This window comes from Dipteris shenzhenensis, chromosome 9 (assembly GCF_047967505.1).
Source record: "Dipteris shenzhenensis isolate YYH24624 ecotype China chromosome 9, Dip_SZ_1.0, whole genome shotgun sequence".
NCBI lineage: Eukaryota > Viridiplantae > Streptophyta > Polypodiopsida > Gleicheniales > Dipteridaceae > Dipteris > Dipteris shenzhenensis.
The window spans coordinates 9,009,630-9,153,808 of record NC_141604.1 but is presented as its reverse complement, the minus strand read 5'-3'; the positions used below and the strand labels follow the sequence as shown (position 1 = coordinate 9,153,808).

General features: G+C 45.3%; 2 protein-coding genes across 2 annotated transcripts; one reads left to right on the top strand and one right to left on the bottom strand.

Moving 5' to 3' along the window:
* Positions 1–27,740: 27,740 nt before the first annotated feature.
* On the top strand, positions 27,741–31,672 carry LOC147898154 (F-box/kelch-repeat protein At1g67480-like). The gene is made up of 3 exons (XM_087379919.1): positions 27,741–27,888; positions 28,662–29,546; positions 30,954–31,672. The coding sequence occupies exons 2-3, from the start codon at positions 29,014–29,016 to the stop codon at positions 31,579–31,581; spliced, it is 1,161 nt and encodes a 386-aa protein (XP_087236045.1). The 5' UTR covers positions 27,741–27,888; positions 28,662–29,013; the 3' UTR covers positions 31,582–31,672.
* A 10,679-nt stretch (positions 31,673–42,351) lies between these two features.
* On the bottom strand, positions 42,352–107,273 carry LOC147898153 (synaptotagmin-2-like). Its single transcript, XM_087378856.1, has 12 exons — positions 106,898–107,273; positions 84,789–84,887; positions 84,638–84,688; positions 84,124–84,247; positions 83,059–83,177; positions 82,847–82,948; positions 82,628–82,702; positions 82,294–82,373; positions 81,951–82,194; positions 81,448–81,789; positions 81,197–81,328; positions 42,352–42,637 (listed from the first exon to the last, which is right to left on the bottom strand). The coding sequence occupies exons 1-12, from the start codon at positions 107,006–107,008 to the stop codon at positions 42,509–42,511; spliced, it is 1,608 nt and encodes a 535-aa protein (XP_087234982.1). The 5' UTR covers positions 107,009–107,273; the 3' UTR covers positions 42,352–42,508.
* Positions 107,274–144,179: the final 36,906 nt, after the last annotated feature.

The following is a 144,179-nucleotide window of genomic DNA, read 5'->3' as shown; positions in this document are numbered from 1 at the left end:
CAAAATCTGTGAAAGCAATTGCAATACACTGTTGAAGTCGAGTTAGTAAGTCAAAAGTATCTACCTTGCAACACCCTATACATAATGCCAAAATAGGAAGGGGAAGATTACGAAGGTGGACATACTGAAAGGTTAGAGTTGAAGCAACGCCAACTGACATGCCAAGGCAAGTCAATGTTGCACAAGCAAGTGATAGAGGTAGTATTGAATTCAAAAATGACACCTTAAGCACACCGTGGATCCACCCAAGCAAAAACGACAGTGGAAATGAAACTTGGAGGCAGGTGCGAATGCAGCAAGATGTTCACAACAAGCTATGAAACTTGGAGGCAGGTGCGAATGCAGCAAGACGTTCACAACAAGCTATGAAACTTGAAGGCAAGTGTTGGAGTAGTGATTCAGTAATGCCAAGTCTTAAAATGTGTGGCACTCATGACAGGATGTCGCACACTTGTAAATGCCATTGATATTCTACCATGGAAGGTGGTGGAGTGGTGATTCTGAAACACAAGCTAGAAAAATGTGTACCACTAATAAAAGGACGTGGTATGTTTATAAATGTCTTTATTCCATTAAATTTTAAGGGGGTTATTAAGAAACATTTTAAAGGGGGGTTTGAAAAAATATTATAATGTTTTTGACTTACAAAAGATATATTACAATGTGAAAGATTGATCACATATAACTGCAAAATTGTCAAAGAGTTAGGACACTTAGCATCCATCATATGATCTCATTCAAATGGATAACTATTTAATACTTTGGACCTTGAGCATCCATCATTAAATTGTGAACAATCAAGTATTTGTAGTATATTTGTTCCTAAGGGATTTGCCCTTAGGAAATTATTGAAATTTTAATTTATGTGCTTCCTTACAAAAATACAAATATACTTATTCACTAAAGAATGTTTATCTAATGGTGTAGAAAATGTTTTTTTTTAATCTATTCACATTGCATTTAAATAAAATTGTCTCAAAACTTAGTGTTGCCTTACATTGTTTTTGTTTAAATGTAATATTTTGATATCATAAATATTTATTCTCTTTCAAAAACAATGGGTTAAAATACATGGATACAAGTAAATATGTGATTTCCTAACATGTTTGAGCAATGGATTTGATTGGGCACATGGTCCAGAGTTCCAGTGAAAACATCAATCCCATTAAACATGCTTTATTGTACACATGATGGAATGAACTAGTGGTCTTGAATATCAACCTTGCTAAACATCCCTTTTTGTACACATGATGGAAGGGACTAGTGGTCTTGAAGGAAAGTAATTGATGTACTTTCCTTCCACCTCACGTCTTGCATGAATTCATGTTTTCTCCCTCTATGTTGAGCACCTAGTCTCTCATTGTCCCTGTATCACTAGACATAACCTTCAACGTTCATCCCTGTCATGTTCCCTCCCTCTTCAATCTCCCTTGCCTCTTCACCATGCCTTCTTGTTTTGAACTACTACAGCAACTCCACAGGGCTTGTGCTACATATAAATCGTGGGCTTGTGACACCTTCAAATCACCAGGCTTGTGCTACATCAGACAATCCTTGAATACGACCAGGTAAGATTTAATTTTTGTGTGTTCCCTTTCCCCTATTCTTCCAGCAAAATAGGGGATGGAGCATGTACCAACAACTATGGGCGGGATTCATAGAAGCCTCTTCCCCCCTATTCCACCGATAGAATAGGGGATGGAGCATATCCATCCTTGGAAGGTCTTGAGGGAGGGATCATGTCCATCCTTAGAATAGGGGATGGAGCATGTCCATCCTTAGAATAGGGGATGGAGCATGTTCATCCTTAGAAGATTCATAGAATCCTCTTTCCCCCTATTTCGTCGATGGAATAGGGGATGGAGCTTGTGTGAGCAAGGAAGGTAAGGATAAATAGAAGCCTCTTTCCCCCTATTCCGTCGGCGAAATAGGGGATGGAGCATTGTAGCCTTTGGCATCCATTGAAGGCCTTGAGGCAACCTTTGGCATCCTATGAAGGTCCTGAGGCATTGCAGCCTTTGGCATCCATTAGCATCCATTGCCATCCTTTGGCATCCATTAGAATCCACTGCCATCCTTTGGCATCCATTCACATTCTTTGGCATCCATTGGCATCCATTGCCATTCTTTGGCATCCTTTTGCATCCTTGGGTGAGCATAGGCAGCCACTGGGCATCCTCTTTCCCCTTATTCTGCCAATGGAATAGGGGAAAAGAGACCTCTAATATCATGGGTGGCTACCCATGTAGCTCCCTATGCATCAATGAGCCCAAGGATCCCTATGCTTGGGCATCCATAAGCATCCATGAGCTTAATCTTGCATGGGTGACCGTGAGCTTGGGCATATATGACCTTGAGCATCCACATGCATCATTGGGCATCCACAACCATCCTTGGGCTTCCACATGCATCCATTGGCATCCATTGGTTTCCATCGCCATTCTTTGTCATCCTTTGGTATCCTAAGGTGACCATAGGCATCCATTGGTCATCCTCTTTCCCACTATTCGACCGACGGAATAGGGGTTGGAGCATGTCCTAATGAGGAAGAGCCTATCCCCCTATTCCATCGGTGGAATAGGGGGAAGGAGGCCTTCAAAATCTAGGCTCTTCCTCATTAGGACATGCTCCAACCCCTATTCTACTGTGGCAGAATAGGGGGAAAGAGGATGCCCAATGGATTCGTTGGGTCATGCACATGGCCTATGGGCATTGGATGTACATGGCATTGGGCATTGGATGTAGCTTATGGTAGCTCATGGATGCATAGGGAGCCACCCAGGAGCTGCATGGGCAGCCACCCATGATATCAAAGGTCTCTCTCCCCCTATTTTGTTGGCGGAATAGGGGGAGAGAGACCTCTAATATCATGGGTGGTTGCCCATGCAGTCCCATCTCATTGCTCCAAATGCCAATATCATTTCTCCAAATGCCCATCTCATTGCTCCCAAATCTATAGCCCACCCCATTCCTAATGCTATCGGTGCTGATGCCAGTGCTTGGCCATCGTGCTCCTTGCGAGAGCTCCTTGCCCACTATCTCTTCCATCCCACACCATGACACATGTGGCTTCTCATGCACCATGCCTCCACTTTGAGCACCACACCCAATGCTATATGTAGCCCTACATTGCCATACCACGTTAGCTTCCACCTTTGCTTCCACATCTCTCTCTTATGAAGAGAGAGAGAAAGAAAGAGAGAGGAGAGAGAGAGAGGATAAGGTTAAGAATTAATCATAGGTTAGAGTTAGATTAGCACTAACTAACTTTAGTTATGCAAACATATCAAACTAACCCTTAGGTTAGTAAAAACTAGCCATAGTTAGTACATTAGGTTGGGTAAACCAGCCACCCTTTTCTTTTGTTAAAAAAAAGAGAAGGCCTTTATTCAAAATTGCCTGTTTTGCCCCTTCTTCCAGGGCCGTATCTTGGTCATTAAGATGCCAAATCGCACACCAATCAAACCCATATTTCACATGGGCAAAGATATACATTAAAAAAACTTTTTTAGATTGATTTTCTATCATTTTGGACTCTGGTAGTCTTCCCCATATAGGCACTAATTTTGACCTATTAATTGCATATTTTTTGCCATTTTCATGCTTATGAAGTCAAAGATTTTCACCCCTCAACAAAGGGATGGCTTTTTGACACATTGGTGAGGCCAAAAACCATGTACATAATATCAACTCATACTATGACCTTGGGATCATAACATTTCTCCCACCACAAAACTACCTTATTGCTTGTCTTGTCCTTCTATTTGATGAAAAGATTAGGAACTACCTTGTTCTTGAGAGGTCTAACTTGCCCCCTTCTTGTTCATGATCCATCCTTGGATCACACTCATCAATGGGCCCAAAACTACCATAGAGTAATTCTTGACAAAATGCACATCATCAATGAATGTAATCTTGTTACAGTTCACCTTGTTTTGATAGCCTTGAATGAGACCACTGTAGAAAAACAAGCACCACACGTTCAAAATAGGAGTCACAGGTTGCCTGATCCAAAGTTGGCATAGTAGTTAGATCAGTTAGAAGTAAAAATATAGCTGCATATAGCTCTTGAGTGAGAGGGATGTAGCATCTAATAAATAAAACTATGTTGTCATGGATCGTCTAAGTTCCCATGATCCCTTGAGAGACTTGTGCATTCCGTACTTCTATCTAGGGCAAAGAAGCAAAATAGAAATTATGATTTCAATGGAGCCATGAATGCAAGGGCTCCTGTGTATGTACTTGATGAAGAAGGGCCTCTGGTCAATTGTGGGTCAATTGTTTCTAGCATAGAAAAGAAGTCTCTTGGCAAAGCAAAGCAAGAGTCTCCTAATGCAACAACTCAGTGGGAGAATCAAAATGAAAGACCATTTGGCATCTTAGGGAGAGAACCGGGGAGTCATTACCACCTTGATTTTTGTAAGACAATCCACAAAAAATGGGTCACCATTGACACTCTATTTGGTTTACAATTGAAGAATTCCAAAGCATTATTGAAGCAACAATTTTTTAGTCTATTCATGAAAGATGGATCTACACTTGGTGAGCACCTCAATAATATTATATGAGCTCTAATACTTTGCCAACTGTCTGATCATGGAGTTCAAGTGGAAAAAGACGATTCAAAAGCAATACTGCTCTCTATTCTTCCTCCTAGTTATGATGAAAATGCCAAAATCCTTTGGGTGAATGCTAATATGACCTTGGATAAAATGATTTCCACCTTGCTTGATGAAGAACGTCACCTAGGATATCATATGGATAGGGAACGTGTGTTTGTTGCTACAAGTGATAAGAGGAAAGGAAGGAAACCCATGCATTGTGACTACTGTGGAAGATCTAGATATACAAAAGATTATTGCTTCAAGAAACATGACGATGATGCTTCCAAGGAGAAATTGAAGAAGGCAACTGCTAATATGGTAGAAGAGGTTGCTAGGTTGTATGCAAATTCATTCAATTATCATAACTAGGCTTTGTAGGTTAAGTGGGAAGTTTTTGAATTAAACTACTCTCTCAAGTCTCTGGTGTTGACCATCTTACATAATAGAGATATCATCTTGTTTTTCTTTATTGTTGAGATGAGAGTTTTCTATATGAATCATTTTTATTCTCCTTAACTTGTCTGATGAAGGGGGGCCATTTCAATTTCGTTTGGTTTTTCCTGATGAAGGAGCATGATTACATTGTGGGACAAACATTCTCATCTATGCTCTCTCCTATCTATTCGAGATAGGGCCAAATGCATGGCAAAATCTTCTTCAAGCTAATAGGAAGGATTTGGCTAAAATCAATGGCATGATTTCTTGCTAGTGATGATCATCTCTTTAAGGTGTGTGATGGCTCAATATTGTGAGCATTCCAAGGAGTCAGGTAGTCATTGAAGGTTGTCCATGTCTTTTGTGTGAGTTGTAGATCCTCCAACAAGCCCCATAGGGATGAGGATGATCCATCATGGTATCTCTATTTAGTTGTTTTCTACGTGCAATAAGAGAAGTGTGCTTTTGAGTCTCTTTCATAGTCAATATATTCATGGTTTCCTTTTTATTGCATACTTGCAGACTTTTTGTACTAGAAGATATAGATAATAGGGACTTCAGCAAATCGTAAGAAAGAATTAAGCTTTTTACAAAAGACTATTGAGATCCAAGCCATGGAGTATCAAGCTAATGCTGATTGTGAGGATGTGAACATGACCCTCGAGTAGGAGTTCACTTTTACCGAGTTCAATGGATTTTGCAAGAAACACTAGATCAAGCAACAACTTACTACAGCTCGCACATCTCAACAGAATGGAGTTGCTGAGTTGAAGACCAAGACCATCATAGAGACAAGTTTGACCATGTTGCAAGGGAAAAATCTTTCAAAAGCTTACTGGGGTGAAGCCATGAACACTGCCGTTCACATCATCAATAGAACCAAGACTAAGGCTATTGATGATAAGATTCCATATGAAGCATACTATGGTAAGAAACCTATAATTTCTTATTCTAATGCATTTGTTCATGTGCATAAGGATGAGCAAACAAATCTTGATTCCCATAGCAGAAGATGTATCTTTGTGGGATACAATGAAGAATCCAAGGCTTATCGCCTTTATGACCCAGTGAAGAAGAAGATCCTCATTAGTAGGGACATGATCTTTGAAGAGTTAGAGCCCTAGACTGAAGAAGAGGTTAGGAAATTCCGATGTTACCCCCACTCAAGGTCACCATTGAGGAGGTGGAGAAGACTGAAGAACCCAAGGAGGAGGAGTAGGAGGAGGAGGAGGAGGAGGAAGAGGAGCAAGATGCCCCAGTTTTGGCTCCGAAGGAATCTCCAGCAAAGGCACCTCCATCAGAGAAAAAGCTACCTTGATGGTATTTAAAGACTTCAGCAAACTCACGGGTCACTAACATTCCCAAGAGAAGGTCCAAAGGGCAGTGGTCCTGCGGTGGTCTCAATGCAATGTGAAGAATGCCTCTGCAAACTATGCTATGGTGGCTTAGCTTGAGGAGCCTAGATCCTTCGACTAAGCGAGGGATATCCCAAAATGGCAAGATGCTCTGCAAGCATAAATGGATGCCATTCTGAACAACAACACCTGGGATTTGATGGACAAGCCGTCCAAGCAGAAGGTAATTGGTACCAAATGTGTGTACAAGCTGAAGTTCAAGTCTGATGGGAGCTTGGACTAATACAAAGCTCGATTGGTGGTAAAATGTTACACATAGCTAGAGGGACTTGAGTTTGATGAGACCTTTGCCCCCATAGCCAAGATGGTGATGATACGCATAGCTATTGCCTTGGCTGCTCATCATAGTTGGCCTATTTTTTAGATGGACATGAAGTCTGCATTCTTGAAAGGAACCTTGGAGGAGGAGGCATACAAGGATCAACCACCAGGCTTTTAGGTTCCCTGGACTACATCCAAGGTATTCAAGTTAAAGGAGGCATTGTACGAGCTGAAACAAGCCCCAGGGGCATGGTACCAGTAGATAGATGAGTTCTATTAGAAAATCAGGCTATAGTGGAGTCCATCTGAGGCAATCCATCTGAGGCAAACCTCTATCTCTTCATTGAGAGGGGGTTGCGGCAGCTGGTACTTATCCTGTATGTGGATGATCTTATCCTTATAGGAAATTACTCAAATAATATTTCTCAAGTCAAGAAACTTCTCATGAAGGAGTTTGAGATGATGTATTTGGGGACTCTTCATTACTTTCTTGGGATCGAAGTCAAGCAGGAGAAGAGTAGCATATTTATCTCTCACGAGAAATATTGTAGAGCGTTATTGAAGCAGTTTCAAATGAAAGACTGCAAGGTTGCAATCACTCCCACGGAGGTTGGTCTAAAATTGAGCATCCATGATACATCTCAGCCAGTTGATGCATCACAGTATCGATGGATGGTGGGTAGTCTACTTTATCTCACCACCTAGGCTAGAAGTCTCCTTTGTAGTAGGGCTCTGCTATCAATTCTCTACCAAACCCAGGAAGGCCCATTGGAATGCATGGGCATGAGGGTGCTAAGTCACTTAAAGGGTACATGCACATATGGCATTACATACAGTAAGGGCGTCAAGCTAGGTGGATTCTATGATAGTGATTGCTGTTGTCTCTGTGCCAACATGGACTTGGGTAGTACAAAATATGTGTGTAGAGTAGCGGCAAAGCTCCACTTGTACTTGCATAAGGCTAGGAATAATCCCTCTTAGAAATCCAACTTGCATGTTCTACATGCAAGTTCTACATACGATTTCTACATGCAACTCCTAGATGCACGTTCTACATGCAACTCCTACGTGCAAGTTCTACATGTAGAGACAGAATGTCTTACAATTCCTACATGCAGAGAGAGAAGCTCTCCAACTTGTATAAATACCCCATAATGGAATGAAGCCCACACTCTTTGGGGCATTGTGTTGAGTTCTACTTTGGTATTCGAAGCAATTGTCTCAAGTGTCCATGATTCCTTGCACTCCATGTCCAAAAGCATGTCCTAACCTTGCAACTCCTCCTCCCCCATCCTCTCCCTCTCCTCCAACCTTGCAACCCATCCTCTCCCTCCTCCTCCTCCTCACTTCTCCTCCTCCCTCCTCCTCCTCCTCCTCCCTCCTTCTTCTCCTCCCTCCTCCTCCTCCTCCTCCCTCCTCCTCCTCCTCCTCCTTCTCCCTCCTCCTCCTCCCTTATCTCTCTTCTTTCCCCCATGCTCCTTCACCTTCTTCCTCTCCCACTCCTATGCTCCCCCTAAACCCTTAGTTCCTCAACCCTTAACCTCCATGATCTAGGAGGAAGACGAGTTCTCCACCATGTACTCTACCCTGAACCTTTGATTCTCCTTCTAGCCCTGGAACCTCTTTTAAACTCTGGAACCTCCTTCTAAACTTTGGAACCTCCTTCTAGACCTTGGAACCTCCTTCTAAGCCATGAACCTCCCTCTAACCCTTGAACTCCTCTTAAACCTTGCAACCTCCAATGAAGGCAAAAGCCTTCATTACCTCAACTCATCCTCTCCCTCTCCTATGCGAGTTGTCCACCATGTACTCTACCCTGAACCTTGGATCCTCTTTCTAAACCTGGAACCTCCTTCTAAACCTTGGAACCTCCTTCTAAACCCTGAACCTCCCTCTAACCCTTAAACTCCTCCTAAACCCTGCAACCCCCAATGACAAAATCCTTCATTACCTCAACCATGATGATGCACGATCCTTTTACATATGCATGCACTATGTTTGCTTACCACACTTAAGCCTACGTCTCTCACTGGAATATGACTTGAGGTCCTAAGATACCTGTATACTACAAATGACAACCCCGATATATCTATAGGTGACAAAAAGCCTCGAAACCCTGCATACTAAAAATATCTTGCTCTTCTTGCGAAAGCCATGGGAAAGAGCCAACATTTGGTGCCACTGTTGGGAAACGAGAACCTAGGTCACCCGCGTGATAGGTGCATGTTGGCTCTTCCCCATGGCTTCCGCAAGAAGAGCAAGGTATTCTCAATATGCAGGGTTTTGAGGCTTTTGTCACCTATAGATATATTGGGGTTGTCATTTGTAATATACGTGTAGCTTAGGACCTCGAGTCATATTCCGATCAAAGATGTAGGCTTAAGTGTGGTAAGCAAACATAGTGCATGCATGTGTAAAAGGATCGTGCATCATCATGGTTGAGGTAATGAAGGCTTTCGCCTTCATTGGGGGTTGCAAGGTTTAGGAGGATTTAAGGGTTAGAGGGAGGTTTGGGGTTTAGAAGGAGGTTCCAAGGTTTAGAAGGAGGTTCTAGGGTTAGAAAGAGGATCCAAGGTTCACAGTAGAGTACATGATGGAGAACTCACATAGGAGAGGGAGAGGATGAGTTGAGGTAATGAAGGTTTTCGCCTTCATTGCAGGGTTTAGAAAGAGTTAAAGGGTTAGAGGGAGGTTCATGGTTTAGAAGGAGGTTCCAAGGTTCTTTTTGCTGGTGCGATGGGATCATCAGTTGCATGGGTAGGATGTCGGTTATGTCATACCTTGCAACAAATAATAGTGATGGCCTTTGTAGCAATGGCAACAAACTAGCAATAACCCTAAGGGAAGGACTACCCATGAGGCATACATATGCAATGAAAGCATCCGTCCTGAGTGCTATAAACCCAGCATGTGTAGGCAGGCAGAAGATATTTTTCTCATCTTCGAACAAGTCTTGGCAAATTATGCGCAAAGTTTTAGTCCCTATGGAATGTTCCCATTTGATTGTTGGATGAGCAGTTATTGTCTTGATTTGGAGTTGCTTCCATTGGATAAGCACGCATGAGTTGAGGTGATCTTCCACTTGTAGAGCAGCCACAAGTTCTTGGTACACCACCATTGTGCATTGTAGTGGGGCTTCATTGGTGTTGTCTTCCATGGCCTCATTGTTGTGCGCTAGCAATTGGAGTTCAAGCTTGGAGATGATTATCTTTTGGGAGTTCACTTGTGTACAATGGTCATACTGTTGATCTGGCACTAGCTCCCCTTGTGGCTCATTGACTGGCATGGAGTCGATGGGCAGTTCTAGTGCTGCCATAGGAAAAAAGGGAGCTCGTTTTGGGGCCCTGTAAGAAATTCACTATTTTATCTTTTCTCTCTCTACAAAAGCAAGAAAATATGGATACTTGCGTGAGAAATGTCAGTGTGAAAAGGAATAAATATATTCTTTCACATGCTTTACATTCAATGTTCATATAAGAGCAACACTTTTCTGTGCAGAATTTGGTGATTCTGACACCGTAGACGCGTCCGGAACGGCCCAAAACCCCAAAAACGGCACTGGAAACGTTGGAATCGGACATCCGGAGGCCCGGAAACGGCCAAAAAAGGCCGAAAAGTGGGATTTGCAGCAAAACACCACATAATATTGAGCAGAAGTTATTGGGTCTTTTCGAATCAAGTTTCATATTTGCGTAGAAGGAGGAGCTTGTGCATTGTCTATTTACCCATGTAAAGGCCGCCAACCAAGAAGGAAACGTGGGCTGATCAGGGCGTTGCGCGGTCGTGTTTGGCTAATGCTGCGCATAAGGGGATTGTGGTATCAGAACCGAGACATTAAGGGAGGTTGGGACTCGGCAACGGGTCCGACGTAAGGTGCCCTTTGCACATTTAAGGCTGCATCCTGCTTGTTGCCATCCATAGACTTCCGTCTAATCTCCTCGGCCAACAAGCTACAATCCTTAATAACCCCTCTTAAATTAATCTAGTTTGTAAGTAGAGGATGGCTTTTTTGGATTTTTGGTTGCGGCCTTTTTTGGCCGTTTCCGGGCCTCCGGATGTCCGATTCCAGCGTTTCCAGTGCCGTTTTTGGGGTTTTGGGCCGTTCCGGACGCGTCTGCGGTGTCAGAATCACCAAATTCTGCACAGAAAATAAATTTTTAAAAGATTCAAATTAGATCACCTCATTAATGTGACATGCTTCTACGAACATATAGTACTATTTCTTTTTCTTATTTTCATCTTCTTTTGTTGAATTTTCAATGTTACGTTGGCCCACTCCTGATTGGTTGAGAGCCTATTTTCTCTCTCTTTTAAAAGGCCCCAAAATGAGCTCCCTTTTTTCCTAATGATGTAGCCTCAGGCTCTAGTGCCAACCTTGCCTTAAGCTCTGGTTGCTACTATTGTTGGAGATATATTAGTTGTAATTGTGCACTGAGCTGTAGCATCTCGTGGGGCAATTCCTCAATTCCAACCTCCACAATAGGTATTTCTTCTAAGGCATCTACACTTGCCAATGTGATAGTAGGAGAAGTTGGTGATGGTTCCCATACTGGTGAGAAGGGAATGTCCAACTCCTCAATTGGTTTTGGTGACTGGGGTAGAGTCATTTCTCGTTCTTGTAGCTCTTTTTTGATAATTATAGACAATAAGTGTGGAATTTTACATTTTTGGCCTAATGAGCCATCTAGATTTTTTATAAAGAAGATGACTAAGTGCTGGACACAGTCTTGCTTTAGCTTCTACTCAGCTAAACAAATGTGCACAGTGGAAGGGATCGATTCTTGCCACACTTAAACCCCAAGATTGTGGATAGGAATTGTGCTGCTTTCTTGAGGTGCAGTTTAAGGATGGTGCGAAGTAATATGCCATCCCTATGGAACAGTGTGCCCTTGGCGAGGAGAGACTGTACTTTGAGAAATTTTGCATCAGCAAGCCATGTAGGGTATTTGGCACCTTGTGTTGGGAGTGAGAAAGCCCTTTGAATGATTGTACTATCGAGGATAATGCTCAAGGGGCTCTGATGTACAGTGATGGTACCGTACTTGCCAACCTCTACATTGCTGGAGTGGTAAGAATGGAGAAAGTCCCTAATGTATGTGGTCATTGTAGGACTATCCTCCAAGGATTTTAGGCTCTCATGCAAACTACCTAGACCCCTTTGCTCTAAGTAAGATGTTGCTTCTTGGGAAAGAGCATCAGTCGATGTAGGTGGCCAAACAAGTTCCGGTGACTGGGTCCCGTCAATGGTTGTATAGGTCGGTGGTGACTGGGGTGGCATTTGTTCTTCTTGGTCATGCACTGAATCCTCCTCGGAGCTATTGCTCTGGACCACAAATGCCTATGGTCACCGTGGTTAAGAGGATGTAGATGGCTGCGAACTCTGGAGGGGGTCTCATGGTTGAGGCAGTGGGCTCTTTGTATGCATCCTATTTAGTGGCAGCATTTTTTCTGAACCTGCATCCATGTGCATGTGGTGTATCTTTGATCATTAGATTAGTTGGCATGCAGGTATGACCTTTGTGTGTGTTTGTGAGAGATCTTATTTTTATACATGCTTTGAGAGTGTGGAATGAAAGTGCGTGGCACAATTATTCATGCAATCATCTATGTGTCTAAGCGAAAGCGTGTAAGTGCACGTGACCTAGTAGCTAGGTAGGGACTAACTATATGCTTTTTTTTGTTGCTGGGATTTCATAGGGTACCTAGAACTCAGGCATCACTTATGAGCCCTAGGTTAAAATCGATTGATGCTACCTATATGTGCGAAGATGTACATATGCAAGTGAGTGCTCATGATACAATCTAATCCTAACTAAGGAAGACGAGTTTCCCAAATCTTTGTTTTTATCGGGGATGTCTTGCGTGTTGAAGTAGTAGCACTTCAGTCGACTCCCATTTATTGTTATGTTGAATTGGACTCCATCCAATGTTTCTAGCAACACAGCTTTGATGGGATTCATCTTTCTTACTCGGTAGGGTCCTTAACCTAGATACTTCAGTTTCCCCTTGTGTACTTTGGCATTGTATAACAGGACCAAGTCACCTTCCTTGATGTCTTTAGCTTTGAGATTTCTATCAAACCATGCCTTTCTTCTGCATTTTTCTGTTGTCATGGCATGGTAGGTGACTAGTCTTGTCTCTGTATGCTTCTCCAACTGATAGAGTCTTTCTTTCAAGGATTCATGGTCTACCATGCGTTCTTGTACTGCTATGCATAGGCTTGGTATTACAAATTCTAGTGGGACCATAGCTTCAAAGCCGTTTATACCAATTGAAAAGGTGTGTTCCCTGTACTGACCTTGAGTGTGGTTCTGTATGCCCATAAGGCTGCATTCAGTTTCTCTACCCAATCCGAACGTTGTGGTTCTACTACCGTGGTGAGGATGATGCATAATATTTTGTTGGTGGATTCGGCTTGTCCATTCCCTTGGGGGTAGCAGGGTGTGCTTTTTCTATGGATTACCATAAAGGTAGACAAGAGCTCTTGGATTACCTCATTGATAAAATGTGTGCCTCTATCCGACACAATCTTAATGGGGCATCCGAATCGGGTGATCACATTTTCATATAAGAATATTGCTGTGCTTATGGCATCGACTACTCTAGCTTCAGCCCATTTTGTAAAGTAATCAGTGACCACAATGATGTAGCGTGCCTATGTTCCTTTTGCTATCAGATGGATGGGACCCACATAGTCAATCCCCCATTTTTCAAATGGTTTTTGTGCAACAACTATTGTTAGGGAATTGAAGTCTTTTTAGTAGTCCATTGGCATACATCACATTACATATTCATAGGCATCTACCCACAGTGTTGGCCACCGGTAGCTTGCGAGGAGGACTTTTCTTGCTATGGCTTCCCCTTGGACGTGTCCTCCTGCAATGCCTTCATGGACTTCACTCAGGATTGGCATGATCTCATGAGGCATTACACATCTTCTTAATACCTGGTCCTTGCCCATCTTGTACAATTATCCTGCAATGAGTTGATAGGGTGCAGCCTTTAGAATCGGTTTTTTGGCATCTACTGCTTTCATGTCTAAGAGGGATTATTCCTAGCCTTATGCAAGTACAAACGGAGCTTTGTCGCTACTCTACACACACATTCTATACTACCTAAGTCCATGTCGGCATAGAGACAACATGTTGGCATAGAGACAACATATCGGCAATGTAGTGTTGGGCACCTTTGCGACCACTATTTTGAACTTGAATTCTTGAAGCAAGAGGAGCCATCTGGTTATTCTTCCTGTGGTACACAGACGGTTCACAAGATAAAGCAATGCTTGATGGTCGGTGTAGAAGACAAAATCATTTGCCAGTAGATAGTACCGAAATTTCTTTACACTATACACCATTGCTAGGGCTTCTCTTTCTGTGGTTGTATAGTTGATCTCTGCATCATTGAGTTATCGACTGGCAAAGTAGAAGGGGTAGTCTTTCTTATGTTTACCAGGTTGACAAAGCACACTCCCAATTGCATACTTGGATCCATCAGTATGAACATGAAAATCAATATCCCAATTGGGAGATATAAGGATGGGTCCTATGATTAGGCACCACTTTAAAAGCTCAAAGGCTTGGTCGCACTCTTCGGTCCATAAGAACTCCACTAATAATTTGTAAAGTGGTCTAGCTATCATGGCATACCACAATATAAATCTTCTACAATAGCTTGCATGTCCCATAAAGACCTCTACACCTTTGGAATTTGTAGGAGGAGGCAATTCCATGATGATTTTGATTTTGTCCATGTCACTTGCAATCCCATGTTGAGAGACGATGTGTCCCAAAACAACTCCGTGGGTGACCATGAACTGGCATTTTGTTGGATTTAGGGAGATGCCATACTCCCTGCATTTGATTAGTACTTCTTCAAGACATTTGAAGTGGTCCTGTTTGTTTGAATGGATGCACAAATCATCCAAGAACACTTGTAAAAACTTATTCAAAAATTACTTGAAAGCTGTGAACATGACTCGCTGGAATGTGGCCAGGGCATTACAAAGGCCAAATGGCATGACTCTATATGCAAAAATACCCCATTCTATAGCAAATGTTGCTTTTGATTCATCTTGAGGAGCAATTTGCACTTGGTTATAGCAAGAGGAGCCATCTGGTTATTCTTCATGTTGTACACAGATGGTTCACAAGATAAAGCAATGGTTGATGGTCGGTGTAGAAGACAAAATCATTTGCCATAGTAGATAGTGGCGAAATTTCTTAACACTATACACCATTGCTAGGGCTTCTCTTTCTGTGGTGGTATAGTTGATCTCTGCATCATTGAGTTGTCGACTAGCAAAGTAGAATGGGTAGTCTTTCTTACATTCACCAGGTTGACAAAGCACACTCCCAATTGCATACTTGGATCCATCAGTATGAACATGAAAATCAATATCCCAATTGGGAGATATAAGAATGGGTGTTGTGATTAGGCACCACTTTAAAAGCTCATAGGCTTAGTTGCACTCTTTTGTCCATAAGAATTCCACTAATAATTTGTAAAGTGGTCTAGCTATCATGGCATACTGCAATATAAATCTCCTATAATAGCCAACATGTCCCATAAAGACCTATACGCCTTTGGAATTTGTAAGAGGAGCAATTCCATGATGATTTTGATTTTGTCCATGTCAGGTTTTGCAATCCCATGTTGAGAAACGATGTGTTTCAAAACAACTCCATGGGTGACCATGAACTAGCATTTTGTTGGATTTAGGGAGATGCCATACTCCCTGCATTTGATTAGTACTGCTTCAAGACATTTGAAGTGGTCTTTTGTTTTTGAATGGATGCACAAATCATCCAAGAACACCTGTAAAAACTTATTCAGAAATGACTTGAAAGCTGTGAACATGACTCGTTGGAATGTGGCCGGGGCATTACAAAGGCCAGATGGCATGACTCTATATCCAAAAAATACCCCATTCTATAGCAAATGCTGTTTTTGATTGGTCTTTGGGAGCAATTTGCACTTGGTTATAGCCACTGAGGCCATCTAAGAAGCTATATATTTCGGAGCTACCACCTTTTCCAACATTGTTTCTATTAAGGGTAGGGGATAGTGATTCCTAATTGTGGCTACATTCACATTTTTTAAGTTTATGCATATTTTGAGCTTCTTGTTGTGTTTAGGCACAATGACGATGGGTGAAACCCGATCAGTGTGCTCTATCTCATAGATGAATCTAGCATCTAGGAGTTTTTTCAGCTCGTCATAAACCATGGTGCCATACTTAGGATTTGTGCAATAAGGTCCACATACCTTAGGGTGAGCACCTTCCCTTATAGGTATCATGTGTACTACCACGTCTGGTGAAATTCCTTTCATCTCTTTGTATGACCATGCTAGGCAATCACGGTATTCCATTAGGAGTGCTTTGAGTTTGGTTTCATCTTCCTGTCGAAGCTGTTTCCCAATGAGAACCAGTTTTTCTTCCTCCCCTTCCAGGGCGAGGTTTATTGTGCATGTTTTTGTCAGTCCCTCATAGATTGGAGTTTTTCCAATGCTGTCGGTTTCTTGAACTTCAGCTTCTCTTAATGGTCTTGGCATTACTATTGGGGCACTGCCACTTGTGTAATTCTTGAAGTACTCTGGCACTTCTCGAAGATCGGCCTCTAATGGTGTTGAACTAGCTTGACATGTGCCATGTGTATTGGGTGGCATAATTTCATTTACCAATTTGTAAGGCTCTTTTTGACTTTCTTTTTCTAAAGTCTCTTGATTGAGCTTCATCTGCACATGTGGCTTATATTTTTGAAACTTCTTACATTGGGAACTGTGGGTAACTTTTCCACTGGTAAGGTGTTCCCAAGTAAGGGTTCATTTGCTACACATACTCCTTCCAATCCCTTAGGGGACCATTCAAGAGGTAGTGGCTTTGATTTTGAGGCAGCTGGCTTTGCAAAATACAATTTAACGATCCTTGTTTGGACTCGTTTGAGATCATTGAAGTGTTCAACCTTGGCTTTTCTTCGATTTCCTCCTTCAGCTTTCTTACGAGATCTTTTATTGTTATTCAACTTTGGAGGTTCAACTTTTGGGAGCTCGACTGCCATTAAGGCATGCAGAATGGCTGTCATTATCAAAGATTTGATCTTCAATTTTAGCATTCTCAGCCTCAGTTTCAAAATGTTCATTATCCAACTTGAGGTCAGCCATAAAGAATGGCATCTCTAAATTGATTGGTTCTTCATGTGTGAGTGGAGGATCTAGCTGTAGCACCTTAGCATCTATCTGTGAGAAGATAGGGTCTAATGAATGGCAGTTGTCGATGGTTGCCAATGTTTGTATCCAATTACTCACATTACTTTGTGAATCACTCGCTATGGCATGTTGTTGCAGGGGAGCTAATTTGCTTGAGATTGTCATTGAAGATGTGTCATCCAACGCTCTAGGAACAATTGGTTTTATAGCTCTTGTCCCCACATTCACCCTCACTATGATGTCACGATTCTGGATTGTCAGTCTATCAGTTTCCCAGTCATGGAGGACTGATGCTTCCCGTAACCAAGGACGTCCCAGTAAGATTTGATAGGATTTTTTGGGAAGATCCAAGATTTTGAATTCAATGGAAACCCCACTCCTACGACCTTTGTGGACATGCCATTCACTATTCCCAAGGGTTTAGCCTATGAATCATTGGCAAGGCGTATGTCGAAATTAGCCTTTTGCATTGGTGGGAGACCCCATTCATCATAGAGCTGCTTTGATAAGACATTTACACCTGCTCCACCATCTACTATGGCTTGGACTTCGTTATATGCCTTGTGGATCAAAGCCATAGTAATGTTTAGTATGTCATCTCTCTCACCCATCCGTACAGGGATATCTTCGATATCGTTCATAGGTGGAGGGGGATTTGCGAGTTCAAACCATCCTTTGAAACTCTCCTAGAGATTGGGACAATTCTGTAGGGGGATTTCGATGGGAATTGACATAGGTTGACGTGGTGGTACATTATGTTGTGGAGTCTGTTGTTGGAATAGAGTCTCAATTATAGTATCAATACTTTGTGGGCCCAAGTCATGGATTGGATCTTGAGCTTGTTTCTCAACCTCAAATTGAGCTTGTTCCTTTTGTACCCATTATTGAAGTGCCTGAAAACGAGCCTTCTCCACTTCTGCATTTGGGTATGGAGCTTCTTTTATTTGAGGCTCGGGAGCTAATGTGGATGAGCTTGTTGGGATAAGTGTGATCAAGTGCTTGCTCTATGGTGCATGTGTGCATCTAGGGGAGTCACATGTGTGTTTGTGTGTGTTGTAAAGTAATTGTGGGACTTGTGTCCCAACAGGAACAGGATTTAGCCTCTAAGCTGGGGGTGCTTGTGCAAGTGCCGATTGCCTGTACACTGGCATGGGTGACGCTTGGTATTATTGAGGTCGAGGCGGGTTGTTGCGCATGTTGAAGATGCAACTGTTTTCATCATGGCCGGCGATGACGCAAATATGGCACCACAACCTTGGCGGTGGATTTGCTTATGCGGTGATCGTGGCTCTTAGAACCGGGCACTCATTTGCTGTATGATTGGTCGTGTGGACACCAGACATTTTCTTGCCATGGATAAGTCTGAGGTGGCAACTGAGACAAGTGAAGCTTTTGTTCCATGGCCTACATCATGTCTTCTTTCAGCTTCATGGTCATGGCCTCTAGACGATCTTCATTTGATGTTTTGGCAATGGACATGGATTTGACCTTTTTAGAGCGCTTATCCCGTGCACTAGATCTTCCATCATCACTACTAGTGTCAGAGTTTGTCATGCCATCCTCGATCTCAATGGTTGCCGCATGAGCAGCACTGAATGTTTCATAGCTTTGCTGATCTTTTCCATATCCTTTCGAGTTTTCTTTATTAGTCCTGCAATGAACCAGGCTGTGAGGTACTTTACATCGAGGCATGGGTCATATTTGGCAAATAATCTTTTTATCTTGCCTAGGTACGTGCATACATCTTCTCGATGGCCATGTTCGATCTTGCTTAGTTGGAGAGCGGAATCATCTTGTAGCCTCTCCGTTTGAAAGCACCTTTTAAATTCTGTTTGAAGCAGGTCCCATGTGCCTTGCCCTTCCACTAGGAGGTCTAAGTACCATTCAGATGCTTCATCAGTTAACGCCATGGGAAACTACCTTGGTTTCATGGGATTGATCTCCACCTACTCAGCATGCGGCATCAAAATGTTGGAGGAAACGGGCTGGATCTCCCCTACCATTATATTTGGGAAGTTCGAGTTTTCCCAAGGGTCACGTGCCTTGATTGTTATTATTTCTACGATTAAAGAAATTGTTAGCCTCTGCATCGAGGTCAATATCCCCATCATCATTGTGACGGCATCCAGCCATGTTGTGGTGTGGAGGAGTTGAAGGCATTTCTTCAATTTCAGGGGGGGAATCGGGGTAGAGGATTGTCGGAGGCGGTGGTTGCAGTAGATTTGCAAGCAGATTTGGCGAGCATTGGAGTCGGAGGCATTGGCTGGAGCATAGCTGCATGCAAATCAGGCAAGAGTTGCAAAGGGTGTCTCTGTCGCAAGTGCGGGTGTTGATGTAGTTTTGTTTCAAGGGTTAGAGTGGTGTTAGTGTTATAGGTACTGTCGTTTTAATAATGTGCCTAAGATTTTCCCACGTGTGTAGGAAAATGTGCCAGTGCGGACGAATTGTCAATCAAAGGTCGTGGTGTAAAGATACAAGTGAATTAGTGCAAAACAAGGCCCATACGGGGGCGCGAATGAGTGAGTACTAGGGATGCCAAAATGGTGTGCAATGGGTTGAAAAAATACCCCATAGCATGGAGTTTCCATGTGTGAAATCTTGGCTGAAACGGGGTCCAGTTTGGGTCCCAAATGGATGAGTTACGAGGGGTTAAAGAAGGGGGAAAGTGGACCTTTTTTGTGGGGGTGGGGCCTTGGTCTTAAGGTTTGGTGTGAATGGGCTTTAAGTTTAACTGAGGGGTAGTAACTACTAACCCAGCTCAGTTGACCTTGTGTCAGAGTACCATAGAGCCTTCTGGGTAGACCCTTCATGATGGAAGAGCTTGAAGAGGCCCTCCAAGCTATGGCATCTAACAAGTCCCCTAGCCCAGATTGCTTCACGGCCAAATTTTCCAGAGAATTCTAGGACATGTTGGCTCAAGAGTACATTGAGATGGTCAACTATGCATCGAATAGAGGTACCCTCTCGCCTGATGTCAATGCGAGACTACTGAAGCTCTACCCCAAGAAGGTCAACAAACTAAAGATCGACTGGCAGCGAATTAGGGAGGTTTGCATGTCACTAGTCGACTCGGATCCGTGTGGCTTCATCAAAGGCAGGGAAATATTTGAAAATATCTGAAATGTCTCTACTGTTATGGACTATGCTTAGCAATACAATCAAAAGGTCCTACTGTGCGGCCTAGACCTGGACAAGGCCTATGATAGAGTCAGGTGAGACTACCTTTTGGCAGTGTTGGGCAAACTTGGTTTTGGAGATGAACCATAGAAGCTTCTGAAGAACCAGGGAGGGCTGGGCCTTCTTGACATCAGAAGGCACAATATTTCACTCCTAGGTAAGTGGCTCTCGTGCCTCTTTTCAAGCCCCTCCCCTTGGGTGGAAATTGTAATTCACTTTATTGAAATAGGCCGGTCTAGGTCGATGGGCACTTGGAAAGATCTCCCATGGTACCACAGGGTTATCTCTGACTTTCCCCTCAAGATAGTGGATTCGGATCTCAGCGCAAGTCTAGTGGCAGCTTGGAAGGAATGCAGTGATCGACTAAGGTGGAAGGGGAGGCAGGGCCTAAGAGGTGATGCCAGCCTGGTAGAATCTATTTGGTGGAGTTGAGCATTCAGACGAGAGCCGTTCTCTCTTCACGACCTCCCATGTGCTTGCAATATGTACAGGAAAGGTCTGAGGAATTGGGGTGACATATGGAACCCAAGATCCGTGGATTGGATCCCCCTTGATAAGCTACGGATTAGGTTTCGGCTAAATCAAGGTGAATCTGACCTACTGGCTGTTGTGATGGAGTGCGCGAATCCTGGACAATCGGCCAATTAATTGCATCTCCTCCTCTGAGGGTCGACAGACCCAGTGGCTCATGGGGAGGACATGCCTTAATCGCCTCTCAGCGAGGATTGTGTACAGATACCTTGAGACAATGGGGCCTCGGTTCGTGACACTCAACAAGAAATGGCAAGTGAGAAGAGGCCATGTGTGGTGGTAGAATAAGTTCATAGATATTTGGAAGTAGTGCAAGGTAGGGAAGGCCAACTTTTTGTTGTGGAAGATTACCAATTTCTGGCTACCCGCCATCAGAGGGTCACTTGTGAAACGAATTCCCATTTCCCCAATTTGCCCTCTATGCGGTAAGGCTGTGGAAGCCTTGAGGCATTTGTTTTGGTCTTGTCCGATTACCAGGGAGGTCTAGGGTAGAGTGGAAGCTGCAATCAGAAAGGCAGGGGTCATGTCTCAATCTTTTCCCAAAGAAAAAGCTTGCTTAATAGTTATGCCATATAAAATAATAATAGTGTTATCTACAAATTTTCAACAACTATACTAAAAAGTCTAACAACTCTTATTCATTTTTTTTTAAATCATCAAAGCATTATGTATCAACTACACTTACAATCTTAAATAAATCAAAGACCAATAACCAAACCACCTCAAAGTAATGTTATTTGTATTTATGTATGGTTGATGTAAGCTACGAAAGTGAGCCACTTTAATTGACACATTATACCTTTTGGAAGGATAAAACAAAGCTCACAAGTTCAATTTGAAGCTTTGTCAATCCTTTTCAAATCCCTTTTGCATTTCTAGGGACTCTAGCCATCTTAATAGCGAACACAAAAAATGTTGAGGATAGAGACTATTCACTGTCAGGGAATATTTATGTCCTCTATCTTATCCCATGGTGACTACTAACTACCATGATAAAATAAGTCATCGAATAGTCAAATACTAGGAAGATATCGATCGTGATTGAGTTCACCACGTGGTAACTAGTCCATGATGTAACTCGAGCCTAGGCCAATCCCTCCCCCCAAGTCAAAGTGATTTAAGTAAGACAATTTAAATCACCCACAATCCTTAGTGAAAGGTGAACATTGAAGGGCACATGCCTTCTTGTAAGGCATGTTGAACTACATAACAATCCATGTCAAGTCAGCAGTGGATACTTGCATTGCAAAGATCTTAGAAAGCGCACAATAATAACATTCTATTGTGTACTCTTATTTAGGAAAAATCCACCTATTGAGAAAATAATCTCAAGTACAAAAGGTAATCCTCTGACTTGTATAGAGCTCGTGAACATTAGAAGGCAATCATACGGCTTAGAATTAGAGGGACATGTGGCTCAAGGAGAGCTTGTATTTTGTGTTTGATGGCACTATGCTGTCTGCCTAAAAAGTGAACATAAAACTAAATAAATACTTGATTTTTCTCTTTGGAGGCCAAACGATTACCCATTGGGGGCAGGCCAAAAATGTCATAACTTTTCATCTCATGTAGATGCTGATTTTGCAAAGTTTGAGCTGCTAGCATCAGGACGTTTTCAGGAAGCTATTGCCATCCCACGTTGTGCGCTCTTCACGTTTCCTTCTGCTCGTTACAGGCGATTCCACATGCTAGTTCTCTTCTCAGCATGGGACATGGAGTACATAGCTGAAGACTCAGCGAAGAGCCTTGTCGAGAAACTGCCATGTGATCGAGCATTATCGTGCTGAAGCTGGAGGTTCCTTTTACAGCTTTATCCAGCCGTTCTGAAAAAAACTAGCAAACAACCCAGAATTAGCTTCGAGCTGTGTGAGGACTCGGCCCCATGAGGCCACAAGCACGTTTCCCAGATCTGCAAGTTGGTCTGCTTTATCTTGAAAGTGAGCTGGAGCCGGCAGGCATTGCCTTGCAGAGCGCCCAGGTCTCCTGGGGATCTGCTGTCTCGTGAGCATTTCTTTCGGGTGCTTTTTCCGATGCAACGAAACAGGCCGCCCCTAACCTCTCAGAGCTTCTCACCTTCCACGTCTTCAAAACACACAAAATATATAGACACAAACATTGACGCTATTGTAGGCTAACAATTATTTTCTAGGGCTTCATGATTAATTTCACACATGTTTATTGTTTTTAGAAAAATCTCCACCTAAAACTATTTTTAACACTTCCATTGCTTTTAAATTTTATTAGCACTGACCCCCGTTCGGGGCAGAGCTCTAGCTACTACAAACTTGCTTTTTTTGTCGCCCTTTGAAAGCGGAACAACAATAGTTATACTCAGCCACTTGGGGGCAATCCTCTAGGCATGTGTGCCGCCTTTTTTTAATTTATGGGTTCTTCCTAACTTCTACACGTGCTTAGAGAGGACTCAACCTCTTGGTTTCTACACGTTTATTGTTTTTAGAAAAGTTTATAACTAAAAGTGTCTTTAACTCTTGAATTATTTTTAAATTTGATTTCCTTCAGCCTAGCAAAAGCTCCTTGCTTCTTTGAATCCATCAAACTTCCCCAACATTAAAGTGCCCATGTGCATTTATGGTGTCCTCTTATCAATGTCTACACCTCTTGGACACTTGAGGATTGATACCATTGAAAGTCATGCATTGACATGGATGAAAGGGCTACACACTATCAACTACTATGGAATTCCATTGGCCATGCTAAGATCCTTTATCACTACAATCATAATTCATAAAATAAATTCACCTAAGATTTGGCATCTAGCAGGTATTTATTATCCATGAATTAGATCCTCATGTTGTAAACAATTCACGCAACACTTTGTGATTAGTCTATAAGACATGCACGTTAATATTTAATATCATGAAGTTTCTAGAATGTGTTTAAAAAGTGGATATTTGCTACTTTTGTTGCATAGTATGGTCAACTTCATATGCATTTCCCTTTTTATTGGGCCTAATACTATTATTTATAAACAAAGAGCTCCAAATGTGATCAATAGGATGAATGGAAATATACTTGCAAGTTGCAAGAAACACAAGTGTGCACACAAATTGGCATGAAACCAATACAAGTTGAGCAAAGCTCAATAAAGTAAAGTAGATAAATGAAACCAAATCCATGTAAACAAACCATTGAAATTGAGTATCAAAACTAGAAACTTTAAACTTAAGGGGGTAAACACAAGGTCATTAAGCCCTTTGTGGAGCTTAAAGAGTGTGCTAAAAATATGTTAGCATGTTGTGCTAGTAAGATTTCATTGCCATAAATATTTACTCATAGACCGTAGACTCTTTGAACTAATCATCAATTTATCACATGAAAACTAGGTGATAAGACACTCGATACAAAATAAAAGAGTTGGATAACCACATCAAACAAATCATTGCTTATTCAAGGCTGCAGGAGTTACACTAAAAGTGGATACACCAAAGGAGAGACATTGTATTGATTGTTCAATCTAATAAGAGCTGCACAGTTTTGGTAGCAAACCAACAAGATATCATTGTGCAAAGGATTGCCTTGCTTCACCCCTGTGACTTTGTAATTTGCATCCCTTTCATGCAAATAAAGTACACAATCTCAATTTCTAAACTCCAAATAAGTTATCATGATACAAAATCTACTAAGATCTAGAAAAAGGAAGTTTGTCCATCAAGGTAGGCATATATTAGCACCTCGTGTATGGCTAGCTATATGACTACCCAAGGGATTCAATTCATTTTTTAATAGATCTCAACTAGAGATACAAAAAATATAGTTTGAGAATTTATGAGACCTAAATATGTCACATGATGCATATGTATGCATATTTTGAGGAGTGTAGATCTCCTCTTCATAACTCCAAATTTTATAACTATAAAAGCTTTGTAAAGATCTTATAGGTGATCACATGCAGACCTTAACATCCCACTAAGCCACTTATGACTTTGTACCATTCACATAGATTCCTCCATGGCCCACTACATGAGCTTGGTTCCTTGTAGAGATCTAAAAACACCTCCACTTTGAGCATGAAGGACTCCTCCTTACCCACCCCCCAATTCTTACGTGTGTTAGCTCTTAAGAGTGCACACATGCTCTCAAGCACACCTCCCATACCTTTATGATCATTCACAACTATGTTAAATAACTGCCCCATGTAAGTGTTAAACACAAAACAAATCCACAACCAGCAAAATTAAGATATGGTATTTAACAAAACAAATAAGTACTGACAACATCCATACGTTAGCAAAAGGTCCAAGTAATACTTTTGGTAAGTTTAGGTCATATACAAATATGATATATTTTAAAAGCATTCATTTCTTTGAACTAAATCATTTTCTAGTATCTTTTTACCTAATCGAAAGATATACAAAATCTCATGAAAGTATTCACATGGATCGATCCACTTCATGTAAAATAATAATAAGCTTCGTTATGAGGGCCCCACAACAGTCATCACAAGATAAATACTTATTAGAGAAAGATGGCAATGTATATACATGGGACAATGTGTGATGGTAAGCAATTTAAAAAATGGACACAATGTCATTAGCATTATATGCACATGGTCTAAAGATGACGTGGAGCTAAAAAGGGACATATTCTCATGATGAGGTAAATGTAACTTGTATGTGATTGGTCATTATGTTCTTGATGTGGTGCATGTGAGAGAAACTAATGAATAAACTAATCTCTATGAATCCACAATGATATGTGAATCAAAACTTGACATTACTACTACTATTTCACCACTCATCATGTACCTTTTAAAAGGAAGGAAACATAAGGTCGACAAAGATCCAAAGGTATCCAAAAGATGTACTTAATGTAATCCAGTTGGTGTTATGGTGGGACACAAGTCAAAAATTATGACCATTATCACTTCTTATTCCCCACCCGAGTAGGAAAAAGTTTGTGAGGGTTAAGAGGAAAAAATAATTAGTGATAGAGTGCTTTAGGCAAGTAATGGAGCTGAGAAGTTAATGTTTTGTGTAATGAAGAGGTTTAGACAAGCAAGCAAGGTAGCTAGAAATGCCTAACTTGAACTGTTATCAAGGAGAGAAGTGTTAGTTTAAATTGAGCTTAGGAAAGCATTAAGAGCTAGGTAGTAGGAGCTAGTCCCACCAAGCTAGTTGGAACACATTTTCCAAATACGTGCCAAATTTTATCAATGTCCAAAGTGCTAGTTTAAAGCAAGCTCAGGAAAGCATTAAGAGATGGGTGGTAAGAGCTAGTTCCGAGCTAGGTGGAACACAATTCCCACATACGTGCCAAAGTTTCTATGTAGTGGAGAGGTTTAGACAAGCAAGCATGCTCATTAGAACTCCTAAATTGAAACTTTATTAAGGTCAAAAGTGTTAGTTTAAAGTGAGGTTAAGAAAGCATTAGAGCTAGTTTCAAGTTGGAAGACACATCAAGGTCAAAGTGTACAAGGATAACATAAATAATGTGGCTTACACCAGTTGTTTGAATGGCCATACAAAGTCTAACCTAAGATGGTGATTTTTTGTGCAAGTACATGTGGCATAGTGGCTAGTTGGAGAGTTTCCAACACCTGTGATTGCAAGTCAAAGCATCGATCAAGTATCTATAGTTCTAGAAAACAACAATTTTTAATATGCTCTAGAGGGTGTTTTGATGTTGGAGAAATAACAAGAAATTTCCATTTTGAAAGAAAGGGCTCCTAGTTATTGTGGTTGCCCTTCTTCTCAAAATGGGCTCAAAAGGAGCACTATCCTAGCATCAAGAAGCTATCATTCTAGAGCACAAAAAATGTTGATATATTCTAGAGGGCAATTTGATGTTGGAGAAAGAATTGGGAACCCCCATTTTAAAAGGAAGGGCTCCTAGCTATTGTGGTTACCTTGCTTCTGAAAATGGGCACTATCCTACTCTCATATTCATCCCCTAGGTGTGCACGATATTAGTTCTAATAAGGCTAAAGGTATAACATGTTGGGGTTGGAACTTGGAATCTTGCCATCCAAAGAGAGGTTAGATTGCGCTCCGTACTTTGCAAAACCAATTTTGAAAGCTTTATTTAAGAAAATGAGTTGAGGTAGTAACACGGGTAGAACCAATTTGAAGATTGGCCCCTCCCTGAAAGAAGGGATTGTGTTGAGAGGCTTGCTTGTCCCCTTTTCCGTCCTTTACAACCAATGGCATTGGATGTCACAACTACACCATCTCGAAGTCCTATACCCCTTTTCAAGTGTGCCCCACCTTCACATTCAACATCTAGTGAAAGCAACATTGAACTTGTCACTTGGTGTGATGGTGCCTTGCATTGGAATCGAACAAGAGGAAATTTTTGTGGAGTGGAGAAACATTTGAACCACATGTGGCCAATGTGAGTGAGCAATGGTTTACCTATCTCAAAGGTGCCGACTTGCCCTTTCAATGGGTAAAATTGTATTTTACTTGCAACAGACATCAAATGTCACATTTATTTAGTGGACTTTTTGAGAGGAATGGGGAGTTTTACAATCATGAAACCGGGGGCTTGTGTGAGTGCAATTGTAATTTGTGTAGTGTGATGTGCGCTCGAAAGATTGTTGGGAGGTGGGTGGGTGAAGGGTCCCATGGAAGGGATGGCCTTAGTCTTTCACCTCTCTAAACTCATCCACTGGATTGTGTGATGGGCAAAGCAATATGAATGGAGAGAAAGCTGAGGCAGGATTCACACATCTGGACGCTGGGGCTAGGAAATAGTGTTCGAGTGTCGATGAATTTTATGCATGACTAGACATTGGAGCCCATTTGATTGGATCAACATGAGATGGGGCCCTCAAACTCTCACTTTTCGACGTGGGATGGATCCAATGATGGTGTGCGAGTGACAGTTGAAGTCCGATCTACGGTCTGAGTGTTTGGGCAAGTGAGAGTAGTGCCTAACAAAAAGAGTTGGGTATGAATGAGGACGAGGGCAACAAAGGAGGGGACCCGGTGAAACGCCCTCAACAAAAAAGGTGCATCTTGAAAGTCGCTACTCACATGATCAATTGCATCATCATCATCATCATATCATCATAATACACAAGCTCACACACACTATATGTGAAAGAAACATTCATTCAATCTACTCTCTTAATTCAAAAATCCTTGTTTTGCCTTTCCTCCTGCCTTCTTCTTCCTCCCCTTCCAAGCCCATTTTGCACCATGGCTTCTCCAATTGCCTGCCTTCCCCCCCTCCTTGCTCTCCTCAACCTCAACCCTGTCTAATCCTCCTCCACACCAACGCTTCCTTTTTTTCTGGTAAGCAGAATGCCGCTTCCTCCAGTTTTGGCTCCTTACCAACACTACGCACTCTCCCAGATCGCTTCCTTTTTGTTTTATGGTCATCCTGCTTGCGTTTTTCAGTAGCGTCCTTAGCTTCTTTTCCAGCATAGCTTGCGGTGTGCTTCTTGTCGTCCAATAAAAATTACGGAGGATCGTTCCTCTGCTTGGATGCTTTCTGCCGTTTCCTGAAGCGCCTTTCTTGCTTTCGTCCACCTTACCTCGTCGTGTCGCTTCAAATCTCCATCACAGGCACTAGTCTTAGGCTTTTCGCCTTGGAGGAGAGTTTTCTTGCTGTGTTTCTTTATTCTTTCTTGAACGATGTTGGCCCTTTTCTCGTTTTTCCACATTATGAAGTCATTTCTAGGACGTATCTTTTGTTGCAAGGCCAGAGTCATTCAGAGATGAAAGATCTGGAGCATTTCCGTAGTTTTGTCCTAGAAGTAACGTATACGAGTCTTCCAGGAAGAGAGGATTTCGTGTCCATTTTAGACAATGTCTTGGTAACGCCGCTAGTTTGGATGGTGTGCCGGACTTTGCATTATTCTTCCGTTGATCTCACGTGCCTGCCTGATCGATGAGATTTGCAAAGAGTCGGTTACTTTGTGCTTCGTACGGAACAAAATTCTTGTTTTCATTGGTTAAGTCAGTCGTCACGTATTGGTTTTTGTGGACCTCTCCAAATTAAATTTTAAGATAGCAACTTTACTTTTTCTCCCGTTACCTTTCTGATTTGATCTGGGTTGTTGCAGTCCAGCTGATTCACATTCAACGGTCAATAAGCTTATGGCTGCTATCGATAGACATAATTTATTGGGACTGGTTGCAAAATGCTATATCATAAAACCAAGCTTCTTATTCAGGCACGAATACCATAAACTGTTCTTATCAGAGATAGTCCAGCATGATAAGGAGCATTCTTATCATTTTTGGTATGGTCGTTTGCCATGCTTGTAACACTTCCGAACTGGAGATGGGAAAGCAGCTGTCTAAAGGCATAGAGCGATGCACATGATGTAAGCTTTTTGCAATTCATGATTGTGACTCATCCTTCAGAGGATTACGCCTTAACAAAAGCTGCAGTGGTTGTATGGATATTGTTTCATGGCGTCACAGATTGAGTGCAGTGGAAATTGCTCGAGAAAGAGCCACGAAGTTCTAGGATTCAATGAAAGGCATTTTGCTGGCCATTTGCCGAATGCCAGTGAGAGGAAACCACTCGTCATATTTGAAGAGCCTCATGGATCACTGATACCAGGGCTGCCTGATGATGTGGCGAAATCATGTCTGGCATTAGTTCCAAGATTGGATCTTCCTGCAATGGGCTGTGTTGCGAAAGCATGGAAGGCATTGCTACAAAGCAAAGAATTTCATTCGATTAGAAAGGACTTTGGCACACTGGAAGAGTGGCTTTATGCTTTGACATTTTCTCAAGAACACCAGAAAATGTGCTGGCAGGTTTTTACGCCTATTTGCAATGAATGGAAAGATCTCCCACCCATGCCAGGGCCATTAAAATCTGGATGTGGGTTTGTTGTGATTGATGGGAAGCTTCTGGTTATAGGAGGTCTAGCAGAAAAAGATGCGAGATCAACGGCTGTAGCAGATGTGCGACTTTATGATTCTGCTCTGAACCGGTTCTCTCTCTCTCTCTCTCTCTCTCTCTCTCTCTCTCTCTCTTATACACACATGCACACTGAGACCACACCTCTCATGCACACACGTACTCTCATATTTGTCTTCCTTGGATATATGCTCTCAAAGAGGCTCTGAATCCCTCCACTGGGGGGATCAAAAGGTGATGTTTTGTGACTGTAGTGTTGAAAGAGTCGCTATTTTAGAACAAAATAGGAGCAAATATGCAGGGATTGTGAACAATTAAAGAATCCATGTACTTATTAGGATAAATGTGCTCAAATTTGTGAAGAAGCATGTCTAAAGTGAGATATACTAGTCACTACTGTTTGATCAGCCTTCGCCTTCAGTGCTAGCATTTGTCATGGTTGAGTCTGCCCTTCACCTCCAGAGTGTTGACAGAAACTCTGTACGTAGACTTTTGTTTAAATGGGGTCCAGGTTTTCAACGTTGTGACTTTCATGAGATGGAAACTGCACTATTTGTTGTGTTTTCAGAGGATGAGTTTGGGCATGTTCCTTTCTGATTTGTCATTCTCTCTCTGCATTTCGTTCTTTGAATTTCTAGCTTGATGATCAAGAGTGAACTGTGAATCTCAGACTCTAGGGAGGAAAGCTTGTTTTCGAACATAATGTGCCTCATGGTGATGAACTGCTAGCCTCAATGGCCCTGTGTACAGGTAGTTTTGGATCTTTCAAAACCATGGTTGGTTTTTCTTGGGTTTGCTTGAGGGCTTTAAACGGCATTTTCTTAGTATTCTCTCTTTTTGCCTTCCCTGCATTCAGGGTGACTGTCTCTATCAGGCAGATAATGGTGCATGGAAAATCTTCATGTTTTTTGCATTCTATCATGCTGGGTATATTGTGCCGGGAGCATGTGTGACATTGAGTCTGGCATGTAAATTTTCTGTCATTTAGCATCTCTCTCTGTAATTCTTGGCATATTTTGTCAAAATTTGCCGAAGTTGTATGACTAGAAGGGGACTGCTTACCTATGATTTGCCTCTGCATGTATGAGGTCTCTGCCGATATTTTGCATGGAGCTTATGTCAAGGTAGGCATCAGAATTTTGTTGGTCAGCATTGATGAAAATGTATGTCTTATAAATGGTAGTGTTAGAAAGACATTGTAAGGACTGCATCTCTGATTAAATGTGCAAGCCATTACTTGGATTTGTGCATACATATGTGATTACTGACTAGGACACATGTCTATGGACTTGATCTGCACCTGCTTCTTGGGCACTAAGGATGAAAATAGGATGGCATAGCATGCAAGCTTTTTATAGTTAAGTTCAAGCTTTGAAGCTTTGTCACTTAACTGGTATCATGTATTTTGTTTTAAATCATATTTCAAAGTTTGGGAATGTTGTTTATTGACTCACCTTAATTCCTTTTGGTTGATGCTCAGATGGAGTATAGTTGCAAGCATGCATACTCCAAGGTATGAGTTTGCTTGTGCTGTTCTAGAAGGCCTTGTATACGTTGTTGGGGGACATGGAACAGGAGGTAAAAACCTCTCAAGTGTAGAAGTATATGACCCTCAAAAAGATGACTGGACAAATATTCCAAGCCTGAAGCGAGCAAGGTGGGGATGTATTGGATGTGGCCTCGAAGGAAAACTCTTTGTGATGGGGGGGCGTTCAAGCTTCACAATTGGGCACTCTCGATGTGTAGATGTATATGATCCTGTAACAGGGCAATGGGAGGAAACAAAGAATGGCTGTATGATGATACTAACCCATGCGATTGTGGACAAAGAACTGTTCTGTATTGAATGGAAAAATGACAGGAAGCTTGCAGTTTACAATGCTGCTGCAAACTCATGGACAAAAGTGGCACTGCCACTTGCAGGAAGCTTGAGTGTGGATTTCTGTTTGGCAAATCTCAATGGCAAGGTATTACTGTTTCCCACGAAAACTGAAGCACCATGTGATACTTTCCTCTATGATCCCCATGCTTTAGGGGGTGCTGAATGGCAAACTGCAGCAATTAGACCTGTGGGTAGTTGTGTCTGCTGTGCAACAATAGCAGCTTGACACTTTCAAAGAAGGAATGGCAATAAGATTACAAAAAAGGAATGTATTCTTGAACGTTGTGAGTAGCAATGTGTGTCGTGAGCAATTACATCCGCTGATATCTTGTGAAATATTGTTTTTATTAAGTTAAAACAGCAAGATATGATACTCTGTGCTGACACCATTCTTAGACTCGTCAATTTAGTTAGCAATACAAACAATGTTGGATCACGTAGGAATGCAGGATCCTTATCAACATAATGTATTCGAGTTAGTTTTGATTGAATCTATTAACTATTGAATTAGCATGCCTTAACATAAAGCAGAGGTAGCATATGACAAACAAAGCATGGATGAAAAATGACAATCGACACAGGACAGAGGGCTGAAGAAAAACCCTCTTTCCTCCTGTTGGAGTTAACGTATTTCCTAGGAAGCAAATAAAAGGATACACAATCCTAGAGGAACAAGTAGGCATGAGATGGCTAGGAGCCTTGCCCTTGGTAAACATAAAGTCTATCTAAAAAAAAGATAGGAGACCTTATCAACATCTCTTCCCTCTAATGAGAAGCTCAGGCTGCTTCAAGGAGTCCAATTAACTTCACAAACCTTCATTATGTCATCAATGGAGTAGCTATCTGCGAGAAGTCTTTCACAAACTTTTGTTGCCTTCGACTATGCATGATTGTTCGATATTTTATGAATTTATATGGAAAGCAAGAGCAATCAAATCCAACATTCTTGAGAAGACCCTAGTTGAGATGAGGAGAAAAAGTAGCTCATGACTACAATAATAAGACACTAATTTGGATATGCAAAGGTGGTTATGATGTGCCATGATAGGTATTCAAAGAATAGTAGGACATCAATTCCTACTTGAAGGTCCTACTCAATGTCCAAAGGATTATAATTTTCTCAAGAAATCTAGAAGCCTTTATGATTGTGAAAACACACATGGATAATTGGTGCCATCCCCAACAAATCCTAATAGGTAGAATTGAAAATAGGATGATACAAGCAATTTTAATACATGGGAGGTGATATTCATAGAGGACTAAAAAAGAGCCCATTGAAATGGCTAGATAAGATGAAATTCATACTTAGAGAGACAATCTAGATCGTTCATTCTATGAAGACAAGCATCATCCTATTATGTTATATGGGAGTTCACGTAGTTCTTTTACACGGGTACTATGTTCATCCAATTCTATCACATGAGAACTAAATTCATCAAGTTTGTTTACACAAGAGCTAAGATCCTCTAGTACCGACTATTCTAAGGATTGATCGTAGCTCTTGGATCAGATTCTAAGGATTGATCATAGCTCTTGGATCAGCGGAGAATTGTTGCCTCTGAGCAAACAAGACTCTGATATCTAGAATATCTCCCTGACCAAATAAAAAGTCTTTGATATCTAGAATCTCTCCAGCACTAAAACTCATCACCGAGCAGAATGTTTCACGCTAATTAGAAGTAGCTTGAAGCATCATCCATGCTAGCTCTTTCCCCTACTTGATCCTGACCATCGCCTTCTTCCCCCTACTTGCAAGTGCAGGTCTATATCTCTAGGCCTCATTACACTCATGGCTTCCGGCTCAACTGTTCTGATATTTTGGGGTTATTACACCGGGGAGACCTTGCTTGTCATGGCAACTCCTTTTCTGATAGTGTCGACCACTATCCTTATTCTTGTAGGTACGCTTCTCTTTCTGGGTACTGTAGGCCTCCCTGCAGCCGGGGTTGCTATTGTGGCAACAATATCAGAAATCATGGTGGTCATGAACGCGCAGAAATTGTTGCACCACCATTGCCGAAAGTTGAGCAGGTTTTGGATTTGATATCTTGTTGTCCCGAACCTTGCATGCGGACCGAGGTGACCGATGCTTCAATTTCATTGTAGTCTCTCTTTGAGTCTTGTCGTTGCTAATTGCTTTGGCCTTACGTAAGAACTTTTGATAATCCGGGGAGACCATGAGTAGATTTTTGATATCTAGCTAGTTTATCAGCTGAAAGAGTAACAACCTGTATCACGGTCTCGCTCTCCAATTTTTATGGTTGAATAATATTTCGTACATCTCTCTTCTAGTCTGTTTTTGTGGAAGAGGCAATTACATCCTAAGAGTCAGTACTGTGCCCAGGGTCTTCAATTCCTATTTAAACCACTGGCATCATATGTCTTACCCGTAAGAATTTTCGTTGCTTTTCTTAAGCAAGGATTTATTCTTTATGGAGGGAGGCGAGACGAGTATACACGTCCTCTTGTCCTCTGTACTTGCAATAGGAGCACGTGGAAACGAGGTGCCATTTGAATCTAGGTTTGACAAATCTCCGTGGATGTTTGTGAAATTTTGAAAGTAGATTCTTTGAATTTCCAAGCATGCTACTCTCTCCTTTATCGATTCGGCAAAACGCTATTTGTTGAATGCAAAATCCTATTTGCAAACCAAAGTGCTATGTGTAAAGTACTATCTATAGAATGCAATGTGCAATGTACTCAATGTAACATGCAATCTACCGAAGGAAGGGCATGTTCCTTGGTCTTATAATTTTTTGAGAGGAAATGTGCCAACTCTCCCCCCACGTAAATGTGTGGTTTTATGATGTTTGCAAAGTGCTATGCACCAAATATAAAGTGCTATGTGAAAGGAAGTGTGCTAAGCACAACGTGCAATGCACCCAAGGAAGAGCACTTTCCTTGGCCTTATAATTTTTGGAGAGAAAGCGTGCCAACTCTCCCCCCACACAAATGTGTGGTTCTGTGATAAGTGCAAAGTGTTATGTACCATATGTGAAATACAACACGCAATCTCCCTAAAGAAGGGCACGTTCCTTGGTCTTATAATTTTTGGAGAGGAAGCATGCCAACTCTCCCCCCACACCAATATGTGACTATGTGATAAGTACGAAGTGCTATGTGGTAAATATAAAGTGGTATATGTTCGAATGCAATGTGCAATGTGCTAAATGCAACATGCAATATACCCAAGAAAGGGCTATTGACAATTTTAAAGATCCTTCATGTATCCGATATTTCATTACTTTCTTTATGCAACTCTCCTCTCTCAACAATGCTGCTTGCCCAGAGCTAGTTAGCCTCGTAGACCTTTTAGGCTATTCCTAAGTAGCTCTTGCCATATCAAGTTTTGGATTAGATTGCAATTTCTATCTTCTCCAACAGCTTCTTGTCTAGAAAGGTAGCATTTTCACATATATGTTGAGTACTCTTGCATCATGTCTACATATAGCAACCTCAAAACCTTGAGGCATTCACTAAGCTAGACAACTCCACCTATGGTACTTTAAAGGATTGTGGATCGGGACTATGTTCTACAAGAAAAATGGGATAATATACATGGGTCTACTCTTAGAGGGTGAATGCATGGTTAGATGGCGCAAAGAGCAGTGTCTCCCGGATAAGAAGTGCTTAGTGCTAGAAAGTAGTCCAATATCACCTAGCATTGTCTGGGACAACAAGTGCTTGGAAAGTAGTCCAATATTACTTAGTATAAGCACTTATTAGTAGTTACAACATGGGTCTACTCTTAGAGGGTGAATGCATGGTTAGATGGCCCAAAGAGCAGTGTCTCCTAGACAACAAGTGTTTAGTGCTCGAAAGTAGTCCAATATCACCTAGCATTATCTCGGACAACAAGTGCTTAGAAAGTAGTCCAATATTACTTACTATAAGAACTTATTAGTAGTTACAATTATAGATGGTTCCTAACGACAGGCCAGCGCCTCCTTAGTTTTTGAATTTATCTCCTCTCTCTCTCTCTCTCTCTCTCACGTCCAAGAAATTCCTTTTGGGGCCTAAACCTTATGTACACACACAATGCAAGATGTTATTAGAAGCAAGGCATGCTTTGAGGGTTACAAAGGGTAGATCCGTCTATGCAATGTTTTGGTTTGTGGAAGGTGTACGCCATCACAGTCCACTAGAGGCCGGTCATGCATTAATAATGTCTTTATTCTACAAAATGTGCAGTTGGTTCTCACAATGCCATAGCCATCATAAGAAATTACGAAATCTCGAGTAGAAAAGAGCAAAAGGGAGAAGGAGAGGAATCTTATCAGTGTGGGTTGTAATGCCATGAGAAAAAGGAAGATTGCAAATGATGTTGTCGAATATTTCAAATAGGTTGGCTACTGTTTTCCAAGGATCATACTTGTAGGAAGGAACATTTTTCACCTTCTCCTAAATTATCCACAAGTGAAGGACCTTCACAAAAATTGTGAGTGAGAAGGATTCCAAAACCCAGTCAACACACATTTCTAGTCTTTGTAATTCACTACAAATAATTAAGGTTCCAAAATCTCCAAAGCAGAAATGAAGGTGAAATTAATGTTCCTACAGCCTCAAGGTTATTGGATGTCCATAACAAGAATTTATATACAGTTAGCGGTCATTTTGTAAAATGAGGAGGAAAACAATTGCCTTTGTAGTCGTGCACAAGGTAGCAATGAAATCATGTGATTAGCACAAATTTGTGAGATATTGCCATTGTATTTTGGACTAAGAAAATTCGTGTTTCACCTAACAAAAAGGATGTATGTAGGTTGCAAATTGATATGGTGTCATAAGAGAACATCCCATACATCTTCTGGATGTGTCTCACGTATCGTTAGCCTCTAGACCTTATTTTTTACCAATTATATCGTTATTGTACTATGACATACAATTAGTTTGCATCAATGTTCTCAGTTAGAACCAGATTACTCTAAGCTGACAGGGTTATAATCATAAGTACTATATCATTGCTAGCAGCTAGCGCTGCTTTAATCTGGGCTATAGTCATAAGGTACTATACCATTGCTAGCAGTTGGCACTGCTTTAATCTGGGCAAGCATTATTATAGTACCAGTTGGCAGTATAGTAATGCTATCCTATTATCTAGAATTGCTATACAATTAGCTAGTACTAGTACACTATGAAAGACTACTAGACCATCAGAAAGCAGTGATGCATTTACTATTTTGCATAGATACATTTGCATAGATACACTACAAAATGGATGTGCTAAGTGGTAGTAGACTTTGCTTCATAGTAGTTACTATCACTATAGAATTTTTATGTACAAGTTGGTAGTACTACACCATGAAATAATGTTGGTAGTACTACACCATGTACAAGTTGGTAGTACTACACCATGAAATAATGTAGCAGTTAGCACTACTATACCTTAGAGCTACTATCTACTAGTAGTTGAAACTAATGTACCATGAAACTACACTGCTATGTAGTGGTACTCACCTCTGTAACCAAAACTGCTCTTTAGCAAATAATATAGCTGAGATCAAGTAGCAGTTAGTAGTAGATTACAAATAGCAGATAGTAGGTAGCAGGCAAATTGCATTGCTACATACTACTATGTATATAATAGCAGTACTATGACTAAGCACGAGCTTTGTATCAGCTAGAATTGGTATGTATCAATTACGAATGCTATAGGATAGGATAGCATAGCATTGCTATGTATAAGCTATGAATGCTATAGGGTGGCATAGCATTACTGTGATACTAGCACATGCATAGTGGATTAGTAGTTAGGCCTGACGGGTAGCACTTAGCATGGCCCTTCAATACTATTAGTTAACATAGAAATACAAGAAACTAGCACTGCCAATTTATCAATTCGATCTACAACACTAGCAATTACCACAGTTAGTGATTTTGATTATGACTGCTTTCCTGAAACTTGCTTGAAATTGCAAAAGAAATAGTGCTCATTTGGCCTTTCGATAATGCAGGTGGAGCTAGATTTAAGGTCTAGCTTAATGTTTCCAGATGCACAAATTGCTCGGTGTTTGTTTGAACTCTTGAAATCATTCTTTGTTAAGAAAGTGAAAGACAAAGTTACGTGTTGTTGCATCTATCATGTGGAGATGATGTTCTATAAAGATGCAATATTGTATTCACTCTAAAAAATTTGGATTTTATAGAAAGTCTTGCTATTTGTTTTAGTGAAGGTCAATCAAGTGGATGTGGGGCTCATAAGCACACATACAGTGGTGTTACCATCATGTGGGAGGCTATTCTTTGCCCAAACCAGTCGATAGGATTTTCCATGATTTGAAGTGCCTTAAACGGGATTGTCATAAGTGTGGCACCAAAACAAAGAATGAAAGATAAAGTTACGTGTTGTTGCATCTATCATGTGGAGATAATGTTCTATAAAGATGCAATATTGTATTCACTCTAAAAATTTTGGATTTCATAGAAAGTCTTGCTATTTGTTTTAGTGAATCAATCAAATGGATGTGGGGCCCATAAGCACACATACAGTGGTGTCACCATCATGTGGGAGCCTATTCTTTGTCCCAAACCAATTGATAGGATTTTCCATGATTTGAAGTGCCTTAAATGGGATTGTTATAAGTGTGGCACCAAAAATAAAAAGAGATGTGTCTTGTGAGTCAAAACACCAAAACACGTGTTGTGATCATTTGGTTAAAGTTAAGTTTTTTGAAAATGTAGATGCACGTTACACAATGGGAAGAAGAAAACTAGCAAGGTATTGACATGCAAGGGCATTGAAGTGTCCAATTTGCTAGAAACATGGAAGAAGTATCTTGAAAATTTTATCCTGTTGTCCACATCTTTTGCTCACATGCTGTTTCACGCTCATCTAAAACTTAGGCACCTAGTCTTTAGAGATTTTAGCATAATGCCAATGGATAGATTGCAGCTTGTTCATCTTACACAACACGTGCATTCATTGTAAAGCCTTCTTGGCTATTTTTTTGGCATATTGTGCACATTTTTTAAAGCATTGTAGACCTTTAAGGCTATTCCTAGGTAACTCTTGCCATATGAAGTCTTGGATTAGATTGCGATTTCTATCTTCACTAGTGGGTTCTATAGAGTCTAGAAAGGTTGCATTTTCATAAATATGTTGACTACTCATGCATCATGTTTACATCTAGCAATGTCATAACCTTGAGGCATCTACTAAGCTAGACAACTCCACCTTTGGTACTTGCATCATGTCTACACGGGTCTGCTCTGTCTACATGGGTCTATTAGGACAAAATGGCACTAACGCCATAATTAATCAAAATAGGATTTGATCTTGTGTGTCATACAAAGGCCATGATTGTTTACAATCTAATCATGATAGGCTAAAAAATTGGCAAGATTGACGTTGCCAGAGACTCAAAATGGCACCAAGGCCAGAATGAACAAAACGGCTTTGAAACAATAAATGTTGATGAAGAGGATCCATGAGCCAACTACAATCTCTAGCGTAATAAAGCGAAATTGGTCGACTGTGTGCTTAATGCATGAGTCATTCTAGGATGAAAGTACCACGAATGGGCTGAAATCCAAGGAGCTATCGTAACCCCCTTAATGAAGGTCCTTCTTGAGCCCTCTCAGCATTGTGAATTCTTCTCAAAACACTTGATTGGTCTTATCCACTGGCTATGGAGTTTTGCTAAACTCTCTTGACATCATGGCCTCCTTGAACACCTTCAAACATCTCTCTTTAATGAGGTGGGAGTGCTACTCTTTACTCTATGTTCTCTATCTTCTACTAATGCTCTTTTTGAGAAGTGGCATGCTAAAGTTGGGTCAAATATATGGAAATTTGACGTAGATGGTAAGCCAATGCTCCCAATATGACAACCAAAGGCCATAAATACATACGCATATATGCACGTCCGTCCACACACACACACACATTTTGTCATGCCAAAACATACTTTGAATGAAATAGCTTGAGGGATATATATCCTACATTGGCTACCTTTCCGTAATGAGATGAACAGTCTGAAGCTGTTGGAGGGTGTAATTGAAGCTGAAGATAAAATATTTGAGAGAGCTTTCAAAGGAAAATGGAAGCTCTACTTTAGTGGATGCACTATAGATGTTAATTTCAATGGAGTAATGGCTCTAATGCACTTTTAGATTAAGGGCAAGTACAACTACCCTATTTATTGGATGGATAGGCATTCATGGGTGACTGACAAGATTCTTGACATATTAAGACTAGCATCAGAGTGAGTTTCAAGTCCATGGCAGGTAGACTACCAACCTTAAGCCTTGAAGATGATCATGCTAGAACAACCTATGATACCTAACCATGCATCCCAACCTTGACTTGGTGACTGGATTATGACTACTAATCGATCACTGGGCTTGAATTTTGAGGGCCATCAGATTGTGTACTTATGTGAATGAAGGTCAAATCTAAGTCCTAGGCTATCAGGTTTCATCATTGAATATGCTTATATAGATTTGCCCTATGAATCTTGAGCAACCACACCCATCTTATGACTTCACCATCCGATCTCTCTTTCTTTGAATGTCCATGTACCCGTGCTTTTGATTTGATCGTGGATGCTAATGCATGGTGTGTTGTATGTGAAGCTTGATCTTTTTTCAAAGATTGTTTTTGGCCGTGCTTTGGACTACACGTGTGCTTATACCCATTCTATCAAGGGGGGGTTGGGGGGGGGGGGGGGGGGGGGGGGGCAACACCCCCCTTAGGACGTCGTCAGGGGGTTCCAAGGAGAGTTGACGACATGCATTAGGCCCCCCTTGGCAAGGATTGGTGCATGAGTTTCTTATGAGTTATATGGCCAAAATTTTAAGCAAAAAGGTGTGAATATACTACTTGTATCTTGTATCTTCTCGCCTGCTAGATAAGAAAGACATGACTGGCTATTTCCCCGTGGACATAGCCCACACTGGGTGAACCACGTATATCGGTATCTCTTTGTCTCTTCCATTGTGTGTGCTTTTGATATTGTGTATTTCGCGCATTCCACTTCTCGCATTGTTGCTTCCTTATCACATTGCTCCTAACAAAATCATGGTTGTATCTCCACTTGCAAATCATAATGGAATACTTAGCCACTCATGTTACTAATGTTAGCCTGCTAGATTTTGGATCTAATGTGGAAATAAATTCTTATCCCAAAAATGACATCGGATCCACTTCTAAAGAAAGCCTTTCAACTCTAAATTTATACTTTCCAATCTCGACTTGAAGAATAACTCAAGGATTTAGGCCTTGAATGTCCATCAGATCTAGTTTGTGGATGGCCTGTCAAATCATATGGCCTGATTCCCTAAATTCCCAATCTTACTCTTTAGATTTTAGACTGTGAAGCTCGAGGACCAGAATGGCCTTAACTACTCTTCTACACACATGTTGCAACCTCTCTAGAGCTAATTTTGAGATTGCCTTCGCTTTGACTATGATTCCAAACATTTCACACTTTGATAGTCTTCGAATCACTTGTTTGTGGATCACATGTCTGGCAACTCCTAGTTAACCAAGCTCATCCAAAACTTTGAATGCTAGGACTATTGAAATCACATGACCACCATTGGGCATAGGAACACTTATTCTTTACTTTGCTCTTCTAACTTGAGATTTGTTGATCCCTAAAATCCTCTATTGAGAATGATAAAATCAATTCTAGCTAGACACTTCTCCTTTAATAGGATGGGCATGAGCTATTGCACTTACAAATGTAGTTAGGAGTGGTTCTCTTCTTTCATGTTCTTTGATTTCGTCTACTATCATATCAATCTTGCATATCTCAATATGGCTTGATCAATATACACTCTATCCATGTTTTTTTGATTTTTCTTTAATTCTAAACTCTTTAATAAACCTAGGTTATGGAACTCAATTCACTCCCAACTCATATCACCTTCTAACCTTAAATGCATGCATGCTGCAATGCTGAAACCTAAATGTTTTTTTGGCTCTTCTTGATTCTATAGCTACAACTCTTCTTGATTCTACTCCTCGTCCTCTTACTATTCCTCCTTCACCTACCCCTGAACGCACTCCTTTTCATTGTGTTATGAACACAAAACTTTCCCAACTTATCATGGAACTCCTTCATCTTCCCACATTTCTTTCACAAGGGGAAAGTCAATGGGGCACATTCTCCAAATACTAATAAACCTAGAGAGCTATAGTGAAAATTCAAGTCTCTCTAACTTATGGGTTCAAATGTAAATCTTTGTTTTCTAAAGTGTGTTTGATGGTTTCGGGCATCTACAGACGTCTTGGGCCACTACTCCCTTTCTTACTCCTTGTATGCATTTATTTGACACAAACAATGCATCAATGTGTATATTTTGGCTTGATAAGCACACAAGTAATATAAATACAGATGCACACTTACTAAACACTACAATGCTCATAGATTTTGCTCTTAACAATATAAAGTATCCATAATCATGATCAATAACTTCAACACTTGGTTAACTCCAAAGAAATACATGAAAATTAAGAGATAAAACCATGGATCAAACAACTGACTTACCATATCTAAAGAAGTTAAAACCTTCTTCAAGTACACCAATGAAGACTGGGAAAACAAATGAATACTGACACACACAAATTTTGACTAATTGACGGATGCTCGAGCTCATTGTTTACTAATTTTGCCTTTTACAACAAGATTTATTCCAACGATAGAGGTGAATTAATAAAGCTCAAATTCAGGGTTATGTGCAATACAATGATATATTATTGTGCTACCTTTGCGCTGCATGAAGATGATATTCCTTGACTACTTTCAACTCTTTACAAGTTAGTGTCTTTACAAATTCTTTCGATTCAAGGATCTTTAGAGTCATGCTATCAACCACTAGACAAAGATCCCCTCTAAGTAACTACCTTAGAGAAGATGAAGGTGTAGAGATGGCTGATAAAAGTGGAGAAGCCAGCATAAATCTCACATATCATAAAGAAAGGTATACCTGAGGCATATTATAATACTTGCCACTCACACTGCTCCTAGACCTGTGTAATCTACGCGAGTAATCTCCAACAAGAATTAGATGCTCTGCATTTTGTCAGCTGTATGTACAGCTTGTAAGAATCAAGAAAAGTTCTCATACATGAAAGTCTCATCAACAAGGAAGTCACACAAACTACAATACAGTAAATTCAGAAGAGCTTTACGGTTTAACAGGGAATCTCAGCTTGGTAACCATTGCAATTCCACTTGCACTTTCCCAGTCTTTGAGTCAATCAATTGATACTCCTCGTTTATACGCTTATTTTGCACGACATCTGCAAGGTTTATCTCCACATACCCCAATAGTTCCTACAAACAAAGAATTCTCAGACCGAGAAATAACATTAAAAGCCAAACCACATAGAAAATGTATTTCAACTGTCAAAAAATAAGTCGATGCGATCTTCCAATCAAATTCTACAACCACCACTCCCCTACATCCAACTCCCTAGAGAGGTAATACCAATTGCATCACGAGTGCTGCAACATTAGACGTTTTGTTGCGATGCAATTTCCATATACATGCATGCATCAAGGACCCTGTGCAAACTCATCATGTAAAAGAAAAATATAACATGCAGATTTAATACCAAGATAGGTAATCGGTAGCAAATCCTCAACTCTATTGTGCACAGCAGGGGACTAACTACTGACGCATGTGTTACACAAACCTTATTAAACCCTCATGCAATACAATATTCTAAAATCTGCATAGCTGGACCTTATTGAAGATTTAGCAACTGAAGATAAAGGATGATACCAAGAAGGGAATGGAGGACCATTTGGAGGTAGATGCATCAAATCTCCCCAATAAAATAGTGTCAAATAGAGAGCTGGTAAAGCAGAAAAGTTGGACAAACTGTTGGTACCACTATTTTTGGCACAAGAGAGGCTAAACCTGTTCTATAACAAGCCTACCTTAGCAAAGACGTGTGTCTTCATGAGATGGCTATAATTTATTTGCTCTTCCAATTTCAAAAATTCACAGCTAGCAATCCGCCAGCTATTCTCAACCCAAATCAACTGCTAGCTATTCGTAATTTTCTGTAGAAAATTCTCAGTGGAATGAGAGATGAAGAGGGAGAGAAGGAGGGGAAGAGAGGCCGACGATGGCTGGGCTGAGCAGGGGAGAGGGGAGGCTGAGATGTGAGGACAGCGAGAGGAGGAGAGTGAGACGGAGATGGGAGGCGAGAGAGACAGAGATGGGAGGACAGCGAGAGGGAAGGAGAGCGGGGTGAGAGATGTGGAGGGAGAGAGGCTGCGAGATGTGGAGGGAAAGCGAGATGGACAGGCTGCGACAGGTGAAAAGAGAAAAAGCTTTAAGAAATACACAGGTGGCTTTGTCACCCTTAAATACTCCATCATCACTACAGATGCAGCTCTACAGCTAGCTGTATAAATTACATGCACATTGCATGATGACAGAGTTACCAAGAAATGGTGGAACAGAACTGCATCTTTGCTAGGAATCTCCAGCCTGCTTCCACATCAGATCACCCTTTTTAAGTCACAAGAGAGCAGCAGAATATGCGAACAAAACGATGAAAGAATGGATTTCCTAAGAAGGGTATATATAGCATGTAAACAAGATCATTTTGTTAGCCTTAGGTTCATTAATGGCTTGGTCCACATGTAACAAGTACTGTGACCTATGCCTACATATCACACACCTGCAAATATATCTTTGCGGAAATAGATCATAAACTGAAAAGATAAAGAAGTCACATCACCATGCAGAACTTCATTATTACATATGCTGAAAAGTGTCATGCTGGGGCTGACCCTACTTGTCCTTGATGCCACACAGCAGTTGAGTCAGTTCATCATTGCCTTTGGGAGTGCGGACAGGCGAGGACGCTCTGGAAGGGTGTTGCTAGGATTCTTTGAATATTTCATAAAACACCCTTCTTCATGACCTGGGGATCAGTGGCATGGTTATCTCTTACTGGCCCTCACGTGTTTTTTGAAGAACATGACTCATACTCATCCTTCATTATACGACAACACTCTGTGGAGTCATGCTCTCTCCAGGATGTTCCTTTCACTCCTTTCAGAGCTGCTCATGCCTCAGTAGACACAGCTTGGGAGATTCTAGCTAGCATTGCAGCTTGGTATATTTGGAGGGCCAGATGTACGAAGGCGATGGAGGGTTCACAGGTTCACCCTTCCCAGTCTATGGCCAGTATATTTTTTTTCTGAAAAAACAGTGCTGATTATATTACTTCGAAAAAACAAGATACAAGGGGTCAGTTTTGCAGCTGACGGCGCTGCGTTCACAAATCGGACGCAGCCCTAAGAGGAAACAAAAAGCTCTCTCTCACGGAGGGATCAGGCGGGTGTGAATAAACAGCCAGAGAGGCGGTGAGTAGCGCCACTGAAGGCCCTGAGAAGTATGCTCGAAGAAGAGGCCCTGCATATCCCAATCTCGGAGGAAACGTCTCCGCTTCTCCCGGCCAGCCCGGGAATCCCCCTGGATCTAGTCCCACTCGCCTCTGAGCGTGTGAATAATCTCGCTCCAGATGTCGGCCATGACCTGGGCAGTCGAGAGAGAGGTACCTCCGAGGATCTGCGCGCAGCGCGAGGTCCAAATGTGCCATCCGACGATACTGCTAATAATCTCCCAGACTGGCTGCCTCACCTGAGATCCTGTGTCCGCCTCTGCCAAGTGCTGCGGGATGCCCTCAAGCGGCCCCCAAGTCCCCTGTGTGATAAGGAACATAGGGTCCTGCGGCCCTGCCTCGAACAACTGGTGATAGCCAAGTGTGGTGCTGCACCAGCAGAACGCGCCCCAGGTGATCAAACCTAACTCTGGTGGCACCCCGAAGGCCCACCTCCACACGTCCTGGGCGCGAGTGCAGCTCCACAGGCAGTGCTTTGGTGACTCCTCGTCCTCATGACAAATCTGACAGAGTTCATCCTGACCAATCTGTCGCAACCAGCTCCCCACTGGAAGACCCTTGTGGGCGAGTAGCCAAAGGAAGTAGGAAATCTTCCGCGGCCGCCAGCTCTCCCACAAGGCCTTCCAGAAGGCCTGCAAAAATAGCCTGGAAATACCCTGAGAATACCAACTGGGCCGCTGGGTGGGTGGTCTGCTCTGCATCCTCCCGAGAACACTCCTACCCAGTTTCGTGCTGTAAGCGAAGAAAGGGATCGGCCCCTAGTCTGCCACAACCCCTGGCCATCTCCACTCTCCTGGGTCCCAATCGAGCTCTGACAGGGCCCGCCCCTCCCAAAGCCAGAGGCGCCATAACTACAGCTGGTCCTGCTCTATACTAGGATCGATCCGCCAAACCTTCCCCACGAGGCCTACGACACGAACCCTCTGCCACGAGAGAAGGGGGTCGATGAGCGCACCCTCTCTCCTAAGTCGGCCGTTCCCCAAAACGGCGAAGAAGGAAACAGAGGTGTCGTCCAGTCGGCCTGCAACAACCAGTGGGATGCCACGAGGGGTGAACTGTCCAAGCCAACGGGTATCACCAGGCATGAGGATCTGAATCTCGGGTGAAACCAACCAACCAGCAGGAATCGCTCCATCTATCTCTGTGCGCCTCGCCTGAGCTCCACGGACACCTCCGGCGACGGCTGCTAGAGCAGCGGTCTCCAAGTGTCTGTAAGTGTCCCTCCAAACTCGAAGGGACCAGGCAAGCCCCCGCATCCAGTCGTCCCATAAGATATGCGACCTCTCCCCCAGCTGAAGGCCCAAGGCATCTCTGACCTGATCGTTCCAGATGAGCGGCTGGCGGTTGATCTCCTCCTGACTGCTGGGAGGCGACTGGAGGAGACTGAGACGGAGTCGCCTCCAAACCGTGAGCAGGCTACGAATGAGCGGGGATCGGGGGCGGGTAAGTGGTGCAGAGGTGAAGATCCACCTGAAGGACGGTAGCCACTCTCCTCGGTGATGGGTGCAAGAACTGATCCCCTGCTGAAATAACATCTTCCACGTTTGCCCCCCCGGGGTCAAACCGCGGATAACTAATTTGCCCAGCAGGGCCTGACTCTGAAGCTCACGATCAATGACCCCCAAACCACCCTCAGCCTATGGAAGAATGACTGTCTGCCAGGCTACCCTGGCTCTGGTACCTCTGAGACCATCCCACCCAGACCACAGAAAATTCCGGACCATCCTCCTGAGCTGTGCCATGCAGGATCTCGAGAAGCACCAACAAGAGGCCACATACCAGGCCGTGGCCAGGAGAACCTGGTTGACTACAAGAGCACGACCTGCAAGAGAGAGCTTAGCAGTACTCCAAAAAGCCAGCTTCCATCGTATGGAATCTAGCACCGGGAGAAACTGCTGAGCTGGCGTGATGTCCAGGCCGACCTGAAAGCCGAGATATCTAGTAGTCTGCCCCCGCGGGATCCATCTGAAACCCAAAAACCTCCCCCACTGTGAGCATGCCCCAGAGTTTGTGAGAAAACCAACTGAGTTGTTCCAGTTGATTTTCGCACCAGCTGCCGAACAAAAGACCTCTAAGGCCAGCCTCACCCTCTCCAACATCATCTCATCATCCTGAACATACAACGATGTGTCATCTGCATACTCCGAGTCCAGGAGCTCCGTGTCCTCCCTGATGGGAAGGCGAACACCCCGGATCCCTGTCGATCTCGCCCGAAGATAGTGCGTCATCGCCTCGGCGAAAAAGAAACAGGTAGGGAGCGAGTGGGCAACCCTGACGCACTGATCTCTCCAATCGAAATCGCTCTCTCATCCTGCCGCCGATGATGACCCTGTTGGAAGCTGTCCTGTATAACGCTGAGATACCCTAAATCCATCCCACTGGGAATCCAAGTCTCTCCAAAGTACCCTCCAGGAAGGACCAGTCCACTCGATCGTAGGCCTTCTCAAAGTCGCGAGAAGTAGGATGGCTAAGTGCGACCCGCTGTGCTGAGCCCACTCCGTCGCCTCTGAGAAGGTGAAGACATTATCCAGGATACTGCGATCCTGGACAAAGCCTGTCTGAGTGTCATGAATGAGGTCAGGAAGTAGTGGCCGAACTCTGGCGCTGATAATCTTGGCAAGGATTTTATAGGCAGTGGTGAGGAGAGTGATCGGGCGCCACTGACGGATCTCCTGTCGATCTCCCCCCTTCGGGATGAGGCAGATCAATCCCGAAGAGAAGCTCTCAGGCATATGTCCGCTGCTGAAAATCCTCTGGAGGGCTGCTAGGAGGGGCTGATGGATCTGATTCCAGAAAGTGGTGAAGAAAGCTCTGGAAAGCCCATCCTCACCAGGGCATTTCTGCCCATCAATGGCCATCAAGGCCTCCTGCATCTCGACAGTGGTGAACGGTGCCATCAGCGTCGTCTGCATGCTGGGCTGAACAAGGGCCGGGATGTGCCTCCACACCTCCTCTCGGGAACGTCTAGTGCGGGGGGCAAGCTGCTCCTGCTGGAAAAGAGTCCTGTAGAAGTCGGTAGCCAACCCCAAGACCTCCTCTTGATCGGTAATGATGTGACCCTCCGCTGTCCTAAGACTCCGGTGCTGGTCACCTGCTGCCCTCTGGCCATGCGTCCTGAAGAACTCTTTGCTCATCCGATCGCCCTTCCGAGCCCAGTAGGAGAGGGAGGCGTGATAAGAAAACTCTGAGCGACGCTGGAGAGTCTCCTCAAGAAGGGCTCTGGCTTGAAGGGCCTGGATCCGAAGCTCCTCCAAACCCGGAGCTGCCTGCTAGAGCCGTTGAATGGAGGCGAGGTCCCTACGAAGAGCTCTCTCTCTGCCCCACCACTCCTGGCGAACCTGAAGGGCTGCGAGCTGGCAAATCTGGCTGGACTCCTGCAGAGCCTGCGCCACCGACTCTACCAGATCCACACACTCGTCCCAATCTCTGTCCCAAAGGCTACCGATACTACTGCGCACCTCCTCCCTAGAGAAGATGGAATCAGGAATCCTGCACGAACGGGGAGGAAGGGACTGAGCTGCCGAGTCTAGTAACAAGAGCACTGGCGCGTGGTCGGAGAGCGTCGTCCCTGGCACTACACCCACCTGACCACCTCTGCTGATGGCCCAATCACTGACATAGAATCTGTCCAATCTCTCCAGGAGTCTGCCCCCTTCCCTGCGGAAGCCCCATGAGAAGTCCAAGCTCCCGTGCCATTGGCGGAAGGACAGGTCTCTCCAGCTGTCCCTACCTCCTGTCGCGAAGAGAAAGGAGTCCCAAGCGGACTGCTCTGCCAGAGCTATACCTGTAAACTCTGGTCCTCTACCCTGCTGGTCCTCCAAAGTCTCCAGATTGTTGAAGTCACCTCCAACAATCCACGAATCCATGTCTAGGAGAATCTCTGTGAGTGTCCTCCAGAAGGTGACTCTGCGTCGGAGGTCTGTGGGTGCATAGATGTTGAGGATTCCTATTTTGGAGCCGTCCAACTCTAGGCCAACCCAAAGTGCACGGCCTGGGATCAACGTACCATGGCCAAAAACTCCCTGGGCAATCGACTCGCAAACGGAAGTGCAGACACCGCCACTCCTCCCCTGTGCACCAATCGAGGGCTCCCAATAAGTGTGAGAGCGTCCCGGGAGGATCTTCCCGCAACTATGGGTATGAGCCATTGACAACTTATGCTCCTGGAGCAGGAGTATATCCAAGCGACCAATCACTGCTGGTTGAAGTTCCTGTCTCAAGATGAGCTTCCTAGGACCACGGGTGCCAAAAGAATGAAACCCGTTCACGTTCCATGAGACAAGGTGTAAGCTCATGATGAGGACTGGTAGGCTGCGAACAACTGTCTGCTCGCGGCCGAGGTCGATGAAGAGGCTGGTAGTTCGGAATGAAAGTGCTGACGCTTCTGTGAGGGTTTGGAGGGGGAGGCGGGGTCATCCTGCCCGTTCTTCAAAACTTTTAGCAAAGGCGTGAGGCCTTTGGTGCCATGGACAAACGCTTTCTCGAGCCAACTCGAGATCTCTGAGATAGTCATCCCGTAGAAGGCGCGAAGTTTCTGTGGTGTCCAGGCTCTGACATCCTGGGGGAGGGGCCACGACAGAGGGGACCTTAGGATCACAATCAATCTGAAGCGCTTGGCGGCGCATTGCCACCGCACGCACACATCACCCTCGGACCACTGGGTCTCGAGAAGCTGTCCACCCGTCGGGCCTATCCAGGAGCAAATCTGAGCGTGCGTCTACTCTCTGAGAGCCTCCCAGACCGAGTCGTCTGTCCAAATCTCGGTACCGTCGCTGAGAAAAGTGAAAGCAAAGCTGGGGCCATCCCTCAGAGCCAAGGCTGCGATCTTCCCATCCGCCCCTTTACGAAGCAGGAAGATACTGATGTCGAGGCAAGCTGGGAAGGTCCCGAGGTCGGCCACATCCAAGTAGTCCCAGGGACCGGATCTGTAGAAGTCGCGAGGGAGCTCTCTCTCCTGGAGCTGAGGCCCACCAGAATCTGCAACTGAGGGGGCCGGGCTAGCAGACATGAAAGGCTGCTCCAGGGGTGGTGCAGTCTCGGGGTGCCCTGCCTGGGGTGAGGAAAGGAAAGGAGGCTGTGCGGTAGGAGACAGACTCCACGGAAGCGACTAGCGGGGGGGTCGGAGGTGGGGGAGTGGGGGCTGCACGCGGCTGAGAAATCACCGGTGAAGCTGACACTGCTGAAGAGCTGAGAGGGGCGGGGGAGGAGGGATGAGGCTGGGGCTGGGGCTGAAGAGGAAGAGGCGAGGGCTGAAGAGGAAGAGGCGGGGGTTGATGCTGAGGGTCGGAAGAAGGGGACTGTGGTTGGGGTAGGGGTTGGGGCTGGGTGGGGGGGAGCGGGGGATCGGGCGGAGGGCGGGTTACAGACGAGGAAGAAGCTCTCCCTAGACCCTGGGGCCGCTGCTTGTCAGGTCTCTGAGGCACTGCTGCAGGCTGGGTAACCTCTGCCTCCTTGCCTTTGTCAGAAGTCTTCTTATTCTTTTCTCTTTTCCTTCTGACCTCAGTCCAGCCACCAACCACCTCTGGACCGGACTCCGGCTACCTCTGCTCTGCCTGACGTGGCTGCCTGGAGGGAGGAGGAGGGGGCTGCCGGGGGGGGACGGGGGGGGCCGAGAGGGGCTGGAGAAGCGCGGACAAGCAGCAGCCAGGTGCCCAAAGCCATGACACCTCAGGCACTGGCCTGGCTGTCCTGTGACTACCATGCTCTGAGTAATGATGCCAGCATCTGTCACAATCTCAATCATTGCAGGGAGGGACGCAAGATCTGCCACAGCCACACGGACTCTGGGAGCTCCTGCCGCAGCAACCGCGTCGACAAAAGTGTCATGCATCACCCAGCCAAAGTGGGAACCCAGGTCCCTGACTATCGGCCACAACTCAGCAGCAAGGCCTGGGAAAACTAGCATCACTGGGTGGCGAGGTATGCGGAATCGAGCATCAAAGTCCGCTGCGCTGAATCCTCGGTACCAAGGGACTATCATGATGATCTTTCCATCCACAGATGTGGGGGAACCAGCAATCAGGTTGCTCGCAGCTTTCGCAGTGGATAGTTTAAGCCAGAAGATGCCCCTTCCCATAAGGGCCACCTCCTCGATGTGGCTATCCTCTAACATAGGAGTGGCTTGAAGCCAATCCCTGATGGCTGACCTGGAGGGAGAGTGTCCAATGACTCTGCCATAGATTGAAGTGTGGGCAAAGTCATTGGCAACCTATTGTACCCGGGACGACTGTTGCTCTGTCAAGATCACGCGGTAGGCTTCTGGAGAGGGGGGTCCGGCTGGGCATCCGGTTCCGGGCACAGGGAGCTGCCATACCGCCAAGACAAACTGCGAGAGCTTCGATGAGGAAGAGGCTGCCACCAAAAAGAGGGGGGGCTAGACGAGGGATGGAGCCTGGGTGTGGATGAGGAAAAGGTGGGCGATGCGACGGCGAGGCGGTGGCGAGACGAGGCTACGAGGGGTAGTGGCGAGGCGAGGCGGGGCGGAGGGGGAGGTGAGGCGAGGGGAGGCGGGGCGGGCGGGCTATGGCGAGGCTGTGGCGGGCGAGGTGAGGCGGAAGAGGATAAGGCGAGGCGAGGCGGAAGAAGAGGCGGTGGCGAGGCAAGGCAACGGTTAGGCGGAGGCGAAGGCGGGGGCGTGGCGAGGGCGAGGACGAAGGCGAGGGCGAAGGCGAGGCAGGGGCGAAGGTGAAGGCGAGGGCGAAGGCGAGGGCGGAGGCGATGGCGTGGCGAGGTGAAGGGCGAGTCGACGGCGAGGCTAGGCGGGGACGAAGGCGGTGGCGAGGCGATGCGGTGGGCGAGGGGCAAGGCGAGGCGGAGAGGAAGGTAGGGAGGTAGAGGCTATGGCGAGGGGAGAAGGGCTCGCAGGAGCAGTGTCCGCATCTGTCTATGGCCAGTATATGGACTGATACTAAACACATGCTGATGGCCATCTGGGTGAGCATGCAGGGACCCTCTAGAGCAGCTACAGCTAGGGGAGAGATTTTTTTCAGAGTTTGGAGAGGATCTCTTTTCTTCTCTGAGTCTTCTTCAGGGTTGAGGTGGCATTTTCAGCCTCCACCTTGGATTTTTGTTAGCTGTTTTTTCTCTCATGCATGACATGATGTACTCCCGCATTTGAGCTTGCTCTTGCAGCTTTCATTCATACTTAATGAAGTAATCTTTTTGGAAAAAAAAAAGTGTCATGCTGCTGAAATACTCCTAAGAGCACGAGCACCGCCAGATGGCCTAGGGAATTCCAGGGCTACAGACTGTTTTGCTGCTATGGGCTGATCTGCTGAGCACTAATGCTGTCTCCAAGGGTGGGTAGGACTGAATCCTAAATAGGCTCCCCCCCGACCTTTAATAGGTCCATAGAGGGATCCAGCAGGCTGGGCGACCACCCAACCGACCTACTGCTGTTGTGGCAGCCTCACATGCTGCCACGTCGCACCTGGGAACCCTAGTCAGGGCCCAAATTGGGCATGCAAAAATCTCCTACTCAATCTGACTCCGGAATTCGGGGTCTGTCCTGGAGCCCCGTAAGTGCTGCAGATGCATCCTATCATGCTCTAATCTAATAGCCTCTTTAATCCCCATGAATGTTCCATAGGATACAATCATAAGCCACATGGCTAATTACATATATACAGACACGAGAAACATCTCCACAAGCATCTGTAGCATGGATGCATGTGACAGCATACCATTATACCCCGCCCTTACAAAATGCTGCAATATGAGACATCGTTACAATTGATTTCTGTGTGGCAATGCATTTTTTGTACCACTGATTCACTCACATGCACCTTTGTGAGCAAGCCCCTCATAAAGTCCAGAATGTTTCCAGGTTTTTATCTTTTTGTGTCCTATAGGCCTTGTTTTCTCTCTCATACTAATACAGCATTTTTGCGGTCACTGGTGTCATGGCATCCTGTGGCCTGGTACAGCCCATGTGCTGGACAGGTGCAGCAGCAGCGCCTCCAGGTGACCCTTGCAGAGACAGGGATAACATCTCTTGAGGGGTAGGCATAATGCCAATATGTGGCTTACTTCGACAAGCTCAGAAAGATGGATGCAAGCAGGATCCCACATGAGAGGGCTAAATGGATGGAGCAGTGGGGAATACAGGCTGCTAATATCCATAGGATGGGGAAGAAATCATAAATCTAATCATGCGGAAAATGCTACAGAAACTATGGCAAATTAGCCCAACCTTTGTTTGCTTTACCAACAATGCCCTGCAAAGGAGCTTCAACAGAAGCATACAGAAAGGGATAAAGGAAACGAGCAGCCTTTGCATCAGCGACAGCAGATTGTGGCATTAGAAAACGGATGACTTGCTGAAGAAGTTAGACATGCCTCCTAATTCTGGAGCAACTCGTGCTGATTTGAGCTGTCGTTTGCTGTCATTTGGGACATGCCTTATTGTGGAGCAATTCATGCTCATTTGGAGCCATTGTTTGTCATCATTTGGGGCCTTTTTTGCAACCTTACAGTTGTTAGAAATGAAATCCCTACAAAGGGTATCCTGCAGCCGGAAGACTAATAGAGCGTCCCCAAGAATTACATGCGGAAGTGTTTCAATTACCGAATCAAAACTTCGTTACGTGTGTGTACTTCACAACCATGAGTGTATGTGCAACACAGTAAATAGACAGTGCTCCAAGAAAGATATAGAATCCTCCATGGTATATTTCTGTCCAGAACCAGACACAATACAAAAGAGATGCAGAGTCCCAACAAACCATGGTCCTCTGATCTTACCAAAAGCTCTCCTACTATCTACTTGGCACTCTACTTGGCACCTCTAGAACCCTAAGCCCGCATGCTCCTCCTGAGCTTATGTAGGCTCTCCGTCCATCTTACCAAAAGCTCTCCTACTAGCTGCTTGGCACCTCTAGATCCCTGAGCCCATGTGCTCCTCCTGCGCTTATGTAGACTCTCTGTCCAGTGATCCCTCCACAGTACTGCTCCGGTAGTCAGCATAGGCGGGCAGCTTCTCCAAGCTTAGTCTACATTGATGGGATATCTCAAGATGTATGCCCCAGGCACACCTTAGGTTCTATGTGTGTGTGATAGAGGCACAGTTAGGTGCCCATAAGCACTGTTAGGTGGTGGTGGATGCCACATAGGATGATTGAGAGATTCTAGGAGCTGATTGAGGAGATGATTGTGGAGCTTGGTGGCTCATGTAAGAGGTGCCTACATATGGACCTCACCTTTCTTCATTCTATAAGCAAGCAAGCATTCTCTCATTTCGTGTTCAGCTTCATGCTTTCCTTTCACTTCTTCAACATGGTATCAGAGCACTATGATCCTCCTTGAGCCCATTTGTGCCATGTCATCTTCTTCATCTTCTTCTTCTTCTTCACCTTCCTCTCCATTTTGCCCCTTTCTACCCAACCACTTGGAGGGCTAAGTTCTTTACCTACAAGCAACCATTCCCAGGGTCCTTCTAGCTCGAGAGACCCTTCATATGGGCGAACTTCCACGTCAGAGAAATTAGACAATGGTGCCCACGAAACCGCGCAACAGTCGTCTTCTTCTCGACGCAATTTCGTTCAATTCGACTTGCTGGAGCAGACATTCCAAAATTCCTCTGAGCCAACCTTGCACAACAGTATGAGCTAGCTCCTGTCCAGATTTGAAGGGAAATGGTCCACCAGGGAGGGAGAAACAGCCGAAAAACCAGTCGACTTTCAAGCTGCTGGCTATGGCGACGTGACGCGGCATTTCGCCTCTCTTCTTTAGTGGCTCTTCTCTGGTATACCAGCTTTATTTCTACCTAGAAAGCTCTCTTTTCTTTGCTTTGAAGAGTGAGATACAAGCCCTCCAAGTTCAGGCCTCTGTTTTAGACAGTTTTGACAATGTTGTGAGTTTGATGCTACATTAGATGCTACTTTAGCATTTCTGATGTTTTAAAGTGTTGAATAGCATCAGTACAATTGTGGCTACAACTTTCCTTTAGGTGCTATACCTGGATTTGCTTGGAATACTTTCATTTAGCCACCTCTATGAAGCATGCAAGTTGAAGCATCATTTCCATTATGATTTTTAGTATGGAATTTGGTTACAAGTCTTTGCTACACTAAATGCTTCTACTTTGAAAGCTTTTCAACTCTTTTTAGCCTTGTAAGAGAGTAGACACTGTCCATTTTGGGTTAGACCCTCTCATGGCTACCTTCTTGAATATGGATAAGTTCAATGGTAAAGGCTTTCACACATGGCAGATGAAAGTTAAGTTTGCATTGATGAGGGAAAACCTCTGGGGGCTTGTCAAACCTGCTTCAAATTCTTCTTCAACAGCCTCTAATGCTAGAGAATCCTCAGCTCCTAAACACCCGGCAAGAGATCCTGCTAGAGAGAAGAAAGCCTATGGCATTATTGCTCTTGGCTTAGGAGATGACTATATTCATCACATTTCTGATTTGAAGTCTCCTTCTGAAGCTTGGCAGAAGCTTGATATTATTTTTTGTGCTAACTCTCACATCTCAAAATCGTCACTTAAGATTGCTTTCTTTGAATTGAAGATGGCTAGTGGCACTCCCTTGGCTGCCCATGTCAATCACATGTAGAGTCTCATGACTCAACTTGCTTCTATCAACTCTCCATTCACTACAGATGATGCAATGGTAGTATTGCTCAAAAGTATGCCTGAAGATTATGATCATGTTATTACCACATTGAAAAATCTTCCTAATCCTACTCTTGAAGGTCTTATTACTGCTCTTTAAGAAGAAAAAAGGCACAAGGAGCTCCGAAGAGGAAATGACACAGCCTATGCCATAAAAACTCAAATGGGCAAGTTTTCACCTTGCAAACATTGTGGGAAGACTAATCACCTCTCAAAAGATTGCTTCAAAATCAATCCTTGCAAATATTGTGGCAAAAACAATCACCATGAAAAGTATTGTAAGGACAAAAAGGAAGCAACTACAAAACCAAAAACTGCCAATTTACTTTCAGTTGATGTGCCTCCACAAGATGAGGCCTCCTATGATGATTATGCTTTTTGAACCATCTCCATATATGCTCTTGATCTCTCTTTTATGTTGAGTCAAGGTACTCAGTCTGGATAGTCCTCCAAAATGAATGGAATAAACTATTGTGTTCTTTGTAAACACCTCTGGTCACCATATGATGTAGGCCATGCATATGTGTTTTGCTCCATGGTACCTCCTACAGACATTGTGTGCATGTACATGCAGGGGAGATAACCATTGGAAGGTCTTATGTATCCTTTTATTGACTTCACACCCTTGGGAACCCTTGCTAGCATGAGATCCTAGCCATAGAGTTATCCTTGACCACCATGAGATGGCATGAGAAACTATGAGACTAGATGTATCCTTGACATAGCCTGAGGCATTCCCTTGAGGGGGGGTTTGATGTGATATCTCAAGGTGTATGCCCCAGGCACACCTTAGGTTCTATGTGTGTGTGCTACAGGCACAGTTAGGTACCCATAAGCACTGTTAGGTGGTGGTAGATGCCACATAGGATGATTGAGAGATTCTAGGAGTTGATTGAGGAGATGATTGTGGAGCTTGGTGGCTCATGTAAGAGGTGCCTACATATGGACCTCACCTTTCTTCATTCTATAAGCAAGCAAGCATTCTCTCATTTCGTGTTCAGCTTCATGCTTTCCTTTCACTTCTTCAACATACATCCCTACAATGGTGACGCTACATTTAGGCCCAAAGGACCTCCTTATATAGAGGAGATTCCCCCTCCTTGTGGACTGACCCAATAGGGGTCTACTGGCCGACCCAACATCACACCTATGGACCCACCAGCCGACCACCTGGTCGGCCTGGTTGGCTGCCTATCTTTGCTCCAATCTAGCCCGCCTCACCACGTAACCACCAGGCCTTTGCCCTGGCGTTCTCCAACCCTGATCGGGGCTCTTTGCTACCCCAATTCCTTGCCAGAACAGCCACAACTGCAGCACCTTCTTCCTGTCTCAGATCTGCCTCTGTCCCCCTTCGACCAGGCTGAGCCCGTGCTCACATCAGCACCACCTCATCACTCCTTTCTCTTGCTGGAAACACTGCGCAATTCTGCCCTCTCCATCGGTGGACAGCCTCTGCCCACCTGGAGATGCCCCATATGCCAGGTACATCTCTTTTGCTTTCCTTTGTCTGAATGGATATTTGCAAGGAACATCCAGGTACAAATTGAAGGGGCTGTAAGTTGTGAATTGAGAGCAGCATGCCCATTTATGCTTGAGTTGAGTTTTTGTACAGTTGTGGCACTTTAAGAGGAAACATTTGTGGCACTTGCTATGCAGCCAGTCATACATTCGGTTGGTAGTACCTTGTGCTTGAGTGGTGTGCAGGCAGCAAGTAGGCTTCCATTCTAGTACCTGCATCCCATCCTCCACCAGCACGAAATTCTGAGCTCCTGCGAGCTTCCCCTCCCCCTCCGTACCTCTACCTCTCCCTAGCCCCTCCTTGCCTCGCCCTCTCCCGCCCCTACCCCTCCGCCCTCACCTCCCCTCACCAGCCGCTGCCACCGCGCCCCCCCTCGCCACACCCGCCACACCCCCGCCTCACCCCTGCCCTCCGTCCTCACCCCCCCCTCGCACCTCCGTCTCTCCCCCCCCTCACCGCAGCCCCCCCGCCCTCACCCCTCACTCCCCGCCTCACCCCCGCCTCGCTCCGCCCCCCCTCGCCACGCTCCACCCCCGCCCCCGCTACCACTCCGCTCACCCCCGCCCCGCTACCCCTTCCACTCCACCCCGCTACCCCTTCGCTCCACCCCGCCCCCTCTACCGCTCCGCTCACCATTCCGCCCCCTCACCCTCCGCCCCCGCCCCCTCTCGCCTCTCCGCCCCTCCATTCCACCCCCGCCTTCCCCTCCCGCCTTCACCCCCGCCCCCCCGCCCTTTCGCTCCACCCCGCCCCTCCGTCCCACCCTTCCCCCCGCCCCCCGTCCGTCCTCTCGCCCCACTCCGCCTCTCCCCCGCCCCCGCTTCCGCTCCCGCCTCCCCACCTCACCCGTTCCCCGCCTCCACTCCTCCACCCCGCGCCACCTCCGTTCCCACCACACCCAGGCTCCACCCTCCCGCTTCTACCCCCCCCTTTTTTGGGTGGCAGCCTCTTCCTCATCGGAAGCCTCGCAGTTTGTCTTGGCGGTATGGCGGCTCCCTGCCCGGAACCGGAGGCCCAGACGGTCCCTCCCTCTCCAGATGCCTACCGCGTCATCCTGACAGAGCAACAATCATCTCGGGTTCAGGAGGTTGCCAATGACTTTGCCCTTACCTCTGTCTATGGCAGAGTCATTGGACATTCCCCCTCCAGATCAGCCATCAGGGACTGGCTCCAGTCCACTCTCATGCTAGAGGACGGCCATATTGAGGAGGTGGCCCTTATGGGAAGGGGCATCTTCTGGCTTAAACTCTCCAGTGCGAAAGCTGCGAGCAACCTGATTGCTAGCTCCCCCACGTCAGTGGATGGAAAGATTATCATGATAGTCCCGCGGTACCGTGGATTCAGCGCAGCAGATTTTGATGCTCGGTTCCGTATACCTCGCCATCCAATGACGCTAGTTTTTCCTGGTCTTGCTGCTGAGCTGCGGCCGATTGTTAGGGACCTGGGCTCCCACTTTGGCTGGGTTATGCACGATACTTTCGCCGATGCGGTGACTACGGCAGGAGCCCCCCGAGTCCGTGTGGCTGTGGCGGATCCTACGACTCTCCCGGCAGTGATCGAGATCGTGACAGGTGCCGGCAGCATCACCCAGAGCATGGTAGTCACCGGACAGCCAGGACAGTGTCTGAGGTGTCACGGCTTTGGGCACCTGGCGGCTGTTTGCCCACGCTTCGCCAACTCTTCTCGGCCTCCCCCGCCCCCCCCCTCTCCGCACCCTCCCCCCCCTCCGGGCAGCCACGCCAGGGGGAGCAGAGGCAGCCGGAGCCCGGACCAGAGATAGCTGGCGGCTGGACTGAGGTTAGAAGGAAAAGAGGAAAGAACAAGAAGATTTCTGATAAAGGCAAGGAGGCAGAGGTTACCCACCCTGCAGCTGCACCTCAGAGACCCGACAGGCAGCCGCCCCAGGGACATGGGAGAGCATCTTCGTCGACGGTAGCCCGCCCTCCACAGCCTCAGGTCCCCCTCCCTTCCTCTCCCCAGCCTCTTCCCATTCAGCCCCAGCCCATCCCCCAACTGCACCCCATATCTCCCGACCCGCAGCTTCAGCCCCCTCCTCGTCCTCCTCAGTCTTCTCCCCCTCCTTCTCAGCCCCAGCTCCAGATGCAGCCCCATCCCCATCCCCCCCCCCCGCCTCTTTCAGCTCTCCCGCAGAGCTAGCTGCACCGACGGTTCCTCAGCCGAAGGCAGCCCCTGCTCCCCCTCCTCCTCCTCCTCCGCTAGCCGCCCCTGAGGAGTCTGAGCTGCCTATTCCCTAGCCTCCTCCCCCTCCCCCTCCCCCTCCGCTGGTAGGACACCCTGAGTCTACACCACCACCGGAGCAGGCTTCTCCGTCCGCTAGCCCCTCAGTGGCAGACTCTGACGGGCCTCAACTTCAGGAGAGAGAGCTCCCCCGCGACTTTCACAGATCTGGCCCCTGGGACTACTTGGATGTGGCCGACCTCGGGACCTTCCCTGCTTGCCTCGACATCAGTATCTTCCTCCTCCGCAAAGGGGCGGATGGGAAGATAGCCGCCTTGGCCCCTAGGGATGGCCCTAGCTTTGCTTTCACGTTCCTTAGCGACGGCACTGAGACCTGGACAGACGACTCGGTCTGGGACGCTCTCAGGGAGCAGACGCATGCTCAGGTTTGCTCATGGATAGGCCCGTCCGGTGGGCAGCTTCTCGAGACTCAGTGGTCCGAGGGTGACGTGCGCCTGCGGTGGCGTTGCGCCGCCAAACGCTTCAGACTGATTGTGATCCTCAGGTCCCCCCTGTCTTGGCCCCTCCCCCAAGATGTCAAAGCCTGGACTCCGCAGAAACTCCGCGCCTTCTACGGGATGTCCACCTCAGAGATCTCGAGCTAGCTCGAGAAAGCTTTCGGTCATGGTACCAAAGGCCTCTCGCCTTTGCTGAAGGTGTTGAAGGACGGGCAGGACGACCCCGCTTCCCCCTCCAAACCTTCCCATAAGCGCCAGCGCCTCCACTCCGAAATGTCAGCTTCTTCTTCGACTTCGACCGCGAGCAGACAGTTGTTCGCAGCCTCCCGGTCCTCACCATGAGCCTACACCTCGTATCCTGAAATGTGAACGGGTTTCACTCTTCTGGCACCCGTGGTCCTAGGAAGCTCATTTTGAGACAGGAACTTCAGCCAGCAGTGATTGGTCGTTTGGATGTACTTCTGCTCCAGGAGCACAAGCTTTCGGCGGCTCACTCCCGTAGATGCGGGAAGATTCTCCCTGGCCGCTCTCGCACTTTTTGGGAGCCCTCGATCGGCGCACTGGGGAGGAGTGGTGGTGTCTGTACTTCCGTGGGAGAGCAGCTAGCCCAAGGAGTTTTCGGTCATGGCACGTTGATACCAGGTCGCGCCCTTTGGGTAGGCCTGGAACTGGAGGGCTCCAGAGTTGGAATCCTCAACATTTATGCTCCCACAGATCTCCGTTGTAGAGCCACCTTCTGGAGGACACTTACAGGGATTCTCCCAGACATGGATTCCTGGATTGTTGGAGGTGACTTCAACAATCTGGAGACCTTGGAGGACCAGCAGGGCAGAGGACCGGAGTTTACAGGTATGTCTCAGGCAGAGCAGTCCGCTTGGGACTCTTTTATCTTTGCGACAGGAGGAAGGGACTGCTGGCGAGACCCGTCCTTTCGGCGTTGGCACGGGAGCTTGGACTTCTCGTGGGGCTTCCGCAGGGAAGGAGGCAGACTCCTGGAGAGGCTGGATAGGTTTTATGTTAGTGATTGGGCCATCAGCAGAGGCGGTCAGGCCGGTATAGTTCCAGGGACAACACTTTCCGACCATGCGCCTGTGCTCTTATCTTTAGATTCGGCAGCTCAGACCCTTCCCCCCCGTTCATGCCGGATTCCCGACTCCATTTTCTCGAGGGAGGACGTGCGCAGCAGTATTTGCAGTCTTTGGGGCAGAGACTGGGGCGAGTGCGCGGATCTGGTTGATTCGGTGGCGCAGGCTTTGCAGGAGTCCAGCCAGATCTGCCAGCTCGCAGCCCTACACTCGCAGCCCTACAGGTTTGACAAGAGTGGTGGGGTAGAGAGAGAGCTCTTCGGAGGGACCTCGCCTCCATTCAGCGACTCCAGCAGGCATCCCCGGGCTCGGAGGAGCTTCGGATCCAGGCCCTTCGAGCCAGAGCCCTTCTTGAGGAGACACTCCAGCGTCGCTCAGAGTTTTCCTATCACGCCTCTCTCTCCTTCTGGGCTCGGAAGGGTGACCGGATGTGCAGGGAGTTCTTCAGGACGCATGGCCAGAGAGCTGCAGGTGATCAGCTTCGGAGTCTCAGGACAGCGGAGGGACACATCGTTACGGATCCGGGAGAGGTCCTGGGGTTGGCCACTGACTTCTACAGGACCCTTTTCCAGCAGGAGCCGCTTGCTCCTCGTACTCGTCGTGCCCGTGAGGAGGTGTGGAGGCACACTCCTTCCTTGGTCCAGCCTAGCATGCAGGCTACGTTGTTGGCACCGTTTACCACGGATGAGATGCTGGAGGCCTTGATGGCCATCGATGGACAGAAGTGCCCAGGTGAGGATGGGCTATCCCGGGCATTCTTCACCTCCTTCTGGGACCAGATCCATCAGCCCCTCCTAGCAGCTCTTCAGAGGATCTTCAGCAGCGGTTATATGCCAGAGAGCCTCTCCTCGGGACTGATTTGCCTCATCCCGAAGGGAGGAGATAGACAGGAGATCCGTCAGTGGCGCCCGATCACTCTCCTTACCACTGCCTACAAAATCCTCGCCAAGATGATCAGCGCCAGAGTTCGGCCTCTACTTCCCGACCTCATTCATGACACTCAGACAGGCTTTGTCCAGGATTGCAGTATCCTGGATAATGTCTCCACCTTTTCAGAGGCGGCGGAGTGGGCTCAGCACAGCGGATCACACCTTGCCATCCTACTTCTCGACTTTGAGAAGGCCTACGATCGAGTGGACTGGTCCTTTCTGGAGGGGACTCTGGAGCAGCTAGGTTTCCCAGCAGGTTGGATTCAGGGTATTTCAGCTTTGTACAGGACAGCTTCTAGCAGAGTCATCATTGGAGGCAGGATGGGTGAGCGTTTTAGCTTGGAGAGATCAGTGCGTCAGGGCTGCCCCCTTGCTCCTTACCTGTTTCTCTTCTTCGCCGAGGCTATGACTTACTACCTTCGGGCGAGGGCTACAGGGATCAGGGGTGTTCGCCTTCCCCTCCGGAAGGACATGGAGCTCTTGGACTCGGACATTGCCTTGTATGTCCAGGACGATGAGTTGATGCTGGAGAGGGTGAGGATGGCCCTGGAGGTCTTCTGTTCGGCTGCTCGTGTGAAAATCAACTGGAACAAATCAATTGGTTTTCTCACAGACCCCGGGGCGCGTTCTCAGTGGGGGAGGTTTTTGGGTTTCAGGTGGATCCCACGGGGACAGACAGCTAGATACATGGGTTTTCAGGTCGGCCTGGACATCACGCCAGCTCAGCAGTTTCTCCCGGTGCTAGATTCCATCCGACGGAAGCTGGCTTTCTGGAGCACTGCTAAGCTTTCCCTTGCAGGTCGTGCCTTGGTAGTCAACCAAGTCCTCCTTGCCACGGCTTGGTATGTGGCTTCCTGCTGGTGTTTCTCGAGATCCAGCGTGGCACAGCTTAGGAGGCTGGTTCGGAACTTCCTTTGGTCCGGGGAGGATGGCCTCAGAGATACCAGAGCCAGGGTTGCTTGGCAGACAGTCATTCTTCCGCAGGCTGAGGGAGGCCTGGGGGTCATCGATCCAGAGCTTCAGAGTCAGGCCTTGTTAGGCAAGTTAGTCATCCGCGGTTTGACCCCGGGGGGGCAGACGTGGAAGATGTTACTTCAGCAGGGGGTCGGTTCTTGTGTCCCGCGCCGAGGCGGAGAGTGGCTCCCGTCCCTCAGGTGGATCTTCACTTCCGCCCCGATCACTCAGCCCCGTTCCCCACTCGTTCGTAGCCTCCTCATGGTTTGGAGGCGGCTCCGCCTCAGTCTCATTTAGTCCTCTCCCCGCTGTCAGGAGGAGATCGATCGCCAGCCGCTTATCTGGAATGATCAGGTCAGAGATGCCGAGGGCCTTCAGTTGGGGGAGAGATCACATATCAGGTGGGATGGCTGGATGAGGGGGCCAGCCCGGTCCCTTCGAGTTTGGAGGGACACGTACAGACATTTGGAGACGGCTGATCTCGCAGACGCAGCTGGAGGTGCACGTGGAGCCCAGGCGAGACGCACGGAGATCAACGGCGCGATCCCAGCTGATTGGTTGGTTCCACCTGAGCCTCAGATCCTCATGCCTGGTGATGACCGTTGGCTGGGACAGTTCACCCCCCGTGGCATCCCACTGGTGGTCGCAGGACGTATGGACGACTCCTCTATTTCCTTCTTCGCGGTTATGGGGGATGGACGACTCAGGAGAGAGGATGCGCTCATCGATCCCCTACTCCCATGGCAGAGGGCTCGGGTCGTAGGCCTTTTGGGGAAGGTCTGGCGTACCGATCCTAGCATTGAGCAGGATCAGATGCAGCTTTGGCGACTCTGGCTCTGGGAGGGGCGGGCCTTGTCAGAGCTTGATTGGGACCCAGGAGAGTGGAGTTGGCCAGAGCTTGTGACAGGACAGGGGCCGACCTCCTTCTTTGCCTACAGCACGACTTTGGGCAGGCGAGTTCTTGGGAGGATGCAGAGCCGCCCCCCCACCCAGCGGCCCAGCTGGTATGCACAGGGTATTTCCAGATTCTTTTTGCAGGCCTTCTGGAAGGCCTTGTGGGAGAGCTGGCGGCCGCGGAAGATCTCCTACTTCCTGTGGCTTCTTGCCCACAAAGGTCTTCCGGTGGGGAGCTGGTTGCGACAGATAGGCCAGGACGGACGCTGTCAGATCTGCCATGAGGTTGAGGAGTCACCAAAACACTGCCTGTGGAGCTGCACTCGCGCCCAGGAAGTGTGGAGGTGGACTTTCGGGATTCTCACTCGCGCAGCACCGGAGCTAGGTGTGATCACTTGGGGCGCGTTCTGTTGGTGCAGCATCGCACCTGGTCTACATCACTTTTTCGAGGCATGCCAGCAGGACCCCACTTTCCTTATCACACAGGGAACGTGGGGGCCGCTCGAGGGTATCCCGCAGCACCTAGCAGAGGCTGATACAGGAGTTCAGGAGAGGCAGCCAGTCTGGGAGATTATTAGCAGCATCGCAGGGTGGCACATTTGGACCTCGCGTTGCGCGCAGATCCTCGGTGGCACCTCCTTATCGACTGCCCAGATCATGACTGATATTTGGAGCGAGATTATTCATACCCTCAGAGGCCAGTGGGACCAGATTCAGGGAGATTCCCAGTCCGGGCGGGAGAAGCGGAGACGCTTCCTCCGGGCTTGGGACACCCAGGGCCTCTTCTTCGAGCAGACTTCGCAGGGCCTTCGATGGCGCTACTCACCACCCCGATGGCTGTTCATTCACACTCGCCTTATCCCGCCGTGAGAGAGTGATTTATTTTGTTACCTTTTAGGGCTGTGTCCGATTTGTGAACGCAGCCCGTCAGCTACAAGCTGACCTTTGTATCTTGTTCTCGAAGTAATATAATTAGCACTGTTTTTTCGGCAAAAAAAAAGGCTTCCATTCTAGTAAGAGAAAATAAATTGAGGGCAGTAATAGCAAGTGAAACGTGAAGTGACAAAGGAAATTGAGAGTGCCTCTGAGAGATACAAAAAATGGCAAGGTTGGGATTGGCAAGGAAATAAGTAAGAGAGCTAGCCTGCAAACTATTATGAGACCCTCCACTTTAAATCAAAGGACCACTCAAAGTGGACAAGGTATGCCATCAATTCCTATTCTAAAGAGCTCCCAATCAACTGCTCTTACCATCCCATCCATTGGGCTTGACTCTCATGCACCTACCTTCGTGCCTGGAAACATACCAAATACATCGCTGTGAAATACGCTTTTGTCATTGCAAGACTTGTTGCTGAGGCAAGGAGAAGAGCTGAGGTCAATAGCTGTCAAAAATCAGCAGTTAGGAGTACACCAAGTACAAGCTATGAATTGGAACAAGCAAAGGAGGATGCACAACCACATAAAGCAGTCCTATGATGCTTAGCAGAGGAAATTGGTCTATTGAAGGCTGAGAATGCAACTATGAAAGCCAAGATTCATGCCATACATACACGCTTTGACCAGAAAGAACAAGGCATAGATAACCAAAAACAGCAGGTAGAGACGGAGGTGGCAAAACTCAAACAGCTCGCCCAAATGGAACAAATGTGTTCATGGTCCAAGATTGTGCAAGGTGAGAACAGAGGAAGCATGAAACCCTAGCAATCCCAATCTCCTCTACGTCCACATCTGCGGAGGTTCAGGCAGCTATGCAAGAAGGGATGAAGAGACAGAAAAGAGCTAAGAAGATACTCTTTAGAGGCATACCAAAGGAGCAAGGAGAAAATCCCTCAAGCCTCCACACTATTTACAAAATTTTATTAGCACCAACTTTTCTATGTCAGGGGTGCCAGTTTATGGAGCCCGCAGGCTTGGGAAAAAATTTGAGTATGGAAGGGGCAGAGCCATTGTATGCACCATGCTAAAACAACAAGAAGAAAGTAGAACACTGTACAAGGCTCGCAAGAACCAGATCAACACCAAAACAGGGGCAGCATAGGAAGACACGGTCTATGGAATCCGATGCAAAGCTGGCATTGTTTTTGGGAACTATAGACATTATCCATGGCACAAAGGGGTAGGTTTACACTCTACAAAAACGCTGATGCCATATGTGTAGCAAGCCGCAGATACACTAAACATTTGTGCTGAATTGCTGAAAATGGCTAGGTAATGTGGTTTGTTTCAATTAGACCATACTAGATGGTTTCCCTCGGGAATGGCAAGGAAAACTGGGTGCAGCCCATCTTTAAAGGGGGGACAAAAAACCAGCTTACAGACTATAGGACCATAATGGTTGGCTCTACCATGGTGAAGCTCTTCAGCACCATCGTACTCTACAGAACTCACAGCAAATGGCCAGAGACCATGGGAAAAAGAGCAAGATGACAAGCAGGTTTTAGACCACGGCATAGCACTCATGATCATCTTGTCACCATTCTAGTGCTTATGGAGGAAAGTTGTCTCAGTGGCAAGGGTCTATTTTGTTGTTTTGTGGATTTTAAATAGGCTTTTGATACAATACCATGCAGAATTTTATGGGTACATATGGAGGATATCACGGTGCCTGCCTTTCTAAGGAGTTCAGATGTCAACTCATGATGCGCAAAGGTTAAGTGCAACCTTTCTCCATTGCTGCCCACATCGTTGTGAATTTTGCATGGGAAGAATGCAAATTGACCCTCACCTCGGACAACACCCTCTCCTATTGCTTATGTACATGGATCTTTGCGTATAACCAGGTGGACCTCCAGACGTTGATGATATTCTAGAACAGTTCTACTATAATGTCAGTGGCCCCTCTATTAATGTTGGGAAGACAAAGACTATGGTAGCTGAAACAATTCAGCCTAAGGAGATGGCACACAACACATAACTAGGGCAAAGCATTGAGGTAGTTAAACACTTCAAATACTTGGGTATTTAAATTCCAGCAAATTATCAATGGCACAAATTCTCTAAACCACAGATTCATGCTCGCTAGACCAACTACTATGCTTTTGAGAACAAATGCAACCAAGGGGGCATATGCAGATAGCACCTTAGGTATTATCTATTAAACAATTGGTCACACAGGTTTTGCTCTACGGAGTGGAGGTATGGGGCGGGAGCGTCTCCAAGAGCACTTGGAATGGCATTGAGAAAATTAAAAAAACTTTTCTAAGGAGATGATATATGGGGATTAAGTCCTGCTGGAAACTAGGAACAGGCTGCTGGAATTCGCTGCCTTGGAAAGAGTATACCAATATGTCATGAAGGTGAAGGAGATGCCCAGTGGCACACTACCTTTTTTTTTTTTTTCCGAAAAAACAGTTCTAATTATATTACTTCGAGAACAAGATACAAGAGGTCAGCTTATAGCTGACGGGCTGCGTACACAAACCGGACGCAGCCCAAAAGGTAGCATAATAAATTATACTCTCACGGAGGAATATGCTGAGTGTGAATGAACAGCCATCGGGGTGGTGAGTAGTGCCACCGAAGGCCCTGCGTAGTCTGCTCGAAGAAGAGGCTCTGTGAATCCCAAGCCTGGAGGAAGCGTCTCCGCTTCTCCTGACCAGCCCGGGAGTCTCCCTGAATCTGGTCCCACTGGCCTCTGAGGGTATGAATAATCTCACTCCAAATCTCCGCCATGATCTGGGCAGTCGATAAGGAGGTGCCACCGAGGATCTGCGCGCAGCGCGAGGTCCAGATGTGCCATCCTGTAATGCTGCTGATAATCTCCCAGACTGGCTGCCTCTCCCGAACTCCTGTATCAGCCTCTGCTAGGTGCTGTGGGATACCCTCGAGCGGCCCCCACGTCCCCTGTGTGATAAGGAAAGTGGGGTCCTGCTGGCATGCCTCGAACAAGTGATGAAGACCAGGTGCGGTGCTGCACCAACAGAACGCGCCCCAAGTGATCACTCCTAGCTCTGGTGCTGCACGAGTAAGAAGCCCGAAAGTCCACCTCCACACTTCCTGGGCGCGCATGCAGCTCCACAGGCAGTGTTTTGGTGACTCCTCATCCGCATGGCAAATCTGACAGCAACCGTCCTGGCCTATCTGCCTCAACCAGCTCCCCACTGGAAGACCTTTGTGGGTAAGAAGCCACAGGAAGTACGAGATCTTCCGCGGCCGCCAGCTCTCCCACAAGGCCTTCCAGAAAGCCTGCAAAAAGAACCTGGAGATACCCTGTGCGTACCAGCTAGGACGCTGGGTGGGGGGGCGGCTCTGCATCCTCCCGAGAATTCGCCTGCCCAGAGTCGTGCTGTAAGCGAAGAAGGAAGTCTGCCCCTGTCCTGTCACAATCTCTGGCCACCACCACTCTCCTGGGTCCCACTCAAGCTCTGACAAGGCCCGCCCCTCCCAGAGCCAAAGACGCCAAAGCTGCAACTGGTCCTGCTCGATACTAGGGTCGGTATGCCAGACCTTCCCCAGAAGGCCTACGACCCTAACCCTCTGCCACGGTAGTAGGGGGTCAATGAGCGCATCCTCTCTCCTGAGTCGTCCGTCCCCTGAAACCGCGAAGAAGGCGATAGAGGAGTCATCCAAACGTCCTGCGACCACCAGTGGGATGCCACGGGGGGTGAACTGTCCCAGCCAGTGGGTGTCTCCAGGCATGAGGACCTGAGGCTCAGGTGGAGCCAACCAAGCGGCTGGGATCGCTCCGTCGATCTCCGTGCGTCTCGCCTGGACTCCGCGTGCACCTCCCGCTGCGTCTGCCAGATCGGCCATCTCCAGATGTCTGTACGTATCCCTCCAAACTCGAAGGGACCGGGCTGGCCCCCTCATCCAGCCGTCCCACCTGATATGTGATCTCTCCCCCAACTGAAGGCCCTCGGCGTCTCTGACCTGCCCATTCCAGACGAGCGGCTGGCGATCGATCTCCTCCTGACAGCTGGGCTGGGACTGAATGAGACTGAGACGGAGCCGCCTCCAAACCATGAGGAGGCTACGAACGAGTGGGGAGCGGGGCTGAGTGAGCGGGGCGGAAGTGAAGATCCACCTGAAGGACGGTAGCCACTCTCCACCTCGGCGCGGGACACAAGAGCCGACTCCCTGCTGGAGTAACATCTTCCACGTCTGCCCCCCTGGGGTCAAACCGCGGATGATAAGCTTGCCTAACAAGGCCTGACTCTGAAGCTCTGGATCAATGACCCCCAGACCCCCCTCCGCCTGCGGAAGAATGACTGTCTGCCAAGCAACCCTGGCTCTGGTATCTCTCTGCCCATCCTCCCCAGACCAAAGAAAGTTCCGAACCAACCTCCTGAGCTGTGCCACGCTGGATCTCGAGAAGCACCAACAGGAAGCCACATACCAAGCCGTGGCTAGAAGGACCTGGTTAACTACTAAAGCACGACCTGCAAGGGACAGCTTAGCAGTGCTCCAGAAAGCCAGCTTCCGTCGGATGGAATCTAGCACCGGGAGAAACTGCTGAGCTGGCGTAATGTCTAGGCCAACCTGGAAGCCAAGGTATCTAGCTGTCTGACCACGTGGAATCCATCTGAAGCCCAGGAATCGCCCCCACTGAGAACACGCCCCCGGGTCTGTGAGAAAACCAACTGATTTGTTCCAGTTGATTTTCGCACCAGCGGCCGAGCAGAAAACCTCCAGGGCCATCCGCACCCTCTCTAGCATCCTCTCATCGTCCTGGACATAAAGGGCTGTATCATCTGCGTACTCTGAGTCCAGAAGCTCCGTGTCCTCCCGGAGTGGAAGGCGAACACCCCTGAGCCCTGTGGACCTCGCCCGAAGGTAGTAAGTCATGGCCTCGGCGAAGAAGAGAAACAGATAAGGAGCCAGGGGACAACCCTGACGTACTGATCTCTCCAAGCTGAAACGCTCACCCATCCTGCCTCCAATGATGACTCTGCTAGACGCTGTCCTGTACAAAGCTGAGATACCCTGAATCCAGCCTGCCGGGAAACCTAGCCGCTCCAGAGTCCCCTCCAAAAAGGACCAATCCACGCGATCGTAGGCCTTCTCGAAGTCGAGAAGTAAAATGGCAAGGTGTGAACCGCTGTACTGAGCCCACTCCGCCGCCTCTGAAAAGGTGAAGACATTATCCAGGATACTGCCGTCCTGGACAAAGCCTGTCTGAGTGTCATGGACGAGGTCTGGGAGTAGAGGTCGAACTCTGGCACTGATCATCTTGGCGAGGATTTTGTAGGCAGTGGTAAGGAGAGTGATCGGACGCCACTGGCGGATCTCCTGTCTATCTCCTCCCTTCGGGATGAGGCAAATCAGTCCCGAGGAGAGGCTCTCTGGCATCTGACCGCTGCTGAAAATCCCCTGCAGAGCTGCAAGGAGGGGCTGATGGATCTGGTCCCAGAAGGAGGTGAAGAAAGCTCGGGATAGCCCATCCTCACCTGGGCATTTCTGCCCATCAATAGCCATCAAGGCCTCCAACATCTCATCCGCGGTGAACGGCGCCAACAAAGACGCCTGCATGCTGGGCTGGACCAGGGATGGAATGTGCCTCCACACCTCCTCACGGTCACGACTAGCACGAGGGGCAAGTGGCTCCTGCTGGAAGAGGGTCCTGTAGAAGTCAGTGGCCAACCCCATGACCTCCCCCGGGTCCGTAACAATGTGACCATCCGCTGTCCTGAGACTCCGTAGCTGATCACCTGCAGCTCTCTGGCCGTGTGTCCTGAAGAACTCCCTGCACATCCGGTCACCCTTCCGGGCCCAGAAGGAGAGAGAGGCGTGATAGGAGAACTCGGAGCGACGCTGGAGGGTCTCCTCCAAGAGGGCTCTGGCTCGAAGGGCCTGGATCCGAAGCTCCTCCGAGCCCGGGGAAGACTGCTGAAGTCGCTGAATGGAGGCGAGGTCCCTCCGAAGAGCTCTCTCTCTGCCCCACCAATCCTGTCGAACCTGTAGGGCTGCGAGCTGGCAGATCTGGCTGGACTCCTGCAGAGCCTGCGCGACCGAGTCTACCAGATCCATGCCCTCCCCCCAGTCTCTGTCCCAAAGACTGCAAATGCTGCTACGGACGTCCACCCTCGAGAAGATGGAATCGGGAATCCTGCATGATCGAGGGGGGAGAGTCTGGGCTGCCGAATCTAATGAGAGGAGCACAGGCGCATGGTCGGATAGTGTCGTCCCTGGAACAATGCCCGCCTGGCCACCTCTGCTGATGGCCCAATCACTGACATAAAACCTATCAAGCCGCTCCAGGAGTCTGCCTCCTTCCCTGCGGAAGCCCCAAGAGAAGTCCAGGCTCCCGTGCCAACGCCGGAAGGACGGGTCTCTCCAACTGTCCCTCCCTCCTGTCGCGAAGATGAAAGAGTCCCAAGCTGATTGCTCTGCCTGAGCCATACCTGTGAACTCCGGATCTCTACCCTGCTGGTCCTCCAAGGTCTCCAGGTTGTTGAAGTCTCCTCCAACAATCCAGGAATCCATGTCTGGAAGAATCCCTGTAAGTGTCCTCCAAAAGGTGGCTCTGCATCTGAGGTCTGTGGGAGCATAAATGTTGAGGATTCCTATCTTGGATCCCTCCAAATTCAGGCCTACCCAAAGGGCTCGGCCTGGGATCAACGTGCCGTGACCGAAAACTGACTGAGCTAACTGCTCGCACACGGAGGTACAGACCCCCCCGCTCCTCCCCTGTGCGCCGATCGAAGGCTCCCAATAAGTGTAGGAGCGTCCAGGGAGAACCTTCCCGCAGCTACGGGCATGAGCCACAGAAAGCTTGTGCTCCTGGAGCAGCAGTACATCCAATCGACCAATCACTGCAGGCTGAAGTTCCTGACGCAAAATGAGCTTCCTGGGACCACGGGTACTCGAAGAGTGAAACCCGTTCACATTCCAGGAAACGAGGTGTAGGCTCATGGAGAGGGATGGGGGGCTGCGAACAGCTGTCTGCTCGCAGAAGAAGTCGAAGAAGAATCAGACAGATCGGAGTGGAGGCGCTGCCGCTTGTGAGAAGGTTTGGAGGGGGAGACGGGGTCGTCCTGCCCGTTCTTCAAAACCTTCAGCAAAGGCGCGAGGCCCCTAGTGCCATGAACAAGTGCTTTCTCGAGCCAGCTCGAGATCTCTGAAGCAGTCATCCCGTAGAAGGTTCGGAGTTTCTGTTGGGACCAAGCTCTGACATCCTGGGGAAGAGGCCATGCCAGGGGGGGTCTGAGGATCACGATCAATCGGAAACGTTTGGCAGCGCAACGCCACCGCAAGCGCACATCGCCCTCGGACCACTGAGTCTCGAGGAGCTGCCCACCGGACGGGCCTATCCAGGAGCAAATCTGGGCGTGTGTCTGCTCTCTGAGAGCCTCCCACACCGAGTCGTCTGTCCAGGTCTCGGTGCCATCGCTGAGGAACGTGAAGGCGAAGCTAGGGCCATCCCTGGGAGCCAAGGCACCAATCCTCCCATCCGCCCCTTTGCGGAGCATGAAGATACTAATGTCGAGACAAGCCGGGAAGGTCCCAAGGTCGGCCACATCCAGGTAGTCCCAGGGGCCAGATCTGTAAAAGTCTCGAGGGAGCTCTCTCTCCTGGAGCTGAGACCCAGCTGAGTCTGCCACTGAGGGGCTAGCGGGAAGGGAAACCTGCTCCACTGGTGGTACAGACACCAGGTGTCCTGCAAGCGGGGGAGGAAGGGGAGGAGGCTGCGGGATAGGCGACTCGGGCTCCACGGAGACGACTGGCGGAGAAGGTGGAGGAGATGGAGCGGAGGCTGCACTCGGCTGGGAAGGCGACGGTGCAGCTAACTCTGTAGGAGGGGCGAGGGGAGCAGGGGGGGGAGGGGGATGGGGATGCATCTGGAACTGGGGCTGAGAGGGAGGGGGAGGGGGAGGGGACTGAGGAAAAGGAGGCGGGGGCTGAAACTGCGGGGCGGGCGAAGGGGGGGGAAACTGGGGAAACCGGGGAGAAGGCGGGGGGGTGGGGGAGAGGAGGATCTGAGGCTGTGGAGGGCGGGCTGCCGTCGAAGAAGAGGCTCTCCCAGGTCCCTGGGGCATCTGCCTGTCAGGCCTGTGGAGTGCTGCTGCAGGAATGGTGACCTCTGCCTCCTTGCCTTTATCCGAAATCTTCTTATTCTTTCCTCTTTTCCTTCGAACCTCGGTCCAACCGCCCACTACCTCTGGCCCAGGCTCCGACTGCCTCGGCTCCTCCTGACGTGGCTGTCCGGGGGGGGAGGTGGGGGCGGAGGGGGCGGGGGCGGGGAGGGTCGAGACGAGCTGGCAAAGCGTGGACAAGCAGCCGCCAAGTGCCCAAAGCCATGGCACCGCAGGCACTGACCTGGCTGTCCGGTGACTATCATGCTCTGGGTGATACTGTCGGCACCTGTAACGATCTCGATCACTGCAGGGAGAGTCGCAGGATCCGCCACAGCCACACGGACTCGGGGAGCTCCTGCCGTGGTCACCGCATCGGCAAAGGTGTCGTGCATAACCCAGCCAAAATGGGAGCCCAAGTCCCTGACAATCGGCCGCAGCTCAGTAGCAAGCCCTGGAAAAACGAGTGTCACTGGGTGGCGAGGTATACGGAACCGAGTATCGAAATCCGCTGCGCTGAAACCACGGTACCACGGGACTATCATGATGATCTTCCCATCCACCGATGTGGGGGAACCGGCAACCAGATTGCTCGCAGCTTTCTCACTGGAGAGTTTGAGCCAGAAGATGCCCCTTCCCATAAGGGCCACCTCCTCAATGTGGCCATCCTCTAGCAAGAGAGTGGACTGGAGCCAGTCCCTGATGGTAGACCTGGAGGGGGAGTGTCCAATGACTCTACCGTAAACAGAGGTACGAGCAAAGTCACTGGCTACCGCCTGAACACGGGATGATTGTTGCTCTGTCAGGATAACGCGGTAGGCATCTGGAGAGGGAGGGTCCGACTGGGCCTCCGGATCCGGGCTGGGGGCCGCCATACCGCCAAGACTAACTGCAAGCTTCCGATGAAGAAAAACAGGCTGCCACCCAAGAAGGGGATGAAGCGGCGGTGGAGCCTGGGGGTGAGGCGGGCAAGGCGAAATGAAGGGTCGGAGGGGTCGAAGCTGAGGGCGGGGCGAAGGCTGCGGGGTGCGGGGAGTACGGAAGGGGCGAGAGGGCGGGGGGGGGGGGGGGGTGAAGTTGGAATGGCGGGGGTGGAGAGGTGAAGCGGGGGGGCGAGGGGAGCGGAATGAGGCGGAGGCGGGTGAAGCGAGGGGTGAAGGAGCAGCGAGGGGGCGGGTTGGAGCGGGGTGGATGGCGAGGGAGCAGCGAGGGGCGGAATGGCGGAGGCGGGGCGAGGGCGAGGCGGGCTGGGGAGAGAGAGAGAGAGAGAGAGAGAGAGAGAGAGAGAGAAGGAAAAAAAAAAAAAAAAAACGAGGCGAGGCGACGCGGGATGGAGCGCGCGGTTAGAGCGGCGGCGAGGGGGGGTTAGAGCGGAGGCGGTTATAGCGGCAGCGAGGGGGGGGGTTAGAGCGGGGGCGAGGGGCGGGGTGGAGCGAGGGGGCGGGATGGAGCGGAGGTAAGGGGGCGGGATGGAGCGAGGGGGCGGGTTGGAGCGAGGGGGGGAGGGGCGAGGGGCGGGTTGGAGCGAGGGGGCGGATTGGAGCGAGGGGGCGAGGGGCGGGTTGGAGCGAGGGGGCGGGAAGGAGCGGAGGCAAGGGGGCGGGATGGAGCGAGGGGGCGGGATGGAGCGAGGGGGCGGCTGGAGCGGAGGTGAGGCGAGGGGTAGCGGGAGGGGTGGAGGTGGTCGCAGCGAGGGGGGGGGGGGGGGAGCGAGGGGGGAGGTAGGGGCTAACGGCGAGGGGGGGAGGGGAAGCTCGCAGGAGCGCTTGCGGAAGCCAAGACTTTGTTCCTATCTGTGTGGCACACTACCTAAGATAGCATGTGAGACTAGATCTAGATTGCAGAAGACAGTCAAAAGCCAGATCCTTACCATGGCATGGGTCCTACACATACGCGCATGATTCTGAAGATCAGAGGGTGCATGGATGCTTGACTTTTGTCCTGAAGAAATGAAGCTGAAAATCATCTACGATATATTTTACACAGGCAATGAAAGAGGTTCCCAAATGATCGAAGTTTGTATGTTATTGTGCAAACGTCAATCCCCAATATTTGGTAAACTTACCTAGAGCGGTGTGAATAAAATTGTAAATAGTTTTTGTCACTCGTTGCATGCTTGCGGGTAGGCACTTAGCCTTGCACATAGTCAAATAGTTCTGATCTTCGGATCTGTGAGCATCCTTTTATCAAAAGGATCTATTTTCATGTAAAAAACTCTTTGATCTTATGAATGGATTTTTGCAAGGTTTCAGTGAGAAATGATGAGCCTAAGGTGTGGGTGCACCAAGCACTCCAGAGCACTTGGTATCTAGTGTGACGGTGTTTTTGTTGTGGGATGACATATGTCTTTCACTGTGGTTTCCGATTTGTTGTAAGTGATGTGAGCATCCATGTCATGGGTTGTGGGCTTCATGAATGTGCAGTCATATGTGGCAATTAAGCATTAAATGCTTTGCTTGAAGGTTATGTGCAAGGGTGTGCTTAAAGTCTAAGTTTGGGGATTAATTGTCTAGGCCTATGTTTTTGTGAAGGATTGGGAAAGTGGTAAAATTCATGTGCTGATGTGGCTGGAAAAAAGGAAAGTAGAGCATGTGGAACAAGGTGGCTACGTGATTGAATTATGCATGCTTCTAGATGGACGAGTTGGCATGATACATGGGATGGCAGCTATTAGTGCGAGTCTTGGATCCTGCTCAAAGGTTCGGCTGTTGCTCTTGCCGGGAACTTCTTGATTTGGGTGTTGGGATCTCTACCGTGCGGACCTGCAGTGCCTTGGAGAACACAAGGCATGTGCTCCATGAGCAAGAGAGAAGCCGCGAAGCAGTCCACATCAAGAGAAGAGAGACGGAGCTCTTGGAGAAACTGAGAAAGCAAAGGGAGAAACTCGAAGAAATAAAGTGTGCCTTAATGCTGCTGGAGAGTCGGGGAAAGGATGCTTGGCATCATCACGTGAAGGCACGGACGGGCGACGGGAAATATTGTGAAAAGGAGAGCAGCAGTGGAGGGAGGAAAGGTGCGCTGAAGAGACAGAGAGAGCGAGTACAAGCGAGCTAAGTATCAGTGCACTGGAGATACACGGAGATAGGACGAGGTACTGGGAAGTAAACATTCAAAGGGAGGGCGTAGCCATCGCTCCAACCCTCTTCTACACAGAGCTCGACCCATCAGCTCAATCTCCAAGTGCACCTTGGAAGTATGGCCTGAGCCCTCGCCAGCGGCCCATTTAAATCTCTCTGAGGCAAATCCACAGTCGGGCGTGAGCTGTAGTAGATCTCTCCTTTTCTGTTGGTGCATAGCCACTAGACAATATAGTGGGGAGGTATGCTTCGTGGGCAGCTTCTGGACTCCCTCTGTTGTGCTGCCGGCTGACTGCAGTTGGGGATTGCAAAGGGACAGAAGCTCTGTGAGTGTCGAAGTTCCAGAAAAGGGTCGGTTGCATTCAGGATGGACAGGCACATAGAGATGATCATGTGAAGAAGAGAATTGACAATGTGCGGGCTGTTGGTTAGCATGCAAACCAAAATCTGATCATAGTCAGACTCTAAGAAGACACTAGAGGAAGCTTTCTTATCTTGATGAAAATTATGGAGTTTGATATTGTACATGGCTGATTGTTGGCTGCTCTGTGAAGAGGAGTCAATGGCAGTTATGCAGATTTGAAATCATCAATGTGTGGTGCATTTTGAATCGTGGATCCTGTGTATTTCTGTGTCTTATCTCAGTCAGTTGTGGAAAATTGTTTGGAGTTCTTGTAACGAGGATACACACTCTGGACACTGGTGTTTATGCTCTATCTACACGAGCTGCCCACACCCTGCTGATCCCACTGGAATCCTGGCTTCAGTTTGTTTCTACAGATGCAGTTAAAGTAAATCCATGTCAATTGGAATGCTTCTATCTCTGGAGATAAGGCTTTTGCTACCCATCATATGGGTAATGCAAAAACAAAAAAACCTACTGGTAAACCCAAGCACAATTGTGGTACTACTTTGGATGCCAACAAAAGTGCAGAAAAGAAAAAGAAAAGATGCCATTATTGCAAGAAACCAGGTCATGATATCTCCAAATGCAGAAAATGCATAGAGTCAGAGAAGAAGAAGAAGAAGCAACAGTCAATCAACCAATATGGCTCATCATGATTGGGCTTTTGTGGTTACATGTGAGTATAATCCTTCTATTCATGATCCTTGCATGGCAGTTCAGATGCATTCAGTACATGGTATTTTAAGAGAGGTGCTTCTAAGCACATCAGTTCTTGAAAGAAATTTATTTTCTCTGTGTGATGCACCATAGGGAGGCGCAATGACTTGTGCCAATAATGCATCATACACCATCAAGGCATTGGCCAAGTTGAACTTAATCAGCATCATGTGATCCTGTTTCTCTACAAGACGTTTTGTATGTTCCAGGGATCAAGAAGAAGCTCATATCCATCTCAGCTATAGCTACTTCTGGATATAGAGTTATCTTTTCCACAGTTACCCTAGTGCTGTCTATGATTTCAGAACTGGTAGTACCATTGTCATCACTCGGACATTGACATGGGGTCTGTATAGACTGGATGCCTATGACAGAGGGACAGACACTGTGGCACGTGCAGTAAAGGATTCTGTGCTTTTAAATACTCATTTGTGAAATGAGCAATTTGGACATTTGAATTATGGCAGTCTGCTAAGATTGCATTCACAAGATATAGTTGTTGATCTTCCAAAAAATTTGTACTTCCATTTTAGAATCCCATGGCTTGTCATTTCAGAGTTCAAATAGGGACATTCACGTTGACCTAGGTTGACTGAACCAAGCACAAATATACACCATGCCAACTCACGATACTAGATTTCCAAGTGTGTCCTCATAATTTTACATAAAAATGACTTTTATTTACTACTTTAAAAGTGGAAACTTGAAAACGAATGAGGCACTCATTCTTCAGCCATACAATCCAAAGATTTTTCCTTGTCATGCAACTTGCACCAGAGTTCCAGCATAGTCACAACAAACGCGTTTCTTTGCCAAAGAAACGTTTCTCATGTTTCGAAACGTTTTTTGACAAAGACATGTGTTTTGGAAATTAGTGGAAATTGAGGATTTGCGTATTTTCGAGAGCTTCACAGATTTGGGCCTTTCCCAGTTCACTTGACGTGTACATCCGTACGGCAATTCGTGTACCCAGGTCAAGTTCAATCGCACCGTGCACATTCGAGTGCCTCATCCATATTGTTTCAACCAGCTGCCGTACTGGACAGACATTCGAGTGCATCAATAGTAGCCAATACGGCGTACGTTCGAGTGGTGCGACCTTTGCTTCAGCCATACTGTCCGGCATATGGTCGAGTAGTTCAGTATTTGCTTCAGCCTTCAATCGTGTTGTAAGATGGACAGTACAACACAGTCAACCTTCAATCATACAGTACGACTTTCTTTCTACATACTACATTTGCATGCTTGTCATTGGCCACTGTCGCTCCCTTTCAATCGATTCTTGACTAGCGATGCTCAGGCATAACATGTGCCAGGCTCTAGAGTCTCTACCTTTTTCTAGCTCCCCCACCCAGCACCCTCATTCGAAAATGGGCCGTTCAAAAGATCCCGTTTTGCAGCAGGTGGATGTGAAGGAGTCGCATGGTGCATCGGGGACCAAGAAGTGGAAGTGCAAGCACTAAGGGGCACCTTTTGTGGAAGTGTGCCTCCTGTGAGGGCACATTTGCTTGGCATCTCTGGGAAAGGAGTGAATGGGTGTGTAAGAGATGTCCCGGATCATATTGTTCTTGGTTTGGGAGGCATTCCAAGTGCATCAAAGAGGCATAGGCTTGAGGCTTCCCAATACATGGATCTCCTCCTGGGAGTCCAAGTGCAAGTCTTCCATTGAGTGCTACATGTGGACCACCACCTGTGCTTTAGTAATCTTCCACTGCATTACCCACACAGGGTGTATCTATAACTACGTGTGCAGCCCCATCAAAGGGGGCAAGGGGGGAAGGAAGAGCACTGCCTCAAGGAAAGATCTTTAGGGGCTGGTTGGGCTGCAGCTTGAGCAAGAAATGCTCGCAGGGCAGATCGCAGGTTCTTATACGAGTGTGATCTTCCCTTTAACATTGCTTGTACTCATGCATTTCTAGCGTTTGTGCAAAAACTAGGAGATGCAAGACTGTCATTTAAGCCTCTATCTTCAGAGACACTGCACACTACCTACATACAGAGACATTTGAGGTAGAGCAGGAGCTGCAGCCTATTAAGGCAGCATGGAGCAGATATGAATGCACAATCTTGTCTGATGGGTGGTCAGATACAAAGAGGAGGCCTCTCATTAGCATCCTCGTGTCATGTTGTGTTGGCACGATGTTTCTCAAGTCTATAGATGCATTCAATGACTCTCATACAAGTGATTATATTTATGATCATATTAAGAGGGTTATTGAGGATGTGGGCCACAAAATGTAGTGTAGGTCATAATTGTTGCTAGTAATTGTTAGCGCATGGGTACACTGATAGAGGCTGATTATAGCCATATTTTTCAAGCACCTTGTGTGCTTCACACAGTTTGGATCTCCTTATTGAGGATATGGGCAAGCTTCCATGGGTAGCCCAATGACTGATAAGGCACAAGCTTAGTGATTTGCCTAGCTTTTCATTATCTTGGCACGCTTGGTATAAGTGAGGAATGGATAGGATGGGATAAGTCCAAGAAACCAAAGGCCAGGGCCTTCGAGGACTATCATTTTTTTTGGAGACTTTATAGGATTAGTCTACGAGTTCATGGAGAAGGTTGGAGACGCAATTAAAGGCTGCACTTGGTTGCTGAGAGACAGGTAAATCCTAGTAACAAGTTTCAGCTTTTGAACGCTCAAATGGCTTGCTTTGTATTCACAATTTAGCTGACACTTCTTTTACTCAGAAATTCAGATTTGTAACTTGTTATAGCTTGTTATAGCACACTACGAGAGATCGTGGACATATGGGAGACTGGGTGGAATAAGTTTCATAGGCCAATCCATGCAATGGCCCATAATTTTCACCCTCTATGGAGGAGGGAGGGCCAAAGTGATGATGAGGAGTTGTCACAAGGATGGACCAAGTCTCTAGAGAGTATATACCCTAATGCAAGTCAGCAGAACTCTATGGAGGATGAACTCGCATTCAGCAACTCCTTTGGGGAGTTTGGTACAGCTCGTGCATGCATCCGCGAGGCCCAGTTGAGGCCTGTTTCATGGTGAAACAAGTATGGTAAGAGCACTCCGGCCTTGAGGCATATATCTAGATGAATCTAGGAACATGCCCAAACTCATCCTCTAAAAATACAACACATAGTGCAGTTCCAATCTCATGATAGTCACTCATAAGTTTGAAACCATAAAGTCCGGCCTTGAGGCAGCTTGCCATTAGAGTCCTCTCACAGGACTACTCATATAGTGCATGAAGTGCATTCTCCCTTATACACAGCAAGAAAAGGAATAGACTGTCAACAGCTCAATTTGAGAGGTAACTATCAACATTACAGCAAGATTGAAATTTGAAAATTTAAAATTTACATTGAATTTTGAAGCATGACTCCTATAATTTTTGTGGTAGGCTTGTGTATGTCCATGCAAACGTGCGGCTCCTTCAGCAAATGAAGAAGGCACAAGGTCCAATCTAGGTGAACGCAGATAAAATACGTGTGGAGGTACCTGAGGACGACAACAATTTGCTCCATCCCGTACATGAAGATGATGTTGTGTATGCCTTTCTCGCTGAGGAGGGAGAATTGTTAACACATGCCAAACGATCACACGCTTGTGGGCAACGAGGAGCTGCAGGAGGAGAGGGGGTTGCATCTACATCACTTGCACTTGCACCTGCACCTGCCTCTTCTTCCTCTTATGCTACTTCTTCAGATACATCATCTCCATCATATTCCGATGCTGACGATGATGACACCGATATGAGATCTCAGCCAGCTGAGACTAGGGACCTTGAAGAGTAGATAGGAGAATGTACCTAGCTAGTAGCTGCTAGTATCTTCTAAGTTCTATAGTTAGTACTTTCAATTTATTGCTTTTTGAATCATAACTCATTTGAAATTTCAGATTGATGTTTAGACTTTGAAGTTTGAAGTTTGATCACTTAAACTTGAATCTTGAGTCTTTACTCTTGACTCTTGACCTTGACGCAATATCGTACTTCAAGTACTTGTCTTGACTCTTTAATATTTACTATGGACTATGGTTGACATTTGACAATTATGTGGTGAGCCCTGGATGATAAATCATAAATCTGAATCACAATTGTGTGGCTGGCTGCTATTCATTTATGGATGATAATGGATTACGGTCTGTACATGTTATATCATAAATGGTTAAATTTTAATGGCAGGCTGCTATTCTACATGTTTATGGTAGTATTACTGGGATTTCTACATGTTTATCATCATTTGACCATAATAGATATATGTTGGACATATTTTAGACATTTTTGGCACAAGAGAGTACAACCAGGAGTTTCAAAAACGTTTCAGGTTTCACGTTTCAAAACATTTCGGGTGACTATGAGTTCCAGCTTTTACTCCAGCAGGCTTAGGCTTGATTGTATTGCTATGCTAACCCTAGGCCTGGATCGTGATATAAGACTTAGGAAGTTCTGAATCCCAGACCTTGAACCCCCTAATTTGATGATTTTGAGATTCCTTTAGCTTGGCCTTTGATTCCATATTTGTTGCATGCTCCTGTTGAACTGGCAGATCATTCAAAGTAAAAATATGAGAGATATAGTAGGTGTAAATATATTTACCCTCAAGTGCAATCCTATGGTCTTGCCCTTGCTCATCACTTCTATTCTGATCTTATCATCAACTGGAGGCTCCTCACGTACAAATTCAAACCTTCCATCTGGCCATTTTGGATCACGGTTCTTTTTCAATGCCTGCAGGAATGCCACAACAACTTCATAGACTGCACCAGATGATTTCGGAGCTATATCTACTAGTCAAAATGCAAGGCCTCAAAAGAAAAGACAAATTTAAATCATTCACAGGACTTCACCTTTGTCTTGTGTTCAATTCCTTTGTACAAAACCCTAGCATAAGGATTAGTGTGGTGTTTCCCTTCGACATCTTCTGCTCCATGTACAGTCACAACCAGTAAGCCTCCACCTTGTGGTGTTCCATCAGGTGCTTTCTCTTCCTCTCCCTCTTCAGGGATCGTGTCATCCTCTTTGAAAGGCTTGTATACAACCTCAATTGTGATTTGTCCACGAGGCTTTTTATTCGAGGGGTCGTTGTCATCCATGTTCTTTCTTAATTCCAGAGTGAGAGTTTTGAGCTCGTCGGGTGTCAATGTTGCCAAGGGAACCACCTGCATGCCTAGGAATTCAGGCATTGACACCTGCAGATTCAAGAACTATCTCTGTCAGCAATTCACAAACATCATACTGCATGTGATCTTTCAGGCATGCAGACAAACTTCATACATTAGTACACCTCTTTCTTTCAGTCACTTCATAACAAATGCAAAAAGCTAAGCGACACATCAATCTCTTTTCTTGCCTTTTCCCAGTCATAAACGCGGAGCTCCAGAACTTGAAATCCTGGATCTTGCACGACAAGACTGTGAGATTCGTTCCAATCCGGATTTAATGTGTTCATTTTCACTTGGGTCTTTTTTGAAAGGGCTCCTTCGCCAAGTGAAAATTTAACAAAAGGATCAGACTTCCCCAATAGATCAGCCTTTCTCAAATTTCTGGCATTTATGACATTCACTTGAAGCATCCCCACTGGTTTCTTGGTTGCCCTGTCAATAAATGAACAACAGAAGATAAAATCCTTGAATAAAAGCAGCACATTAAACACCATGAAGAAATTGACTAGTTAAAATTTCCAGGGAGCTTACAATTTTGAATCTTCTATGATAGCTATTTCCAAGGTCTTTGGCCACAAATACATTTTTGCTACCTCCTCTTTGATTAAATCCTGTCAGAATTTTCCATATTAAGTACCCCTTATTAAAAATTAATGTCAAGCAGACAGTTGCAGCAAATCAACACAGATGCCATAGCCTTAGACAGTCGGACCGCATGTTTGTTATCAGACCACAATTGACTTATCCATGGCATGCATGCAAGTGGGTATCTGCGTGCGTACGCCAAGAAGTACAGATCAACAGAGCAAACACATTAAGTCTAAGAGGTACTATCTGTGACAAAATCCTAGTGGCAAGGAATCACCTGTACAAAGCCGTATAAGCCGGGAATCGCCATCAAATCGCCTCCAACCAGCTTCAAACCAAAGTCTATATGTGGCTGTCCACAGAACACAAGGTTGCAGAAAAGATTCAATCAGCTAGTACTTCCTTCATAAAATATGACAAAAGAAGATCGTGTATTGCTAAGGACACCACCAAGGCATCAGAAATAGGATTCTTCTACGTTGGCAATAGTGCAGACCTTCTCCATCAAAGAGACGACTATTTTTGCGAAGCATGGGAAGGTTGGAATGAGTGGTTTAAGTGTAACTCGAGCAACAGCAGATACTTGCAAGTCCACCAACTGCCAGCCACAGTGATATTGATCATCATCCATTTTTGGCATACTTTGTTAGATCCGAAAAGCAAGTGCCTTCTCCACTTACCTACTATTATAATCTTCACAAAATGTACCTGGACTGTTGCTCTCATGCCAAATGCTTTCACAGCTACAAGGATGTTGGGGTTTCCAGCCCACTTTAGAGCAGGTTCAAAGATGATCTCAGCCTCCTGTGTGTCGAAGGCTTTCACCCCTAAGTTTCAGCAACATCATCTGAACAGAGTTAGAGCTTACTACTTGAACAAGCATGAATTTTGCATCATACGTAGTTCTACGGATATTGAATGATTAGCACTGGATGAATACCATTACAACAACAAAGAAGGAAACTCCAGTAGAGATTCTACAACAGAGGGACCAGAATGCTTTGAGCATCTAAGATCTTTCTTCGTCAGGGCATGACCAAGGGGGCCTAAATTATATTTCCAAGCAGCACTTTGCTTGGTTTTGTCACCTCCATCACTACATCAACCCACGATTACTCCTCCCCAGAGGGTCTGCCCTTAAGCCAAAGGGCCCCAACTCATTCAAAGTAATCCCCAAGAATGGAACAGAGTAGTACCCACTTCCCTCTCACAGAAGTCATGCAGGAAAACCACTGTACCTTCAGAGCTCCAAGATTTCGAACCCTTGACCTCCATAAGGGAAGAAAATGTCAAATCACAACGTGCATCCTTGTAGAAGATAAAAATTACTAGACAAAGCAATGCGAGAACACGCTCTATTATTAGGCGTAGCTTTGCACACAAAGGGGATAAGGCCAAGGAGAAAATGGAGTCCAGTAAAAAAAACATGAGCTCATTATTACTCAAATCCACTGTGGATGCAAAGTTAAACTGTAGAAAACAAGTCAATGCCACAATTTCTTACAATCCCGGAAGACTAGAAATAAACTCTCTTTAAATCATGGGTCCTGAATTCAACACCACATTTATATCCCTTATCCATTACGTGAAGAATGACGATGAGTTTCCTTAACCTACAGATATAAATGCTTCCAAGCAGCTCAGGAAAGGAATAATGAGCAAGACAGCAAGAACCATATGACAGACATAAATAATAAATAACCCAATTGCTCTGTGCAGAAGCATTTAATAATTTAAAAAGCATGGGTGGATTCTAGGGAAAGATTTTGTCACCGTGTAAGGTTGGTGGTAATGTGCCTAGCGTCAAGCACTCGAAATCAACAGAATCAATCTTATATTTTGCACTATACTGATCAATAATAGGCTTCGTCGTCTCCCTGATCATCTTACAAATGGCCTGAATCATGCAGGCCAATGATCAGAACCATAATATTTACAAGATCCTTCTCCCGCAAACCAAGCATCATTTTTCTGTATTGATTTTCATAATCCTGAAGTTTCAAGTATCAAGCAGAGGTCCATGAAATCTGCTCTAGTCTTGCACTGTACCAATGATGCCTTTTCTGTTCTTTTATATTACCACAATTTTGCATGGCAATCTTTAAGCAACCACATAACATGAAATCCCTACTCCCAAAATATGCAATACATAAATTGCATTTTCCCATGTTTATATGATACAATGTTGTCTAAAAATTTCTACGCAAGGCAGACATGCAGAATATACCAATCCACAAAGCCTAAATGATAAGGCATCTTGTAGCAAAGAATGGAACAAGAGCCCGACCTTATCAAGATATGGCCATAAGTCCCGAATGAACTTGTTCAACCAATCTACCTGCACATGATACAAATGTTATCTCACCTTTGACAGACATACCATTTTCATATGATCAACAATAAATTTTTACAGAAGCTTGTTAAGCAGCCAAACATACCCTGTCATAATCAGGATTTTTCACCCATTGAGGTATCTCTGGTAGAAGGCGTTGAAGAGTCTTTGAATCTAGCTCACCCAAAGGCCTTACAATGGGATCCTGATAATCAATCTTGGAAATAAGTTTGGTGTGAAATGACTGTAAAACTCTTACATCCTGATTACCAGTAGTCAAATGCTTGAGATTACAAGATGGCAACCCAATAAAGAAAGGCACACAATGATATATTACAAAATCATGCTGCAAGCAGCAAAGTATATTGGGATGCTATATGTTTCTCTCCCCAATCCCTACCAATTACATGGCTGCACAACCAACTAAATTATTCAAACCTCAATACATGTCCTAAATCAACCATCTGAAGCCACATTACAAGGCACTTCAATGGAAAAAGCTCTTTCCCTTTGTGAGGTGGTGCAAGCTTCATGTTGGAGTGGTATGTAAGTGTGAGAATGGGAGAGAGCAACAGTGAGAGCAAGAAACAGGAGAGTAAGAAAGCTGAAAACGTAGTTGCAATTAGATGAGAGTGTTACAACTGAATGGAGTTATGGGTTTTGTCTAAGTGACAAAACCTTATCACTTCACTAACTATAGTTAGTGAACTAACTGTGGTTAGGGAAAAAAACCTCTAAGTGAGGGAAAAGTGCCCCTAACCTACTTATTACATTACATTGGTCACTGCTAAATTATAGCAATAATTCTAACACCCCCCTGCAGTGCCAATGTCATGTACAAGGAAATGATCAATCACCAAAAGGAGATAAGTCCAGGGCACTGCGAAATGCCTCAAACTTTTCACGTGGAAGTGCTTTGGTGAAAATGTCTGCAACATTGTCGTGTGTTGACACATAGATCATGCTGATCTCTCCTGCATGCAACTTCTCTCTGACGTAGTGATAGTGAACCTCAATGTGCTTCGTGCAATCATGAAACACAAGATTCTTTGCCACTGCAATAGCACTCTGACTATCAGTGAGAATTGGAGAAGGACCCTCCAATGAAAGATGAAGATCAGCAAATAAACGACGCAGCCAAACACATTCAACTGTCGCTGTGAAAGCTGCCCTGTACTCACCTTCACATGAAGAGGTAGCCACTGTAGATTGTTTCTTGCTCAACCAAGAAATACAAGCTTTGCCCAAAAAGAAACAATTGCCACTTGTGGACTGCCTAGTGTCATAATCTCCAGCCCAATCTGAGTCACTGTAGGCATGCATCTGCAAGTCACCCCCCCTGGGAAACATCAAGCCAAAAGACTTGGTACCTTGCAAATAATGGAAGATGCGTTTTACAGCCTGCCAAAGCCTGCCAATGCATAGTCTTTGGCCTGTGCATATATCTGCTCACCTAAGAAACTGCAAACTGAATATCAGGTCCTGTATTGCAGAGATAAATGAGGCATCCAACAGCCTGACTGTAGAGTGTGACATCAAATGATTCACCTGCTTCATGCATTGTAAGCTTCAGCCCCGGCTCCATGGGAGTAGCTATGGGCTTACAATCCTGCATGTTAAATTTGTCCAAGAGTTTTTGCACATACTTGGATTGAGACATACCGATGCCACTTTGCTCTTGAGTGAACTCGATCCCCAAATAAAAGTGTAGGAGCCCCAAATCTGACATGTCAAAAGTGGTCTGCAATTCAGCTTTAAAATCTGCAATATTATCTTCATTTGACCTTGTGAGCAGTAAGTCATCTACATAAAGAATGATGACTAAAATATCTCCCCCATCCTTCTTGATGTAGAGGGTGCTTTCAGTTGGACTGTTGTGCAGCCCCTTGCTGGTCAGAAAGGCATGAATCTTTGCATACCATGCATGTGGGGCCTGTTTCAGCCCATACAAAGCTTTATTTAGCTTGCATACCTGAAGTGCATTTCCTGAAATTTCAAAGCCTGGAGGTTGTTTGACATAAACCTCTTCCAACAAGTCTCCATTAAGGAAGGCTGTTTTTATGTCCAACTGATGAACATTCCACTGAAAATTTGCAGCCATTGCAATAACTGACCATGAAAATTTGCAGCCATTGCAATAACTGACCGGATGGTTGTCATTCTGGATGTAGGAGCAAAAGTCTCCTCATAGTCTATGCCCTTTTTCTGAGCATATCCTTTTGCGACCAGCCTTGCCTTGTACCTGCCAATGGTGCCATCTGGCTTTCTTTTAACTTTGAAAACCCACCGTGTACCTATGGCATGTTTACCTGGTGGCAAATCGACAACTTCTCATGTTTGATTTTTCTTAATGGACTGCAACTCATCGTGCATGGCATTCATCCAATGCACATTATCCTGTGCCTCTTCAAATGTCTCAAGTTCCTCTTCGTCAAGAAGAGTACCTGCATAAGCTGATTCAACTGAAAGAGCACCTCCCCCATGCCTTACTGCACTCCGAGTTCTGCCAGGTAATGGAGCATCAATTTTACTCTCCCTGAGAGTCTGTAACAGCCAATTTGGGACTGTTTTTGCTGCATGCATATCTGCAATTTCTTGCTGAACAACCTCTTCCACGGCTTGTGGAGGTGGTATGGCATCCTGTGGCTGAATCGGAGCATGTGGAGGTATCTGAAAATTCTGATTTTCATCAGATATATCAGCAGGCGAACCCAAGGCAATTGGTAGTAACCCCTCAAAGACATCACCGGAAGAAGAAGGCATATCAAATTCAGCTTGAGTGTGAGCTGAATTTTCTGAAAATATTACATCTCTACTGACAATGATCTTGCGTGTGACAGGATTGTAGAGACGGTAGCCCTTGCTCTCTACACTGTACCCAACAAAAATGCATTTGATTGCCTTATCAGACAATTTATGCCGAGACTCAACAGGTACATGAGCTTAAGCAAGGCATCCAAAGACACGGAAATGATCCACAGAAGGCTTTCTCCCTTGCCAAACTTCATAGGGAGTCTTGGTCTTCAAAGCTTTTGTGGGTGCCCGATTTAAAACATAATTGGCACACATGAGACCTTCAAGCCAAAATTTGTGAGGCAATTTTTTGCTTTTCAGCATACATCTATCCATCACAACGGCCCCGCGCACTACACCAGAGGTAGAGGAGCGGATCGCTACTATCCAGACTGCTATTGCGGAGACTACCAGATGGGTGGACGTTGCGAGACGGGCACCCAAAGCAGCAGTCTCAGCCACCATCTCCGAGCAGGAACAGAGGGCCAGTAAGGCTCTCAACATCCGAGTACGAGGTATCCCCCGCGCAGATCCACTCACCCCCTTAGCGGACGCGACTGCTTTTCTGACCTCTACCCTCGGTCTCGTCGAGCATGCATGGCGCACAGGACGGGATCCCACGCGCCCACAGCCACTCATCATCCGATTCAAGGATACTCAGGCTCGACTTGCAGCACTCAGGCAGCGTGCTACACTACAGGACCACCCTACTATCTTCATGGATGAGGATCTCACACCTATGCAGGTGGAAGAGCGGCGCACCCTGCTTCAGTAGCGAGATGTAGCCCGTCAGGAGGGGAAGTGGGCTGTCGTCCGAGATGGCCGCCTGTTAGTTGGCCCCCGCCGCCGAGCCCCACCAGGTACTCCAGACATGGTAGCAGACTCCCCCCCCAAATAGGGAGACATGGTCTATGAGACTCAGACTCAGCACACAGTACCCTTGGCATGCACTGTATGGAACTATAATGGTACCCTCTGGTCTGACCCTGGGAACTTCTCAGAGACATACACTGGACGCGACATCGCTTTCTATACAGAGACACATGAGAGCCCCGAGCGCCCTCTCCCCTTGGTCAGTGGCTATACCTGGGAGTCAGTATTCCGTGAGGAGACCAGATATACTAGGGGGGTCCGAGGGTCAGGCGGAGTTGCAGTACTCCTTCGCTCAGCGCTCACGAGCTTGACATCCGTGGTTAGACGGGATGCCCATGCCCGTTACCTATGGCTCCGTTTCCAACGCCCCTCCACACGCGACCTCTTTATTGCAGTCTGCTATTTTCCTCCTGAGACGTCTCATTTTGCACGGATGCTTCGCGAGGACACGGGGGTATCCCCCTATCTAGATCTCTACTCAAACATTGTGGAGTTCTCCAAACGCGGAGAGGTCCTCCTAGTTGGGGATTTCAACGCAAGGACAGGAGCACGTCAGACATCACTCCTGATTTCCACTCAAATCCGGTCCTATTACCTGAGATGGACACAGAGGACTCGGGCTTCCCTCGCTCCTCGGCTGACAGTCGCGTTCCCGTTACTGGGTATGGACAGGCTCTTTTGGACCTTGGACGTATACATGATCTGGTCATCTACAATGGACTAGATCGGTGGCCTGCCTCCTCTGGTTTCACATGTTTCCCACATGGCGGAGGAGCCAGTGTCGTCGACTATATTCTGGGATCTCTTGCTTTAGCCCCACAGATCACTGACTTCCGCACTGCACCCTTACCCCCAGGAGCCGATCACACTTACCTATTCTTTCATATACTTGCGTCCCGAGCCCCTCCCAGCCACACCCCGCACTATACTACCTATCATGATATACACTTCGATCATAACCTCTCACCTGATTACTCAGCCCACCTAGCCTCCCTCCTCAGACACATAGGCACCATACCCTCTCTAGATCACCGAGCCACCCTTATCACCCACTCCCTTCACAATGCAGCCCGCCACATCTTTCCTTCCACTGCCCCGTCCACCCGCCCTCCACCCGCTGGCTCTACCCCTTGCAACAGATGGTATGATGATGAGTGCAAAGCATTACGCCGCACACTCCGACCCACAACCCAGCGAAATGCTAGGGCCAACCCATGTCTCACCAGGGATTATCGTCGACTAGTCCGTCGTAAGAAGCTAGCCTTCCTGCGCCAGAATGAGGATACGCTACTGAACATTCTGTTTAGTAGCAACTCCAAGGATTTCTGGAGGAAATTCCTAGAACGCCGATCCCCCTCCCCCCCACGGACACTTCCCTCTGGCACACCTACGCACGCACACTCTATGATATCCCTGATCAGCCCCCCCGACCTCTCAGCCACCCCCCGCCCCGTTTCTTGTATCCTCTTCACAACCCAGGGAGTCACCCACGCAGCACATAAGCTTCATAACGGTCGAGCTAAGGATCATGAGGGCCTATGCACAGAGTTTGTTGCCTACGGCATCAAAACTCTAGCCCCCATCCTGGCAACGCTGTTCAATGAAGCTGTCTGTCACGGGTTCCCCAGAACCTGGACCCTGAACACACTCACACCCATCCACAAAGCAAGAGATCCCATGGATCCAGGGAATTACAGGACCATCATGGTTGGACATGTTATGTCCAAGATCTATGCATCAGTGTTAGATGGCGAGGTCAGTGCTCGCGCAGAGATACAGGGGCTCAGGGCATCCGAACAGGCCGGCTTCAGGACGGATCACTCGACTTACGATCACATTTTTACACTTAGAGGGATCATTGAGGAGGCCAGACACAGGAGACAGAGAGTATATTGTTGCTTTGTGGATTTCCGCAAGGCATTCGACACCGTTCCCTGCGCCCGACTCATCAGACGTCTGCAGGAGTTAGGCTACGACTCGGTGATTATCTGGGCAGTAGTAGCTCTCTATGAGCGGGTGACGGGGCAAGTCAGGATTGGCACCAGCTGGACCCCAGAGATCACGAGCACTATCGGAGTCAAACAAGGATGTCCATTGTCACCGACTCTATTTGGCCTCTACATTGACGAGCTCGAGACCACCATCAGGACACTCGGAGGTGCAGGCTGCTCTCTTGCGGGGACTGCTTGCCCACTTTGCGACTTACAGGAGATCGAGTCGAAGGAGCATTTTGCTTTCAGATGTCCTATCTATTATGCCATTCGAGGCCGATACCACTGCCTCTTCCGCAACGGATTCGGTTCCCTCTCACACATGCTACAATTCCCGGATCAGCGGTGCCTTGCCGCTTTCTTACATGAGATGACCCACCACCGAGATACTTCTCTTCGAGCACGGCGACATGAGCAGCACACACAGCGTGAGGATATCCAGTGGCCTATCACTGACATCTTTCAGCCACAGGATACCTCTTCTCAGTTTAACCGACGACGCAGACGTGAGCGAGAGCATCAGCGGACAAATTCACACATCCAGGTCCATGACATCTCGTCTCTGCTCTCGGCCCGCCCCACTGGGGTTACCGTTGCCCTCATCCACAGGGCCACCTGCCGCCCCCGGCGAGCTCGACTAGGCCGTGTGACGTTAGAGGCCAATCATCTATCGCAGGGTTTTTTCCAACTTCCCATTTGACGGCCCCTCTATGATTGGTCTCTGACGATCACCACCTGCACATGTATACTGTATCTACCCCCTCTGCCCCACTTTTTTGTGCCCCCCCCTTCTTCTTCTTTGTATCATCTGGAGGTAGACACATTTTTTGTATCAGGACTAGACACATAGTCCTTCATAACCTCTTTTTTTGTAGAAACGGTTGGTAGGCCCGTTTTGAGACCACCACCGTTATGCTCATTGTATCAGTTATCTTTAGTCTCATAGACCTTCACGGTCTCCCGAAAGACTTTAATAAACTTTCTTTCTTTATTTCTCAGCTTTCCCATTTTGCTGAGGAGTTAGCCTCACTGTAAGCTGATGTACAATGCCCTTGTCTTTCAAAAAAGCATCAAAATCTGCAGACAAGTACTCCCTTCCTCTATCAGTGCGTAATGTCTGTATCTTAAGTCCAGATTCATTCTCAACCATGGCTGCAAAGTGTTTGAAGACCATAAACACTTCTGATTTGCGTTTCAGCCCATAAACCCAAGTGTAATTGGAGTAGTCATCTATAAAAGTGACAAAGTAAAGATGACCACCCAATGATGGAGTCCTCATGGGACCACAGACATCACTATGTATAAGCTGTAATTTTCGAACAGCTTTAATTGATCCATCCTTCTCTGTGCATTTTACCAAGAATGCACCCTTCACAGGCATGTGGAGGAGGTGTTTCAAGAGGAGGCAATGCATCAACCATGGCATGTTTTTGAAGCGTCATCAAGCTGCCATAATGCATGTGTCCATATCTCGCGTGCCATAACTCCGCATTCTGCATAGCAGCAGTAGAAGTGGAAACTATAAGAGCATGTGCTGGTCTTTTCTCATACATGTCAAGCTGAAAAAGACCACGCAACAGAGTGCCAAACAATTTCAAGGCATAGTCATGCTCTCTATCATGGACTGCACACTTGTCATCTTCAAAAATGACCTGAAATCCAGCTCTGTTAAGAGTAGACACTGAAAGTAGATTTTTTGTGATACCAGGCACATACAAGACATCAGAAATTCTGAATGTTGAGCCATCAATGGCTGTAAGTTCAACTTCTCCTGTACCACGGACTGAATAGGAGGAGTTGTTGGCACGCGTGACCTTTTTACCAACAGGTGGTGGATGCAGAGATGTGAAGAGACACTTCCTGGAAGTGATATGCTTTGAGGCACCGCTGTCAAAATATCATGTATTATGTGTCTCATTAACACTGAAAGCTGATGCATCCTTGGAAGAATCATAACTGCATGTCAGAAAAGCATAAGTGTCATCATTACAAGTGGCTATACTATCCCGAGCAGCCAACTGAGAGTCTGAAATGCAAGACAAGAAGGCATAGTCGTGCTCCACAAAGTTGGCTGTAGCTTGCTCATTGTCAGATGCATGAGGAGCTGAATCTGAGACAGCCATACCGAAGCTGTTTTTCTTTTCTTTTGCAAGCCTTTTCTTGCATTCTCCAATGTAGTGACCTGGCTTTTTGCAGTAATGACATATTCCCTTCTTCTTGGGCTTACCTGCATCACCCTTAGCCTTTTAAGAAGGCTGTCCTGAACCACTGGAAGGTTGATTTGCTGAAGTCTTTGCCTGTCCCTTTACTTTAGGCTTGAATTTTGAGAGCATGGCATGTTCACCTGCTCGTGAAGCCATGTTTTTCCTGGTCTGCTCTTCCTACAACAGAAGTCCTATCAACTCGTGAAAAGTGAGAGGATTTGCACCCCCCCTCAATGACAAATTCAGCAAAGTATGAAAGCTGAGATAAGACTCAGGAAGAGAATTCAGAGTAGTGGTAATCATCTCTGAATCAGGAATGATCTCATCAATATTCAGCAACTGCTCTTGTAAATCCTGTAGCTTTGTGAGGTGCACTGACATGGAGTCACCCTCTTCCATATGTGTATGAGACAATTCTCTTTTCAAAAAAGACACCATGGCATCATTCCGAACTGCATACATGCTCTCCAAAATATCTCATGCTGCCTTTGAGGTCTTACACGACCGGATATGTGGAATGATGAATCTTTTCACTGAAAGAGAAATACACGACAAAGCTAAAGCATCACGTGAATCCCATCTCTTTTGCTCTGGAGTGGTAGGTATAACTGCACCAATAACTTGTGCTGCAGCTGTACCACCCTGTGCACGACCTCTGCCTCCTCCTTGTTGGGGAGGGGTATTAGGTGCCACATTTGCTGGCCGGAACTCATCCCCACTTACATAGTCCCACAAATTACGAGAAATCAGAATATTGCGTACCATAAAACTCCAGAGGGAGTAGTTGGTACCATCCAGCTTGTCCTCTTGTGAGAGACCACTGAAACTGAAATCATTCTGATTTTGCTGGGCCATGTTTGAGAAAGAAAATACAGCAAATGCAAATCTGAATTCCCTTGCTGGGAATGGAGTGCACAAATCCCAAAAAAAATACAGCCAAACACTGGCTAAAAATGCAACTCAAATCTCTGTAATGTCTCTGTTAGAAATCTGCCAGAGCATCCAATCTCTCCCAAAACCTGCCAAAAGCGCTTCAAAGCACTCACAGAAAGGCAGTGTGAACTGAAACCTGTCAAATTGCTCTCCCAACACAAAAGCCCCAATTTGTGGCTTGAAATTGCAACCAAAAAGGGGCAAATTTACTAAAAGCCCCAAATTTGCAATTTCTGAACAAAAGCCCCAAATTTGGAATTGAAATTGAGCCAAATTTCACCCAAATAGTTAATCTCCTGCAAAAGCCCCAATTTCTTGGCCAATCTTTGCAATGTGCTTGCAATGTGTGCCAAAATTTTTACAAAAGCCCCAAAACCTTGATAAATTTGCAATCTGCCTGCAATACTTGTCCAATCCACAAAATGCAAAGTGCAAACTACACCTGCAAAGTGGCCCTTGCAAAGAATCCTCTGCTGAAGAAGGCCCTGCAATGAAAACGACTGATGCACGAAGCAAGAAGGCCCTGCTAGTACGGTGACTGCACGACAGAAGTACGGATGACCGTACTGTACGGACGAGATGTCGGCTGCAAGTTGTACGGTATGTACGGCGCCTCACATGCGGTACGGACGATGTACGACTGGCGACGATGTAGGTACGAAAGAGGCTGCAGGAGCTGTGCGGGCTGTACGGCGAACCAGTACGGAGCTAGTGCGTAGCGTTGTACGACAACGTACGAAATCCGTACAAGGTACGGATGACAAGCAGAGCAGGTACGACGATATGGCGTACGGAGCCCTGGTACGGATGGTGCTCCACGGATTGTTTCGAGCTGTACGGAATGTATGGCGAACGTACGGACAAATACTGCGTAGGAACTGTAGTACGACGCAAGTCTGTACGGAACGGGTACGCACGTAGAGGCTGTACAGCGATGATGCAGGAGGTGCTGGTACGAGCATCGCAGGTACAGTACGAACTGTACGGTATCAGTCTGTACGAATTGTACGGACGATTTGTACGGAAGGTGAACACATGGAGCTTGCGAGCTAGAGCTCGAAGTAGGAAGCACAGAGCAGGGTCAACCCGCTCTGATACCAAATGTGAGAATGGGAGAGAGCAACAGTGAGAGCAAGAAACAGGAGAGTGAGAAAGCTGAAAACGTAGTTGCAATTAGATGAGAGTATTACAACTGAATGGAGTAATGGGTTTTGTCTAAGTGACAAAACCTTATCACTTCACTAACCATAGTTAGTGAACTAACTGTGGTTAGGGCGAAAAACCTCTAAGTGAGGGAAAAGTGCCCCTAACCTACTTATTACATTACATTGGTCACTGCTAAATTATAGCAATAATTCTAACAGTAAGTGCATAATGCATTTGACTACTTTTCAACAGTAAAATGGAGTAAGCATGTCATGGTATGAGGACTGCACTATCCATGATAGTGTGTATATCGTTAAGCTTTGCAAGTAGATTCACACAAAGTCACGTCTTCATAAGTTTATGTTACTCAGTTCAGGAATAAACCCATGTTTTTCATTGACATTCTGATTTGAGGATGCTTGATTAGGGCATCCTTGTAATTATTCTAACTTCAGCATAAGTTTATGGTTCTGAGTTCAGGAATAAACTCAGGCTTTCATTGATATTCTGATTTGAGGATGATTGATTAGGGTATCCTTGTAATTGTTATAACTTCAGCATAGGTTTATGGTTCTAAGTTCAGGAATAAATGCAGGCTTTCATTGATATACCTTTGTAAGACTAGAATAAGTCCAATCGTACAAATTTAGATTTGAGGATGATTGATTAGGGTATCCTTGTAATTGTTCTAACTGCAAGCTATTGGAAGGTAAGGTGGGCTGCCTGAACGCAAAGAGTTTGACTTACACAACAGATATCAAAAGGGAGGGTAAGACTTATTATATTTGTGTAAAGGGTATGTAAGGCTCCTAAAATTTTGGCCATGCTTGACAGTCTTACACTTACTTAGGGGTAGTCTTCACAGGTCCGGTCTTCACGATAACCGATGCACACTCTCTCAGAAATAAATATGGACGGAGAGAGAAAGAGAGTATATTCATCCACCAGATGGTGGGCAGAAAAATAGCTCCAAGGGAGCAGTACAAAACACAGCAAAGTGCTGGAGAATATTGATGGACTCTCTCTCTCAGCAACTGCTCCAGATCTGAGTGCTGAACACAGCCTTGGAGAGGGGCTTTAAGTCTTGCACTGGATGATGGAATGAATGGAGGAGTAGGCCTTTTATAGGCACTGCCCAGGCCCCTTGAGTTGACCGACCAGCAGGGTCGGTACCCTATCTAGTGGCCACCCACATGGGCCCTAGAAAACCGACCAGGGTTGGCCCTGGTCGGTGGCCCTGGTTGGGCCGACTTGGCCTGCCACAGGCCCCTATATAAGGGTGCCCTGTGCAGCCAGTCTGCGCTGCTGCAGGAGCCTCCATGTGAGGCCTAAAGCCCTGTTTTACCTGCTGTTGCAGGCTGCAACCAGCCCGTATGCTGGTTGCCTATGATGCCGGCCTGAGTCTCTCTCTCTCCCCAGCCCTCCTACCTCTCACTGCCCCTTGTCCCCTCAAATCGGAGGCTCACAGGTGGGCACAGTGAGTTTCTAACACCCCCCCTCAATGTCACAACTGTGGGCCAATCCCCATTCCTTTGATGAGGTGCTCCATCTGTTCTCGAGGAAGTGCCTTCGTGAAGAGGTCAGACAGGTTGTCGGCGGTCGGGCAGTACATAAGCTCGATCACGTCGTCGATGATGAGCTCTCGAACAAAGTGGTAATGAACTTCGATGTGCTTGGTCCGCGCATGGTACACTGGATTCTTGGCAATGGCTATGCAACTCTGATTGTCCCACATCAGCACTGTTGCGTCCTCCTGACACACGTCCATGTCCTCAAGAATCCACCTCAACCACAGTGTCTCACACGAGACTGTACCGCTATACCCAACAAACATACATTTTCTGCTCCGGGAATCAAGCTTGGTCCTGTCTTCCTTGTGCACATGCACCCATGCGTTAGAACCAAAAATACGAAGATGAGTGATAGAGGGCTTCTTACCAAAAAATGCCTCATATGGAGTCTTGTCCTTGACGGCCTTCGTCTTGGTCATGTTGAGAATGTATACGGCTGTATTGATAGCTTCACTCCAATAGGCTTTAGAAAGGTTCCTACCTCGGAGCATAGCAAGCCCCGTCTCCGTGGTGGTTCTATGCTTCCTCTCGACTACCCCGTTTTGCTAAGAAGTATGTGCTGTGGTGAGTTGTCGCTTGATCCCATGCTTGCGACAAAATGTGTTGAACTCATTTGAGGTGAATTCTCCCCCCATGTCTGTACGGAACGTCTTGACATCCTCCCCTGTCTCCTTTTCAACTCTGGCCTTCCAATCCTTGAACTTCTCGAAAGCCTGTGACTTTTTGGCCAAGCAATACACCCAGGTCATTCTACTGAAATCATCCACAAAGAGAAGTGAGTACCTGGATCCTGGCCACGATGCTGTAGACATTGGGCCACAAATGTCGGCATGAACCAACTCAAGAGGTTTGCTGACCCGAAACGAGGCCTCTTGTGGGAACTTGTCCCTGTGTTGCTTGCCTTCTAGACAAGCCCTACAGACACCATCCTTGCCTGTAATTGGTGGAAGTCCATCCACCATCTTCGACTTTGACATTTCAGCCAAGGTTCCATAGCTGACGTGACCGAAGCGCTCATGCCAAAGTTTGGAATTTCTGTTGTCTTCATGAACCAACATTGCACTGAGGCGGTACAGTCCATTCTCTTAAACTCCTTGAGCCACCATCTGTCCATTTGCTTTGGATGTCACGGTGACCTTGCCATCTTGAAAGAGAACTGCCATGTTGTTTTGGTCCATCTGACTTACAAACAGTAAGTTCTTGCAAAGGTTGGGTACATAAAGTACTCCAGAGATATCCTTCTCCTCACCCATGGTTGCAATAAAAGAAATGCTACCGATGCCCTTCACAGGACACGTCCGGCTATCCCCGACAGAAACTTTGGAATCCGGGTGTGTACTTTCCATGGTTTTGAACCAAGTCTGTTAGACATGTGCTTTGAAGCACCACTGTCAACATACCAACCCTCTTTTCCTTCACTGTTTGCATACGCTGAACAATGTTCATTGATTAAAAACAACTGTCCAATCGTCACATTGGAAGAATCACTCTTAGGCTCTTCTTTGTTCCTAGCTTCTCTCTTCCGCTTCTGATCCGCCTTCTTCTTTCGGCATTCTGTGGCGGAGTGGCCAAGCTTTTCACAGTAAATTGCACTTCATTTTCTTCTTTCGATCAACGTCCTCTGACTTTTGAACTCCTTTGGCTTGCCTTTTCAAGGCTTGTCTTTGGCCACTAATGCCTTCTCGTCGGTTTGCGTAAAGAGTTTCTCTCGAGCCTCCTCCTGAAGCAGGAGTGGGCCAAGCTCCTCAAAGGTGATTGGCTTAGTCCGTTGACCCGCAGTGACCGTAGTCACAAAACTTTTAAAACTCCGTGGCAACTTGTGGAGTGTGAGCAACGCCAATTGACTCGAGTCCACCTTCTGACCAACCGCTGCGAGCTGGTCCCGCACGACTTTCACCTTTGTCAAATGGTCAAGCACACTATCACCCTCATTCATATCAAGATTATAAAGCTGATGCTGAAGAGTAATGATACGGGCTGTATAATCGGTTTCATACAGCTCCTTCAGTATGGCCCACGCCTCTGAAGACATCTCTGCCAACTGGATATGAGGAATCACAGCATCTGCTGTCGTGCCAATTAGCATTGCTAAGGCTTGGGCATCCCTCTCCTCCCATGCACTGAGTTCATCCGCATCTGCTTCAAATAAAACTTCACCTCTTTTGTCCACAATGTCCTCCGGCTTCTCCTCGGTCCCAATCACTATCTTCCACAGCTTCCGTGCCAACAGATGGCTTCGGATCTTGACTTTCCAGATTGGATAGTTCATCCCATCGAGCTTTCCAGCTTCACCAAAATTGGGAATAAATGAAGAAGGAAGATGACTGGAGAAGGAGGAAGGACGAGCGGGTGTAGAGGTTTCTGAACGCTGATCCATCTCGGTGAATAGCAAACTGAAAAAAAACTGAAGCAAAAAAGATGTACTGACCTCCCGTGCTAGCCTGAGCTGAAAACAGAATCGCCATTCTGCCAAGGGACTCCTTCCTTCAGAGAGTGCTTTGATGAAGAAGAGTTGAGAGCCTATGGCTCTGATACCATGTTAGAAATCAAGAGGGAATGAATCACTCAAACCTCCACCAAAGATCTCTCCAACTCTTACACACACTCAACTCAGATAGATGATCACAAATGCAACAAACACTCTCTCAGAAATAAATATGGACGGAGAGAGAAAGAGAGTATATTCATCCACCAGATGGTGGGCAGAAAAATAGCTCCAAGGGAGCAGTACAAAACACAGCAAAGTGCTGGAGAATATTGATGGACTCTCTCTCTCAGCAACTGCTCCAGATCTGAGTGCTGAACACAGCTTTGGAGAGGGGCTTTAAGTCTTGCACTGGATGATGGAATGAATGGAGGAGTAGGACTTTTATAGGCACTGCCCAGGCCCCTTGAGTTGACCGACCAGCAGGGTCGGTACCCTGTCCGGTGGCCGACCACATGGGCCCTAGAAAACCGACCAATGTTGGCCCTGGTCGGTGGCCCTGGTTGGGCCGACTTGGCCTGCCACAGGCCCCTATATAAGAGTGCCCTGTGCAGCCAGTCTGCGCTGCTGCAGGAGCTCCATGTGAGGCCTAAAGCCCTGTTTTACCTGCTGTTGCAGGCTGCAACCAGCCCATGTGCTGGTTGCCTATCATGCCGGCCTGAGTCTCTCTCTCCCCAGCCCTCCTACCTCTCACTGCCCCTTGTCCCCTCAAATCGGGGGCTCACAGGTGGGCACAGTGAGTTTCTAACACCCCCCATCAATGTCACAACTGTGAGCCAATCGCCATTCCTTTGATGAGGTGCTTCATCTGTTCTCGAGGAAGTGCCTTCGTGAAGAGGTCAGACAAGTTGTCGGCGGTCGGGCAGTACATAAGCTTGATCACGTCGTCGATGATGAGCTCTCGAACAAAGTGGTAATGAACTTCGATGTGCTTGGTCCGCGCATGGTACACTGGATTCTTGGCAATGGCTATGCAACTCTGATTGTCGCACATCAGCACTGTTGCGTCCTCCTGACACACGTCCATGTCCTCCAGAATCCACCTCAACCACAGTGTCTCACACGCGGCTCTGTACTCTGCCTCTGTAGATGAAAGGGCCACTGTGGGTTGCTTCTTACTCAGCCAAGAGATGGCACCAGATGCAAGGAAAAAACAATACCCTGTTGTTGATCTCTTGGTGTCAGCATCACCCACCCAATCACTATCACAGAACCCGCCTAGTTCGATGCCTTTGGTATAGGTGATCCCGTAGGTGCAAGTACCCTTTAGATACCTCAACACCCGTAAACCTGCATCCCAATGACTCTTCCTGGGAGACGCAGAGAACTGGCATAATAGCCCAACTGCATAACAAATATCACGTCGAGTATTGGTAAGGTAAAGCAAACTTCCTACCAATCCTCGGTACAAAGGAGTATCGACTGGCTGAGATGTGTCGTGAACACTTAGCTTGAGCCCGACCTCCATGGGGGTTACTGCTGTCCTGCAATCCTCAATCTGAAATCTCTTCAGAAGTTCTCTGCAATATTTCTCCTGTGAAATGAAGATCCTGTCTTTGGCCTGCTTTACTTCTATCCCAAGGAAGTAGTGTAAGAACCCAAGGTCAGTCATCTCAAACTCAGACATGAGTAGCTCCTTGACCTGAGAAATCTTCTTGACATGGTCACCTATCAAGATAAGATCATCAACATAGAGGATGAGTACCAATCGCAACCCCTTCTCAATGAACAAGTGGTGGTTTGCCTCAGAAGGGCTCCGACTTAGCCCTATCTTCTGAAAGAATACATCAATCCTTTGGTACCAAGCTCTAGGAGCCTGTTTCAGCCCATATAGCACCTTCTTCAACTTGCAGACCTTTAATGGGGACCCTGGATCTTGAAAGCCCGGTGGCTGCTCTAAACGTATACCTCCTCCTCCAAGGTTCCATTAAGGAATGCGGACTTCACGTCCATTTGAAAAATAGGCCACTGGAATTGGGCAGCAAGGGCAATCCCTGTCCGGATAGTAACCATGCGGGCTGTGGGAGCAAAAGTTTCATCAAAATCCATGCCTTCAGTTTGAGCAAAACCTTTGACCACTAACCTTGCTTTATACTTATCCAAGCTGCCGTCTGATTTGTATTTAAGTTTGTATACCCACTTAGTGCAGATGACTTTCCATCATGGGGGCCTGGCCACTAAGTCCCAGGTATTGTTCTCAGGATAGCATCCATCTCTGCCTGCATGGCAGCCTGCCATTCTAGATGGTCCTTCGCCTCCTCGAAGATCCTTGGCTCTTCAAGCTGAGCCACCAACGCAAAATTCACGAATGGGGTCCTCTGAAGACGTTGGGACCGTCACAATCCGGAATTGCTACTCTCAAGTATTTCGGTGACCCGAGACTCTTCCAATGTCCGTAGGTACCATTAGGGCAACCTCTTCTGCTTCTCAGTGGGAGGAGGAACTGGAACTGCTTCTGGAACATCCTGCTCTTCCTCAGTACCTTGTGGAACATCAGCTTCCGATTTCGCCACCTCTTGGATGGTCAACCTGGGGCGGGGTGGGTTCGGGGGTTGAACAATCTCCTCCTCCTCAATCTGAGGCTCCTCCGGGGATTCAAGTTCCTTTTCCTCAAAGACAACATCCCGAGTGATAAGGATCTGCTTCTTTACTGGATCGAAGAGTCGATAGGCCTTGGACTCTTCGCTATACCCAACAAAGATACATTTTCTGCTCCGGGAATCAAGCTTGGTCCTGTCTTCCTTGTGAACATGCACCCATGCGTTAGAACAAAAAATACGAAGATGAGTGATAGAGGGCTTCTTACAAAAAAATGCCTCATATGAAGTCTTGTCCTTGACGGCCTTCGTCTTGGTCCTGTTGAGAATGTGTAGGGCTGTATTGATAGCTTCACTCCAATAGGCTTTGGAAAGGTTCCTACCTCGGAGCATAGCAAGCCCCGTCTCTGTGGTGGTTCTATGCTTCCTCTCGGCTACCCCGTTTTGCTGAGAAGTATGTGCTGTGGTGAGTTGTAGCTTGATCCCATGCTTGAGGTGAATTCTCCCCCCATGTCTGTACGGAACATCTTGACATCCTCCCCTGTCTCCTTTTCAACTTTGGCCTTCCAGTCCTTGAACTTCTCGAAAGCCTGTGACTTTTTGGCCAAGCAATACACCCAGGTCATTCTACTGAAATCATCCACAAAGAGAAGTGAATACCTGGATCCTACCCACGATGATGTAGACATTGGGCCACAAATGGAAGGGGGAGAGGGGAGGAGAGAGGGAGATGGGGAGATGACGAAATAGAGGGAGAGGGAGAGGGAGAGGTTTGCTGGCCCGAAACGAGGCCTCCTTCTAGACAAGCCCTACAGACACCATCCTTGCCTGTAATTGGTGGAAGTCCATCCACCATGTTCGACTTTGACATTTCAGCCAAGGTTCCATAGCTGACGTGACCGACGCACTCATGCCAAAGTTTAGACTTTCCGTTGCTTCATGAACCAACATTGCACTGAGGCGGTACAGTCCATTCTCTTCAACTCCTTGAGCCACCATCTGTCCATTTGCTTTGGATGTCACGGTGACCTTGCCATCTTGAAAGAGAACTGCCATGTTGTTTTTGTCCATCTGACTTACAAACAGTAAGTTCTTGCAAAGGTTGGGTACATAAAGTACTCTAGAGATATCCTTCTCCTCACCCGTGGTTGTAATGAAAGGAATGCTACCAATGCCCTTCACAGGGCACGTCCGGCTATCCCCGACAGAAACTTTGGAATCCAGGTGTGTACTTTCCATGGTTTTGAACCAAGTCTGTTAGACATGTGCTTTGAAGCACCGCTGTCAACATACCAACCCTCTTTTCCTTCACTGACTGCATACGCTGAATAATGTTCATTGATTAAAAACAACTGTCCAATCGTCACTGGCAGAATCATTCTTAGGCTCTTCTTTGTTCCTCGCTTCTCTCTTCCGCTTCTGATCCGCCTTCTTCTTTCGGCATTCTTTGGCGGAGTGGCCAAGCTTTTCACAGTAATAGCACTTCATTTTCTTCTTTCGGTCAACGTCCTCTGACTTCTTGAACTCCTTTGGCTTGCCTTTTCCAGGCTTGTCTTTGGCCACTAATGCCTTCTCGTCGGTTTGCGTAAAGAGTTTCTCTCGAGCCTCCTCCTGAAGCAGGAGTGGATCAAGCTCTTCAAAGGTGATTGGCTTAGTCCGTTGACCCGTCGTGACCGTAGTCAGAAAACTTTTGAAACTCCGTGGCAACTTGTGGAGTGTGAGCAACGCCAATTGACTCGAGTCCACCTTCTGACCAACCGCTGCGAGCTGGTCCCGCACGACCTTCACCTTTGTCAAATGGTCAAGCACACTATCACCCTCATTCATATCAAGATTATAAAGCTGATGCTGAAGAGTAATGATACGGGCTGTATTATCGGTTTCATACAACTCCTTCAATATGGCCCACGCCTCTGAAGACGTCTCTGCCAACTGGATATGAGGAATCACAGCATCTGCTGTCGTGCCAATTAGCATTACTAAGGCTTGAGCATCCCTCTCCTCCCATGCATTGAGTTCATCCGCATCTGCTTCAAATAAAACTTCACCTCTTTTGTCCACAATGTCCTCCGGCTTCTCCTTGGTCCCAATCACTATCTTCCACAGCTTCCGTGCCAACATATGGCTTCTGATCTTGACTTTCCAGATTGGATAGTTCGTCCCATCGAGCTTTCCAGCTTCACCAAAATTGGGAATAAATGAAGAAGGAAAATGACTGGAGGAGGAAGGACGAGCAGTGGGTGTAAGGCTTCTGAACGCTGATCCATCTCGGTGAATAGCAAACTGAAAAAAAACTGAAGCAAAAAAGATGTACTGACCTCCCGTGCTAGCTTGAGCTGAAAACAGAATCGCCTTTCTACCAAGGGACTCCTTCCTTCAAAGAGTGCTTTGATGAAGAAGAGTTGAGAAGAGTTGAGAAGAGTTGAGAGCCTATGGCTCAAATACCATGTTAGAAATCAAGAGGGAATGAATCACTCAAACCTCCACCCAAGATCTCTCCAACTCTTGCACACACTCAACTTAGATAGATGATCACAAATGCAACAAACACTCTCTCAGAAATAAACATGGACGGAGAGAGAAAGAGAGTATATTCATCCACCAAATGGTGGGCAGAAAAATAGCTCCAAGGGAGCAGTACAAAACACAGCAAAGTGCTGGAGAATATTGATGGACTCTCTCTCAGCAACTGCTCCAGATCTGAATGCTGAACACAGCCTTGGAGAGGGGCTTTAATTCTTGCACTGGATGATGGAATGAATGGAGGAGTAGGCCTTTTATAGGCACTGCCCAGGCCCCTTGAGTTGACCAACCAGCAAGGTCGGTACCCTGTCTGGTGGCCGACCACATGGGCCCTAGAAAACCGACCAGGGTTGGCCCTGGTCAGTGGCGCTGGTTGGGCCGACTTGGCCTGCCACAGACCCCTATATAAGGGTGCCCTGTGCAGCCAGTCTGCGCTGCTGCAGGAGCCTCCATGTGAGGCCTAAAGCCCTGTTTTACCTGCTGTTGCAGGCTGCAACCAGCCCGTGTGCTGGTTGCCTATGATGCCGGCCTGAGTCTCTCTCTCTCCCCAGCCCTCCTACCTCTCACTACCCCTTGTCCCCTCAAATCGGGGACTCACAGGTGGGCACAGTGAGTTTCTTAACAGCGGAACTACGAGAGGCTGCAGGTGACTATGGGATCCAGGATGATTCAGAGCAAGCCCTCAATTCCCCACCAGATCATACAAGCAAAGTTCAGCATGATACCACTCTAGGTGATGTCATCTTCCAAACGGTCACATATCTCCACAGGGTCTGGGCCTTACCTAGAGGAGATTACCGAGATTGGCACTAGAGTCATCTATACGACTAGTTGAGAGGGGGCTTAGCATGGCTTGGTATGCATGCATGTCCAAATGGTTTCTCAGCTAGGGCATCCACATGGACCGTCTCACCCCCTTTCAATACAGCTTAGATGCTAGATGCCCCTGACCATCTGATCCTATGGGATGAGATCAACCATACTATACTACGGTTGGACTTACTCCAGATTCATACATCACGGGCTTGGGGGGTCAGGATTTTCCCACCAAGATCCGATTCTACTGTGATCACTTCCTGAGAGTATTGGTGCATGGGCTGATGATCAGTCCCCAGTAATTGGAGGACAGACAAGTCTCACATGCTTTTGAGTATTCTACCGTGATCACTTCCTGGGAGTAGTGGTGGATAGAGTGCTTATCAAAACCCAGTACTTGGAGGACAGACGAGTCTTACATGCTTTGAGGATCACCATTGGACAGATGCAGGTCTCGTCCCATCAACTGAGGATTGAGGCAGGGAGAGAAACAGGTACACCCAGAGAGCAACAGATCTGTAGACTATGCACTTTGGAGGAGGTAGAGACAAAGGAGCATTTCATGTGTACTTGGCCGCTTATTTCAGCGGGAACCCGGGTTTGGGCCTCTCTCCCAACTGATTCACTTCCAAGATGCAGAGACGGGGCACGTACGATGGAGGTTCAGTCCATCACAGCTATATTTGGGGATCAGAGGTGTCACTATCAACATGACCTGCCAAATACAGAGATCATGGAGACCACACACCCCGCCGCAGTGAGAGACAACCTGGCAGACACAGATATGAGATACTTTGGCAGAGATCATAGGAGAGCCACCTTAGCACTGGGTTATGTATTTTGACTCTGAGTTTGAGTACTGGTTTTGATTTATTGTATTTTGAGTTTGGTTTAGCATAGTACTCAGCAAAGGGCCTTAGCGAGCCCTCTGCTTCAGCCCACAATGGCTTGTACGGGTTATTTCTGTGATTGTACTTTCTCATAGGCCCGCGAGGTATCCCGAAGATGGTAATGCATTTTTCTTTCTTTTTCTCTCTCTTTCTCGATATTACATCTCTTGCAGTTCAGTTCTCTACATCCATTACTGGTGGATAGCTTTTCTGGCAGATTACACCCAACCCTGCTCCACCCTCCAACACAGATGGAGGTAGAATTTAGCATGTCCATTCAATTTTGCCGGCCTCCTCCTCCCCTTTCCATCCATATTTCAGGACATTTTAGCTCACCAGCAGAAAATGCAATTACAATAGGAGAGAGGACAAAGTCTACGATTGTGCCGTTTAATTACTCGTGGTGGCCCCTGTTTCATCAACTTGGAAGCAGTCACCTCTATCTTATGCAAGACCAATAGCGCTACACTATCCATAGCAGTTCGATGCCTCTAGCTTCAGCAAGGCTAATATTACAATGATTGCTTGAAAATATCATGCTGGAGTACGACGAGTGGCAGAGCACAAAAAAACTCCACTGTGGCATATGCTCAAGAGCTGGAAGTTCAAGGCTCCAAGCTACAGTGAGCTCCACGTTGCACATGTCACAGTTAAGCTTTGATACTTGAGAGGTAGAAATTTGATTTTCAGACGACCTAAAATGGCAATCCACTCTGATTGAGTTAGGCTTGTTCGGCCTTACAGAACACCATGGATTCAAACAACCTAATCAAAATGCCTTTATAAATTAAATCCATCATATATTTTGAGTACGAGCTGCTCACCCAGGTCTCCGGATCAATCACACTTGTAGAACTCAAGATTCAGTATTCTTCTTCTAGAACCTTAATATTTGGACTAATTCCCCATCAACTTCTCCTAATGTAGATGGAGCGATCCATTTGTCAACACTGTAAAGGTAGAAGCCTCAGATCTTCAGGGTGGTTCATCTGGTGAGGCAGGGAAACCAAGTAAACGTCGTAATAGGACTGGCCTTTTAAGTCGGATTCACACTTGTGGAACTAATGACAAAATAACTTTAAGAGTATCTGCCGCAGGAGAGCCCTGTTTATGTTGACACCCTGAGTTAATGCGTTAAACCCCTTGTCTAGCATTTCAATGCTCAACTTCCATTGTCGTTTGTCAAAACCAGTGCTAATCTATGCTTGCTGCTGCGAAAGGACGCTCACAATGGTGACTCATCAGAGTGATTCCAATTGTCACGTGTTTTGTCAGACTTTCAGCTGCGATACTATACTTCAAATTTGCTAAAGATCGTCGTCTGACTGTGGGCTTGTGCGTTTTCCCGGCTACTGACAAATTACAGAGGTTGTTGCATAACGAGGAAGAAGGAAGACAGCCTCAGCATTGGGCAGAGAGACAACATGTCTACACCAAGGAGACAGGGGCGCACCTTAACGTCAATGGGTTGCCAGTAGATGAAGAGGAAATAGCCCACGACGAGACCGAGGGTGATACCGAAACCGAACCCAAAGAAACCGAAGAGGGTACTGAAGAAACCCATTTGGAAGGGAAGGGAAGGCAGGTGGTAGGAGGAGGAGGGAAGGGAGAATGAAGCACAACAGAGAGCATAGGTACTGATGGGGAAAAAGTGGTAAAGGTAAACGCAATGCAAGATACGTTAGTGAGTAGATAAGAACGGTTCGATAGACAAGACTGCAGCTATCAATGCTAGACACAGACAGATTAGAAAGCCAGAGGGGGGGGATCCGTGTCGGTGTTGGAAAAGCTAGCTGGCTCCTTTGGAAGTATTGCGTCAGTATTCTGTAACTCCATCAATTTTGGTTGATTTTGAAGATACCAATTTGTAACTCCATCTTGTTCGAACGCGTTTTCTTTGCCTCTTTGATTCATTGTCAAGATACATCCTTGGTTAATTGTCAAGATCGCAATGGTAGCTCTCTCGTATCCTTTGCCTCTTTGATTCATTGTCAAGATAGAGGGTGTGGTAGCTTGCACTCCACATCTTGGATTGATTGTGCATAATACGTATCTTTTCAGCCCATAAGAAATTACTCTTTTAAGTTTGAACTTCATAGGGATTCTCCGTTTATAAGTAGGTACACTAGCCTCCACCTCACTCACTCTCGAGTGCTTGCTTCATGCTTCCTCCCTATGGGTCCCCCCCAAAGTGCTTCCTTAGAAAGTGAATGAAGAAAAGGGGATTACCCATTGTCCCCTTCTTTTTCATGTCAATATGACCCACAACAACTACCCCTTCCCATTTCGTTCCCTTAGATTTGTTTGCAAGTGTAACTGCCTAAAGCAAGAGTGTAATGCATGTGTAGAAGAGTGGTCACCCATAGTTAATACTCTTTGGAAGTTGCCTTTCACGCTAACTACCATGTAATTAATTATTTAACCTAAAGTGTGACCATTGTAATTGCAATGTTTACCTCTTTGCTTTCATCATGTTTGTGAAATTTTACAATCCATTTTCTAAATATCTATACATGACATCACTTACAATGAAGACCCTTTCTATAAGAGCTAATAGGAGGCAATTCAAAGACATTGAAATGACCCCCCAAAAAAAGGCATTTAATTATTGCTTGGATGGGCATTTAAGATATTGGAACTTTGATAAAATAGGTAGTGTCAAGTAACATAATCATCAGAATGATGATTTTGGAAGACTTGAGATAGCAAAGACAAATTTGATGGAAGAAGCAAAGAAAGTGCTCCCCATAAGTTATAGCACCCACAACCTACTTGATTACACTTTGTCCCATGCTTAAGGTACACACTCCTCGCCTCTTGTTTTGTAATTCATCCCCACGTTGCCTCCAATTGTCCTTTAAGCTCCTTGTCATCTCATTTACTTTTACACTTGATTCACTTTCCCTAAATCACACTTGATCCACATAAATTTCTTAATCACATGTTGTGTATGTTATATATATCAGTTCTATTTTGATGATGGATTACCATGTCCATAAGGAAAACAAATCACAAATGGAATTGAATTCAAACATAGAGGAAACTTGTGAAACACATGCAAACAAAATCATTATTCATGGTGCACAATAAGGGGCCCAAATGGGGGGATCCCACCTCAACGAGACTTTATTCACTTGCCAAGGACACATTCACTTAGCGCCCTTGATAGACCATCAAGGCACCATTTATTGTTATTGTCTCTAGCAAGATATCGATGCAATTTTCATGACCTTGCATTATTTTGCATTCCATGTCCCATGCTTCCTACAATTCAATAAAAAAGCACACCAAGGGAAGAACTTCCACAATATCTAGATGCTCATCTAGAGCTCAAGGTAGTTTCAACATGCAAATAGAATGAGAATTACATGAAAACATAAGGAAAAACTTTATCTTTATCAAAGAGTTTATATAACTCTAAAAATAGAGGAAAAGGATCTCAACACAAAGAAATAACAAGGGAATTCATTAGACACCATCCAAGAGTTATGCTCATGCATTTCTCATAAACAAGGCATGGAAAGGGTAGGGATAGAGACTAAAAAGAGGGGAAATAATTATGCTCATGAATTTCTCATAGGCAAGGCATGGAAAGGGTAGGGACAGAGACTAGAAAAAGGGGAAAATTAAGGAATGATCTTTCCTACACTTCCAGGCACTTTCCAAGATTTAAAGAAACCTACAATGTAAAACTCTCATGGTGAAACAAGGGCTTCCCATGAATTAGGTTTTGTGGAGGGCATATGGGCTTTATGACACTTCATGGAAAAGTTATAGAAAGGCGCACCCACAATGTAAAGCTCTCTTGGTTCCCATGAATTAGGTTTTGTGGAGAGCATATGGGCTTTGTGACACTTCATGGAAAAGTTATAGAAAGGGGCACCCACAAGCAAGATAGAGGGGTGAAATAGTAGGTTCTCTCTTTGGCAACATTTGGGTACAATGGCATGGGTGGAGTCTCCTTAAAGTTGATAGAATGTGGCTTATTTTATAGGTGAAATTTGGTTGGAAAGTAACTTAGTTATCTCCTTACTTTACCCACCTATTGGGATCACGAAAGGTGGTAGCACATGGTCTTGGTGCCCATGTTTTTGGAACATGGTTTTCTAAAACCATGGTTTTGGGTAATCGAATTGACTTCCTGGCTATATTCTAACTAGTGGTCCATCTTATCCATTTACACCCCAACTTGTAGTTAGCTTTATTTGATTGACTTCTTGTCTATATCCTAGCTAGTAGTTAGTATTATCCATTTACACCCCAACTTGTATTAGCTTTATTCAATTGGATGACTCATTGGTTAGCTTACCAATTTTGCTAACTAGTTAGCACACAAGTTGGTAGCTACATTTGTCCAATCCCAACTTGGGATACTAAAAAAATGTCCTATCCAAGACATGATGAAATTTTAAACCCAACTCACATACCACTTTCATCGGTGAAAAACCGAACCAGGCTTTACAACATTAATGTATGTGCACAAATCAATGCTAAAAATAGTCAACAAATTGACTTTACAAGGGTGGCATGTACAGTGCAAAGTGCAACTATACCAAATTCAAACAAGATTTCTTGGCCAGTCAATTAAGTGACTTGATGAACTACCATTGCCAAAATTATTAAATTCTTTTTTGGCTTTGGCATATTCGGCTACTTTCATGGATGAGGAGGAGTTTGTGCCCTCCACCTTAGGGGTCCTGGTCATTGGGATCCCTTTTGATAGGGCCTCCCCTTCAGCAGGTGTGGGGATTCTTTCACCTATTGAGTTTCCTGCCCTCAGCAGGAGTGTTTCGACCCGAAGCTGGTCTCCTCTACTAGGTCGGGTAAGCCTTTCCATCTAGCATCCTCATGTCGATGAGGATAGTTAGCTGGAACATACAGGGCCTAGGCAGAGTTCCACACCGTCGTCGTAGGTAGTTGATCTGGAATCAGCTTCATCCAGGTGTCACTGGAGGTGCTGTTGATATCCTTTTTATCCAGGAACACAAGATGCCAGTGATTGCTCTAAGTCTAGCAAATTGCTTTCAAGGCATACCTTCTGGTCGCCTGCTATGGGCACAAGGGGAGGTACTTGCATTTGGGTTTCTCCTTCTATTCTCCCCTTGTTGCTGATCATGGTATTATCTCCCCCTCTAGAGCTCAATGGATCATTATTTTGATTGGAGGGCGTAAGATTGGTCGTCTCAATCTTTATGCTCCCAACAACAAAGGGGAGCGGATCTCCTTTTGGAAGGAGTTACTCTCTTGGGCCCCCATTGTAGATTCTTGGATCATTGGTGGCGACTTCAACATGGTTGAGTTGCCTTCAGACAAAAAGGGAGGCAGACATGGTGGAATTCATTCTTTGGAGAGGGCAGCCTGGGATGCCTTTCTCTTTCGGTACAGTGGCACAGACACTTGGTTGGATGATGCCTTTCATGTTATGCCATAGTCACTCTTGTACTCTTGGTCGAACAGGAGAATACACATGCCCATCCATGCACGTATTGACAGATTTTATGCAGACGATTGGGCACTTGACAGAGGAGGATCTGTATGCATTTTCACTAGGGTTTCCACCTCAGATCATTTTCCAGTGGTGTTGCAGATTCTTGAGCCTCATCGGAGAGGACGCTTTGCTAGTGTCAGGATTCCGAATGCTTTTTATGCAGAGGAGAGCCTCACGGAGGATATTTTACAGATTTGGGTTTCTCACATATAGGGTGAAGCTATCCGCCCATCTCAGGTAGCTGCAACCTTATCCAGGATTAGTGACTATTATCATACAGTCGCTGATTCCAGGAGACATGAGATTGGTATACGCCAGCAGTTAGCGTCTCTTTAGAGGGAAGAGCAAAAGAGGCTCACAGATGTTTGGATTCAGGAGCGCCTTGCTATAGCAAGGGCTCATATACAGACATTGTTGGATCAGAGAGTAGAATATGCCTTTCATGCTCGGGAATCCTCTTGGATTCAGATGGGTGGCAAGGTCAACAAAAACACTTTTTCTCTACTCATGGGCCCCGACATAGTAGAGATAGTGTCTCGCACCTTGTTGACTTAGACGGGGTGTTACAGTCAGATCCTGATGTTGTCATGCGTGTAGCTTCAGATTTTTTTGCATCCCTTCTTACTGCAGATCCGGGCACACAGGCTATAGATGATGCCAAAGCGGTTATTTGGCAGTGTATCCCTATATTGGTGAAGGAAGAGATGTATGTTTCTTTGGATGCACCTTTCACCAATGTAGAATTCAAGACTGCATTACTTGCCCTTCACAAAGGCAAGTGCCTAGGTTCAGATGAACTTACTCCTTTCTTTTTTATTACTTTTTGGGAGCAGATTGGTGATCACATTACATCAGCCCTGCAGGGCGTGTGGGACTCTGTTGAGATGCCGGACTCACTTACAGATGGTCTCATTCATCTCATCCCAAAGGGGGGTAATAGGAATCTTGTGTCTCAATGGAGACCCATCACTCTATTGGGCACCTTTTACAAGATTCTGGCAAAAGCCATCAGTCTGCGGCTACAGGTTTTTCTTCCAGATTTGATTCATGACACGCAGACAGGGTTTGTGCATGGCAGAAGTATTTTTGATAATATTTTCTCATTTTGGGAGGCCTCAGAATGGGTCATACAGAGCTGCCAGAGATTGGCCATTCTACTCTTAGACTTTGAAGTTACAATAGAGTAGACTGGGATTTTTTAGAGGGTACTCTATCTTGCTTTGGTTTTTTAGATGCATGGATTAGAGGAGTATCCCTTAGTAAAGATTGCAAGTGGGACACTCTTGCTTGGAATGCCCCATTAAATAAAATCAACCTAACTAAGGGTTATTAGATATATGAGGGAAGAAGTGCCATTATCAAGTATATGCCTTATATTTAAATCATAATAGAATAGGACTTCCACCTTGTGGTGGATCATAATCAAATTTATCAAAGCTAATAAAATACCTTAGCCACCACTCTTTGACGTCCATAAGAAGTACCCCAACTTCCTCCACCAATGTATCTTGATCTAAAGTTAGAAAAGCTAGATTCCATGCCATCAAGTGATGAGTTGAGTGGGAACATGGCATACCAAATACTTAGAAGACAACCTTGCAAGTATTTTGCTCATAAGCAAGAGAGAAAAAACCTAAATATTGGGTCAATCCAATAGGAAAACTATCAAAGCATGAAGATAGTGGGAGAGAAGGAAGGAGTCTCACTTGCGGCTTTCCCACATACACAATGGGGGAATACACACAAAGGTGGAGGCTAAAAATTATTTTCCTCTTCTTAGTTGTGAAAGCCAAAAGAACTCTAGTACAAAGAAATAGAAGAACCCTATATGTGGGTCTCAAACCAAACTCAGCTAACTAAGGTAGCATACTAACTGAGCCACGAACTAGAGTAGATAAGGATAGCTGTCATCCAGCTATTATTCATGGGCGGTGTACCAACTGCATCTGCAACTAACAAGTCGGTGACATAAATGCACAACGGCCAACCTGGCATATCACGAGTGGAGCTCAATATGTCAACACTCCCCCTCGAGGTCAATCCCAATTCCTGCACACCAAGCAGGTCTCTGAACTTGCACAGCTTCTCTGTGCCCAATGCCTTCGTGAATATGTCAGCTACCTGATCCTCTGTGCTGACATAAACTAGATCAATAAGACCTAGTAAAAACTTCTCCCGCACATAGTGATAATGCACCTCAATGTGCTTTGTTCTAGCATGATAGACTGGGTTATTTGCGAAGTGTATACTACACATGTTGTCACAATAAATGACAACTGGCCCATCTATAGACTGATGCATATCATAGAGTAGCTTATGCAACCAAGCTACCTCACATGCAGCCATTGCTGCACCCCTGTACTCAGCCTCTGTGCTCGACAAGGCAACTGTAGGCTGTTTCTTGCTGCTCCAAGTGACTGCAACACTCCCAAAAGAGAACACATATACACTGGTAGATCGTCTATCAGAAATACTACCAGCCCAATCAGCATCAATGTATCCATGCAACTGTATCTGAACCCTAGCCTCATAAAATAGTCCATACTGCAATGTGGACTTCACATACCTGAATATGCATCTAGCCGCATCCAAATGCGGTTTCCTTGGAGCCTGCATAAACTGACTTACCAATCCAATAGCATAGCTCAAATCTAGGCTGGTAATAGTCATATAAATCAAACTTCCTACTATGCTTCTGTACATAGTAGGGTCTTCCGAAAGCTCACCTGCATCTGCGCTCAACTTCACATTCTGCTCCAAAGGAACTGAAATAGGCTTATAGCATGTCATCCCATATTTGGACAGCATGTCCAATCCATACTGCCTCTGCAAGAGCTGTATCCCACTTGGTGATCTAATCACCTCAATGCCCAAGAAATAATGTAGCTCTCCCAAATCCTTCATCTCAAACTTCTGCTTCAATAGCATTTTCACATGAAGGATATCTTCATCACTATCACCTGTGATGATCAAATCATCAACATAAATGACAAGCAGCATAATACCTTTCTTTGTTTTTCTCACATAAAGTGAGAAATCTGCCTTGGAAATCTGAAAGCCAATAGTGACAAGATATTGTCCTATCTTGTCAGACCATGCTCTAGGTGCTTGTTTCAAGCCATACAAGGCTTTCTTCAACTTGCAAACAAACTCAGGATGAACAACATGAACATAACCTGGTGGCTGCTCCATAAACACCTCTTCTTGCAAATCGCCATGGAAGAAGGCATTCTTTACATCCATCTGATGTAAAGACCATCCCTTTGATGCAGCCATAGCAATGACTGCTCTTACAGTTGCCATCCTTGCAACCAGACTGAATGTTTCTTCATAATCAATGCCATATGTCTGTGGATACCCCTTGACTGAATGTTTCTTTATAATCAATGCCATATGTCTGTGCATACCCCTTGCCTTGTATCTGTTCACAGAACCATCTGCATTATGCTTCACCTTATAAACCCACTTACAGCCAATTGCATTCTTGTCTTTAGGCAAAGGCACCAATTCCCATGTAGTATTTGCTTCCAAGGCATCCATTTCTTCATCCATGGCTTTCTCCCATTTTTCTTTTCCCATGGCTTGCTCAAAAGAAGTGGGTTTTAGTTCTTATATCACTTTGACCATATAGGCATAATGAATGGCTGTAAATCCATCATATTTTAGCCTATCCACAGGATATCTAGCTCTGGTAGACCTGCGCAAAATAGGCTCACTTCCAGGTGCTCTCAAAACATCCTTGGTCTTCCTTACTCCAAGTGTAACAACAGAAGGAATACCCAACTCATCATTAATGCTCTATTCTAAGCCACTGGATTCACCATCCACATAAGAGTGACCTGCATTCACATCAAACATGGGCTGATCTACCTTCTCTTTTCCTTTTCGTGATACCTGCGTACCACTATCTGCATTGCTTTGAGGAGATTCTCCTGATCTCAATCTGCTTATCCATGGCGAAGTATGTGGACCACTGCTAGAGGACACTACAGGTCCACTGATATTTTGTGATTGCTGCTGTGAATTCTGTGTAGCATTACCATTTTGTGCATCTACATCAATCATCACATTTATTGATTTATACCAGATGCTCATCTCATAAAAACAACATCTCTGCTCACTGTAAACTTACGAGTAGAAGGGTTATAGTATCTATACCCTTTCTGCTGCAGAGAATAACCAATAAAGATGCACTTCTCAGCTTTTGGATCCAACTTGGACCTCAACTCATATGGCACATGAACATAGGCAATGCAACCAAAAATTTTCAAATGAGAAATATCTGGTTTCCTACCAGTATACATTTCCTCTGGCGTCATGCCATGTATTGCTACAGTGGGAGTCCTGTTCATTATGTAAACTACTATAGCAACTGCTTTAGCCCAATAATAATCTGGAAGGTCTTTTTCATTTAGCATGGCCCGAGATACCTCTCCAATATGCCTATTTTTCCTTTCTGCAAGTCCATTTTGCTGTGGGGTATGACTGCATGAATATTATTGATTTATGCCATGCTCTTGCAAGAACTTTGCAAACTCATTTGAGAAGTACTCTCCCCCTCCATCTGACCTCAGGAATTTTATTTGTAGGCCTTTTTCTTTTTCGACCATAGCTTTAAAAGCTTTGAAATGCCCAAACACTACACTTTTCTTTTTCATAAAATGCACCCAAACTTTTCTGCTGTAGTCATCAATAAAAGTGACAAAATAATGATAGCCTCCAATAGATGTAGCTTTAGTAGTCCACACATCAGAGTGGATTAATTCCAATGGCTTCTTACTGTCTTGAACATGCCTAGGAAATGGTTTCCTTGCCTATTTTCCAAATTGACAGGCTTCACATACCTTATGCATTTCTACAACCTTGAATTTAGGCAATCCTGCAACAATATTTTGGGCCTGCATTGATTTAAGTCACTGTACATTAACATGACCAATGTGTTTATGCCAGATATCAATATCTGCAACAACACCGGTCCCATGTGCAAACATTGCTGCACTATATTCAGGCATGTCCGCATCCAACGTAAACATCTTGCCCTTCTTCTTTCCTTTTGCTATCAAGTGACCGTTATTTTTTATATCCTCAACAAAGCATCCATGAGGATTAAATCTGACCTGCAAGCCCTGCTCAACCATTTGACCAACAGAAACGAGGTTCTTGGTGATATTCGGGACATGAAATACATTAGAGAGGTATTTCTTTTTCCCATCCTGCATAGACAAAGGAATTTTACCAATTTGCACAATAGGATGTGCAATATCATCACCAGTCTCCATAAATCCTGGTTTTTCCATTTTCCTTGCATCGTGCATCCATTCGCATGACCTGTCATGTGGTTTGACGCACTTGAGTCAACATACCATACATCATTTCGTTCTTTTGCACTTGTCACAGAATTGGTCATGTGCTGCACTATAAAGAGATGCTCATTTCTATCGTCACCCTGTCTACTAGAGGATGCATAATTGCCTTGCTGCAATTTTCATTCATAAAGTCATTTTTGTAGCAGTCTTTAGCCATATGATCCATTTTACCACAATAGTAGCATTCAACATTGCTGTTTGCATTTTGGCCTCTCTGCCATCCACCACGGCCTCTTTGGCTCCCCCTGCCTCTAGAGTTACCACGTCCTCCTCCATAGGACTGGTTTTCTTGAGTTTGCTGCATATTCTGATTTCTACCATGGCCTCCGGATCGGCCTCCTCTACCTCTGCCTCTACCTCTTCTAGCATTTGAGTAGAAGACAGTTTCTTTTGAAGTTCCTCTTGAAGGAGATACACCTCCATCTCTTTGCTCTTCAGAAATTAGAAGAGCAAACAACTCCTCAAAATCAGGAAATTTCTCACGGATGGCAATGGATGTTCGAAACTGTGCATAATCCTTTCCTAGACCATTCAAGGTCACAGAAACAAGATCATCATCTTCCATTGGTGACCCAATGGAAGCAAGTGCATTTGCAATTTTCTTCACCTTCATGTGGTAGTCATTGATGCTCATATTTTCTCTCTGCACATTGTGCAACTCCTACTTGAGCTGCATTTTCCTGGCTTGCGTATTTGTGCTATACATTTTTGCCAAAGTATCCCATGTCTCCTTTGGCATACTTGCATCCTGAATATGCACAATCATAGAATCCAAAATACTGATAGAAAGCTAGTACATAACTTTTCTGGCTCTCTCATGCCATCCTTTAAATGCCTACATTTCCTGTTGATTGGGAGCACTAGGAAGAACTGGTTCTTCTTCATTTCCTGTAATGAACTCCCAATAGCATTTTCCCATAAGGAAATTTGTCATTCTAAGCTTCCATGCCTGGAAGTTGTTCTTGTCAAGCTTTTCAGTGACAATCTGTGAAAGAGAATCAGACGCCATTACAGAACACTGCAAAATATTCTGTCACTGCAAAAAACACAGCTTTTGCCTCACACGTGTAGATCTGCAAAGCTGACGAAAGTGGTATTTGACCACACAGTCACTTCCTAGTGACGATTTTGCATCAACAGGCAACAAGGATGATTCTGCAACTCCCAATATCTATGTGCACAGGCATACGATGCAATTTCTGTGGTAACTTTTCACCGACCTACAGAGCAGTGGTCACATAGCAAAAACATGGCCTTTTTCTGAGTGCCTGTGAAGAACTTTCACCTTAAAAACGGGCCTCGAAATGGCCTCGAATCAGAAAAATAAAGTCACTGCGGGGGTTCGCCCTCACCCACAGCATATACTGCCCTCTCGCCACACCGCGAAGGGTGTCTCAATCTAAGACAATGCACTCTTGCACTTCCGGCTGTGCTACCTGCAGAGATTTTCTCCCAAACTCGAAAGAGGAAAGCAACACTGGTCCTCTTACCAAAACACCGTGAACTTGGTTTGCTTTCTTGAGCTCCTTACCACGAACCAGGCTCTGATACCATGTGAAGATAGTGGGAGAGAAGGAAGGAGTCTCACTTGCGGCTTTCTCACATACACAATGGGGGAATACACACAAAGGTGGAGGCTGAAAACTTTTTTCCTCTTCTTAGTTGTGAAAGCCAAAAGAACTCTAGTACAAAGAAATAGAAGAACCCTATATGTGGGTCTCAAACCAAACTCAGCTAACTAAGGTGGCATACTAACTGAGCCACGAACTAGAGTAGATAAGGATAGATGTCATCTAGCTATTATTCATGGGCGGTGTACCAACCGCATCTGCAGCTAACAAGTCGGTGACATAAATGCACAACGGTCACCCTGGCATATCACGAGTGGAGCTCAATATCTCAACACAAAGCCCATCATAGAAGTGGATTGGAGATCCCTTAGAGAAACAATAAAAGGAAAATTTAGACATTGTATGTTGCCCATTGATGTGCTAATAGGGATATTACTTTGATTGAGCTCCCAAATTTTGGTTTCCTTTAAGAAATTGATTGATAATTCCTATGAGAAAAAGGAACCTAGAGTCATAAAGATGAAATTATGAAAGGTGCATCACCATGTCCAACCAACACTAATGAGGAAGTAATATTGGAGAACCAACCACAAAAGGCCTACTAGTTAAGAAGAAATTAAGGAGCTCCAACAATAAGAGGCTAGCATTATGAATGATGGATTTGGAATGAGCATCATATCAAAGGAACTATATAAAAAATGGGAATTTTTCATAATATGAAGACTTACCCTTTGTAATCAAGTTTTCTAAAAATAAATGAGAATGGACTTTGGTGACAATAGATGAGCTTCATATACAGGTGTGGGATAATTATAGATGAGCTTACTATAAAGGTGTGGAACAATTAATGAGACTGGACCTTTGGTGAGACAATAGATGAGCTTCATATAAAGGTGTGGGAATACGATCTATCCTACCCTTTACAATGGACCTCCTACCCTTTTCCATTGTGGACCTCTTTACACAAGTAAAGAGGACTAGTTATAAAGCACTATTGGACAAACAACAAGATATTACATGATTGGTGTAACAATTAGGTAAATCCAAAATAAGGATAAGGCAATAGAGATAAATGGCACTTAGAAGGTAAGGCCATCCATAATGCATAAGGGGGAGTGTTCCACTCATCATGTCAATCCTTGAAAAATCCCATTGGGGACTCAAATAGTCAAGTGGAGAATTAAATACATGCATACCCATAATAGGCGATTGGAACTCTATAAGGGTTAGCAAAGAAGGGGCAACCAAGCTTCCTGGAATAGAGTGTGAACAACTATCTAGCATGTGGTGCTACAAGGTTTCTCTTTCAACTTCTTAGAGGTTCAAATAGAACCATTAAGACCTTTAAGAACATGCAAGGATACTCAGCAAGTGCCTCCTTCACCCGATTTCTTGAAGCATCAATCCACCTAAGCTTGCGGGATCCTAGGAAAAAATAATGGTGTCTTGCTACCTAGCAAATTTAAAATAATGCTGACTATCAATACAACTCCATGAATGGAACTAGTACTAGAGAAAAAGATAGCTCCATAGAGGACGTTTCCAAAAAATCCCATGGAAAGAGGACTTCAATCTAGTCAAACCCTATAAAATAAGAATTATATCGCACCAACCAAAAGTTATACATATGATATACAAACATTCTTTACTAGGTTGTACAAGCACACATGGATATACCACGGGCGTAGGGGTAGAGAAGGTCATGATGAATTCACAGCTCCCTTAAGCAAGTGGAAGGAGAAAGACAAAGTACAAGAAGAAACTATAAGTCTTGTGATCATCATGAATTGCAAACCAATGAGGATGCATTCAAAAGCATCTTATCCAAGGTATGTGCCAAACTATATTAAAGTTCACCAAAAAACAAGCCATTATGGTTCTTCTCTGAGCTAAGTGAGAGGTATCTTGATTGGGAGAAATGATACAATTAATTAGAGAGAAAGCCTATGGGGGACTGGAAAAAATGAGTAAAATCAATTTGTCCTATTAAGGAAAAAGTAAAGACTTATGTACATCAGAGATGGGCTTTCCATTGTAGACAAAGGAAGGTGAAACCCTCTTTATAGCACATTAAGATGTTTTTCCATGTTCATACACTAACATCAAGGGAATATTCATAAATGTAGCTGTGCATATCATATTTGTTAAGGGACCTTTCTATTAAGGGAAAAGAATTATGTACATCAGAGATGGACCTTCCATTGTAGAGAAAGGGAGCTAAAAACTATCTTTATGGCTCATTAATATGTTTCTCCATGGTCATACACCAACATCAAGGGAATATCCCTAAATTTAATTGTGAACATCATATTTGTTTGTGAGGGAGCCAAATCTAAAACTACAAATTGTGTCTTACAAATGTGAAATCTAAGGAAAAATTCAAAGAAGAGGTTTAAAAGTTATGTGGTGCTAGATTCATTTATGGTCCATAGATAATTCTAAGTGGATTTCTCCCATAATGACTATGTCTAAGAAAAATTAGAAACACCACATTTCTGTAAACCTAAAAAGAGTGAATGAATCTCAATGCTAGACCATTATCCATTACCACTGATGGGATATATCTTAAAGAAAGTTGGAAGTGATGAGCTATACAACTTTTTGGATGGCTTCCATGGATATGATCATGTACAAACTGCACATGAAGATCAAACCAATACTGTTTTGCCATTGACTATGGAATTTATGCATATTAAGTAATACCTTGAGTATCCCTTTTGGATCCTAAAATTATACTTTTTAAAGAGTTACATTTAAGGAACTCCTACGTAACTCTTTATATATTTTCTTATATGAACTATGTGTGCACTCTGACAAGGATACACACCTAACATGCCTCGAACATATTCTCACAAAGTGCAAAGAGTATGGAATCTATTAAATCTATTGAAACTCCAATTCATGGTAAGCCACAGTAGTATTTGGACACATAGTATCTTGACATCAGATTGCCACTACTTGGTAAAAGGATTGAGAAAAGATCATAATGGAGCTACCTTAGGAACATTAAAGTCAATGTATGAGTCTTTATTGGGCATGTAGGATATTATATCTTCAAGTATTCTATGAAAACTAGGGCTCTATGCCACCTACTACAAAATAATCCTCTGGACAAAATAATGTGATTAGCTTTTTGATATATTTTTTCTTTTCTAAAGAGGAAAGGAACTTCTATTAATGCTTAAAAATCCAACCATACAAATCAACAATTCGAACGGGTAAATAAAACAAAAAAAACTTGGTTTTTAGAAATGAACTAGCTTGCTTTGGAAAACCCCAACTCACTACCTAGGGAATTTTAGTCTAGAACAGGGACTAACAATCAAGGTGGCAGACTATACATCCAAAAAATCTCTCTCACATTGAGGACATAAAAAATGCTTGTAGATCAAACCTTACAAAAGGCTCCTACCATTTGATGGTTGCTCTAGGACCCAAAGTACCACAATCCTAGATGGCATGTAGGGTGTAACTAATGTCCTACCGGATGGTGACAAGACTGTCTCTACTAGAGAGACCTAATGGCCTCCCATCACCATACTGCAGTGGGCAACCCATATATTCTAAGCAATGATGTTAGACACCGTCTCCCAGACACTATCCTTTGGAGAAGGCACCGAGTGCACGTGGGAAGGAGGTGTCACCTCATATGCCTAAATCCTAATCACATGCTAGCCTTGAATCTGGTAGATTGGAGAGGCTAGATCAATCAAGAATGCATGTCTCATCATTGCAATCGATGCAACCGTCCCCCAAGTAAAGTCTCACTACATCTGCTATGTACTAGCCAAAATCCTAAAGCCACTGACTAGATCCTCTATGCTATTGGGCATGCCCATAGATAATGCAAGATTGTCGTCAACATGATATTTGCACAACAATGGTAGCTACCATCCACCCACATATTCTCGAGCTAAGGGATGATGGGCAAGCCTCCACACGTGACTATCTAGAACAAGTAAGAAATATTTTATGGTCTAAGGTTGGTGGTCCAGAGATATGACCTAAAGAGAGAGATGACTTCCTTGGGAACCTTCTGCTCTACCCAATGCTGTCCCCTTGAGGGGTTCCATGCTGCTACCTTGAGCTGAAGACAGCGACAATGTGGGTGGAATATGAAAAGAAGGGCACATCCTCAACCTTGTCCAAGTGACCTACCCAAGTGGTCCAAATTTTTGATCTAGTCCCATTGAATCTCTCAAAGAGGCCAACCTTCCCATAGGTAGAGCTACCACTGTGCACCGTCCTATCGTGCTAAGATTGTATTGTGCTCTATAGTCCACACTCTGCCCAACTGGCCCTTAACTATGACCTTCTACCACTCTAGCAAGCCTAAAGCCTCATCCTCTCGGAGGTCTCCCACTATCTTGGGTTGAAGAAGGCCCCTAGGCCCCACTCTTTAGTATCTATGATGGTAGTAGCCAAGTGATTTCCATAAGAATTGCATCATGATAGACACTCCTATCTTGGAGAACTGCCCATATGAATCGAGGAGCTATGTAACCCCTCCCGTCACAAATAGGGATCACCTCATCAATCTCTACCATCCATGTACTTGCCCCCCATAAATGTGAGAGTGCCTCCATCTCTCCTCTATCTCCAAGGGGAGGCATATCTAGGTCTGAAATGACCTAGCTAGATCATTGTCGCACTATGACCAACTGGTGTGGGTCCACTGTCCTAACATGAGACCCTCCTGATCTCCAACCTCCTGATGCCAAATTAGCAAGGCGGCTATTGCTCAAACTCCTCAGGATGTGTAGGGATGGCTCAAATGAGTCCCCTAGACAAGCGTTGCCAAATCTTATGGAGACTCCTCATAAGGGGGGAGCCCTTCCCTGTATCCACTCCTTATACCCCTATGTGATGGAAATCAAAGTGCCTAAATAGAGAGTTAGCCACAATACTTTCCTTTCCTGCCTTATAGTCAATATCAAAATCATAATTTTGAACTATAGAAAGCACTCCTTATACCCCTATGTGATGGAAATCAAAGTGCCTAAATAGAGAGTTATCCACAATACTTTCCTTTCCTGCCTTATACTCAATATCAAAATCATAATTTTGAACTATAGAAAGCCATCTCCTTTGTTTGGGAGAAAGATTAATTTGTGATACGAAATAGTTGAGAGTCTTATGATCTATCTTTACCTTGAAATGACTGCCCTAGACATAGCCTCTCCACAGGCACAATCCTTTGATAGCATATGACTTACAATGCCACATCACCACTGTGACACCTCATCCATTTGGACAAAGTTTGACCTATCCTTCCGAGAGCCGTTTCTTTTGATCCAGAGGGAATTTTGTAGCGCTCCAAAAAGCAAAATTGCTTGCCTCAAGCAACTTGAGGTGCAAGGAGATTCCCAATTAGTGTGTGAACAAGTTAGTGGAAGGTGGAAGGTGCGGAGCAAAGGCTTGGTTCCATGACATCAACAAGCATTGGAACTTTGCAACCAATTTGAAGAGGTAAAAATTCAGCATATCCCTCGACCTCAAAATCTAGTTGCTGATTTCTTAGCATGTGAAGCTTGTACTTCAATCACGCATGAAGCAAGTGGAAGCACCGCCCCAACAAAGCTGCAAGCCACGAATGAGGGTGATCATTTATAAGGAATGCAAAGGTTGTGGTCATCATTAAACTAAGTATTGGGCATATTTTATACGAGTTTACCGACTTCAAAAGATCATCAGGAAGGTCCTCAAGGACATTGCTCAAAAGAAGGATGCCAGACCGCACACCCCTTGAAGAAATAGCATGGCGATTACAAGAACTGGAAGAAGCTGAAGGTGATGTGCAAGCTCTCCAACTGTTGACATTTGTCATGGCATTCTTGTTTGCCTTGATGAACAACCTCATGTAGCACCACGTCTCTAACCCTTGCTTGTAAAGATGGCTGCAATATCATGAGGGTTGGTCCTTTTAAGATTGTCTATGAGCTAGTATCTATGCTGAAAATTCTTCCGGGGTGATATTTCACAATACACTAGTCACACCCTACCCTACCTATGTGTGCTTTGTGGATGTATCTTCACCTGATTTTCAATTCAAGCTACCTCTTTCCATTGTTTGCCCATAGATAAGCCTCATTTCATCTCTCTCTTTTCCATTTTCCAAGCATGGCTGACATTCCCATGTTTTGTGGATGGGTTGAAGAAAATCCAAATGAGTATCTTGTGGCCTTCAAGCACCGTTGTGTTTCTCTCAACTTTCTTACTAAAGACAAATAGAAAGAGGTTGAAAATCCTCCCTGGGCCACTTCAGCGCCTCCCAAAAGGTGAAGATATTGTTGAGGATGCTGCATTCCTAAACAAAACTTGTCGACATGTTGATCTCCACTAGATGGTAAGCAACATCAAACTCAAGACTTGTCTAAGATCTTGTATGCGGTGTCCAATAGGGTAAGCAGTCTCCACTAGTGGAGATCAACCTTGCCCCCCCTTTGGGATCAATAGCTCAAAGATAAGAAAGAGAACCTAAGTCCAAAATCTCTTGAAAGGCCAATCAAACAGGGGTGTGGATCATTCCCAGAAGCACTTAAAGAAGGACGATGTCAATCCATCCTCTCTAAGACCCATGAAGGGAGGGCCTTGAGGGCTCCCAAAGCTCCTCATTGGTGAAAGGCATCTCTATTTGCCTACTCACACTTAGAGAGACACTGCTGTCAGGATATGGGTACAAACTGCCTCCATGTTGCATGTACCTTGGGAGACTTCTCCTTGGACTAAACAAGATTCCATAAAAGTGTATGGTTGTATCTAAAATCTCATGAGGACTAGAGTGCATTTGTCTAGTCATATCTCTCAATCTCTCTAACAGTCCTTAGTGATGGAGGACTAGTGGTATGGAAAAATTGTCTAGCCATCATCAGGCCATAGATGAGTGATAAGAGAACTCTTCTCAATGGATCTACATGTCTCATAGGTCAAACCATGCACACTTATATTGATTATCCAGCCATTAAGAGCATGAGTCCTACTTGAGATGCTCAATGGAAGCCAAGTCCCACATCAATGCTCTCTCGTGCTCAATGGAAGCCAAGTCCCACATCAATGCTCTCTCGTGCTCCTGAAGGATATGGCAATGATAGAAAGCTTTAGATTGAAGCTGCTTGCTACCCTCGGGAATTGCATTTGCTACCCATGGGGCCCAACCTCCCTTTGGTGGGATCTTGGGCTACTAGTAAGTCTCTATGGCTACCTGCTATACTTCTTTCTCCTAGAGCAAGGCATCTAGAATGCAGACCCCTTTTTGGGAGAGTCCTCCATGAAGCCACTCAAGGTGTAGAATGATTGGGAAGTGGTCAGATATCATGTATCTATCAAAATATTAGTGGTTCCCCTCCTATGCATCACCCAATAACCCACATAGAACCTATCATCCTCTCTAGAAGTCTGTCATATTGATGTTGTGTAAAGGAAAAGCGGAGGCTACCAGGAAGTCTGGAAAACTCCGCCTCCCACTTAGGGTCTCTACCATAGATCATGAAGATAAACTACTCCCATGCGCTACTCTTAGGTCTTCACACCTTTGAGAAAGAGGCTCTACATTGCTTTATTGTAGGGGGAAACTAAGATTGCTACAAAGGGAAAGGTGTTGGGATATCTCAAGGTGTATACCTCAGGCACACCTTATGTTTCTATGTGTGAGTGCTAGAGGCACAGTTAGGTGCCCACAAGCACAGTTAGGTGGTGGAAAGCCACATAGGATGATTGAGAGAATCTAGGAGCAGATTGAGGAGATGATTGTGGAGCTCTGAGGTCATCAGTGATGTCAGTGAGCATGTATGAGGTGCCTACTTAAGGACCTCACTCTTCTTCATTCTACAATGGAAGTAATGCAAGTATTCTGAGTTTGTGTCCACTCTACTCTTTTCCTTCAGTTTTCCAACATGGTATCAGAGCCATTTGATCCCCCTTGAGCCCATTTCTGCCACATCATCATCATCATCTTCTTCTTCTTCTTCACCATCTCTCCCTCTTCTTCCCAAAATTTGCTTAAGCCTGTTCTCCTCAGGTTCTCAACCATTTCCCACGCCCTTCCTGCTGGAGATCCACCTTGAAGGGGCGAACTTCCGGCTGCAAGGAATTGAAGAACCTCCATCTCTGCTGGTCGCCATTACACGGTTTTCGTCAATTTCTCTTCCTGCGTTTTCTCTGCGCCTGCTCCTTCTTTCTCTAATTCCTTTCAGGAGAAGCTTCTCCATCCTTGGGCTACCTTGTGCTGAAATCTGAGCAGCAATGGCTGCATATTGAAGGAGAAAACAGAGAAAAACCAGTCGACTTTGTAGAAGGAAGAGAAGGCGACCTGACGCGTTTTTGCACCTCTTCTTCCCAGAGAATCTACTGTGGTATACCAGCTTTCTTTTGCCTCAGAAAGCCCCCTTTCTTTTTCTTTGAAGAGTGAGCTATAAGCCCTCCAAGTTCAGCTCTTTAGTTTTGACAGTTTTGACAAGCTTTTGAAGATGATGCTACATAAAATGCTACTCTAGCATTTCTGGTCTTTTGAAGCTTTCAATAACTTCAGTACAAGTGTGGCTTCAGTTTTGTTTTGAATTACTAGACCTGGTTTTGATTGGAAAGTACTCATTTTAAGCCACCTCTGTGAAGCATGTAAGAAGAAGCATCATTGATTGAAATTTGGTCACAAGACTTTGCTACATTAAATGCTTATATTTTGAAGCATTTCAGTTGTTATTCTAAGCCCTGTAAGAGAGAAGACACTGCCCAATACCTGGGTTAGACCCTCTCATGGCTTGCTTATGCAAAATATGTGAAAAGCCAAAACATAAAGCAATGTCTTGTTATGCTACAAAGGATGAAAATGCCAATCTGACTTCCTTGTTGAAGATTGCCAAAACAATGGTTGCCAAAAAGGAAGCAACTTCAAAGACAGAAAATGCAAATCTACTTTCAGTTGATGAGCCTCCACAAGATGAGGCATCCTTTGAAGATTATGCATTTTAAAACATCTCTATGTATGCTCCAGATCTCTCTTTTTATGTCAAGGTACTCAGCCTGGATAGTCCTCCAAAATGAATGAAATAAACTATTGTGTTTTGTGTGTTTTGTAAACACCTCTGGTCACCTTATGATGTAGACCATGTGTATGTTTTACTCCATGGTACCTCCTGCAGACATTGTGTGCATGTACATGCAGGGGAGATAACCATTGGAAGGTCTTTTTGTATCCCTTTTGTTTACCTTACACCCAAGGGAACCCTTGCTAGCATGAGAACCTAGCCATAGATTTATCCTTGACCACCATGAGATGGCATGAGAAACTATGAGACTAGATGTATCCTTGACATAGCTTGAGGCATTTCCTTGAGGGGGGGTTTGTTGGGATATCTCAAGGTGTATACCTAGGAGCAGATTGAGGAGATGATTGTGGAGCTCTGAGGTCATCAGTGATGTCAGTGAGCATGTATGAGGTGCCTACTTAAGGACCTCACTCTTCTTCATTCTACAATGGAAGTAATGCAAGTATTCTGAGTTTGTGTCCACTCTACTCTTTTCCTTCAGTTTTCCAACAAAAGGAAAAAGAGGAAAGCGGAGAGGCGTTATAGGGAGGGCAGATAGTCAGAGTGACTATAACAAGGGTGGCTTGAGGGGGGCCAAGAAGGTGGGGGGGAGGATGGGCAAAATGGATGGTGGTTACTGTTGAAGCAATGGAAGCTCTAAAGTCTTGCTTCTGCATAGGTGCCTAGGTGCTCTAGACCCACATTGCTAAGGCATTTCTGGACACATCAAAGAAGGCCTCATCCTCCAGAGTCCTAAGGTGTCCCGCTAGGATGCCATCCAATTTCTCCTGTGGCTGGGGAGCTACCTCCATTGCTACCCTCCTATACTCTCAGAGTCTCACATGATGCCCACAATTCTTTTAAGTCTTCTTGCTAGGCTTCTTGCTCTCCACCCTTGTCCAAGTACCTGTGTAAGGCTCTACATAGGAAGTCTAGGATTCCATTTGCTATCTGGTTGTGCATTGACCTCTCTCCAATCATGCTACCCTCAACTCCTAGTGAGGCTTAGAAGGATCCCTTCTTGAATCCCTCCGATAGTCCTATGCTAATAAGTGCCCTATCTGTCTACACCATAGGCTCTACCCTAGCAAACCAAAAATCTTGACGTGCTACCTAATCTCTGCACCACTTTAAGAATCTCAAGAATGATCTCCTTTAGTAGGGTCTCTAGGCAACAAGAGTGGAACATCGTCATTTGCTACCATTTATGCTACTATCTAGGGTGAAGACTGAAGCATCGTGCCAAAAGCACCTGATGCTACTATCTAGGGTGAAGAATGATGCTACTATCTGGCATGAAGACTGAAGCACCGTGCCAAAAGCCCTCACAATGGAGTGAAGGATATCCCAATACTCCCTTAGGAACCCTAATAAGTGGAGCATCACTAGGGAGAAAGCAACGTGATGAGTCAAATCCATATCATTTGTTGTGAACCCGTGGTACCAAGGAATGAAGTATGTGACAAGGTGCCAGTCGAGGAAAAGGAGACTCTTCTCCACAATGGCTAAATGGGTGTTGATGGAGCTCAACTAGGGGAGGAATATGTCTCTCCCATAGATGGTGACATCTTGGATGTGGTCACCCTCTAATGCTTAGCTTGCTTGGATATAATCATGCACCTAAATCCTTGTGGGAGTGAGACCCACAATATTGCCCACAATGGCTTTACCTACTAGGAGTGATTGAGCTAATTTCTTCATCTGTTGCTTGTTTTCTAGAGAAAGGAGGACCTTAATGGCATAGGGAGTTGAGGGTGCTTCCATGAGCACCCTCTGTCTAGACCAAGGGTCACCACCAAGATTCTTCATCTTTGAGTCAAGGCAATAAACACACCACTGTGTAGAAATAAGGGGAGGGGGGTGGAGAAATAGATAAAAGGAAAGGAAAGGTCATTCACTATTTGGGAAGAGAAGCTGCTCCAAACATTAGGAAAGGATGGCTGAAAAGGAGACACATGAAACTTGAATGGGTGAGCTACAAAGGGGCCTAGAAAACTCTGTCCATAGTTATGAAGAGGAGGCAACCAATCTCAAGGGTGAGCCCCACCAAAGCTCTACCTACTAGTCACACATCCAGCCATAGAAAAGTCTTGGGAGACCTCATAACTGTAACATAGAAACTTCACCCAAAGAAAATAGTTGCTAGCAGCCCCAAGGTTTCCTAGAACATCTGTGACCTACAAGGAGCAAGTAGATGTAGCTTGATTTGGCAAGGAAAAAGGCGAAAGGAGGTGAGAGAGTCAGATGAGGAAGAAGGGAGAGGGCACATGGGAAAGGGAGATGTGGAGGGAAAGCAAGATGGGAGCTCTGGAGGGGGGGAGGAAGTGGTGGGAGCAGGAGGAGTAGTTCTAGCTCCGTTACTTTCCTTTTGAGATTCTAAAATTGAGATTGGCTAGTACAATTATCCTAAGAGTCCCAAACTATGCCATTGAAAATATGTAGTTGGAAAGCATGTTGATGTAGTCTAGTGAACACAAAAAGGATTATCCCATTTACTTTCCAAGGTGACAATTGATTAAGGCCAATAAAAATTTCACTATTATCCCTAGCCATGGTTAGAGTGTCAAGAGATACACATATGATATATTAGCTAATCCTTTCACTTTTATATAAACCATGAGCCCCCTTTTACCTAGTGAATTGAACCTATATTATTGAACTCATAACCTAGTGGATTAAATTATTTCCATAGGAAACAAATCCAATTGGTTGTAAAAAAGGAAGGGCAACACTAAATTGTAGACCTTTTGTCATAACAATTGCAGACAAGGGAGCTAATATAGGGATAATAATGAATTACCCATTCCACTCTATTTCACATTGATAATATTCCAAGGTAGTGCTTAGACATACTTGATCACATCATGATGGAAGGAGCACCGCTTGAGCTAAGGCTATGGTAGCTAGAAAACTTATAATCCATATAACATCATATAAACTAATTGTTGGTCAATTGCATAGAAGGGATCATATCATCCAATATGTTGGAGGTCAATGCCACCCACCTGTAAGCCCCCGATTTGTGGGGACAAGGGGGCATTGGGGGGGTGATTTTTTCAGGGAGGCTATGGGCTATGGGACATGTAGCAAGAAGTAGCAAATGGCAATAGCCAAGGGAGGCCATAGGCCAACACTTGGGGCTGGTCAGCCTAGCCAATGAGGCTGGTCAGCCAGCTCTATTCGACTCACATATAGTGGGACTAAACTATTGACCGGCCTACTGAAGGGGGACTAGCTGCCCCTATATAATTACCCCTTCCCCCCCTTCATTCCTCATCATCCATAGCAGCTACCACTGAAGCCTACACGAGGCAGTGTGGAGAAGAAAGAGTAGGAGTGATCTTAGGCTTTAAGTATCTAGCCCTTTGTTGGTTTCTTGTGCTCTCCTTGAGCTTGTGCCTTGCCCACTATTTGGTGGAGGAATATATCTAAGTCTCGCTCTTGTATTTGCTATCTATACTGTTGTCTCTTTTTACCCAAGTGCAGGTTCCAAGGGTGTTGGTCACCTACAGTCATGTTGTTGCTCATTGTAGCATAGGTGTTCACAAGTGTAGCATAGGTCCTCGGGTCATGTTCCGTTGAGAGGTGTAGGCTAAAGCGTGGAAAGCAGATCTCATGCGTACTCTCATGCGTACATGAATGAAAAAGAGGGCTTATTATAAACATTGATGGAGGCTTTCACCTCCATGGGAGTTCAAGTGTTTAGAAGGGGATTTCAAGGTTAGAAGTGGGGACAAGGTTGAGATAGTTAACTAGGAGTTCCAGGGTTTAGAGGGGGTTGCAGGGTGTAGGAGGAGTCCAAGGTTGAGGAGTGGAGAGCTAGTCTCCTTCGCGGATTCGAGGCAGGAGGAGGAGAAGGGAGGAGGAGGAGGGAGGAGGGAGGAGGAGGAGAATGGAGGAGGAGGAGAAAGGAGGAGGAGGAAGAGGGAGGAGGAGGAGATGGAGGAGAAAGGAGGAGGAGGAGATGGAGGAGAAGGGAGGAGGAGGAGGAGGGAGTTCAAGAGAGGGAGGAAGGAGGAGAAGGGAGGAGGAGGAGGAGGGAGTTCAAGGGAGGGAGGAAGGAGGAGATGGGAGGAGAAGGGAGGGAGGAAGAGGAGATGGAGGAGAAGGGAGGAGGAGGAGGAGGGAGTTCAAGGGAGGGAGGAAGGAGGAGAAGGGAGGAGGAGGAGGAGGGAGTTCAAGGGAGGGAGGAAGGAGGAGATGGGAGGAGAAGGGAGGGAGGAAGAGGAGATGGAGGAGAAGGGAGGAGGAGAAGGAGAAAGTTCAAGGGAGGGAGGAAGGAAAGGAAGGAAGGAGGATGAGGAGGAGGAAGGAAGAGGGAGGAAGGAGGAGGAGGAGGAGGGAGTTCAAGGGTAGAGAGTGCAAGGGTAAGGGCATGCTAGAACACGATAGTGTAAGAGAGCATGGACACAATCGAAATCAATCGCATGAACACAATAGTGAGCTTGAACACTAAATCCCAAAGAGTGGGAGCTTCATTCCATTTGAGAGATATTTATACATGTTGGTCTCTCCACTTTTGGGGGGGACCTTTTGGGTCTCTACGCAAAGTGGAGGGACCTCCGAAAGTGTAGGCTTTTAGTGTTTCTCTCTCTAGATCTTGATTTTGCAAGTATGATTGGATCTTTTCTAGAGAGGATTTTGGCTATCCTCATCCTTTAAGATTTATCATACTATCTTTCAGGATCAAGATATTACAAGCGAAGCTTCGCCGCTACTCTACACACACAATGCTCTCATAGTTGTGTCCTATAGATTGCACTTTTGGCCCTTATTGCCATAGGGTTAACATATACTCTATCATCTGAGTGAGGTTCTCTTGTGTGGTTTGCATCATAGAGTGAGTGAAACGGAGTTTTTTCTATTGTGCAAGAGGTTGTATGGTTAGAATGATTCTATCTTTGATTTCCAACATCGCACAGTTCTTAGCTCTAGGTGCTCTCACATTGAAGGAAGGATTTCTTCTTCAGGAAAGTGACTCCAATTTGAACCAAGTTTATAGGGTTCTATTTCATCTATCACATGATCTATTTTGAGATTCTTTGCAAGATGAAATTTATAGTAGACATGTTAAAGCCAGAAGCCTCTATCGCTACTATTCATACTACTTCTTCATGTGCAAAGTGCTTAATTCGGAGAACCTCGTAGTCCTGCGCTATCTGATTGTGTAGGTGGCAAAGTGCAGCCATGGCAGTTTGTCGACTTTGTAGGTGATAAGAGAGGAGTAAAAAGCCAGGTGTCTGCAATCAGTAAAAAGCCAGGTGATAAGAGAGGAGTAAAAAACCAGGTGATAGCCATGTCTTCAGAAGAAATTTCCTTGCTAGCATGAAGAATATCCTATCGGAAGTTCTGCATCTTGTTGATGTAGAGATGCTCGGATCTCTACATTTCCTGTAACATTCCACCCACCCTCATTGCAGCATTACACTTCTTCAGACTCATTCCCCATTCCCCAACAACAGTTTTATATCCAACAAATCCTGCTACCTATATCATTCACATTTTCTCTCACTTGTCTTGCTATATAGCATTTGCAGGCAGACATGCAATATCCTCCTCTTTTAAGCTCCTAATATTACATGTACATTTCCTCTCACACAGTTTCGAATTCAAACACGCTAATATCCTACATCCTACTCCCTCGAACATGCGAATATACTGGTCTTTCCCTTCCATCATCCACTGCAAAACTCTCTCTCTCTCTCTCTCTTTCTCTCTCTCTCTCTCTCTCTCTCTCTAAAACACACACACACACACAAAACATTCAAATATTACTCTTTTAAGCTTCTAATGTCTCCCTTACCTCTGAGATGGAGCCGTTCAATCAGTTTAGGCTTGAGAGACATGGCTTACATGCAAACACACATTGGAAGTCGGTTATGAACTTTTGTGTGAGGAACGTAGATAACGGGATTGTACACTACTGACAGAGGAGAAAACAGACTTCCGTAAGGTCAACTGCTGATGAGGCACAAGCAAATTGGCATGCAATTAGAATGGTATCCAATGGTGATGCCAATAAGGTGCTCAAAGAAAAAGAGAGATCATTGGGACCAAAGCTTGGAAAACCATGCTAAGTTCCTTCCATCATTTGATCGTGAGGAGTTCAAGCTAAGGTGTAGACATTGGAAGAATGCTCCACCTCAAGAAGCTGCAGACATTGAGTTGAAAAACCTCCGTTCGTGGTTCAAGCATCATGCACATAACAAGGACATCTCCATTTTAGAAACATGGATTGTGTGGTGGCATGGAAGAGTGGCTCATTGGGGAGAATACATTCTCAAGGTAGGTCTATTGTTATTTCATTCACAACTTTATTGTTTTTTGTTTATTAGAAACTAATCTATGTTGTGACACAGGGCATGGAGGGATCTGACCAGTTTTTAGTTCCTAGAGCCAACCTTGCAGAGTCAGTCCATGGAAGTTGGTTGGCATCGAATGATGGAGTGAAATATGTCACACTAAAAAATGCTTATGAGATGGATATGGCAGGTGCTTTGCTGCAAACTGCAAGATACATAGAATATCTAAAGGGACTACACTTGGGTTGTGGACCTAGTTTGGAAAAGCTATCTCGAAGGCACTCTTATGGGGACATAGGGAGCAACTCATGCAAGTTCATCGATCTCAGCAATGAGGCGGCTAGCAAGGTGGATGCAACTATTGGAGGTCAAGATTGTATGGGTGATTTGAAGACTGTGAGAAGGAAGTGGTCAAAATCTCTCTCGGAAGCAGTGTAAGCAAATAATTCACATCGTCCAAAATATGAGTATGTAAATCAGCCAAGAAAGAGAAAACAAAATACCACACCAATCTTGAAAACAAATCAATATGTTGAAGAAGAGGTAGTACACAAGACTATGTGGGCTATAAGAAGAACTAATGCAGGTAGTGAGGTGAGGTGTCAAGGATACTTAAAGGACAACGGAATCAAATGCCACAAATTGATAGATCACAAGGGTAGGACGAGAAAGAGAGCTGTTCTTGCACCTAGCTTTTTTGGGAGAATCAACACCAAAGCAGGCATTCGAAGGCAATTGATTTGGTTTTGTGGGGATAGCATGGACCACACATGGACACCATCAAATTGCATTGAGGAAAACCACCTGAGGTGCCAAGGGAGTGGCCTATTGAGAAGGGGACAAGCCTGGATGAGGAAGAAATGAGGTTATTAGTAGCTGGAGGATTTAGATTAAAAAAGCAATGCACTAGGGCCAAATCTGCTGATTTAACAGGTAGACCGAGCACAAGGGATGGCATGGTTGTGGAATGGGTAACTGAGGTGACATGTGAAACAAGAACAAGGATAGCTAAGTCTATTTCCTTGGAATGTGTTATTCACAATGTTAATATAGTTGTCCCTAGAGAGCATGTGGAGTACCTAGTTTCCACTCCAGGATCACGTAGAAAAGGGAGCAAGTATAATGTTGTGGTTTCAGTGTTTCCATCATATACATGTTTGGACTTTATGGGCCATTCTCAAGGGCAAAATAGATATATCCCATGCAAACATCTGTATTACATTTATATGCAATACTTGGGTCTAGATGAGAAGATACACATGTTCATTCACCAATCTGTGCTAAGTAGGCAAGAACTCTACCAAGCTCTACCTGCTTGCTAAGAAGGGCATTTATCTCTACTTGTGGTTATATCAAAGGAACTTGCATAGGTGCATACAAATATTGTATGACCACAGTAGCTTGTGTTGACTTTCTGGGTGCATTTTGATAGTCATTTGCTTGACACAATATAGCTATATGTATGTAAACAGTAGTTTGTTGCCCATAGCTTCTTTAAGAGTTGTATATGAACAATGTATTACTCTCCACACTATATTTTTTGGTGACCTTTTGGTGTGTTTGAATGGTCCTTTTATAGAAATCTATCCATGTCTCTCAATTCAATCTTCCTGAGATTCTAGACCATTTGACTATAAATTGTTTGGAAGAAATATTATTTTTACTTTATTTTTTTGCACATGATGTTTATTGAAAATATATATATATTGAAGGTATCAAATTAGACTTGACTAAAGGTCCACTGCTCAGATCACTCGTACGTTTTTGCTCAGAAAATGCTCGTCCCCGAGTCAACAACACCTATCAAGATTCTAAATTGATTAAAAAAGATGGGCCATCAAAAATTGAAATTATCAAGGAGGGATCCCACCTCCATACAAGAGATATCTAGATTCTTTTCTTTTAAAAAACATACAAGGGGGAAATTCCACGCCCTTATGAAAGAAAAATACTAATGGAACTTATTGTCAATTGGGGGTTAGTCCACACCCATACAGAACCATGGGTGTTATTCCACACCCATGATTAACATTTTGGGTAGAAAAAATTAGAAGTAAAATGGAATATTAAGAAAAGTGTTATTATTACTCGACAAAGGAAATAAATTACATTCCATTAGAAAGAGGGTATATACATGTGAATTATGGGTGTGAGTGTGTGTTAAAAAAATGATCGATTTAAATGAAAATAAATCTAGCTATATATGGATGCAAGGGGGGAATCCTAGTGACCTAATCAGTCTAGAAAAAGAACAAATTTATTCATTTAGAGAAATTTATACATAAATAGTGAATTTATAAAAGTGTGATGGAATTACATATATAGACCATAAGAGAGTGTTTTAAGTTAGGTTAGAGTATTAGGATTAAGTCACTATAAGATAAGTTAGGTTAGAGTATTAGGATTAAGTCAGTACAAGACACGGGTCTCTTTCCGATGCTGTCTATCAATGCTTCACAAGCACGGACACAAAAATTACTGGTATGGTTGGCGGGCAAGGAAGGTGTTAGTACAGACATGGAAATGCTAGTCGGTATGGTCATCGGTATGCACATCAATATAGGCATCAGTATATGCTGATGCCTATACCGATGTGCATATCAACGACTGCCTGACACTTGCACCGTTCGCTAATACCAACTATATAGGTTAAATTTTCCATACCGACGTTTTTATAGAATGTCATTTCCAATGGGAGCCAAAATAATTTTTGACCACAAGTTTGGTCATTTGAAAGATAAAAAATATAAGATTATGTGCACCAAAATTGAGATCAATACACTCATATATTGATTGGTGAACTTAACATACAAATGTACAAAATGCCACTATAAAAATGGGAGGGCCAAAGATAGGAAGCCTCGTTGATGTCAAAACAATCAATCAGTAGCAGGTACATCGATGGCTTCATCTTAAGCTAAGTCTTGTGTGCCAAGTAAGTCTATCTCAAGGTTCATATAGAATTGATCACCTATATCATCATCCTCTATTGTATTTCTACCTAAGACTTGATCCTCTAGTTCACCCTCCAATTCTCTCTCTTCTTCCCCAATGTCGTGATCTCCACTTTCCTCCATTATAGTTTTGTTATTGTCACCTTCTTCCTGGCCCATATCATCATCTTCATCCTCTTCCCTAGATCCATCGGCATCATTATTTGGATCTATTGGCACCATCACATTATCCACATTCCTATCTTCAAAAATGTGTTTGCTTTGAGGGGCAACTTGGAGCACGTACCACCATCTTGGATCCCAATGAAAGACCACCTACGTTGATTAAATGCTAGTAATTATATTAATTTATGCTTAAGTATGTAAATATATATATATATATATATATATGAACATTCACCAATAATTGTTTGATAATGAAGATATTAGCTTTTAATCAATTCATTATTATGTACCTATTCACAATGCTCTAGAAGAACAAAAGTATCACTTTCATCGGTATGGTGGAGTCAATGGCAAAGAAACCACTATTGTCTCTCTTATCCATAGTATTGGGACCATTGTAGAGATTTCTAAACCATTTGACATCAAGAATGAAAAATAGTAAATCATCTAAAATCAACTTCATAGATGTCACATATGGTCCCACAATAATCTAACTACGCGGAGAGAAGATTGGTATCAAAAGCACTTGCTCGGCTATCTTGTACAAAGTTAGCCATGACTCCACAATAATAGGTGACTCTCCTTGAATCGAGCATTCCACATGAAAATGCCATCCATCTGACCACAATGTACTGTACTTTTTGTACTACAAAAGAACATGATTAAAACAATGAGGATGCATTTTGTAGCTATTGTGATCATAAATACCCAAATTAAGTAGAAAGGTAAGAAACTTATATGTGGCATACATCCAACTGCAAGCTCTCGCTCTCGATTGGTTACGTCCTATCCATCACCTTTGGCTTCACAAAGAGGTTCTTGTAGCCAATCACATGACATGTGTCTAGGAAGAACAGCAAGGTTTAGTGGATATGGTACCCATTTCCTGTGCATGACTCTAAATCGTGTCCTCTCATTTATTCTTTTTTCTTTGGCCTCTTCATATCTCTCCACGCATTTTTGCATCTCGAGACTATTGAGGAAATAAAACTTGTTGAATTTCTCTCTTTGCTTTTCGCTCATCTTTCTATCAATCCCTTTACCTTGGGGAACCTTAGCAATGACACAATCATCATCCTTGATGTTCCAAGCATGTGGCATATTGGGATCCATGGATGTAAGAAACTCCATGATGTATACTAATGACTCTTGCACAAGACATCCCTCCACCATGCTTGCTTTGGACCTAGCTCTTTGCCTTACAAATCCCTTCAAAGTTTTCATAAACCATTCAAGGAAAAAGATTCAACGACTATGAACGGCGGTTCCTGCAATGGCAACCTCATCAACTACGTGTACAAGCAAGTGCACCTAAGTCTTCATAATGCTTGAGGGAAAGTGCTTCTCAAGAAAGCACACAGCTTCAATAGAGTCCACCTTAGCCCTCTTGATTCTCGATATAGAGATCTCTTTTTATGAGATCCACCTATTCCACGTGCACACGTAAGATTCAATATAGTCAAGGTGATATGATAGTAAGCATACTTGACAATGACACTGATCTTGTAGATAGCTTTTCTAACATCCTCTAATAAGCATCTCTCACTGTAATTTTGGGAGAATAAACTACCCAAGAAACAAAGGAGTTATAACAATGTATCACAATCATACAAGTTACACGAAAGCATAAATCTTAGTTCTGCTAAGCATTCAAGCTAACACGTATCATACCTGTAAGACCTTGTGCCAATCATGGGACTTGAGGCCACTAATCTTATTGTCCTTTGTAAACATTCCCCTTAGGCAACACATGTGTCCCATGGGTGTCTAAAAAGATGCAATGTTCACCTTGACCCTTGCCTCCTCTATCTTGGAAAGGATCCATGGTGCCTTTGGGAGAACAATTCTAGGAGGACTCTCTTGGGTTCCTGAACCACCCTCCTGATTTGTGAACCACACTCTCGAGTTCTATGCACATGCTCTTGGGGCCGCAAGTGAGGCATCCTACCCATCTCGCGCAATTCTTCTCGCACTCCCCTTGTGACTTTGTCCCACCAACCAAGTGTTCCCAAATAGAATCCCCCACATTCTTGAGGATATGCATGGGATCCAAAAGATAATTGATTTGTAACTCACCCCAATATGGAGGCTCATGAAATATTGACAGCTGTTCTATACTAGGAGGAGGCTCCTCACTATTAGCTCTCGAATCCCAAATCCAGTCACTTGCCTTCCTACCGACTGGTGGTGGATCAAGTTGACCTTTGCGTGGAGGATGATCAAGCAAAAGGTATTCAGCATGACCTTCATAAACCATATTCCTCATATGTTTGGAGTGTCGTGCATTCAAACTAGGACCACAAATAAGACAAGCATGGTACCCTTGTGTTTTAAGTCCTACAGATATGCATGCACAAATAGGTCATTAGACATGCATAGATCACACCACAATAAAGCATAAAGGTGTCAATCGGCATGCACAAGCATGTACTTGTGCACTCCCCATATCCAGGATAGTCATGCATTGTCCACATCAAAATTCCCCTGATGAAAATGTATGCGGCCTGCCTCGGAGCTCTAGAAATATATCAAACACGTATGCCCCTCCATAGGGTCTATAGTTCCTCGATCAAAGGTGCCGTTTATATTTTTGGCCTTGTACTTCCCTAGCACAAGTTGGGCAAGCATGAGGTGTCCCTTCTTTATTGTTAGCCATGGAAGGATATTGAAGCTCACCAAGACTATGGACCATGTCAATAAAGATGTCGAGTGTAACCCGAAGGGTTGACGCCATCCATTGTGAGCTCGAGATGTTAATTGTGCCTCCCTCGCAAAGTGCAGACACATGTTGTCTATGTGCTTCCAAGCAACACAATCTACAGGGATTCTCAAAGTGTCATCGGTGGACCGGTGTGTAGCATGCCACATCATCAATTGCGGAATGGACTTGCATCTAAACATGTGTTGTATTCTAGGGATGATGGAAAAATGTCTCAAGACCTTCACTGGGATCGTCTCACCCAACAAGTCATGTCTGTAGTACTGTGCCCCACACTCCTAACAATTAACCAAATCTCCATACTCATGACAAAACAAAATACAATCGTTAGAGCAAGCATGGATGGAGTCATAATCCATCCCAATGATTGTCAATATCTTCTTTGCTTTGTCTCTGGAATTGGGCATGGTATTTGGAGTAGGCAACATCTTCTGGAGCAACCTATTGCAATTTGCATATCCAAGAAACCTTAAGAATGAGATACCAATTAAAACAATTAGGAACAAGATATTACGAATGAGGAATGGGATACTAAGAACAAGGATCCAAACATGATTTGCACTAATCTCATCAAGGCCGAGACACTTGTGTCCAACTAGCCATGCTTTGCCTACAAATTCAATATCAAGAGGCAAGCTCATTGTTTTTTCATCCTCGCACCATCATACAAGCATGTTGATGCCAAATCTTGCATCACAATCTCATGCTCAGACATCCCACCCCCATCTCCCATTGTGCCTCCAAAAATAGAATCCATCATGTCTGCCATACCCTCGTCCTCTTCTAGAGGATCATCTTGAGGATCATCTACCCCAAAGTGTGGTGGTGGTTCATGTGCTCCCTCATTGCTCTCCTCATCCTATATAATGATGCAAGGTTAGTGTGTGCAATACGCATGCAATATAAATATTCATGAATTATGCAAATATCATTGGTTTACCGATGATGTGCTAGCATCACAACCAATATCCTCTTCTAGTGGTACCTCTCCATGCATCTGGAAGTAGCACATGACAATATGGCAGACAATATGGCACTGATGACCAACCCCTCACCTACAATGCATGCAAGGGCAAGGCAATCTCTCACGATGCCACTCCACATGTTTGGGAGGTGGCCCCCCATCTGATGAGCTGTCACTACTCATCCTGTCCATCTAAACACATCCAAAACCATCCCCCCAGTCAAGTCAAACACACAAATCCCCCAAACTCCCCCTCCAAAACCCTAAACCCTCTTAAACCCCCATCAACCCCCCCTAAATCCCCTCAAACCCCGTTGAACCCCCCCAAATCCCTTAAACCCATTGAACTTCCCTAAACCCCCCCAAAACCTAAACCCTAAATCCCCTTAAACCCCAAACATCCAAACCCCCCTTAAATCCCCTCAAACATCATTAAATCCCCCAAAAATTCCCCAAACCCCCTAAACACTAAAACCCCAAACCCCTGTTTCATTGGTATGAGCATCAGTATGGGCGTCGGTGGGAGGGAAACTAGAGAAGAGGGAGAAGGAAACATAAAGGAAATACAAAGAAACAAAAAGAACTTGAAATAGAAGTAGATGAGAGAAAGTCTTACCTTGAGGTGGAGAGGGAGCTCATGCGAGTCTTGTACGTGGAGAGGGAGAATGTAGGAGAGGATGCATGTACACATGATGCATCTTCACCTTGAGTCTCATTTTGGTATTACAAACCCAAAATGTGACCCTTCTAATGTTTCTCTTTCTTTGCCCTATCCTTTCTTGAAACCTTGAATGGACCTACTGTAGAAGGTTGCATTTAACCCAAGACATTATCATGAAATCTTGAGCGATTTAAACACCACTATCATCCTTCAAATGTGACCCACACAAGATTCACGAGATAGCTTTGGTCTAGGGGAATGAGAGTGCTTCACCATTATAGAAACAAAGGGAGCAAAGAGAAAAAGTTTGAGAGGAGGCGGCTGAGAGAAGGTTGAGAGGAGAAGTTAAGAGGAAGGTGTTGAGTATGGGGATAGTTTGGAGAGACTCCTAGGAGATGTTTGGTGGGGTGAGGGCACTTTTCCAAATTTTCTTTTTTCTTGGGTAAAAATACCATGCAAATTTGGGCCCACCATGGAGAGGGAGGAGGGTAGGGTGACCATCCAAAAGTCAAGGGGGTGAGTAGTTGCCCCAAGTGGTGGTGGGGACAAGAGGGAGGCAAGTGGCAAGTAGTGGGGAGTTCTCTCCACCAATTAGAGGCCAATGTGGAATCCTTCATTCTTTTAATGTACAAGCCTTCCCATTGGCTAGTTTGCTAATCTTGAGGTTAGAGAAATCTTAAAGGCCTAATCCAAGAGGCCCTTTTTGAGTCCAAAATTTCCCTAATGCTTGAAATTTAGAAAAGATGTAGAAAAGGATACTATAAGTGACAAGTTCTACTGGGAGCTAATTGTATCTCTTATATATCTAACTATTATAAGTCAAATGTTTGTTCTGTAGTAAGTCCACTAGCATAGTTCATGGCAAATCATTGGAATGAACCATGAGAGTCTTGATGCATTTCAAAGATACAAGACGGCTAAGAATAGAACACAAAGACAGTCATCCAAGTTTGGATGATTATTATGATATTGATTATGTAAGAGACCATGAGACCAAGAGATCCACATAGAGATGTGCACTTTCTCTTGGTCAAGGTGCAATATTATGGCTATCCAACAAACAGCCAATTGTTTCTTCTTTAATAGATGAAGATCTAGATCTCTCAAATAGGTGCATGTGAGGCTCAATGGCTACTGTCCAAAATGTATTATTTTAATGACACAAAACCGAAAAACCATGTACTGTGATAATCAATCGGCTCAAGTCTTACCCAAGAATATACCATTCAAAGAGAAAGCACATTGACTTCAAAGAGCACTTCATCAAAGAAAAACTGTTAAGTAGTAACATCACATTACAATATTTTGATAGCAATAATGTTGTAGACATCTTTACCAAAGCACTTGGGAAAGAGATATTGGAGAAACAATGACAAGATCTTGGTTTGACTCAAAGGAAGGACATTCCCATGGGAAAGGCCTAGTTCATAATGTTGATCTTAAAGGAAGGTGTTAAGGATTCATCTCAACATCAGGAACTTCATATTGTGAATAGCACTAGTTCACAAAAGAGTGCTACAAAGAAAAAAGGGCTTGAAACTCTATTCCTAACCCTAAATGGGTTTGTATATATCATTCTTTTCAACCAATCTACTAGTATCATTTGTGGCCTGCTTTCTAAGTGGGCCTCTCTCTTGAAAGCCACTCTGTTCAACCAAGTGGCTAGACAATCAGATCTTAGATTGAGAAATGGACTACAACTGAAGCACTTCAGATTCTATTGGCCCCTCTTTTCTTATCACATGCTTAGCAAGGGCTTCGATGGCTGGGATGGATAGAGAGAATAAGCCCTTAGGGTTCCCTTGACCTTGGTCAACCTAGGACCTGCAGCTAGCCAACCCTAGCCCCACAAATGTGTCAAAAAATCTACTTCGGCCAATCCCAAATTAGAGCTTATGTTTTCCCTACATCCTGACCTAAAGCTATATCAACCAACCAATAAAATGTTTGACCTACTTCTATCTGTGCCCAACCCCTAGTTGGCCATTCCAAGCCCCTAGTTTGATAGTTCTCAAGGCTTATGAGACTTATAAATACCTCTATTATCTAGGCCCTCTAGCCCAAGTTGCTAGGCTATTCTAACTTGCCCATGTAGTAGCAAGATGTACTCCCCAAATGGTAGCCTAGGTGTTGCCCATAACCATGGCTCAATAGTGCGTCACTTTTTCTCAACCCATCCATAGCTCATTGGCAAGACTCCATGTGACCAAACCTTGTAGACTTCACACTCATCCATGAGGTGTGCATGAAAGGCCTCGATGGCTTCATGCATCAACCCCAAGGTGTCAAATCCAATGTTACCAATGCAGTTCGAAGGTTTTGTTTAGAAACATTTCAAGATTGCCTTAGGTTTTGTCCAAAAACATGTAAAATATAGTATACAATGTAAGTTAATAAAAACTGATAAATAATTATTTGGAGATTCTCTCTCTCTCTCTCTCTCTCTCTCTCTCTCTCTCTCAAATCAAGATTCAATTTTCAAATTTAATGACCATTGAAAATACACAAGATGGCCCGTGGATCAAATTTTATTATTCAATCATGATTCATGATCATCAAAAGTAATGACTCATAACAAATTGTAATACATGTCATATAGGTAGCACCGAGTAGCTACTAGCTAGACCAACCTACTAGAACCTAGAAATTGAGCCTTGATGGCCTACATGTAACATAGTACACTCTAGAGCAATCTGCTATGGTGCATTCCAAGATTCTTCGTAATATCTATATCCTCGTCAATGTGTTCAGCAAATGATGTGTCCGCGTCAATGTCTTCAGCAAATGATGTAACATAGTACACTCTAGAGCAATCTGCTATGGCGCATTCCAAGATTCTTCGTAATATCTATATCCTCGTCAATGTGTTCAGCAAATGATGTGTCCTCTGAAGAGGAAAATGAAATATCACCTCAAACCAATTCCTAGCTCCAATCTGATCCGCCTACTCTAAGTTTGTTGTATTGTCTGCCTCCTCCTCCTGCTCTATGGGCTACTCTAGTTCTATTTGATGAGATTCATCTTGCCTTGATGTTGTGATCCTCATGATCACACCGATCTTCCTTATGATCTTTGTGCTTGGCACTAATACATACAAAGTGGGGTAGGAGATTGCAATAATCCCAAGTCCATGGCCGATGTACGTGTATCCTCTATAGAGCAACAGCAAGTACTCGTGGTATGGAAGCTCGAGCCATCCAACACGTTTGGCATTGAAATCAAAGCATATCATCTAGTAGGAAGTCTGAGGCATCATCGTTCTCTCAACTTTAATAAGTAAGAATCAACTTGTTTCTTTATTTGGTGTATATGTTTTCACATATGCTCCATATCCTCTAAATTGGACTTGAGGTGCAATCTTGTGAGAGGATGCACAGAGCTAGATTCTGCAATGAGATATTTAATTTCCCAAATTTCTCACACTAAGTAAGAGCAAACATCCGCTTGTCTCTTTCCTTGGCAATTAGAGGGAATGTCATTGGCAAAAACATGGGAGAAATGGCCCATGTCATTGCAAAAATC

Excerpts from the sequence above, each read along its gene's own strand:
- LOC147898154 (XM_087379919.1), top strand. The coding sequence starts at position 29,014 with ATGGCGTCACAGATTGAGTGCAGTGGAAATTGCTCGAGAAAGAGCCAC. Across the intron at positions 29,547-30,953 it reads TATGATTCTGCTCTGAACCG|ATGGAGTATAGTTGCAAGCA; the intron begins GTTCTCTCTCTC and ends GTTGATGCTCAG.
- LOC147898153 (XM_087378856.1), bottom strand. The coding sequence starts at position 107,008 with ATGGGTTTCTTCAGTACCCTCTTCGGTTTCTTTGGGTTCGGTTTCGGT. Across the intron at positions 84,689-84,788 it reads AAAATCCTGATTATGACAGG|GTAGATTGGTTGAACAAGTT; the intron begins GTATGTTTGGCT and ends TATCATGTGCAG. Across the intron at positions 82,195-82,293 it reads ATCATAGAAGATTCAAAATT|GGCAACCAAGAAACCAGTGG; the intron begins GTAAGCTCCCTG and ends ATTTATTGACAG.